The sequence below is a fragment of the Gopherus flavomarginatus genome, chromosome 2, assembly GCF_025201925.1.
Source record: "Gopherus flavomarginatus isolate rGopFla2 chromosome 2, rGopFla2.mat.asm, whole genome shotgun sequence".
Lineage (NCBI taxonomy): Eukaryota > Metazoa > Chordata > Testudines > Testudinidae > Gopherus > Gopherus flavomarginatus.
The window spans coordinates 70579884-70682377 of record NC_066618.1 but is presented as its reverse complement, the minus strand read 5'-3'; the positions used below and the strand labels follow the sequence as shown (position 1 = coordinate 70682377).

At 42.9% G+C, this 102494-nt stretch overlaps 1 protein-coding gene across 3 annotated transcripts; it reads left to right on the top strand.

Annotated features, from left to right (window-relative positions):
• Positions 1–13270: 13270 nt before the first annotated feature.
• Positions 13271–55678, top strand: EFHB (EF-hand domain family member B). 3 transcript variants are annotated; one of them, XM_050938429.1, is made up of 13 exons: positions 13271–13399; positions 14019–14081; positions 15805–15948; positions 17827–18007; positions 19095–19205; positions 20304–20433; positions 22021–22104; positions 28701–28768; positions 31123–31277; positions 41748–41955; positions 42965–43183; positions 43792–43973; positions 55307–55678. In XM_050938429.1, the coding sequence occupies exons 1-13, from the start codon at positions 13346–13348 to the stop codon at positions 55466–55468; spliced, it is 1761 nt and encodes a 586-aa protein (XP_050794386.1). In that variant the 5' UTR covers positions 13271–13345; the 3' UTR covers positions 55469–55678. The 3 variants fall into 3 exon arrangements, with proteins under 3 accessions (XP_050794386.1, XP_050794385.1, XP_050794387.1); XM_050938428.1 differs by lacking the exon at positions 13271–13399 and adding an exon at positions 13429–13530; XM_050938430.1 differs by lacking the exons at positions 13271–13399; positions 14019–14081 and adding an exon at positions 13429–13530.
• Positions 55679–102494: the final 46816 nt, after the last annotated feature.

The window sequence follows — 102494 nt, the reverse complement described above, 5'->3', positions numbered from 1 at the left end:
CATTACCTGTCCATGACTTTTATTATATACCCCTAATTAAAACTTGGGTGGTGGGCTGTGGTCCAGAGGTGCCGTGGGTGCTGGTTGAGGGAAGGCTGGAGGAGCTGGCAGGCTCCCTACCTGGCTCAGACCAGCATATCCCTGCAGCTCTTAGGAAGAGGGGCAGCCGGGGGGCTCTGTGCGCTGCTCCAGCCACAAACGCCGGCTCCGCAGCTCCCCTTGGCTGGGAATTGCAGCCAATGGGAGCCTCAGGGGCGGTGCACAGAGCCCCCTAACCCCTCCACCTAGGAGATGAAGGGACATGTTGGTGGAGGCTAGAAAGACCCCCCCCAGACAAACACCGCCCTGTACCCCAACCCTTTCCCACACACCCAAGCTGCTGGTACTGGCCCAAGGGCTTCCACGACAGACAGGCAGCCTTACTCATAGTCACACATGATGAATCAAAAAAGGTTTCACATTATGATACCATAACCCACCCAGAATTAAATATATTGCCTCTTGTGTTCTTACAAGGTATGTCTACGCATCCCGCAGAAGTGAGCCTCCTACTGCAGGTCAATAGACTCATGTTAGTGGGGTTTGTGCTAGCACTCTAAAAATAGTTGTGTAGACAGCACTTTGAAGTTGTGGCTCAGGCTAGAGCACAGGCTTTGAAGCCTACAAAAATGGGTGGGCTTCAGAGCCTAAGCCACAACTTCAGTGCATTGTCTACATAGCTATTTTTGAAGCATCAGCCCCACAAGCCCGTAGCTCTTGATTTGGACTGGGATGCTTGCTCCAGCAAGCCGTATAGACATACTACACCTCTATCCCAATATAAAGCTGTCCTTGGGAGCCAAAAAATCGTACTGTGTTATAGGTGAAACTGCGCTATATTGATCTTGCTTTGATCTGCTGGAGTGCGCAGCCCCGCTCCCCTGGAGCGCTACTTTACCATGTTATATCCAAATTCGTGTTATATCAGGGTAGAGGTCTACTTACAAACCACTCAGGAGGGAAAGAACCTACCCACACTGAAACCCAATTTCCGCCACTAGGCAAAACACATAAAAAAAGCTATCACAGTAATATCAGAACCACTATAAACTGCATACCACAATTAAACACACATTCAGATCAAAAATGTTGCATCACGTTATTAATCTGAGGGTATGTCTACATCTACAATTTTGCAGCGCTGGTTGTTACAGCTGTATTAGTACAGCTGTATAGGGCCAGCGCTGCAGAGTGGCCACACTTACAGCAACCAGCGCTGCAAGTGGTGTTAGATGTGGCCACACTGCAGCGCTGTTGGGCGGCTTCAAGGGGGGTTCGGGGAACGCGAGAGCAAACCGGGGAAGGAGACCAGCTTCACCGCGGTTTGCTCTCGCGTTCCCCGAACCCCCCTGCAAACCGCAGGGAAGGAGACCTGCTTGCACGGGGGTTCGGGGAACGCGAGAGCAAACCGGGGAAGGAGACCAGCTTCGCCGCGGTTTGCTCTCGCGTTCCCCGAACCCCCCTGCAAACCGCAGGGAAGGAGACCTGATTGCTCGGGGGTTCGGGGAACGCGAGAGCAAACCGGGGAAGGAGACCAGCTTCGCCGCGGTTTGCTCTCGCGTTCCCGGAACCACCCAGCAAACCGCAGGGAAGGAGACCTGCTTGCTCGGGGTTCGGGGAACGCGAGAGTAAACTGGGGAAGGAGACCAGCTTGATTACCAGAGGCTTCCTCAGGTATGCTGGGATACCTGCTTATTCCACGGAGGTCAAGAAAAGCGCTGGTAAGTGTCTACACTTGATTACCAGCGCTGGATCACCAGCACTGGATCCTCTACACTCGAGACAAAACGGGAGTACGGCCAGCGCTGCAAACAGGGAGTTGCAGCGCTGGTGATGCCCTGCAGATGTGTACACCTCCTAAGTTGCAGCGCTGTAACCCCCTCACCAGCGCTGCAACTTTGTGATGTAGACAAGCCCTCAGTGAATCCTCCTGAAAAGGAGCTGTTCTGTTAGCCTAAAATGCACTTTTGGTCTTACTTATGATATAGAAATGGATCTAGTAATTTAAAAGCAATTTAGGGATTCTTCTTCGCCTTAAAGTCAATTAAAAAAATTGTAAATGAATTGTGTATCAGCTATAGATAGCTATTGCTTTGTTTCAACAGAATGATGTACAAGTAATGTATCTGGACAGACTGCAAAGCAACTCATAACAATGGATGAACTTAACATATTTAATCACTCCCTAGTTATATTGCAAAAAAGTGACAAGTTATCTATGAAACAAGTTAAATCACAGGGTGGGATCTGCATACATATGATCTTAATTTCTGATCTTAAGTTAAAAAGCGTCAGATATCGGCTTCTTACTCCTGATTTAGAAAAGTTTAAATAATTGAAATGGTAAGTTTTTTAAGACCTCTCTTTTGAATATACTACTCTAGTTTACAGGGGGAGGGGCAGCTCAGTGGTTTGAGTATTGGCCTGCTAAACCCAGGGTTGTGAGCTCAATCCTTGAGGGGGGCCATTTGGGGATTTAGTTGGGGACTGGTCCTGCTTTGAGCAGCGGTTTGGACTAGATGACTTCCTGGGATCCCTTCCAACCTTGATATTCTATGATTCAGTAAGTATGTCAGACAGTCAGTGTACAATTTTTTTTTTTTTAAACTTCTGAGACACACATGGTACATCTCAATTCTGCCAGTTATTCTGCAATCTGTAGCATTATTTTAGGCTCAAGTAAAGGCCAAATCCTGTACCATATGCATGAGGTTCCTCTTCAGGACCAAGTTATTTGCTCAAAATCCCAGAAAGGAAGTCTGCTATTCAATGGAACTATTCCACATTCTTTACTTCATCACTCAGGACTTGCTCACTATCCCTCTGCTACATCCTGGGTAGCAGGAAAAGGATGTGATCCACAACTGTAGGTGTGGCAAGGCTTCAGATGTTATTCTACCTTTAATTACTTCACTCAAACTGGCCATTTACACATATAATTGCTCTTTACAGAGCTCCTGTCAGACTCCCAACAGTTTTTCAGTACTAGTTGAAACAGGCTAACAAGACAATAGCCCAGATCAGAGTTGGGAAGAATGTCCACGCTATAAAAAAAATGCAGAACTGTTGGAAGTATTTTAAAATCAATAGGCTTTTGTGGCCCTCATTCATGACGGACCACCTCCCAACGTGCTCAGACACTATGGATGGAAGGCACTCATATAGGAGAAAAATATTTTGTCAGCTAGATGGATCACCAAATAAATGTCTTTGAAGGAGACTCAAAATGCTACAACAAGTCATGGGGAACCCCTGCAACTTCAAAACAAGTCTTCAGAGAGCGTGAAAGAAAATATCTGGCAACGTGAGGTGCTGCTGTAGTCTTGGAGGCTTGTCCTAATTATCTCTGTAACAGAGATGTTTTCTAAATATTGCAGATTGGGTTTCAGCTGTTACATTTGTCATATTTCTAGCATTTAGTAATTATTTTCCAGCAGACAGAAAGAAAACTTCCCCAAGCTGCCAGCTTATGCCAAACACATTTAATAATGTCACATCAGAAAACCCACTACAACCATGCCACTCACTTATTACCAACCCATGGGGACTGTAAGGCTTCTTTCAGCCTGAAAAGCCAGACATTTTAATGCATATCTGGTTGTTTTTCAGGTTGCAGAGCAGCAGCATCACCACTCTCCCTAAGCATAGGTAGAAACCCTCACATTTTCTGAAGCAGAAGGGTCAAGCATAAAGTTTAGTATTTTCTTATTTCTTCTAGTAGATGGTTCAAATACTCAGTATTCTTTTCATAGACTCGCTTTCAAACTCAATTACAAACTATTAATATTTTTCAGATTGGTTAAAAAAAATCAACCTCCTTGATATGCTCAATGAAAAACACCAACAAATCTCTTTAAAGAGCTATATTTCCATATCAGCACCTAACAGGGATTTTAAAAATGTCCACAAGATCTCTCCCGAGATTCAAGCCACATTTGTACACCACTTTCTTAATTCATATATACAATACTAGTTTTGGGAATCAGAAAAAGTGTGATAGAAGAAGATAACAGGAAGAGGCAAGAACCCATGTTTAAGTATACACAGAATGAATTCAAATATTTACAGGATGATTTCCCATCAATTCCAGACACTCATTTTAGCAGCTGTAGCTATTCCTAACCCTGCAGTCTTGGTAATGATGTCCCAGATTGGTTAACATGACGTACAGCTCCTAGGCAAAAAAGCAATACAAATAAATACACGGTTTAAAAAAAAAAGTCAGCTATTTATTTGTTTTCTGAGTAAGCTTTTCATTGTGCAGGTGCATTTTACGATAGCAAATACGTGAAGTAAAGCTAGTTGGAGAATTGGAAATTCACAAATCTTGTTTCAACTTAGCCATCAGATACTTGATTTTTGAGGATGATCATAAAGGAGTTGTAAAATTTGGTCTACACTGAAATTCAAGTTTAATGTTTTGACCTCAAATCAAGCTTTTAAATAAAAAAAGACATTAAGGAAATATATGAGCTATACAAGAAGAGAAAGTAAATGTTTCCTAAACATTTTCTTTAGTTCCCCCATTTTACCCACAATATAGTTATCCACCTGGGAAAGGTTATGAAGCACCTTGTATTTTCTTACTCCAATAGTTTAAGAAAAAGGCAGTGAGAAAATACTGTGAAAGAGCCATCATGAATTATAGTAGGTACACATGATGCTTTAATAGGTCTTTTCCATCTCTAGCGTCTGATTTTTTTTTCCAGGACACACTAAGCCATAGCAGCTCCAGGTCAGTATGTCAGCAGAGGAACAAAGATGAGATTTACAGACGTCCTTTCCTAATATATATCTGATCAGGTAATTTGCCAACACCTGGTTTTAGTTTGCTCTCTCATGCTCCTTAAATACCAAAACAGTCTATAAACACATGTGCTACTTTATCTTATATTATAAATATTGCGTCATTAGTCCATTACATGAATAAGGCTTCTGATAATTGTTTAAACAATGTGTGCTGACACCAATTACTATAACAATTTCACATGAAAAAAGTTTTCTAAAAGGTCTTAAAAGGATGTTACAGCCACTCTCTTGTACTTGAGAATTCCATTTAAATCAGTCTTGCCAACACTTACACTTATCTTTAATTTCATGCTTGCCTGTAGTCTAAATTCTCCAGAACTACTCACCAGCATAGCTGAAATGTTGGCAAGAATAGGACCTAAATAGGATTCTAAAAAGTACAATCAAAACAAAAGATCATGTATCAAAGTAACACTGACAATCTAAAGTAGTAAATACAAAGCAGTAAGGAGATTAAGAAAACTAACACTCCCACCTCTAGTACAGTAGTGGGACACATTTATGTAAATTGGGGTAGATGCAAAATGGATTTGTAAATTTAAAATGTTCTCATTTTACATATACAATATTCTGATATTTCATATTACACAAATTTTTAATTATATAAATTACATGGTTCTTTAAAAATTAGTTATGGATCAATACCGATAAGCCAGACATCACAAAGATCACCACATTTATGGTTAATTCGCATTTTGGATAAAGAAAGATGCTTCTAGACAAATTATGGATTTGGGGACAAAAAGCAGATAATCTTAAATTTAGATGATCGTGGTTTATCTGTATTAGCGAGTTAGAGTTCAAAAGCGAATAACTACATCTCACTGAGTGCTCATAACTTAACATGACATTATTTACAATACAATGAGTATAGACCCCTTGAGATAATGACCATCACCTTCTTTAATTCTGGTTTGCAAAGCTATTATACACGGTTTTGTTAATATTTTTAACAACCCACCATTTTAGGTATTGTTGCCAGCTTTATTTTCTTTTTGTTCCTATCCATCTTAAATAAAAATCTTAGCAACTTTCATAGAATTAGCATACATTAATATGTAATTTCCTCACCGCAGTATTTGTTAGTTTTCCATATCATACATCAACCAATTTATATTGAAAAGTATTGAGCAAACATACCAACCAAGTAAATCACCCAGATAGTCTATGAAATTTACATCCTTCCAATTAAAGATAAAAAGCCCTGTGTGACTACATATGTATGATGTATGTGACTTACTGACTGTTTTTATATCAATTTCCTGTGTGATTGATGCACCAATGTAGGCAAAGGGTCACCTATTACCAAAATCTCCAATCATTTAATTCCACAACAACAAATCTGAGTTATCCAGAAAGGGGACTCATTACTCAAGAGATTTACAACATAAGCAGTTCAAACATTTGTTAATCTCCTTGAACGCTCACCTATCCCCACCTATTAAATCTGAAAGGGCCCCCAGTTTAAGATGTTTCTGAGCTGCTTCAACTGTCACTTGGGAGGGCATAGTTAGATTTTAATCGAGTGATCATTCAATCTCTCCTCCCTCCAGATTTTTAGAAGGAAGAGAGAGCACAAGATGACCATGGCAGAACCTGGCTGTGTGTTTTAACTCTCTCTCCTAGGCCTAGCCTTCTCGTACGGAAGTTTCATGTTAACTTTTTACCAGTCTGCTTCCCCTCCTGAAGACGGGCTATTTTAGAGCATCAACCCAAGGTGCTATGTGCACACTGCTAAGTGTGTAACGACACCCCCTCTCCGTCCTTTCACCTCGACCACTACTGGGGAAGGGCTGTGCGCTCTGCTCTGATGGTTTCCCTTCCCAGTTCCCACGCCCCTCCAGCGCACCCTCGCTGTCCCAACAGCAGCTGTGGGGGAAGCGGACGTAGCACCCCCGTGGGCCGCGTCACATAGCAGAATGGGGAACAGCCTCTCCCCACACAGGGGAGCAAAGCGAGGGACCGCGGGGAGACGGACCCGTCCCCGCCTCCTTCCATCCCCCTGCAGCCACAGCCAGAATATGGGGAAGTGGGAGACTCGGGGGCGCCATTTTGAGGCGGGGGAGACACAGACCAGCCGCTCCACGGTCCCCGCCCCAGCGTTCGGCGCCAGGGCCCGGCGGCACCAGGAACACCCGCCTTCGGGTGAGGGTTCCCCGGGGTGGCTCTATAACCCCCCTGCCCCCCGCTGGCGGGGCTCGGCCAGTGCTGCCCGTCGCTGTCTCCTCACCTGGCGGTGCCGGGCAGCCAGGCGCGTGGGCGGTGCGGGAGGCGCAGCGGCTTCTCTAGCTCCCGCGGTTGTGCGGGGAGGTGGCTCCTCCGCCGGGTGCAGGGGTGAGGGGCGGGGGCTCTCGTATCTCACCCAGGCCGCCGCCAACTTCCGCCTCCTCCGGCCGGACCAAAACACACACACGCACTTCCGCCGCCTCCGCCACGTCACGGCCCCCATCTTCCATTCAGTTCCGGGAGCGGCCCGGAGCTGTGTTGGTGGTGGCACCTCACATGGTTCCCCCTCCCGACACTGTGACCGAGGCAACCCAGGGACAGCCCAGCAGCCCTAGTGGAAGAAGCCACTTACGGCACAGCGCGCAAAGGATTATGGGATACATAGAGGGCGCGAGGAGCTTTTTGTTTGGTCACCCTTCTGCTGTAGCCGCTTCCGCCTCGGTAATTGGCATGGCGGTCGCTGCTAAACACTCACATGACCTACTACAGCCTCGCTCTCTGGAGTGATGCTGGCGATCCACCCCGCCTACGCCCAAGGCCTCTTAAAGGGCCAGCGTTGTGATTTCGACTGGGGTGCTTTCCTGCCTGCTGAGAGAGTTAAGTGACCCTGACCTGTTGTAGGCTGGTGAAGTGCAGTCTAGGGGGCAGCGTCTGAAAGGCAGCCACAGGTATTGCCACCCTCAAGCACTCAAAAATCATGAATGGACATTCCCATTACCCCTGAAAATCACTAGATTAAAAAAAGTCACAATATTTAAGCCAACAAACCAATAGATTTTAGGTTGCTTTCATTCATCGCCTGGGTTTTAGCGTCTGTAAGGGTCATGTTTTCAAGTTTTCTCCAAACTCATGAGGGCTAGAAATGTATCTTCAAAACAAAATGTGATGTGACAGTGGACATTCTCCATAATCCTGAGTCCAGGAGCTGGAGCTTTATGGAAATCTTCAAATGTCATAGGACGTGTGATCCAATCACCAACGCTGGCAACACTTCAGTGTCTAGAAGTTCCGTTTCAATGATGCAATGCAAAATCAGCTTGAGCCCCCATCCAGTGACCTGGGACAATTACATACCAGCCCCCTGGCGCCTCTAAGAGGCAATACTTCCCCTCTCACAAGCACGGAGTCTGAGTGCATCAAATCCTTTTAATAAAGGAGGGAAACAATGTGGCATTATGTTGGGGAAACACCACAAACAGGATTCATAACACAAACCATGAGCAAAAGACCCACCCCCCAAGTAAGTTTGGCAGTATCCTTTTCCTCTCAGGGTCTTAAGTCCAGCAACCCAAAAGATCACCCAAAGTCCCAAAAGTCCAATACCCCAAAAGTCTCGAGTCCAGCAACCCAAAAATCACCCAAAAGTCTCTGTCCCTGGTCAGTCCAGCCCTAGAGTTCAAAAGTTTATCTGCAGTTTTACCACCCCCACCAGCCTGGGTGGAAAAAGGGGGTGCACGGGGTGTTAAGGGGCACCTTACATGGTCCGAGGCCAACTGCCCCGTCTCTCTGTGGGGTTCTGCTGCAGCCTTAACTGCGAGCCGCTCCACTCCACCAGTCGTCCCATGAGCCACTCCAGCAATCCACAAAACTGCTCTGCTCCACTCCACCAGCCATCCTGTGGGCCGCTCCAAGCATTCCACAAACTCCTCACCTCTGGTTCACTCCGGTCACGATCTCATGGGCCACTCCAACCATCTCGCAAACTGCTCTGCTCTGCCAGCTGCTTAGCAATATATCTTCAGGCTCCACCACTAGTTAACATAGCACTCAGTGATTTCTGCTCTTAGTAATTTTAGCTTTTTAATGATTTCAGCTCATAGTAAGGGAGCCCTGGTACTAGTGCACCATGGGCCCAAAGTGAATTCAGCACAGCAGCTTGTAATTAGACTCTTAATGAAATCAAATTCAGCTCTGCTATTCAACAGCAAACAGTGGAAATAGTAGCTCCAGCCCTACAAAAGGAGCCACAACACCTAGTACAAATACCTACCCCCCAACCTCTCTCAAGTCATGGGATTTTGAAACCCATATCCCTTGTCTAGCAAGTGCTATTTACTTGATGGTGAGTCCATATGTCTTAAAACAGTTCCACTGGCCTTGATTCACATAATCAGATTAACAACACTTTATTCTTCCTGCCCCAATAACAGAGAAACTGGGAATCTCACAGCAGCCAAAGTGACCATTTGGGCAGCTGTGGGCTCATGCTAGTCAAGGTGGGTGTGCCTATGCAAACAAGACCAGTCCCTGAAGTTGTTTTGTACAACTCGCCACAATTCACCACCAGATATCAGGGTAGAGCTCATCCTGACTCCTCTTACACTTGTTTTAACTAGAAACTTGCTGATTGCAGCCACAGCTAGGGTCCCCAACTTTCTAATGCACAAAATGCTTTAGCCCAGTAGCACCACCGACCAGACTTTAACGGCCTGGTCGGCAGTGCTGACCGGAGCCACCAGGGTCCCTTTTTGGCTGGGCGTTCTGATTGAAAACTGGACACCCGGCAGCCCTAGACACAGCTCTGGTCTGCTTACTCCGAGGCTTTTTGGGGAATTTCTTACCATAGACTTCAAGTAATGTGGTGTGGGTGCCATATCCATGCAGCGACATGGAGGCCATAGCTACTGCAACAGAGAAAGTGACATTGGAAGAGGATTAAATCCAAAGAAACCCACACAGAAGATGATACTTTAAGTCACGACAGCCACAACTGCCCATGTTCACATAAAGTAGGAGGTGTATTATTGGGCTCATCATTAATAAAAATAAATTTATAAAATAAATGTAGTTGATGGTTTGTTTGTTTGTTTGTTTTGAAAACAGGACGTTTCTGGTGTGGAATGAGGGGGATCCATCAGCAGTGAGGAAACAGGCATTTCAGTTTCCTAGTTTTGGAAGGTATGGTAGAGAGTGACCAGGTTATTTTTCTATTTTAAAAAGCATCCATTATTTTGTGCTTATATATAAGAGTCACAAAATCAATTTAAAATATGTTTTCAAGAAATAATCATGTTAAGCACAACACTTACAATGATGTGACTGTTTATTTCAAAGTGATCATGGCTCAATTACATTTATGTACAAACAAAATAAAGTCCAAACTATTGACAATATAGGTGTTTTAAAAGACAAAATTTCACAAAGCTGAAAACAATTGTGAGCCAAATCAGGTGAGAGAAAGAATTTAAATAGAAAAATGTGAATGGTAATTGCATAATGATTATGAACATTTTACTACATGCGCAAAAAGCCACAATCCAGAAACAAATCTACTCTAGTTAAAAACCAACCTGTCTTACAAGAGAAGTGAAAGTACCTATTTTATAATATACACACACAAATGGGAAAAAGGAAGCTAGGAATTATAGAAAATTTATAAGGGAAGCAAAAGGACATAAGGAGGACTCTATGGCCAAGAGAGTTAAGGACAATAAGGAGGAGGTTTTTGTTTTTTTTAAGTATATTAAGAACAAAAGGAATTGTAATAATGGTATTGGTCCCTTGCTAAATGGAAATGATAAAAATGTCAATGATAATGCAAAGGAGTTGAATAAATATTTCTGTTCTGCATTTGGAAAAAAGCCAAAAGATGTATTCATGTCATATGATGATGATGACTGATGATGAAATACTTCCCCTTCCAACAGCAACTAAAGAGGATGTTAAACAGCAGCTAATAACGTTGCACATTTTTTAAGTCACCAGGTCTGGATAACTTGCATCCAAGAGTTCTAAAAAAGAGCAGTCTGAGGAGTTCTCTGGACTATTAAGGTTGATTTTCAATAAGCATTGGAGCACTGGGAAAGTTCCAGGGGACTGAAAGACAGCTAATCTTGTGCTAATATTTCACAAGAGTAAGCAGGAAAACATGGGTAACTATGGACCTGTCAGCCTGATGCTGATCTCAGGCAAAATAATGGGACAGTTGATACTGGCCTTGATTATTAAAGAATTAAAGGAGAATAGTAGTAATGCTAATCGACCTGCATTTATGGAACTAGACCTTGTCAAACTAATATGATTTTTTTTAATTACAAAGTGTGGTTGATAAAAGTTATAGAGTTGATGTAATATACTTAGACTTCTGTATGCCATATACTTTTGATTGAGAAACTAGGATACAAAATCAACATGGTGCACATTAAATAGATTAAAAACTGGCTAACCTGATAGGTCTCAAAATGTAACTATAAATAAGGAATAGAATGGATGTTTTTCTAGTGGAGTCCCACAGGGATCAGTTCTTGGCCCTGTACTATTTAACATTTTTTTCAGTGGTCTATTTGAATCACTTCAATGAATAAAGGAATAGTTCATTGTCCATGCCTATTCTTTATGTGGTTTCTTGAGCAGTGGAACATGTTCTGCTTTATGTGCAAGTAGTCTCAGGTTCAAATCCCATTAGGTGGCCTCATGGTTGAACCTGCTAGCAAGAATGCCAGTTGTGATAGTGGTTCTTATGTTATAGTCTGAACATTTACCCACTATGCAGTGGTCTGAGATCACCAGTTTATTTCATATAGGTCAATGCTCTGCTATGAGATGATAATATTTCTGAACACCACAAACCTGGGCCAGATCCCATAACTAAATTCAGTGGGTGAAATCCTGACCTAATCCAAGTTAGTGGCAAAACTCCCGTTGATGTCATCATGGTCAGGATTTCACCTAGTGCACTTTCTATTTATTTAAAACGGTGGTTCTCAAACTTTTGTACTGGTGACGCTTTTCACATAGCAAGCCTCTGAGTGCAACCCCCTGTTATAAACTAAAAAAAACCTTTAAAATATATTTAACACCATTATAAATCCTGGAGGCAAAGTGGGTTTTGTGGGGAGGCTGACAGCTTGCAACCCCCCATGTAATAACCCCATGACCCCCAGTTTGAGAGCCCCTGATTTAAAATTTTCCTCCAAGAGTTTAAAGTTTGGTTGCCAATTTTTTCCCCTTAGGGTCTGATCCAACTCCCATTGTAGTTAATGGGTAGACTTTCATTGTCTTCCATGAAGGTTGGATTGAGCCTTTTGCACTTTTCATTATCCTGTAAGTTTTTTCTTCTTTATTTCATTTTCACTTCTTTCATTTGTCTCCTTTTTCTCTCTCCATTTTTCTTTCTTCTCTGTAAACTCTTTGCTGAAGGCAATGAGTTCAGCTACTTCCCAACATGCAGTTTTTGTTTTGCTTAGGAAGCAACATTTCTATCTGAATGATACTGAATAAATAATAAAACAATAATCAATAATAATAAACCCCTGAGCCATTGTGTAAGAACACAAAATTTCCACCCCCAAGAGTATCACCTTCTACACAAATTACTAATTTACCCACTCTAGCTCCCAAGAGGCTACTATTTAAAATAAACCCTCTGCAAATGTTTAAAGCTTCCTGAAGGTTTTACTCAGCAAGTGCTTGAATCACATCTACCCTAACACCACACTCAGAGTGAGAGCTGAGCTGTAAAACTCAGCAGTCATGCTGGATCAGGGAAGTGAAAGGCAAGATTTTAGGCAGTTTAACTTCCTTGATTTTAGCCCTTGTAAGAGGCGTCAAACTGTGGGATTGGGGATTTAATGACAGTGGTAACGTCAAATGCCAAACACTTGTTAAGGGCAGTTTTAGCTACAAAGACCCTGCTGTAACAAAGAACGTCTATTTCCCGCCCTGAAATGAAATATGTTCCAATTTTCTACTGCAGGAGACAAACTCCCGTTGAAGTTAATTTGACTCAACAAATACTTGCCATTAAGTGTAGAACGTCATTTTAAATTTGTTTATGTTGCCACCAAATCCGTAGTTTGTCGAAGTTACTCAGGGCATTGGATTGTTTCCCTGTTCTCTTTACATTAGATGCAACAGAAGTGTTATCAGGGAGAGACAGAAACTAGATCCCCCGCCGGTTATTATGCCTTATAATGATAATAAAAGTCACAAGGTTTGGAGGACTAATTAAAAAGAAAAGTTTATTACTATTTCTAGCATCATGGGCAAAATAAAAAAGGAAGAGTAAGAAATATGTACACGTAAACAAAAAAAAGATGTGACATTTTTTGTAAATAAATGCTTCCTCGTCCTTACTGAAACCTTTCTATACCAAGAAAAAATATTAGACTAATAGTTTAACAGCTCACATTAGAGCCGTCCTCTTCTAAGGTGTTTGCACAGATGCTTTGGAAATGCCATCGAGGGGGCAGTGCCGAAGCGGGCAGTGCTGGGGGAGCGGGGGCGGTGCCGAAGGGGGCAGTGGTGCTGGGCTCAGTCCGGGCACTGGGGGATGGTCCCCGCCCGCAGCCTGCAGGGGGCGATGCTGGGCCGAGCGCGTTACCAGGTAACCGGAGTAAACATCTCGCCGGGGCGGCCGTCGCCTCTCAGCCTGCCCGGCCCGGGGCCGCCATGGTCTGGGAGCTGCGGCCAGTGTACCGGGGGCGGTTCTTTGACAGGTTTCCCGAGCTGCCAACAGTGAGTGTGTCTGCGTCCGTGTGTCCCCCGTGTCCGGTTGTCTGTCTGTGTCCATGTGTCTGTCTGTTTCTCTCTCCATGTGTTCCTCTGCCTGTGGGCGCTCTGTCTGTGTCCGTCCTTCTGTCCCTGTCTGTCTCCTTCTCCCCTCCCCCCCGTAGTTAATCTATAGCCCCCCTTCCTCCCACTCTCCAGCACCCCGGGGTTCTCAGGGTGTCCCCCGAGCCAGAGCTCTGCTCACATTTTGGGGACTCTGGGTTCTGTGAGAGGGACTCCCAGCGAGTGATAGTTCCTAGGGCAGAGTCGCTGGGTTTGTATATTCATTTTATTTCTATTTTTTCCCCTCTACTCAAATACGGTTTTGTCATAATGTTGCTAGGGCAGGACCAGGCAAAATTCCCTGCAAGGTTTAAAATGCTGATCCTGCTGGCCAGCCCCTACTACTGGTATGTTCTGTGGTCTCTGCATTATTTTTTGTTTTCATTGTTTAGGCAGGAAAACTGATCCCAATTGGAGATACAGCTGCCAGTTGTCTCACTGAAGTTTTTCCCAGGGTGAGTGTATTAGGTTTGTTGGGACAGTATTTCAGGCACCAAATCACATCTCCTAGCAGAGACATTGAGACATAAGTATAATAAACCAGTTAAGTCTCTGCCCACAGGTTAGCCTGGTTCTCCTCTCAGACTGTCTATGCTAGGGATTTTATGTAACAATTTCCCACTGTTGCTATAACTGGGTCAGCTGGTCTGGTGTTAGCAATATTGGCAGCCCTAGGATAGATCAGGTTCTGCAGCCACTGTTAATGTTAATATGATTGTCATGTAGCCCCGCTCAGAGCTACAAATAAAAGATAAGAATGCTGACAGCCATAGTAGTGATCACCATTGGTAGAACTGAACTGCTAGTAACAACAAGGGAAAATAATGTAAAGTGTAAATAAGGCCTCACTTATACCTGTTTTAAACCAGTGTAAATCAATACGTTACTCCTGATACATAGCAGCGTAACTGAGAGGAGAATCAGGCCTAAGAGATTTTTGCCCATCTCTTCTTTTCTTGAAATGCAAGAACTTAAATAATTTTCCGTGTAGTTCAATACACTGCGTCCCATGTGGTCTCAGAGATTAGTTGATGCCCTCACAAAACACTGTGCACATTTCTATTTTGGTCATGTCTACTCTATAAAATCCACCATGTTTAAACACCTTTTCCATCCATGGTATAATGTGATTTGGTCTTGCCTGTATGGAGTAGGACCAAACTGTGTTATAAACAGGTTAGGGTACTGTCCTCTATTGCTTATAGAGATACTATTACTCCCCTTGAGGAAGATCATTCTTTCCTTTGAAAAAACTGCTTTCGGTTGATGATCCTGCAAGTGAAGAGGATGGTGAGCAGGCTGTACAGGAAAATACCATTGTCATAAACAGATGGTTAAGGGTTAATGCCTTTTTTTTACCTGTAAAGGGTTAAAAAGTTTACCTAGCCTAGCTGACACCTGACCAGAGGAACCAATGGGGGAACAAGATGTTTCAAAAGGAAGAAGGGAAGTTTTTCCTTTGTTGAGAGTTTCAGTTTCAGCTGGAGTGACAAAGATCAAGGAACCAGCCTCTTATCAGAGTAGTAAGTTTTAGAAAGGAATAAATAGGTTTATGTTTATTTCTTTGTAACCTGTCTTTTATGCAATTAGAGGTAGAATCAAATTGGGTATTTGGGTATTTTTTTGTGTAACTAAATTTGTTCCCAGGGGAGCATCCTCTGTGTTTTGAATCTGTTGTCTGAGAGAGTAGCTGGCATGCTAATCTCTCCCAGAGGGTTTTCTTTTACCTTTCTTTTCTTTAATTAAAAGCCTTTTTCTTAATACCTGATTGATTTTTCCTTGTTTTTAGATCCAAGGGGATTGGATCTGGACTCACCAGGGATTGGTGGGGGAAAGGAGGGGGGATGGTTAATTTCTCCTTGTTTTAAGATCCAAGGGGTTTGGATCTGCATTCACCAGGGGATTGGTGAAGTCCCTCAAAACTACCCAGGGAAAAAAGTAGTGCTTAGGGGATGGTGGCAGTGATACCAGATCTAAGCTGGTAATTAAGATTAGAAGTGTCCATGCAGGTCCCCACATCTGTACTCTAAAGTTCAGAGTGGGGAAGAAACCTTGACAACCATGAAACAGATTAGCTGACATATTCTTCTGATGACAAGCATGTCTCTAATGGGAAGAACAAAGAAAAAGCTAATAAGTCACTATTTCCTGTAAAATTATTTTTCCGTTGTCTTTCAGCCTATTACACCCGCAGTTGTGAGAAAGTTTCTCAATTCTACAAGTCCAGCTCCTGGTGCTGAAAGAATATTCTATGGCAGAGCAAATGATCCTGATATTGCAGTTCATTTGACACATGGCATTAGCTCCCGGTCTTCACTGAGTGTAAGAATCTGAATCTTTTGTGTATTTAAAAATAGTCCCGAATAGCTTGTATTGATCTGTAACTTGGTTCTGCCCAGTCATAAATGAGCATATATAGCTGGTGTATGAGAGGGTACACATTCCTAATGCACAGGAGAGATGCAGCTAAACCCCCAAGAGAGGAAGGAAGAACCAAATCAGGATCCAAAAGGAGAGAAATACCAGGAAGATAAGAAAATAATGAGGGGAAGGGACCAAGAAAAGTTAAGAAGGGACTCCCTTTTCCTCAGTGACAAATATCCCACTCCCCTTCCACTACATCCACTTGACAATGACAAATGCTCTAAACATCCTCTCAGCTGCTAACATGTACCTATGACCAACACCTCAATCCCCATATAAAGAATAGAGACAATTCTCTCACTCAGTGGCACAATCTACCCGCCCATACCTTTCAGTTGTTCAACCCTCTTGCTCCCTCCAAACCCCCCTACAATTAATATTATTGTTATCTATGTACACCTCTACCCGATATAACGCGACCCGATAGAAGGCGGGTTCACGTACAACATGGTAAAGCTCTGACACACTGCTCTGAGCAGCCTGTAAAGGGTGTCGGGCCAGACTGGGGCTAAGGGGTTTGATAAGGGGCAGAGGGTCTCAGGGGCTCCCCCCGAGGGGAGCAGGAGCAGTGGGAGGGCACTTTTGTGGGCCCTGCAGTCACAGAGTGACCCAGGGGATTAGCGGGGGGCCAGGAGCAGCCCGCTCTGCTTCCCTCTCCCTGGCCCCAGCCACGTCGCTTGGGAGAGGGGGTCGGAGGAAGGGATCCTCCCTGCACTCACCAGCAGCAGCGGAAGCGGAGCAGCCCGGCCCCAGCCCGCTGCACTCCGCCAGCTCCCAGCCACAGGTGAGTACGGGGGGCCATGCTTTCCCCAACCTCCCTGCACTCACCTGCGGTGGGAAGCGGAGCGCCACAGCCGGGAGCTGGCGGAGTAGAGCGGGCTGGGGCCGCGTCGCTTCACTTCCCGCCGCAGGTGAGTGTGGAGGGCGTCCATTCCCCAACCTCCCTGCACTCACGGGGAGCGGAGCAGAGCAGCCTAGCCCAGCCATGGCGCTCCGCTTCCCGCCACAGGTGAGTGCAGAACCTTTCCCCAGCCGCCCCTCAGCGACACAGCTGGGGCCGGTGCGAGGAAAATGGAGAAGGCTGAAGTAAATCAAAGGAATTTTAACTGTGAAATAAATAGAAAGACATTTAAAAAACAGAGATTTTTATTGAATTACATTTTACAGTAACAATCTTCATTATTCATTCCAATTTCTAGTTCTTTAACTCTCTCTCATCCCCTCCACACACAACATTTTTACTGCTGTTTCTCTGACTGGTTTCAGAGATAAAATATTGAAGCTGTTAATGAACTGATTTAATACCTCAGAACACTGTTTAGGAGCACTGTTAAATTTACTAATTTTCTTTTCTTGCTTTTGGTCTTTAAATGATTTTGCTAACTAAAAGTGATACTTTTGATATCCTAGTGTACTCAAGGTGTACACTTAATTTCAAAAATAATGTTTGTGGTATTACATTTTAGAAACTAAGGGCAAAATTCTGCGAATTTTGCAAATTAACAAGTGAAGAACACATATATAAAGAGAATTCTGCATAAAAAATCTATCTAACCTGTAGCTTGGCATTAATTGCTGATGCTAAGTATCAGTAAGTGTATAAGTAAGTCAGTGTACTAGTGTTTTATAGTATATTTGGTGAAAGTAATGCTCATTAAAGCACTCCTACTATTAAATCTTGCTGAGCAGTAGGGAGAGACAATTTTTTTTTTTTGGATCTGAATTAGAGAGATTATGCTGTGTCTCTGCCACTCATACTATGTGTGATTTCTTCAGGCTGGCTTCTTGACAAATCCACCTAGAAAAACTCGGTTTCAACAAAAAATTGAAGAGAAAAAAGAAGCCCTGTATTTAAGAAATCGCCAAGCACCTCTGGGGAGGTCATATGATCAAACTTCAATGTTACCTAAAGGCATGGATGTGACTGCTACCACTTTTGGAACAACAACCATCAGAGGTAACACACTTAGTGTTAAAACATATTGCCGTTGAATACATGGTAATTTATCATTTAACATGGGATTTAGGAAGTTACATAAATAATAAGCATTATTCTTTAAAACAATTCCTGTGTAATAGAAAAGAAATACTAATTACAACTGCTAATTACAAAAAAGAGCATATAAGTAATAAAAATGTATTAACTAAAATACTCAAACATCAAGAACACATAGGAAGGGTAGGGATTTCTGTCCCTCCCTAAACTTAGATTTTCTGAGATTGGTGCAGATTTCAGGGATCCACTAGAGGCCAGGGTTGATCATACAGATCAGTGGTTCTCAAAGTTTTTTTTTTTCGCGGGCCACTTGAAAATTGCTGAGGGTCTTGCAGATCACTTAATGATCTTTCCAAATGTTGTTTGTGCCATTAGTTAACTATTGTAAAGAGCTTTGGATAAAAGCACTATATTAAAAAAACCTTAATAATTAACAGTTTTTGTTGTACAAATAAAAGCACACAACTCATATTTTAATATCAGTAGTCTTACCTTTCTAATGCGATGGATGTTCCTTCTCTCCCACTTGCACAGCAGCCCCCGAGCTGGGGCTGGGAAGGTGGGGGGGTCTCTCCCTCTTTCCCTTGTTGCGGCAGCCCCCAAGCTGGGGCTGGGAAGGAGGGGGTCTCTCCCCCGCCAATGCAGCCACAGAGCTGATGCTGGGAAGGAAGGCCATGTCTCCCCAGTAGCCGCAGCCCTGGAGCTCCACTAATTAAGTGGGTGGCCCTTCATTCTCTCGTGTACAACAGCCCAGGCGTACACCTTAATATCTGAATTGAGCCTGTGGTCTGCGGACCACAGGTTGAGAACCTCTGATATAGAGGCCTAGGACCCTGAAGTCCCATCTCAGCCCCCTGCAGATCTCCCCCATCCCATTTCATCATGGCTGTGTTGATGGAAAGCAGCCTGACTGAAACTTTGATAGTAAATATTATATTGCCAAAGTATTCATTCCAGTAAGATACTGTTAAAATAAGACTTTTCCTGCATATTGAACTTTTAAAAGAGATTTTATTACCATATTGATTAGTATTTGTTCACTTTGCAGACACACCTGGTGGAGAGCTTATAAATCCACCAAAAACCTTTGAGGTAGTGGATAATGAAGCAAAAGAAGGACACGAGTTGTATGTTGTGACACACAATGATTACAATGTAGGTGAGTAAGATCAGGGGCTGGTGATCAGTAATACAAAAAGTCTAAATATGTATAAAGCTAGTTATAGCTTTTTGATGCTTTACAACACATAACATACCATATCTAATCATTCAGCTATAAATTAATATGAAGCTAAAAAGTTACAGTACTTTTGAAAAATCATTTTTGGGAAGGGGATTCTGTCATGGAGATACTAATATATATGTACAAATAAGACAACAAAATAGATTTGTAAAACTAGTTCCTTTAATTTTGGGTCATAATGAGCAAGTATTAAAGCTTAGAAAAGGAGATTAAGAGTCGGGACATCTGGGTTCTGTTCCCAATTCTGTGATTTATGCTCTGAGCTTCAATGTACCTGTGTATAAAGTAGATAGAATAAATAATGTTTTGCATTCCACTGGCATCCACATTTTCCTAGATGCTGGCCAAACATATAAGAAGGCACAGGCACTGTCTAAGAAGATAAGTGACATACGTAGGGAGGTAGAGAGGGATAAAAGTGCAAAGCAAGATTCTCTATTTCCTTTCAGACACATTTGCACTTCCCATATTCTGGCTCCAGCCAGAGGCCAGCTTTAGATTGTGCTAGTTTGTAATGGCACTCTGTTTACCTCTATGTTGGAGGTTGTGATGGAGATAGCAGAGAGCCATTCTAGTACCACTTTGCTGTTGGAAGTATTCACTGAGATCTGTTTTCATCCCCTTTACAACCTGTCTACACCACCAGAGCAGCATAAAAAGTCAACAGCACAAGAGAGAATCTGTCCCATTCAGATGGAATGTATGTACTTTTAAAAACAGTAAATGTCCACTATCCCCATCAATCTTGATGGATTATATAGATTTTGTATGCTATAATATAGCCAGATGAAACTTTTAATGTAAAGCAACAACGGAAAATGTTTTCCTGAAAATATCAGATGAGATTCTTTCAAAAGCAGATTGAAGAGAGTGCAATAAACCAAATGAAATCAGAATTTGAAAGGTTTTGTTGTTGTTTCTTCATGGAATTGCAGGAGGAAAGATATTTATTCCAGTATATTTTCCCAGTCAATGTATTTCACACAGAGTAAAGGAAAACATTTGCTTCCACAGGGGAAGCAATAAACAGGAAATATGAGCCATCAACATTCAACAAATATCATGTTTATGGAAAAGAAACACCTCACTTTAATGATGGACGAAATGTATCCAAATCTTTACGCTGGCTTTACAATCTCCAACTGTAAGTTAGAATGGATAGTAATAGATTGGGGGCCTGATTTGCCAAGCCAGGCCTTTATGACTGAATGTAGTTTTACATCTGCAATGAATCACATGCAAAATTCCTTTATTTTTTTCCCCTGGAAATTCATTATAGCTAAGAAATTTCGCCTACCCATACATAGGCTTCTACTCTTTTGTGAAGGGCATGGTTCTGTGACCCTAGTGTCTTCTCAAGCTAGCATGATGAGTAGAAGATGCTGAGCTGCTATTCTCTTGTTTTGTAGCCCGTGGAGAAAGATTTTCACTTAGGTCAGGCCTGCACAACTCGTAAAGCGGCGAGGGCCACATTACTCCAAAGAAAACAGCTGAGGACCGAACCCTCCCGGCCCCTAGGAAACACCCCACCCCAGCACCGCCCAGCCCTGCAGAAACAAACCCTCCTTCCACAGCGCTGCCCCACCAAAACAGCTGTGGGCCAAAAAAGAAGGTTGGGGGTGGGGACGTGATACTTGATTTTAAATCAACCAGGGGCTCCTAGCTGAAGAGGTGGCTGGGAGCTGTCAGGGGCAAAGTAAAGGGCCCGGGACTCCGGCGGCTGGGGGAACCCGGAGCTTTGCGGGGTTGGGGCAAGGATTTAAAGGGCCCAGAGCTCCTGCTGCTGAGGAGAGCCCGAGCCCTTTAAATCCAGCCCCAGCCCATCCGCTGGAGCCGTGGCCGGGATTCAAAGGGCTCTTGGCTACCTGCAGCCGTGGGGAGCCCTGAGCCCTTTAAATCTCAGCAGCCACCGGGATGCAAATGGCTCTGGACTGCCCGTGATGGCGGGGAGCCCTGAGCCCTTTAAATCTCAGCTGTGGCCGGGAACCTCTGCAGGCAGCCCAGAGCCCTTTGAATCCCGGCCGCAGCTGAGATTTAAAGGGCTCTGGGCTCCCGGCTGCTGCGGGTAGCCCAGAGCCCTATGAATCCCGGCCGTGGCTGAGATTTAAAGGGCTCAGGGCTCCCTGCTGCTGCTGGCAGCCCAGAGCCCTTTGAATCCTGGCTGTGGTTGGGATTTTAAGGGCTCTGGGCTCCCCGCAGCTGTGGGCAGCTCAGAGCCTTTTGAATCCTGGCTGCAGCTGAGATTTAAAGGGCTCTGGGCTCCTGGCTGCTGCGGGTAGCCCAGAGCCCTATGAATCCTGGCCGCGGCTGAGATTTAAAGAGCTCTGGGCTCCCCGTCGCTGCGGGCAGCCCAGAGCCCTTTGATTCCCCACCACGGGCCACACAGTGAGCCTCCACGGGCCGCATGTTGTGCCTGACTTAGGTGCACAAATAACTGATTTATGCCAGTGTGGAATTTTGGAAGGGCAAATGAGACATATTATGGATGCCCCTGCTGCTCTCCCATTTGAAAATTAACTCTAAATGTTAATTTATTTTAAAAGTTGGAAAAAAGTACTATGAAAATATACATTAAAATTAGGTTTCTAAATACAAACCAAATATATCTTTGTTTTCAAAACAGGAAGGTTGTAGGTTGTGGAGTGCATTCTTATTTCTTATTTCTATTTCCTTCAAATTATAATGCCATCATTTAGCAACCACGTCTGACAATTATTTTCCAATGTTGTAGAAAGAAAGCAGCAAAAATAGTGTCCAAAAGAAGTGATGATTTCAAGGAAAAATTTCAGCCTCAGCTTGGAAAAGTCCTTGATCCGTAAGTGAAGAGATATTTCCTAAGGATGGAATTATCCATACCCTGTGCAAGGCTCTCAGCATTCTCAAGCCCTTTATTGTCCCATTGTGCGGCTAGGGAAAACTGGTTTTGTGGCTGGGCATGGGTGCCACTGCACCCCTATATGCTGGAGAGAGGGGCTTTTCACCAGCCCTAAAGAAACTGGTATCGAGATGAGTTATTGGTGGAGGACCTAGGATGGGGCTAAAAGATTTGCATTTATGGGAATGCAGCTTTTATTTAATCCATTAGGCTTTAATAATGGTCTCTGGGGGGCTGCATTGCAGCCTTGCCTCCTGTTGATAGGTTTGGAGCTGGATTCCATGCCTCCCCAAATCCCAAAATTCTCCACAAAAAGCCAGGTTAATTGGGATTTGTACATGGGAGGAAGAGGAGAAAAGGGTGAATTTCACTTTAAATGATCAATGATTTTTCACTGAATTGAAAAAGTAAATAGGTGTCAGTACCTGCAAAAACACTTCCTCTTTGTCTGTATAGAATATATACAATATTAATCTAAAAAGGCCTAAATCCATCTCATTTGGAGTTCGTCTGAACAATGCTCTACAGAAATTTACCTTCCCTCTTTTTAAGGGACTTTTAAAAAATTTAGGCCCTGATTCAGGCCCTGATTTGAGAAATTAAGGCCCTAAAACATGCACTTAACTTTAAACATAGGCTTAAGTGTTTTGCTGAATTGGGGCCTAAATTTGTATCTTAAAAATAAATGTGTTTCAGATTAGTGTGTGCCACTTCCTATGTGTGGTGGTGTTTGATATGTCAGGCTTCTGCAGCCTTGCCGGAGCTTCCGAAGTTTGAGGAAATTGACATTCCTAGTCTGTAAAGGCAGGGTTGGGAAGGTGAGTTAACTTCTTGTTAGTAGCTCCACTAACACTAGTTATGATGATCTGTTTGCATCACCAATATTCTCATTTTCCCTCCATATAAAACCCAGCGGACTGTCTGCATGGGAAAAGGTTGTGTGGCCAGGCAATGGAGGAGTTGAAGGCAAATTGTTTAGCAGCATGTTCTCCTCTACCAAGGATTAAAATCCACTGAGTTGATGCTGCTTGAAGCACCATTAACTACTCTTAAACTCTCCAAGCCCCATGGTAGGGGTTATAGAATGGATCACTTGAACAGTCAACTAATGGCAGCATGGCCTGGAGCCGCTGTATTGTTATTTCTGGAGGGTCCTGAAGGAGTGTAAAGACTGTCCATGCAACTGCCTGGGGTTTTGCAGGGTTGGCACCAGGAATTCTCTGTCTCCACTTATTTTTGTAGCCCTCCTCTTACTCTACCCATATTCCACCACTAATGCAGAAAAGGTGAGAAGGTGAGGATGCAGCCAAATAGATACACATCAAATACCTTGGGGCTGTTGATTATTGTGCTCCCATGTGTGGAAGGGGAACATAGGTACCTTTCTTGTTTATGGTGGAGCTTTGTGGTTCATATGATAAATATATAGCTGTTAAACTAAGAGTTAAAGAAGAATATTGATTTGTTTTTACATTTTTAAGGAATATGTTGAAGCAGCTATTTATGTTAAAAAATCCTAAACAAATAAATATTTAGTATCATCAATAAATGTTGGTTTTAGTTAATAAAATATAGTCACATTTTCCAGATGGATGTTGCCCTGGCTTCTGTTGTTGTAGGCACAGAACTGCAAAAATCAGAAAAAATTTGAAAATCTTATCTGTCACGTGATGAATAGCCTTCCTCTAGTTAATAATTGTTTAATTGTAGGTGTTATTTTGACTAGAGATCAGATTCAACTTAGGGTATGTCTACACTATGGGATTATTCTGATTTTACATAAACTGGTTTTGTAAAACAGATTGTATAAAGTCGAGTGCATGCGGCCACACTAAGCACATTAATTCGGCGGTGTGTGTCCATGTACCGAGGCTCGCTTCGATTTCTGGAGCGTTGCACTGTGGGTAGCTATTCCGTAGCTATCCTATAGTTCCCGCAGTCTCCTCCGCCCCTTGGAATTCTGGGTTGAGATCCCAGTGCCTGATGGGGCAAAAATCATTGTCGCGGGTGGTTCTGGGTACAGCCTCACCCCTCCCTCCGTGAAAGCAGCAGACAACCATTTCGTGCCTTTTTTCCTGCGTGAACTGTGCAAACGCCATAGCACAGCAAGCATGGACCCTGCTCAGATCAAGACTGCAATCGTGGACGCTGTAAACACCTCGCGCATTCTCGTGCAGTCTATGCTGAACCAGGACCTGCAAAGCCAGGCGAGGAGGAAGCAGCTACGGCAGAGCAGCGACGAGAGTGATGAGGACATGGACACAGAATTCTCTCAAACCGCGGACCCCTGCACTTTGGAGATCCTGCTGGTAATGGGGCAGGTTCTAGCCATTGAACGCCGATTTTGGGCCTGGGAAACAAGCACAGACTGGTGAGACTACATTGTTTTGCAGGTTTGTGACGATTCGCAGTGGCTGCGAAACTTTCGCATGCATAAGGGCACTTCCCTGGAACTTTGTGACTTACTTTCCCCAGCCCTGAAACGCCATAATACCAAGATGAGAGCAGCCCTCGCAGTTGAGAAGTGAGTGGCAATAGCCCTCTGGAAGCGTGCAATGCCAGGCAGCTACCGCTCAGTCGGGAATCAATTTGGAGTGGGAAAATCTACTGTGGGGGCTGCTGTGATACAAGTAGCCAAAGCAATCATTAAGCTGCTGCTACGAAAGGTTGTGACTCTGGGAAACGTGCAGGTCATAGTGGATGGCTTTGCTGCAGTGGGATTCCCTAACTGTTGGGGGCGGGGGGCGATAGATGGAACCCATATCCCTATCTTGGCTCCGGAGCACCAGGGCACCCAGTACGTAAACCGCAAGGGGTATTGTTCCATGGTGTTGCAAGCACTGGTGGATCACAAGGGACATTTCACCAACATCCACGTGGGATGGCCAGGAAGGGTTCATGACGCTCGCGTCTTCAGGAACTCTACTCTGTTTAAACGGCTGCAGCAAGGGAATTACTTCCCAGACCAGAAAATAACAGTTGGGGATGTCGAAATGCCGGTAGTTATCCTGGGGGACCCAGCCTACCCCTTGATGCTATGGCTCATGAAGCCATACATAGGCAGCCTGGACAGTAGTCAGGAGCTGTTCAACTACAGGCTAAACAAGTGCAGAATGGTGGTAGAATGTGCATTTGGCCGTTTAAAGGCGCGCTGGCGCACATTACTGACTCGCTCAGACCTCAGCCAAACCAATGTCCCCATTGTTATTGCTGCTTGCTGTGTGCTCCACAATCTCTGTGAGAGTAAGGGGGAGACCTTTATGGCGGGGTGGGAGGCTGAGGCAAATCACCTGGCCGCTGATTACATGCAGCCAGACACCAGGGAGATTAGAAGAGCACACTACGAAGCGGTGCGCATCAGAGAAGCTTTTAAAACGAGTTTCATCACGGGTCAGGGTACGGTGTGACTGTTGTGTTTGTTTCCCCTTGATGAACCCCCCCTTGATTGACTCTTTCCCTGTAAGCAACCCACCCTCCCCCTTCGTTTACAGCTTGCTTAAGGAAATAAAGTCACTATCGTTTAAAAATCATGTATTCTTTATTAAAAAGTCATTATAAAAAGAGGGAGAGAACTGACAAGGTATCCTGGGTGTGGTTTGGGAGGAGGATAGGAGGGAAGGAAAAGGCCACTAAAACTATTTCAAAGTAATGACAGCCTTTTGATTGGGCTGTCCACGGGGGTGGAGTGGGTGGGTGCACAAAGCCTTCCCCCACGCGTTCTTACACGTCTGGGTGAGGAAGATATGGAACATGGTGAGTGGTGAGGGTGGTTACACAGGGGCTGCAGCGGCGCTCTGTGACCCCGCTGCTGTTCCTGAAACTCCACCAGACGTCGGAGGATGTCACTTTGATCATGTAGCAGCCCCAGCGTTGCATCCCACCACCGCTGATCTTCCTGCCTACACCTCTGATCTTCCTGTCGCCACCTCTCATCTCGAGTGTCTCTCCTCTCCTCACGTTGGTCCTTCCTGTCCTCACGTTCACTGGCATCTTTCCTGTAATTTGATACCACATCTTTCCACTCATTCAGATGAGTTCTTTCATTGCGGGTTACTTCCATGATTTCTGAGAACATTTTGTCTCACATCTTTTTTTTCCTCTGCCTTATCTGAGTTAGCCTTTAGGATGGAGTAGGGAGGCTTGAAAAATTTGCAGCTGCATAAGGGAGGTAAAAAAGGGAGAGAAGTATTTAAAAAGATACATTTTACAGAACAATGGTTATACGCTTTCACAGTGAACAACACTATTCACCTTACATAGCACATGTGATTTCACCACAAGATCGCATTTTGCATCTTAATATTGAGTGCCTGCAGCTCTGGTGTTAGAGATCTCACAGACGCAGGTCCGGGCAGCAGAATTCAGCTTGCATGTGGCCATGGTAAGCCATTGTCTTTTGGCTTCTGCAGCCTTCATATACACAGTGCCCTCCTTTCCCAAATACCAAGCAAATCCAGTTCAGTGATGCTTCTTTCCTGTTAACATGCAGCAAGAGAAACCACCCCCCCATCCGATTCTCTGGGATGATCGCTTTACCCCACCCCCCACCACGTGGCTGGTATCATGAAAGATCACTGCTAATCACCCCCCTTCTTCCCCCACCGTGTGGCTGGTAGCAGGGAAGATCCCTGCTAGCCAAACGTGAAAAAGCTTAGCGCCCTCTCCCCCTCTCCCCCCGCTTGGCTACCTGCAAGGAAGGATTTCTTTTAAGCAACAGGCAAACAGCCCAGTAGGAATGGCCATCTCTGTCCCCTTAATTAAATTCCTGAATTTCAACCAGGTTACCGTGAACGATATCACTCTCCTGAGGATAACAGCGAGATAAAGAACGGATGTTGCTTGAATGCCAGCAATCACCGGGACCATAGGCAGCTAGGCTTTGTCATGCAATGATACCAGATTACTTGCTACATGCATGGTGTGGTTAAGTGTCCTACCATGGTGGACGGAATAAGGCTGCCTTGCCCAGAAACCTTCTGCAAAGGCTTTTGGAGTACCTCCAGGAGAGCTTCAAGGAGATGTCCCTGGAGGATTTCCGCTCCATCCCCAGACACATTAACAAACTTTCCCAATAACTGTACTGGCCGCGAATGCATCCCAAGTCCTCAGGGCAAATCAATCACTAAAAAACACTTGCTTTTAAACCATGTTTTATATTTACAAAGGTACACTCACCAGAGGTTGCTTCCATGGCTTCATTGTCTGGGCTAGTGGTTTGGGAGGGCTGGGAGGGTAATTCCGTCTGGGTGGGAAAAAGCTCCTGGCTGTTGGGGAGAACAGAGTGCTGTGTGCACTCTGCAAGCTCATCCTCCTTTTCCTCCTCCTCATCTTCCCCATCCGCAGAATCCTCAGCCATGGCTGAGATTACCAACCCCACCTCGGAATCCACGGACAGGGGTGGGGTGGTGGTGGCAGACTCCCCTAGAATTGCATGCAGCTCAGCATAGAAGCGGCATGTTTTCGGCCCTGCCCTGGACCTTCCATTTGCTTCTTTGGTTTTCTGGTAGGCTTGACTGAGCTCCTTAACTTTCACTCTGCATTGCACTGAGACCCTGGTGTGGCCTTTCTCCATCGTAGCCTTGGAAATTTTTTCAGATGTTTTTTCATTTTGTCTTATGGAATGGAGTTCTGTTAGCACAGAATCCTCTCCCCATATAGCGATCAGATCCAGTACCTCCCGTGCAGTCCATGCTGGAGCTCTTTTTTGATTCTCAGGAGACTGCATTGTTACCTGTGCTGATGAGCTCTGCGTGGTCACCTGTGCTGGTGAGCTCTCCACGCTGGCCAAACAGGAAATGAAATGCAAAAGTTCGCGGGGCTTTTCCTGTCTACCTGGCCAGTGCATCTGAGTTCAGATTGCTGTCCAGAGCGGTCACAGTGCTGCACTATGGGATACCGCCCGGAGGCCAATACCGTCAATTTGCGGCCACACTAACCCTAATCCGATATGGTAATACCGATTTCAGCGCTACTCCTCTCGTCGGGGAGGAGTACAGAAACCGGTTTAAAGAGCCCTTTATATCGATATAAAGGGCCTCGTTGTGTGGACAGGTGCAGCATTAAATCGGTTTAACTTGCTAAAATCGGTATAAACGCGTAGTGTAGACCAAGCCATAGATATAAAGTATCAAATAACACTTTTTTGACAGATACACTAAGAAGACTTTTCACTTGTATTCCTTTTGTCTGAAAAATAGAAAAATAACTTGTTTGGGTCACAAGATTTTTTCTCTCAGGAAATATAAACATCAAATTCAAAGACATTAAAAGTCTGCTATACAGTATTTTTGACAATTGGTATTTTACACTAAAATACGGTTTGTAAAAGAAAGGAATCATCAGTCGTGGCAGCTTTGGTTCATGTAAAAAAGTACCAATGAACAAGTTTCAGGTGAAGTCTGCTGAATGGAGCTTTCCTTATTCTTTGGTTATAGTATGGGTAGAGAGATGATAGATTAATTTTTCACAGGTAGAATGTAGCATGCATTTTGGTTAGTAATAACACACTTAACTAGCACACTTCTTCTCATTGACAGCATAGCAGAAACTATGAATGTTCCACCAGATCATACATTTGGAATGTTTCTTCGTCCTGATGAGTTCGGTAAATATACCAGTGGCCTGTTTAAAAACTTATTTAGTTAGTAGGATTATTTTGAAGTGATGACTACAAGTTTTGTAATGCAGTGATTTTCTAAGAGCTTTTACGCAGTTAAAAAACTACCATGTGAAAGGCTTAGCGACACTAAATTTTAGAAAGGGATTTCAAGCATTAATAAAAAAGACCCTAGAGTCAGAAGTGAATCCTGAGATTTGAGGTGGGTGCTACTTAAATAAATAATAATAGTCTCAGAAAGCATGCATATCTCAGTCTAAACAAAAGGGAAGCAGAAGGGAAACTAGGAAATGAGAAGGTATGGCTAAACAACAAGGTTCAAAAGGTTGCTCAACGCAAATAGACATCCTTCAGAAAATGGAAATCCAGCTCCAGTGAAACCAACAAAAAGGAGCATGAGCTACAGCAAGTTATATGTAAGAAGGAAATTAGGAAGAATGTGACAAGAAAATAGTTGAATGTGTGAAACAAACATTAAGACATTCTTTAAATATACCAGAGACAGGTAGCTAGCAAAAGAATTGGTGGATCCTTTGGATCACCCATGGAGCAATTAAGGAAGCAATTAAGAAAAATAAGAACATTGCTAAAAAGTAATGGATTTCTGTTCATCAGTCTCCACCCCAGAAGATGTAGGAGAGATTCCTACCTTGGACGTGCTTTTTTTCCTGGTAATAAAAATGAGGTATTATTAGTAATCAAGGGGTAAAAAGAAGAGGTGCTGGATGAGACAGATAAATTGAAAAGCAACATGCCCCAGATGGTATACATGTAGGAGTTCTGAAGTAAATAAAGAATGAGTTTCTGAGCTGCTAGCAAAAATATGCACTCTGATTAAAAGTAACTACTCTGCTGGAGAACTGGAGGGTAGCAAATGTTGTATCTATAATTTAAAGGGGTTTAAATTTTCACACATTCAAGATTATACAACAGTTTGCAGACCTATAAGCTTTACTTCCGTCCCTGATAATTGATGGAAATGATAATTTAAAATAGAATTATGAAATGCGAAGAAGATCATGATGTGATAGAGTGGAAGGAAGCAAAAGAAGTGGTGAGCAAAGGAGAGTGCAGCTTCTGCAAAGGAAAATTATCCCTCTCTAATGTATTAGAATTCTTTGAACATGTTAATAAAACAGTGAAAAAGAGGAGAACTGGTTAACATAGTTTATTTGGATTTTCAAAAGGCCTTTGGCAAAGTCCCTCGAGAGTTTATTAAAGAAACTAAGTTGTCATGGTGTGAGAGGTAAGGTATTGTCATGGATCAGAAAATGGCTAAGAGAGAGAAAACAATTTTTATCATGGCAAAAAGTTAACAGCAAAGTGCTTCTAAATTCCATACTTAATATATTTATTAATGATCTGGAATAGGGGGTGAACATTGAGGTGGCAACATTTTCAAATAACAGAATTATTTAGAATAGTCTAGGCCAGAGAATATTGGCCCCAGTTTTGCAAACACTTAATCACAAGCTTAACTTTACTACCTTGAGTAGTCCATTGAAGTCAAGTGCATAAGTGTTTGTAGTGTGTTTGTATTGTGAGGAACTTCAGAGGGATCTAAATAAGCTAAATTACAGGGCAACACAATGGCAGATGAAATTCAGTCTTGGCAAATGGAAAGTAATGGATATTTGAAGGGATAATTTGAACAACTCATACATTATAATGGATTCTAAATTTCTCTATCAACTTAGGAAAATGACTTGAGTATCACTGTGGACAGCTCATTGAAGACCCCTCCTCCATGTTCAGCAGTGGTCAAGAAAGCAAACAAATGCTAGAATGCATAAGGAATAGGATGGAGAATAACACAGAAAATATTATGGTGCCATTATAGAAATTAATGTTACATCCTCACCTGGAATACTGTGTTCAGTTTTCCATAGTTCTTAATAATATTTTTGCCCCTTTGGAACAGAATGGGCTAGAGATAGGGCATCCATAGTAGATGTCCCTTGACACTGGCAATTCATGTTCCCCATTTGTGCAACTTATCCTGAATCTATTAACTTTCAATGCATCATGTAATGCTCATCTGTTTTTTTAGGTATTTTTGGAGGTTCTGGATAGAGTTGTGAGAGTCTAGTTCAGGAATATACAAACCTTTTCATGGCGTGGACCACATGTAAATAAGGAGAGCATCTTGAGGGCCAGCTGTATTCCCATTTGCAATTATATGAGTCAAACAGAGTTGTTGGTACTCAACAACTCTGAAAACCAGGCCCTTGGAGTCTCAAGTTGAGCATACCTCAGCAGAGGCCCCAAAAATTAGAATCCATTTTTGAGAATTTTAGCTTACTGTAAATGTGTAACTAAACAGGAGTTTATTTATTTGGTAGGAGTTGGTGATCTTCTTCACAATCGGGTTCCGAGTGAGTTCCTTCGTGGTAAAGACAGAGAGCGAGCTGTCTTCACTGCAATTCGACAGAATTTGAAGAAAGCTAACTACCACAATTTTGGCACATTACTAGAAGCATTCAGGCATTACGACAAGGTCAGTGTTCTGAGAGAATACAAATTTACGTACACATAATTTGTGTGCATATGTGCGTGTGATATATATTAACTTTCCAAGGTTATAGATATGTGCATGAGTGTATATAGAATAGTAATAAAAGAATTAAATATAAGTTGAAAATATGGTAGGACAACATGACAGACAAACCCTCTCTACTGTGCACTCTATAGACAATGGTGTGGCATGGCATGTAGGTTTTATTGCAGAAGTGTTGGTTGCAACTCTAAAGTTGATGTTGCAGTCTGAAACGGTATTAAAATAGAGCATACATTTCTGTTCTTCCGTACTTGCAGGTGATCTTTCTGTGAAGCTTTCACATTAGTTTTATGCCCTTTGAATTTTATGTTTAATTTAGATTTTGTTTCTTTTCAGACATTTTGAATAGAACCTGTTTGAAATTGACTCTGGCTGTAATTTATCTGGGGAAATCTCACTTTTTTGTTATTGTATATCTTTAAAATAATATTATATAACACACAAACATACTAGAAAGCTGAATTTTCAGTAAATCTTATACAATGGGTAGTTAAAACAATTGTTGTCATTATTCGTCATAAAGAAAAACTTCAGGCAGCTAACATAAAATCTTATGGCAAAAAATTCTCTATTTTTAACATATCTTCTGCATAGGACACATCTCTGGCAACAGCTACACTTTTCTGTCAGATTTTATTCTACAGTGGAGAAGGTTTTATATGCAGCTGCTAACATAATATTTCACATGCAGCTGAGGACATGAAGATTTTACATACAGAAAATCTAAAAAGGATGATAACAGTAATTCCTATATCAGTTTTTGTCAATAGATCTCAAAGCGCTTTACAAATGAGTTAAGGATCATTATTCCTATTTCAAAGTTAGAGAAACAGAGGCACAGAGCAGCAAAGTGACTTGCCAGGGTGTTGCAGCAGGCCAGTGGAAGCGCCAGGAATAAAACCTAGGTCTCCTACGTCTCAGTCCAGTGCTGTATCCACTGGGCAACATTGCCTCCACTTCACCAGCATCAGCTATGCTTCTACCAACACCCAGTGTCCCTCACTCCCAAGCAAAGTACCTAATCTACCTCTACTTTTGATTTGAAAAAAAAACAACCCAGAGAAAATGAATACACACAAACTTAATTAAGGTTGCTGCACATATAACATACCTTACACAAAACCACAAGAGTGAGGTAATGAAAAGTTAAGCCACCTAACAGTACCTGCTCCCTGCTGCTGCACCCACAGATATACACCTTACTACTAACAAAACTACCATACAACACAAATCACATACCACAGCCATAACTCTGTGTGACCGGGGTCCCAGTGGGGGCCAGCTGAGGTCACTCAGTTAGGGTAAACTGCAAAGAATGGGGCAGACAATCTCTAAAAAGCTGGTAGATATTCCAATACTTATGTCATAAACAGATAGTTAAGGGTTAATGCCTTTTCTACCTGTAAAGGGTTAAGAAGTTCACCTAGCCTAGCTGACACATGACCAGAGGAACCAATGGGGAACAAGATGTTTCAAAAGGAAGGAGAGAAGTTTCCTTTGTTTAGTCAGTTTTCAGTTTCAGCCGGAGTGAAAAAGATCAAGGAACCAGCCTCTTATCAGAGTAGTAAGTTTTAGAAAGGGATAAATAGGTTTATGTTTAGTTTTTTTGTAACTTGCCTTGGTACCATTAAGGGAATTATCAAATTTGGGCATTCTTGTGTGTATTAAGCTTTTTGCCCAGGGGAACATCCTGTGTGTTTTGAAACTGCTGTCTGTGAGAGTAGCTGGTATGCTAATCTCTCCCAGAGGGTTTTCTTTTACCTTTCTTTTCTTTAATTAAAAGCCTTTTTCTTAATACCTGCTTGATTTTTCCCTTGTTTTTAGATCCAAGGGGTTGGATCTGGACTCACCAGGAATTGGTGGGGGACAGGAGGGGGGATGGTTAAATTCTCTTTGTGTTAAGATCCAAGGGGTTGGATCGGTGTTCACCAGGGACCTGGTGAGGAAGTCTCTCAAGGCTACCCAGGGAGGGGAAGGTTTTAGGGAGAAAAAGGATGTTCCAGACATTGAGAAGTCTGGATGGTGGCAGCAAGACCGGATCTAAGCTGGTAGTTAAGCTTAGAGCTTCTCATGGAGGTCTCCTACATCTGTACCCTAAAGTTCAGAGTGGAGAAGGAACCTTGACATGGTAAGCAGCGGTGAGGGATTTTTTAGGAACCAAAAGCCAGATATTTTTTTCCCTTCTTTGAGATGCTGGGGAAGCAGTGAAGGAGAGATACCCTGAAGGCAAACAGATAAGAGATTCTAACAGAGGGCTTTTTGTTAGAAGGGAAGCTCCAGCTGTGATCACTGGAGGTCATTAACATTGCAAAGGCAAGTCACAAAAACCTGTTTTACTTGTTTTTTTTCCCTAAAGAGTCACATTACAGTAACCAAAGATTCCAAGCTGTTTCCCCCCCTGCTCAGATAGCTAAGGTAGACCAGGGGGGAAATGTCAGGCAAAGAAAAAAAACCATACTACAGCAGCTAGAATTAGCCAAACTCCAGGCTGAGGAGAGCCAAAAGGAACATGACAGACAGATGGCCAGGGCTGAGGCTGCCCACAAAAGAGCTATGGAGTTGAAATAAAAAGAGATGGAGGCGAGAGAAAAAGAGATGGAGGAGAGGGAAAGAGAGAGAAAGCATGAACTGGAATTAGCAAGGGCTAAGCAAGATGTACCAGCCAACCCTAACCCTTCTCCAGGTACTGCTTCCCATCCCAGAAAATTCCCCAACTACAAGGCAGGTGATGATACTGAGGCCTTCTTAGAAAATTTTGAAAGGGCCTGCCTTGGGTACAGCATCTCTACAGACCAGTACATGATAGAGCTGAGGCCACAGCTCAGTGGACCCTAAGCAGAGGTGGCGGCTGAAATGCCTAAGGAACACATGAACAATTATAAAGTTTTTCAAACGAAGGCCAGAATCAGAATGGGGCTAACACCTGAACATGCCCGTCGGCGGTTCAGAGCCCTAAGGTGGAAACCAAATGTGTCATTTACCAGGCAAGCCTACCACATTGGGAAAGAATTGGGATGCCTGGATATCAGGAGCAAGTGCTGAATCTCTGGAAGCTCTGTCCTTTCTAATGCAAATGGAGCAGTTCTTAGAGGGTGTTCCTGAGGAAATAGAAAGGTACATCCTAGATGAGAAGCCCAAAACTGTAACCGAGGCGGGGGAGATTGGAGCCAAATGGGTGGAAGTGGCAGAAAAGAAAAAACTACTAGAAATTGGAGCGAATATCAGAGGGGGCAAACTGAAACTAAACCCTATCACTGGGGGCAACCCAAGGCCCCACCTACAACCTAAGGAAAGCCCCAGAAACCTTATTGTCCCTCCTCACCAGTCTCCAGCAACCCACCTCGCCCCAGTGACCAGTCAGCTGGGCAATGTTTTAAATGTAATGAACTGGGACATATAAAGGCCTACTGCCCCAAGAACCCCAACCGATTACAGTTCATTACACCACAATCACATCAAACATCCCCAGGCCCAGATGCCTCTCAAATACCCTTGGAGTGAAGGGAAACCTTGAGAGTGGGCAGAAAGAAGGTTATCGCGTGGAGGGACACTGGAGCACAAGTGTCAGCTATCCACCAATCCTTAGTGGATCCCCAGTTCATCAACCCAGAGGCCCAAGTGACAATTCACCCGTTCATGTCAAAATCTTTAAACTTGCCTACAGCTGAGTTGCCTGTCCAGTACAAAGGCTGGTCTAGACTGTGGAGTTTTGCAGTCTATGACAATTATCCTGTCCCCATGCTGCTGGGGGAAGACTTGGCCAACCATGTGAAGCTAACCAAGAGGGTGGGAATGGTCACACACAGCCAGGCCAAGCTAGCTTCCACCCCCATCCCTGTTCCTGAGCTGTCCATCAGGGCCCCGTCTCTGTTACCAGAGACCTAGACAGAGGTGGTGGAACCGGATCTTCTACCCATGAATGCTACAGCCGTAGTGAATCCAGTCCCAAAACCGCAATTGGCAAAGCAACCAGCACCAGAACAGTTGCAAGCACTGACTCCAGCGCTTGCAAACCCATCTACAACTCCAACGCCAGAGGGCACCAGCAGGCCTGAACTGGCAGAAGCAGCAGACAACCCTACCCAAGAGGCTCAGACAGAGCCTGAAATATCACATAGTGCACCAGCGGAAAGCGGTTAACCATCAACGAAAACAATCCCATCACCTACATCGCTTCCAGAGGGACAAGCCCAAGTCCACCGTCTAAGGAGGACCAACGAGTGGGAAAGCCCCAAGACCAGGTCAAAGCCCCTCTCCAGCCAATCTTCATAATTGAAATCCCATTTCAGTGAGTAGCTGTGGATATTCTTGGTCCTTTCCCAAAAAAGACCCCCAGAGGAAAGCAGTACATACTGACTTTCATGGATTTTGCTACCCGATGGCCGGAAGCAGTAGCTCTAAGCAACACCAGGGCTAAAAGTGCCAGGCCTTAGCAGACATTTTTGCCAAGGTAGGTTGGCCCTCCGACATCCTTACAGATTCGGGAACTAATTTCCTGGCAGGGACAATGAAAAACCTGTGGGAAGCTCATGGGATGAAACACTTGTTTGCCACCCCTTACCTCCATCAAACCAATGGCCTGGTGGAGAGGTTTAATGGAACTTTGGGGGCCATGATACGTAAATTCATCAATGAACACTGATTGGGTCCTAGTGTTGCAGCAGTTGTTTTTCGCCTACAGGGCTGTACCACATCCCAGTTTAGGGTTTTCACCATTCGAACTTGTGTATGGCCACGAGGTTAAGGGGCCATTACAGTTGGTGAAGCAGCAATGGGAGGGTTTTTTTGCCTTCTCCAGGAATTAACTTTCTAGACTTTGTAAGCAACCTACAAAGCACCCGCTGACACTCTTTAGCCCTTGCTAAAGAAACCCTAAAGGATGCTCAGGAAGAGCAAATGCCTGGTATGATAAACATACCAGAGAGCATTTCTTCAAAGTAGGGGACCAGGTTATGGTCTTAAAGACGCTACAGACCCGTAAGATGGAAGCGTCTTGGGAAGGGCCATTCACGGTCCAAGAGTGCCTGGGAGCTGTTAACTATCTCGTAGCATTCCCCACCTCAACCCTAAAGCCTAAAGTGTACCATGTTAATTCTCTAAAGCCCTTTTATTCCAGAGAATTAAAGGTTTGTCAGTTTACAGCCCAGGGAGGAGATGACGCTGAGTGGCCTGACGGTGTCTACTACGAAGGAAAAAGTGACGGTGGCGTGGAAGAGGTGAACCTCTCCGCAACCCTGAGATGTCTGCAGCGGCAACAGATCAAGGAGCTGTGCACTAGCTTTGCACCAATGTTTTCAGCCACCCCAGGATAGACTGAACGGGCATACCACTCCATTGACACAGGTAATGCTCACCCAATTAGAACCCCACCCTACCGGATGTCTCCTCGTGCCCAAGCTGCTATAGAACGGAAGATCCAAAACATGTTACAGATGGGTATAATCCTCCCCTCTAACAGTGCATGGGCATCTCCCGTGGTTGTAGTTCCCAAACCAGATGGGGAAATACGCTTTTGCGTGGACTACCGTAAGCTAAATGCTGTAACTCGTCCTGACAACTATCCAATGCCACGCACTGATGAGCTATTGGAGAAATTGGGACGTGCCCAGTTCATCTCTACATTAGACTTAACCAAGGGGTACTGGCAAGTACCGCTAGATGAACCTGCCAAAGAAAGGTCAGCCTTCATCACCTATGCAGGGGTGTATGAATTTAATGTGCTTCCTTTCGGGCTGTGAAATGCAGCCACCATCTTCGAAAGACTTGTAGATGATCTCCTAGCAGGATTGGGAGAATCTGCAGTTGCCTACTTGGATGATGTGGCCATTTTTTCTGATTCATGGGCAGAACACATGGAGCACCTGGAAAAAGTCTTCGAGCGCATCAGGCAGGCAGGACTAACTGTTAAGGCTAAAAAGTGTCAAATAGGCCAAAACAGAGTGACTTACCTTGGACACCAGGTGGGTCAAGGAACTATAAACCCACTACAGGCCAAAGTGAATACTATCCAAAAGTGGCCTATACCCAAATCAAAAAAACAGGTCCAATCGTTCTTAGGCTTGGCCGGATATTACAGGCAATTTGTACCACACTACAGCCAAGTCGCTGCCCCACTGACAGACCTGACCAGAAAGACACAGCCAAATGCAGTTAAGTGGACTGATAAGTGTCAGAAGGCCTTTAACCAGCTTAAGCTGACACTCATGTCTGACCCTGTGCTAAGGGCCCCAAACTTTGATAAACCATTCCTAGTAACCACAGATGCATCTGAGCGTGGTGTAGGAGCAGTTCTCATGCAGGAAGGACCGGATCAAGAATTTCATCCTGTCGTGTTTCTCAACAAGAAACTGTCTGAGAGGGAAAGCCATTGGTCAATCAGTGAAAAAGAATGCTACGCCATTGTATATGCCCTGGTAAAGCTACGCCCATATGTTTGGGGACGGCGTTTCCAGCTACAAACCGACCATGCTGCGCTAAAGTAGCTTCATACTGCCAAGGGAAACAACGAAAAACTTCTTTGATGGAGTTTAGCTCTCCAAGATTTTGATTTTGAAATTCAACACATTTCAGGAGCTTCTAACGAAGTAGCTGATGCACTCTCCTGTGAAAGTTTCCCAGAGTTGACTAGTTAAATTGTCCTTAAAATGTTAAAGATCTTGTAGTTTTACATAATTAGTAGTATATGTAAAGGTGCATGTGTTTTATTAATCTGTTTATTCTAAAGTTTTAGGAAGAATTCACCGCCAGTGTGGTTCCACACTGTCTGAGATTTGGGAGGTGTGTCATAAACAGATAGTTAAGGGTTAATGCCTCTTTTACCTGTAAAGGGTTAAGAAGTTCACCTAGCCTAGCTGACACATGACCAGAGGAACCAATGGGGGAACAAGATGTTTCAAAAGGAAGGAGGGAAGTTTCCTTTGTTTAGTCAGTTTTCAGTTTCAGCCAGAGTGAAAAAGATCAAGGAACCAGCCTCTTATCAGAGTAATAAGTTTTAGAAAGGGATAAATAGGTTTATGTTTAGTTTTTTTGTAACTTGCCTTGGTACCATTAAGGGAATTATCAAATTTGGGTATTCTTGTGTGTATTAAGATTTTTGCCCAGGGGAACATCCTCTGTGTTTTGAATCTGTTGTCTGTGAGAGTAGCTGGTATGCTAATCTCTCCCAGAGGGTTTTCTTTTACCTTTCTTTTCTTTAATTAAAAGCCTTTTTCTTAATACCTGCTTGATTTTTTTCCTTGTTTTTAGATCCAAGGGGATTGGATATGGACTCACCAGGAATTGATGGGGAAAAGGAGGGGGGATGGTTAAATTCTCCTTGTGTTAAGATCCAAGGGGTTGGGTCGGTGTTCACCAGGGACTTGGTAAGGAAGTTTCTCAAGGCTGCCCAGGGAGGGGAAGGTTTTTGGGGGAAAAAGGGTTTTCCAGACACTGAGAAGTCTGGATGGTGGCAGCAAGACCGGATCTAAGCTGGTAGTTAAGCTTAGAGCTTCTCATGGAGATCCCCCACATCTGTACCCCAAAGTTCAGAGTGGGGAAGGAACTTTGACAACTTAGATTTACCAGGCCAGCATAAAACAGCTGCTTTTTTACCTCACTTCTTACTCAGAAGTCCAAACAACACAGTTCTCTTGAAGTGATCCAGCCTCAGGCCTCCATCTGGGTACCTAAATCAAATAAGATGCAGATTCCTGAAAATCTTATTTCATCATATAAAAGAAAAGGTTTTACCAATCCCAAAGGATCGGACACACTACCTCCCAAGTTACTGAATATTTCAGATCTTACACAAATACACGCGACAGCCAATTCTTATTAACTAAACTAATATTTATTAAAAAACAAAAGAGAGAGAGAGTATGGTTAAAAGATCATTATACATACAGGCATGCGTTCAATTCATTGAGGTTCAGATTCATAGCAGAGATGGTGAGCTTTGTAGTTGCGAAGAGTTCTTTCAGAAATAATTCATAGGTTATAGTCCAATGTCCAAATATCATATTCAGGGCATACCAGCATAGCTGGGACCTCAGTCTTGCAACTTAAACTCCCCCCGATGAAGTTTAAGCAGATCTGAGATGACAGAATAAGGACCCAAGGATCTTTTATACAATTTTATGTTCTTTGACAAGTTAGAGTTCCTTGGGGAACAAAAGGAAATTAGGATGACTTGGAAGGAGGTCCATCATCGGTACTTAGCTATACGAATTAACATAAGGCAATTTGCTTGTTCCTTCACCATTCATAGTACATTTCAAAGAGAGATGAATACAGAGATATCCCATATTTACAATTAATTTAAATGCTGGGATGTTCTTTTGATCTCTGAACTATCAGAATACACCATAAACAGAGACTGTTGATTTCATTGTTGACCCTGCTCATATATATTTCAATACACAAAAACACAAACATTATCTCCCCACATGTCTTCTGAGGGCTATTTATTTTGCAAGATGTTTAACCCTGTCTAGCCATACGTCACACTCTGTCTCAACTAAGGATACCAGCCTTCCAGCAACCACTTTCCCAAACTACCATCTGCCAGCACACCTGACTACTGCAACAACCATTCACAACTAATAGTGTTGGTCGGGGCAGAGTAGTTTGGTGAATGGGTGTGTGCAGAAAGGAAAGCTGTATAATATTGCAGAATTCGAACAAAATTTGTAGAGTGGTGCAGGTGGCAGAACTAGGGTGGGGCAGGAGGGGCTAGCTCCCCTGTAATGGAAATATTATGGTGGCTCTGCTGGTGTGTAAATTTGTGCATGCCAGGTGGTGGGGAGTGGAGGTAAGAACAGGACTAGTGGGCCTGGGTGTGGGCTGAGGAGTAAAGAGCAGGATCCGGAGGGATGGAACAGGCACTGGAGAAAGTAGGAATCTCCAAGACCCTTCTTTCCAGCCTGGAGCTGGCTGGCCTTGCACCAAGTCTCAGTACCTCCCCTTTCTGCCCCTCCTGTCTTTCCGTCTCCTGCACCCCCAATTATAGTTTGCCTCTACCCCCACTGGAGTAACTCTAAAATCATAGGATCTATGATATTTTGTGAAGCTATGATTTTCTCCACTTCCTGATGTTAAGGCTCTTTGCTGAAAGGAATTGCTATGCATACTTCACTGACACAACTGCAGTTCCCCTATATCCAAATTATCACAACATCCTGAAAACAGCTCCACTCCTTGCCTGAGCCACTAGGCTGTTTGTAACTGGAAGGTTTTACTGGAAACCGTGACATGACTGGAAACCATGGACATATTCAGAAGCAATTTCTCAACCACATAAATATTTTAATATATTTTTTTCAAGCTTAGCTAAGTGACTAGCTACATGCCAGATTTGAAATTTTGTTGTTCCATTGTTTTTAAGATATCAGCAAGCAAAGGCAATCAGTGAGCAGAAGTAATCTTAACTTTTTTTAAGCTATAAAAGTATATTTTTGTCAGTCTTTCAAATTTCAAAAGTGTTTGAATGATTTTCCTCAGACTTTTCTTCAAATTTTACTTCTTCAGAGACCAAGCTTGAAAAATTTTAGGTCCAAGAGAAAAAAACCTGGGAGTTATATTGGAATTCCCTGTGGAACCTTAACTATAGTGTTCACTCTGGATTGACACCTTATTTGAAAAGAAGTCTTATCTTTGCCTCAGCATTTACTCTCATCTTGTTACACTACCCAGTTACATTGACATTAACTCTTAATTACAAGTTACCTTATTATCTAAGTATAAAGTTATTTCATTGATGCTTGTGAATTCAGGTTGTGAGTTCCCAAACTGCTCTGGATTTTTGGATTCTGTCTTTGGGAATGATGTGGATAAATTGGAGAGAGTTGAAAGGAAAAGAACAAAAATGATAAAAGGCTTAGGAAACCTGACCTATAAAGACAGATTAAAAAAACTTGGCATGTGTAGTCTGAGGAAAAGAAGACTGAGGGGGACCTGATGACAGACTTTAAATATGTTAAGGGCTGTTATAAAGAGGATGTTGATTGATTGTTTTCCATGTCCACTGGTAGGACAAGAAGTAATGGACTTAATCTTCAGCAAGCGAGATTTAAGTTAGTTATTAGGAAAAACTAACTTTGAGGGTAGTTAAGTGCTGGCATAGGTTTCCAAGGGAGGTTGTGGAATCCCCATCATTGGAGATTTTTAAGAACAGGTTGGACAAACACTTGTCTTGGATGGTCTAGGTTTTTATCAGTTCTATCTCAGCACAAGGGGCTCAACTTGATCACCTCTTGTGGTCTCTCCCCAATGATACATGTCTATGATTCCAAGATTCTGCAATTTGAATATTCTTAAATGATATGATTGGCTACATATTTATGACCTATTGTCTGTATCCAGACCATGGGCCATAGTTTGAACACCCGTTATGCAGTATTTGTGATGATAACTGTTGTGTGTTATTTGTCACAGAACGGTGATGGGAAGATAGACAAAGAAGAATTGAGGAAGTCTTGTTTTCAGCTAAATCTCAATCTAGATGAGGAACTGTTGGATGCTTTATTTGATTACTGTGATTTGGATAAAGATGGTCTGATTGATTATCTGGAGTTTGTAAATTTTCTTAACTGGAAAGACAAAATGTCTGTTGAAGAATTTGAAAAAAACATAATTACAAAAGGTATGTGATTTAGTACTAGAAAGCACTTATGGGATAAGGCCCTGGCAGAACACATATTGCACAGAGGCATAGAAATTGGAAGCCCATGCAAATGCATGAGACAACAAATAATATGTGACAAATGTGTAGTCATGTTGCTTAATGCTCTGTTGGATGGTGCTCAGAAACTATGATGATAAATGCAGTATAAGAACCTCTACAGAAGAAAATAGTTCCATGACCACCACTGCCTCATTGTGCTGTAACAAGGTAAATTGCAATAACTGAATTTTAATCTGCCAGACATGAGAAGTAACACCTTTTTCTTCTTTTTTCATATATGTGCACTTTACCATTTAAGTGAGTTGCACCAAAGATCTCTCTCTCTCTCTCTTTGCAATCTGGAGAAATCCTTGGAGAAAGTTCTGTTTTTATTTTTCCTTGAAGTGATCCAGTGGAGATTGTAAAAGTTCAGGGATTCTGATTTTATCATAAGTACTTTTTAAAGTTGGGTTAATATTAGAGCCTATCAGGTGCAAATCTCAGTCAGAGCAGTAGGGATTTTTCTTTTATGAAGAGTTTATTTTGCTATGTAAATGTATCCCATAAAGCAGGAGAGATTAAAAATCTCTCAGAACCATTTGAAAATGTATAATCTATATATTAAATCTTTTTTACTCAATAATAATGTAGGTTTAAGTCACTGTTTTTACTTCTAAAAATATTTACTATGTTGTAGCAGCAAAGAATCCTGTGGCACCTTATAGACTAACAGACGTTTTGGAGCATGAGCTTTCGTGGGTGAATGAATACCCACTTCCTCAGATGCATGACATGCATGACATGCATCTGAGGAAGTGGGTATTCACCCACGAAAGCTCATGCTCCAAAACGTCTGTTAGTCTATAAGGTACCACAGGATTCTTTGCTGCTTTTACAGATCCAGACTAACACGGCTACCCCTCTGATACTTTACTATGTTGTGTGCCTCTAATAATTTTGGCTATTTTATAACCTTCACATTTTATAGGGAAAAAGCCAGATGGTTCTGAGCCTTCTCTACCTGAAGATGCAGAAATCAAAACAAACAATGGATCACTCTTAAAAGATGAAGATCTTGTACCAAAGGAACCTGGAACCTCAGAAAAGACACCAAAAACTCTTACAAGACCAACAGATCGTGTATTTGCTGATTATCGCACAACTTCTTCTCAGTACAATGCAACTGTAGGAGGTCTCCCTGCAACTTGTAAGTACAGTGAATGCTAGTGAAGACAAAATCAGAAGCAATTTTAGAAAGTATTGGCAAATGTGCTAATTACATAGAATAGCTCACTACCTAAATCTAATTTATCCAACAATATTAAACCAAATTTGATTCATATGCTTAAGATTAAGGTTTGGAGGTTCATTTAGAATAAGAACCCAAAAGTTTGGATGTTAATCAAAACTCTTTGGTCTAGAAATTATACTGGAAGTCTCAGGAGAACCAGTTTTTTAATGATATTTCTAATAAAATCCTGTTTTTGGCTTGGTTGGAAATAAAGCAACAATAGCCTACCTTACAGTATTTAAATATTTATGCTTCTGGTTGTAGCTGAAACCATGAAGTGTAGAAGCAAGTAAAAACTGGGTGGGAGGAAAATTAAATAATCTGTTTTTTAAAACCCCATTAAAAAAAGATTTGACTTGAGTTTCAAGCAGAATTTCAGGTCAGTTCTTATTTTATCCAAAGTAGTTCACCCGTCCCTAGTTTTGGGGAATACTGTATGACACAACTGCTATTTCTGTGTGAGCTACTGCTGCAAGCATAGTTCTTTTATTTATTTATGTTATGTATTGATTATTTTTCCACAGGTTACCCATTATATGGCGTTCCAACCATTCGTTCAGACATTCCTGCCCCTCGTATTCGCCGTATCAGTGACAGAACTAATTATGGTGATGAAGCCAATGCTTATGCATTATTATGTCCATCTGTCTTCAGCCAGAAAGGAGTGTATGAAAAAGATTTTTTTAAGACAAGACCAAAGGCAGAGGTACTGTACCTTGCTTCTGAAGATTTTCTCTAGATACGTCTGGTACACCTGCAGAATGGGTCTCGGAGGTTATGTGGTCAAGCAGATAGGGCACCACACTGAAAGTCAAAAGACCTGGGTTAAATTCTCAGATTTATGATTGACTTATTTTGTAATTTGGTGAGTCATGTTACCTTTCTGTACCTCAGGCTTGCTATCTGTAAAATGGGGTTAATAATGATTTGTAAAGCACTGAGATCTGTGGATGAAATATTTGGCATTTTACAAGTGCCCAATATTAATATTCACAGACAGAAAATTAGGTTAAATTGATATTTTTATTAACAGTACATACCAATAATTTAAGGATGAAAAAATCATAAGAATGTTTTAATTATTACAAAAACAAGCATTATGAACCCAGAAAATTCAGAACCTAAAGTTAAGCTGAAGAGATCCAAACGTGAAGGCAAAGAAATTCACTGCTAAAGCACCCATTTCATAGATTCCAAGGCCAGAAGGGTCAATTGTGATCATCTAGTCCAGGGGTAGGCAACCTATGGCCAAAGGCGGCATGTGAGCTGATTTTCAGTGGCACTCTCACTGCCCAGGTCCTGGCCACCGGTCCGGGGTCCTCTGCATTTTAATTTAATTTTAAATGAAGCTTCTTAAACATTTTAAAAACCTTATTTATTTTACATGCAACAATAGTTTAGTTATATATTATAGACTTATAGAAAAAGACCTTCTAAAAATGTTAAAATGTATTACTGGCATGTGAAACCTTAAATCAGAGTGAATAAATGAAGACTCGGCACACCACTTCTGAAAGGTTGCTGATCCCTGATCTAGTCTGACCCCGTGTGTAACATGGGCTACAGAACTTCCTAAAAATTATTCCTAGAGCATATATTTTAGAAAAACATCCAGTCTTGATTTCAAAAATTTCAGTGATGGAGAATCCACTGTGATCCTTGGGAAAGTGTTCCAATGATTAATTACTCTGACTGTTAAAAATGTACACCTTACTTCCAGTCTGAATTTGTCTAGCTTCAACTTCCAGCCATTGGATCGTGTTATGCCTTTCTCTGCTAGACTGAAGAGCCCATTATTAAATATTTGTTCCCAATTTAAATATTTGTAGATTACAATCAAGTCACCCCTTAACCTTCTCTTTGTTAAGCTAAATAGATGGAACTCCTTGATTCTATCGCTGTAACACAGCATTTTACATTACATTTACATTCTTTCATGTTTGGTGAGTTACAAAGTTACAGAGGTTTACAATGCAAACACTAGGTATAACCTTATAACATGAGGTTCAGATATTGTAAGTGAGATTACTCTATGCAGCATCCTACAAGCATTTCACAAAGCCTAAACACTAAACACGTTCTTATAAACATAACCTCTATTTTAACAATATTAACACATAGGTGAGCCAGACTGTTTTCTAGCTATGTATTGGCCAATGTTCTGTTGAGGCCGAGGGGCCTTGGCATGAGCTGGTGCCTGGTCTGCCACAGTCACACTGGCCATGAAGGAAAATGGACTCAGATTGTCCAGTCAACTCTTCAGATTCACCCTGCAGCTGGATAAAGGTGTAAACTCTTCTGCTACCGATCATGGTGCTTCTATCTGCAGCTGCCAGAACAAAAAATCTAGCTCAAAGAGGGGTTATAGGGGAAAAAGGGAGAAGAGGAAGCAGAGGTTGGGAGAGAATCAGCTATGTGGCAGATTCACTTGGGTTCCATTGGTGGTGCTGAGGTCACCTGGGGGTGGGAAGTCTGCCTGGCCATGATGAACCTGGAGCCAGCCAACATATCTCCCAAAATGGGTAGAACTGGATCACTCCAACACAAGTCAGATGAAGCTGTAGTGTGTATGTGTGATGTTTCCCTCTGCTGTTATGTGGACCAGTGATCTACTAGGCCTCTCCAATCCTTGATTCTGGGAGCCAGCCTTACCCTGCTATGCTGTGAGAACCCCCACTCTTCGGCTGTTCACGCACAGCCTCTGGCATGTAAACTGCTCCCAGCTACTTGCAAGCAAATGACACTAGCCAATATCTCCAGTCCCAAACACAACCCTAGGAACCTCCATCTTGCAGTGTCCAGTTATGCCTGCTGGATGCTACAAGCTTATTTAAGTTCATCAATTTAACAAAGAAATTGATATGTACCAGGCTTGTTCTCCCAAGAGGAGTCTCTGACACACTGCAAACCAAATGCACTGCTTCAGGTAGAATAAACAAACAGATTGATTAACTATAGAGGTAAATTTTAAGTGATTATAAGTCAAAGACCAAATCAGAGTTGGTCAAATGAAATAAAAGCAAAACGCATTCTAAGCTGACCTTAACACTTTCAGTGTCCTTAGATGCTTCTCACCACAGACTGGCTGGTTACTTTTCAGTCAGGCTCTCCCCTTTGATCAGCATTTCAGTCGCTTGGTGGTGGTGTCTGTAGATGAAGGTGGAAGAGAGAGAGCATGGCAAAATGTCTCTCCCTTTTATCACGTCCTTTCTTGCCTCCTGGCTTTGCACCCTCTTTCCCACCAGTCAGGTGAGCATTACCTCATCACAGTCCCAAACTGCCCAAAGGAAGAGGGTGACTCAGTCGAGGGTCTAATACATTCTTTTGTTGCTACATAAGCCAGTGTCCATTGTTCTTGTGAGGCTGGGCTGGGTGTGTCCCATCCATGCCCTGACGAGGTGTGAACTGCCTCTCTGTTCTTGGAGAATTTTTGCACAGGCTTGCTTTAAGCCACGAGGATACGTTTTCATCCTCATAATTATATACATGAAATTACTACTGCCATGGTATAATTCCCCACTCTGAACCTTAGCGTCCAAAAGATGGGGTACCAGCATGAATTTCTCTAAGCTCAATTACCAGCTCAGTACTTGTAGCGCTGCCACCAACCAGGAATTCCAGTGCCTAGTACACTCTGGTCCCCCCAAAACCTTGCCCGGGGACCCCCAAGACCCAGACCCTCTGGATCTTAACACAAGGAAAGTAAACCCTTTCCCTCACCATTGCCTCTCCCAGGCTTCCCCTCCCTGGGTTACCCTGGAAGATCACTGTGATTCAAACTCCTTGAATCTTAAAACAGAGAGGAAAATTCACCTTCCCCCTCCTTCTCAATCCCCCTCCCAGACTCTCCCTGAGAGAGAAAGTAATCCTAACACAGAGAGAAATTAACCTTTCTCTCCCCCTTCCCTCCTTTCTCCCCACCAATTCCCTGGTGAATCCAGACCCCGTCCCCTGGAGTCTCACACCAGAAAAAAAAACAATCAGGTTCTTAAACAAGAAAAGCTTTTAATTAAAGAAAGAAAAAAAACAGTAAAAATTATCTTTGTAAATTTAAGATGGAATATGTTACAGGGTCTTTCAGCTATAGACACTGGGAATACCCTCCCAGCCTAAGTATTCAAGTACAAATTAAAATCCTTTCAGCAAAATACAAATTTGAACTCCTTCCAGCCAAATACACATTTGCAAATAAAGAAAACAAACATAAGCTTAATTCTCCTTATCTACCTAGTACTCACAATTCTGGACATATAAGAGACTGTATCAAAGAGATTGGAGAGAAACCTGGTTGCACGTCTGGTCGCTCTCAGAACCCAGAGAGAACAACAACCAAATTCTAACAGCACACACACAAACTTCCCTCCCTCAAGATTTGAAAGTATCCTGTCCCCTGATTGGTCCTCAGGCTCACTGATCTTGTTAACCCTTTACAGGCAAAAGAGATATGAAGTACTTCTGTTCTATTAACTCTTACTTGTCTGTTTATGACAATTACCTATAACCTTACTATAACATTACTGTAACAATTACTACAACATCACTATAACAACCATGCTCCGTGTATTATGAGCCTTCCGAAGACACCCAACATGACACACTTTGCATTGGATACCACGCAATCATTTTATAAAGATGAACGTGGGGGTACTGGGTGTTCACCCAAGGTACAGAGCATCACGGTATTGTTTTGTGGCTTGTTGGAGCAGATGCCTTATGAAATGCTGGAATGTGGTGTTGATAGCATTGTAAGTGGTGTAAATATGGCAAAGAATATTGGAGATTTTAACTTTTTTATTTTCACACTTCCTGGTTTTCAGTTAGCGGGCTGGGTTGTGATACAACCTTAGCTGTCACCAAACATAGTTTTTGTTCACATTATTATACACAGAAGTTCAGTCTCTGAGTGATATTTCAGTTTTAGACTCATTTTCACAAGTAGTAGTTTTTTTAATAATAACAGTGGGCAAAACTCAGGAAAGACATACAAATATACTGATGCTTTTCTAAACCTCCAGAACTTTTGAAGTGTTCTCACTTCACCGAACACATCCATAGCATTTACCTTATTCCTTTCCTCCCTCCCCCATTGTGATCCCCAAAGTTTCCCTCTACTTTTCAGGGTACTGCAATTAAGGTGCAATACTGTTAATCCAGATTTAATTTATTATGTCTCTGGGAGTCCCTTTAAGGTTGTTGCCCTTTTCACCTGAATGTAATTCATACAAAAGCATTTTTATAGTGCAATTATAGAATGATAGTTCTACTCTGACTGGCTCTACTCTTTTAGCTGATTTTAGACAGAAATATGGCAGGATTTCTTCCTTGAAGTTGTGAGCTTTGATTGCTGATGCACTTGCTCCCATTACACAAATACTGCTCTCAAATGTTTACCCCTTTTACATCTCATTTGAGCATATGTCATTGCTATAACAGAAGAAAAATCAGCATGTCAAGTAGTTTGTTACCTTGGCATCCTATTATATAAAATATAAGAACTTTATCACATTTATATCACCCTAAAACATTTGTCAAATGACAAATACCCTAATTACGCTGGCACCTAAGTTTACTTCAGGTAGTTTTATGGTTTTGCTAGATGTCACCATGTCATAAACAGATAAACAGAAAGGGTTAATGTCTCTTTTACCTGTAAAGGGTTAAGAAGCTCAATAAACCTGGCTGACACCTGACCAGAGGACCAATAGGGGGACAAGATACTTTCAAATCTTGGTGGAGGGAAGTCTTTTGTTTGTGCTCTTTGTTTTGGGGGTTGTTCGCTCTTGGGACTAAGAGGACCAGACATCAATCCAGGCTCTCCAAATCTTTCTGAACCAGTCTCTCGTGTTTTAAAATTGTAAGTAACAGCCAGACAAGGAGGATTAGTTTTATTTTTGTTTTCTCAACTTGTAAATGTTCCTTTTTTTGCTGAGAGGATTTACCTCTGTTTGCTGTAACTTTGAACCTAAGGCTAGAGGGGGTTCTTCTGGGTTATATGAATCTGATTACCCTGTAAAGTATTTTCCATCCTGATTTTACAGAGATGATTTTTTACTTTTCTTTCTTTAATTAAAAGCTTTCTTTTTAAGAAACTGATTGATTTTCCTTGTTTTAAGATCCAAGGGGACTGGATCTGGACTCACCAGGGATTGGTGGGGGGAAAGGAGGGAGGATGGTTAATTTCTCCTTGTTTTAAGATCCAAGGGGTTTGGATCTGTGTTCACCAGGGAATTGGCGAAGTCCCTCAAGGCAACCCAGGGAGGGGAAAGTTTTAGGGGGACAGAAAGTGCTCCAGACACTGGAATTCTGGATGGTGGCAGTGTACCAGATCTAAGCTAGTAATTAAGCTTAGAAGTGTCCATGCAGGTCCCCAGACCTGTACCCTAAAGTTCAGAGTGGGGAAGGAACCTTGACACACCCATTACTCACTGAGGGCCAAATTCTAAACTTTTTTGCAAAGCCCACGTTAATAGGCAGTCTCTGTGAGTGATGGGGGGACAGTTTCCCCCAGGCATGGAACACTGGCATAGCTGGTGCTGTCGTCCTTGGATGCAATAACGTCTGCACTGCTGCACTCCTTCCCTCTTGTGGAGGTTTAAATCAGATTATCCACATAGTCATAGATCTAGTGGCCTGGCCCCATCCCAAATCTCCCTGTCTGTGCTGCTGTGGAGAAAGATGTCACAGAATGGTACAGTGGTTTTGTACAGGGGTTGCACAATTCTCATATCTAGAACTTCAGGGCATGTCTACACTGCAATTGAACACGTGCAGCTGGCCTGTGTCAGCTGATTCGGATTCGTGGGGCTTGGTCTAAGAGGCTGCTTATTTGAAGTGTGGACATTTGGGCTTGGGCTGGAGCACAAGCTTTAGGACTCTTCGCCAATGTGGGCTCCCAGAGACCGGGCTTTAGCCCAAACCTAAACGTCTACACCACAGTTAAATAGCTCCCTAGCCCAAGCCCTGCAAACCCAAGTCAGCTGACACAGGTCAGCTGCGGGTGTTTAACTGCAGTGTGGACATATCCTTAGAGGCCCCCGCCCCCACATTTTAATAGAATTGAGGCAGTTCAGCTGTGTTTTGGGTCTCTTGCACCTGCAGAGGAATGGGGCAGGAACTGGTTGTGATAGGATATGTTGTATGTGTTTTATAAAACCAAATGCTTGGAATAGGCTAGTTATTTTTGAAAATATATTAATATGTGTCAGCATTTTTAATGAATTCCTCACATTTAATGCAAAGGGTATGAAGGAACAGACATTTTTTAAATTACATTTTTGTCCTGGCAATGAGAAATGAGAGAAAATCATTAATTCTGGTAGGACTCCCATCCCTCTCTTACACACACACTTAAACATCTCAGTGTGAAAATCTAATTTATCAATGACTTGTGTATCTTCCATTATTCCTTCTATAATATCTGGTACGGTTTCACTGTTTTATTACTGAATACTACTTTTTTTGTATTTTCTAATGCCAGCAATGTTACAAATTAAGAGCTGATTTTATTACTTTAAACAGATGCCTATTAAAGTTCTAAGATAATATTAACTCAAAACATAAAATCCAAATCTAAAATTAAAAAAGGGGACTCGACAACCTCCTTCCCCCCCTTGTTCATTTTATTATCTAAAGTATTCAGTCATGCTTGAAAGTGCACTTGGAGCGTGGTTAGGTATTTTACAGTAAGGTATACTGCTAATTAGAGGCCTCAGATATAAAAGATGACTTGTCAGAATTGCTCAGAATGACTTGCACATGAACGTACTAACATTTTATAATCTGTCCGAAGCAGGAAATCCATGTGCACAGAATATAGCTAACAGCAAATAGAATTTATTCTTCACTGATAAGCCCATTATACTTATCATGCATTAGACAAAACCGTTCTCTGAAGTTATTATGTGGTCTGAAATGTCAAACTCCATTATAGACTATCCAGTTTATGCAGAATATAGTAGACAGCAATAGTGTTAAATCATCCTGTACTCATGCAGTGCATTGCATATTTCAATAATTCTGTTTAATTTTTAATTTATTTTGATATTGAGAATTGATTTTTCTCAAACATGCAATGGTTAATGAAATTATAATTTAAAAACCTGAGACTGTATCATGCCATCTGTTTTTGAGCAAAAAGCCCTATTGAAATCAATGAGGAGTTTGCCTACTAGTCAGTTACACAATATGACCCTCAATTCCAGCCTTCATTACAAGAAATCAAAGCAGACACAGGATTACTAACCATAAAACAGCATGGGTTAAGACTATACTGAAAAATTGTTCTCACTACGCCCCAATTCAAAAAAGCATTCCTATTCAGGAAAGCTCTTAAGCACATTTTTAACTTTATTGAACACATTGGGACGTAAGCATGTGCTTTAGTGCTGTCCTGGATCAGAGCCTGTTCCAGTGCCCTGTGGAGTTAATAAGAGTCTTTTTCATTGGGCTACAAATCAGCCCTTAGAGTGAATGAGTTTATTTTGACTGGCAAATAACATGACATTCACTTATTCAATATCAACTTGACCATCACAGTAAAGGGTAGGTGAGCAGATATTGTGCCTGGGATGGTTTTCAAGATGGGAAGATGTCACAGGGTGACGCTGGCTCTTTAAGAGTGAGCAGGGCCAATGCACTGTGACCATTGGTTCAGCTGATCCCTGTTGAGCTTTAAAAGAAGGCATCTGGGCTTAGAGAGATCTAGTGAGGGAGTAGCTGGGTGAGTTAGGCTGACTGCCAATCAGGAAAGGGGAAGAGTAGCCTGGGGCTGTTACTGCTTGCTCCCTGGGAATATGAATTTCTGGAGATTAGGGCTGCCAGAATCTCCTGGGTTGGGAGGCAGGGAAACAGGAGAAGGAAAATGGCCAGAGTCCCCTGAGAGGGGAGGCAGAATGAACCTGAGAACTAAATTGGGGGAAATCACTGGGAGCTATAGCCCAGGATGAGTTGAGGAATTGTGTTTTTGTTAATTTGACCTAAGTTTGGTCAATAAAACTGCATAAAAGAGACTAGGGGTGTGGCAGTGAGTCCTTCACATGCTGGGGAAAAGCCCTGCCTTGTTACACATGGTGGAGAATGGCAGCAATTTGAATGGGCCCTGATACAACGAGAGAGTGAGGCCAACCCTGAGTGGGCTTTTTTTTTTAAAGGAAGAGGGAAAAGAGGGAGCCAAAAGCCCACAAGGCAGTGTCACAGGGTAATACTTTAAGCTTTAAAAGGGGGCACCTGAGCTGAAAGAGAAGGGAAGAGAGCCTCGATGAGAGGTGAGGGGAAGCCTTGATGGTGAGCTGAGAGCTAGTCAGGAAAGAGGCAGAGAGGGCTCTCACTGCCTCCTCCTTGGGAATAGGGAGCCTGCCTGGGAGAACTAGGACTACCAGAGTCCCTGGGACAGAAAGCAGAAGTCCCTGAGAAGTGAAAAAGGAAAATTTCTTGTGAACTACATCCCAGGGTGAGTTGAGGAATTGTGTTTTTGTTGATTTGACCTAAGTTTAGACAATAAACATGCGTAAAAGAGACTGTGAATGTGGTAAATGAGTCAGATAAACTGACCCTTGATGATTTGTGAATTTGTCAGGTGAGTATTTTATATCTGTTCATATATTTTTTCACATTTAATTTTTATAATTTTTTATACTATGCCTTTTGAAAATGAAATGCTCAGGCTACATAATGACCCAGTATAGAGGTACATGTGGTAGTTTTAAACTGGGTTAATGGGGCTCAGAATGTTTTATAATCCCTATTGGGGTGTTGATAAAAGTGTCCTAGAACAGTATACTTAAATGGCATTGTAGTATTGTTTTTAGTGTAGGAAGCTATGAATGTTAAAGGTTAAATATTTATCAGGCCAAATCTTGTTCATCTTTATCCCATGAGTCATCCCATTGACTTCTATGAGATTGTAAGAAAAATAAGATTTAGTCTGTTTTTATGAATTAGGGGTGCAATTAAAAGTATAAATATTGTGGACATACAATTAATGAATTATTTAATATTCATTTAGGATTACGTACGAACTATGAGCTGGATTTTTAGCTAGTGTAAGTTGGAATTGAGTCATTAGTGTTGATGGAGCTACAGGGGTTTACTTTGCTTAGTATCTGGTGCTATGGATTTATAAAATCATTTCATTTGTAAGTGACCCAGTGAATTGGAGGAGGTTGGCAATGCTGATCCAGCTGTGTTTTAGAGGTTAACGTGGCAGATTAATGTGAATTAATAATATGGCAGCTGTTTATCGAGAAATTCAGTGGTATAAGCACCAAAGTAGTTGAGTTACTGTGCGCCATGCTGCAGCTTCATGTTTGACTAAAATGTCCAATTCTTGAGTGACAGTCCTTGCCACATATAGTGCTGGTATAAGGCGCAGGGCCAGAGGATGAACCCAGCAAATGACTAGCATTTGAGGCCTGCTGTGCTTTCCCTTTCACCTCTCTGCAGCCACTTTGACTGCCTCGTGCAACGCAGCCCTTCAGTGTGGCCTGTTGCTAGCTGCATCTTCCTAGCTTGCAGCATCCATGTTGAGAGTTTAAGTCCCTCCTGTAAATGTCCTTGATAGTGAGCATCGGTTGGCCCAATGGCCTTGGAGGATTCACAAGTTCTCCATACATGAGATCATTAGGAATGCATCTATCGTTCATCCAGTGCAGATGACCAAGCCGATGGAGACATCTATGTTTGAGAGTTGTCATTAGACTTGGGAATTTTGCTTTCTCAAGGATGTTGGTGTCAGAAACTTGATTTCCCATTTGATATTTAGAACATGGCAAAAACAGCAGATATCAAAGGTATTTAGCCTTATTTTATGGCTGCTGTAGGTAGTGTCCAAATCTCCAAATCTGTCTGGTGGATCTTGGCATTCAGTGTTAGTTTTCTGTTATCTCACACATGCTTGGTTAGTTGACCTAATGTGATGGCTGCCTTTTTTATGGAAGAATTAAGCTTCTTATCTAGAGATAAGTTATCTGATACAATTGATCCTAGATAGTAGAGCTTGTGCTCGGTTTCTAGCACAGTGTTAGCTATTGAAATTTGTGGTGCAGTCAACACACCTTGTGCCATAAATCATTGTCTTTGTTAGTCCAAATTCATCACAAGCTAGTACAAAGGTTGGGTGGTTGGCCCCTAAACCGGAAACTCCACCACTCATTAAATGGTAGAGGGTATACCAAAAAGCCACTGGAATGAACAACAATATCCATAAAGAAGTAACTCTGTCTGGTGCAGCTGCCTTCCAGCCAGTTCTTGGCTGAACAAAGATTAGGGAAGAAATCCCTGAATTAATAGTAAAGATCAGAAAAAATCACGTGAAACAAATATGCACAAAATAAAATATACTAAAATAAAGACAAGCAGTGAAAAAGAACAAATGTATATGGAATGGCAATATTCCACCCACAGTCTGCTGTACCTGTTAGGCAAGTATTACACCACCACAGCTTGATGTAATCTGTTACGCAGAGTAAATATGTATGTGACAAACTTAAACGAAGGGGCTTGAGCCTCTGTTCCATTACATTGGTGTAAAATCAATCTTGGTGTAAATTGGGGTAGCTTCATTGAAATCAACCTTGCTATGCTGATGTACACTACCTGAGGATCTGGCTCATAGCATTTTTACGACGTGTTTTCCTTGTTAAATGTAGAGTTTAATATAATATTTATGTTGACAAATGTAAAGAATAAAAGATAATGGATTAGTAGCATGGTTTTATTAGGCTTCTTTGGAAACCTTAACTTATAAATTTCCTGAACTCTGTGTGCTTGCTTTCTGAACCTTTAAATTGCATTAACCTAGTGTATACATTTAGAGCTAAATCTTGCAGTCCTTAGCCCTTCCTTAGATAAAACTCACATTAACTTTAATTGGAGTTGGCTTGCTTAAACACGCCAGGATTTGGCCTGTAGTCTTCATTAATGGTGAAATTCACTCCTAGACAAATTAAGATTCTTCATGTAAATAATGGATGCAAGATGAGCCCTTATATTAATTAAAGTAAATGCTGAGCAAAATTAATTCCATCACATATTACTTTACAGATTGCACGAATTCTCCGTAACATCGGAGTGAGCATTTCAGATCAAAACTTTGAAGAAATATGGAAGCAGGCCTGCATGAAAAATCACAGAGGAGAGGTCTGTATAGAATCCATCAGAAATATACTGGATGAGATACAAGCATCACACACAAAATGCAGTTGAGGTTTTCTATTCTTTGTGGTATTTTATTTAAAATAAAATTTGCCATAACTTTGGTCTTGACTAGAACAAATGTTTAAATGTATTGTGTTTACAGAATTAGAATCCAATCTATAGTCCTTCTGTAAGGACTGTGTGGGAGACTGCATATATATGAATCTGTTCTTATCCCCCATTAAAGTCTGGGAATTGGGCCAGTGGTTGGGCATGCCTGCGGGCGGTCCACCAAAGCCGCGGGACCTGCGGACCGCGGGACCAGCGGACTCTCTGCAGGCATGCCCGTGGGAGGTTCACCGGAGCCGCCTGTCGCCCTCCTGGCGACCGGCAGAGTGGCCCCTGCAGCATGATGCCATGTTTGGGGCAGCGAAATGTCTAGAGCCGCCCCTGGATACTAGAAACCAGTATTTGATATATGCGATCTGGAAAAATGGATGAACATTCAGATGCAAAATTTATAGATCACACAAAATTATATAGGTTAGAAAAGACTAGAGAAGATCATGAGGAATTTCAGGGAGACCTAACCCTCAGTTCATCAATAGCAAATAAAATTCATTGTTGACAAATGCAAGGAAATACACATTGGAAAGAATGATCTGAACTATGGAGATGCTCTGCCGGATTCTAAATCTACCTGTAACCACACAAGAAAAAGATCTGACTGTGGACATCTGTGACAGGGAGCTGTCAGCAACAGCCTGGTCACTGACATTGCTGCAGCCTAGATAAGTGGGCAGGCCCAGTTGAGGGCAATTACACACTTTCTGGTGGGGGATTATGAGCATGTGAATGACAATCACTGGAATAACAAGGCAATTGGGGAGAATATAAGGGAAGGAAACAGGGATCCAGAGGCAGCTCAGAAGAGCTCAGGAGGAAGCTCAGAGCATGAGCCAGGCCAGGCAGGGCAGGGAAGCCAGTCCTTGCTATAAACCCGTGTTGCCTGGTATTGTTATGTAATAAATAGCCTGGTGTGCGTTTGTGACTGCAAAACCATCTTAACTGACTAGACAGTGAGGTTCACTGGGTAACAATGAAGGTGCCCTGTGACAACATTTTTATGAAAATCTCTGGTCAGCATGCAAATAAAATGTTAAGATGAATTTAAAAAAATGGGATTGAAAATAATAGTGTTCTTTTCTGAATCAATATTTTATGCCCTTGTCCTAGAATATTATGTTCAATTCTGTTCACTTTATTTAAAAAAGGATATAAAATCAATAGAGAGAGTTTAGAGATAGGCATTCAGAATGACTACAGATATGAAAAGACTTCCATTTAAAAAATAAAGATGAAAAGATTGGGATTATTTAGTTGAGAAACAGGAAGAATAGGAAGGGACTTGACAGAGGTATACCAAATAATAATGTAGTCAGGGAAAATCAGGCACTCCTGTTTACCCTTTCTCAGAATGCATACACAAAGCTATTGAAAAACAAATTTAAAATTGATTAAATTAAATACTTTCTTATGCAGCGAAAGATTAGCTTGTAGAACTCACTCCCATAGATATTGAGTCCAAGATCTTACTAAGGTTAACATACTAGACATATAGGCCCAGACAAAAACATCACTTAGGAATTAAGATATAGAATTGAGGGTACATATCAATCTCTGTAATGTCTCTTACCCTGAATTATATTAATTATTCCAAAACAACGTGCCATCAACCCAAGAAATTCAGAGTTAAGTATGGAAGTACACAGTCCAGGTTGTTAGAGATGCTCTGACTCTTACCTTTAGTGAAAATATGCCACATTAATACAACTTATAAAAAAGGCATTTTAATGTTTGCATTCCCAGATTAAATTTAAAAAATCATTAAATAGATTAAAATACATGACACATTTCTTGCCCCCTCTTTAGGTTGTTGTTTTTAGGATACTTACATCATCTCTGTGATGTATTTGATCCTAAATTATTGACACATACTCTCAGCCTTAACTCCATTTTAATGTAGTTTTGTTTGGGAAGATCCTTGTTTGTTTATTTTTTAACTAGTGTTCATGAATGACATTTTTAAACAAGAGACTCACAAAAAATGTTACCAAGTGATATCTTCAAATCATTAGAAATATCCTATCAAGTCTTATATCTTTTTAAAAATTATCTTGTATGGTGAGATTAACTGGCACGCTCTGGCTGCTTTGTGCCATTCTGAAGCAACACAAAGTACCCAGAGCATACTGGCTAGTTAAACTGTGATTAAAGATGTGATTTTATTTTGTTTTTTTTACCAGAACAGTGCAAAGCAGCCAAAGTGTACATCACCATTTCCTCCAGTCTTTTGTCTTCCAAATTCCCCTTGCCTTTTGGACCACTCTTCATTCCCTTGCGCACACAGACAGAGTCCCTAGTTTCCTACCACCTCGGGCAACTCCAGATTTCACTGAACGCATGTGCACAGATATGTGTGTGCTCATGTCCCCCAGTTTCCCCTCCCTCCTGCCTCTCTGGGGACCAGATCTGGTGCAATGGGTAGTTTTTGAAAAGAAATAGGGTATTGGCTTCTCTTGTGGTTATTTTTCATAACTGAAAGTTTGTTAGCAAAGGCTGGCCATAACATTTTCTTTTTCAGAGAGAGATTCACAGAATTGCTGTCTTTCTAAATGGCTGCCATCCCCCACTGTTCTTAGTGACTGTGTCTACACTGCAGCTGGGAGGTTTAGTAGTAGTATTTTGAAGGCTAAATCATGCCTGTTAGGAAAAAATATGTATTGGAGGTGGTGTGGAACCACTCCATTCCAGGAAGATCATCAAGAAGAATTGTATCTTATGGATGCCTTCTGCAGCTCCCCAGCAAACAGGAAGTGCACATCTCCTGTTACCTCCTTTTATGAGGGGCAGTTTGCTCCCCTGTGTGAACCAGTCCTATTCTGTGGGTTAGTGGGGAGTGGGCGGCAGTGTCATGGCCCTGCTCTCCCCATCCACTTCAGGATATCCTTGGGGGAACAGGGAGGGAGCAATCCCTGAAGATCCTGGTGAAATCCTGACCTTATTGAAGTCAATGGCTGTTTTGCCATTGACTTCAGTGGGGCAAGAATTACACCACCTGAGTGAAATTATGCCTGATTCTTATGCTATTGACAGGATCTTGTGTCCTCTCCGTGACACCACAAGTGCCAGCCAGGATCTGGTCCTAAAAAGGGTGTTTTTTGGGGGGAGGGGTGTTGGTTATTGTTGTTTTGTTTCCAATGGAAATTTTGAGATGAAAGAAAGATTTAGTGACTTTTTTTCCCTATAAGAACCAAGTTACCGGATGCATATATTCATAGAAGATATTCATTGTGTTTTTGCAGCAACTGAAATAGCACAGACACCTACTTTCATATTTTTTCTTTCAATAACATAATCTTCATTTTTTTCCCCTGCCAGTGGAATGGAATGAAACATTATTCTTGGACTGTCTGCTAAATAAGCACAAAATAAAAAAAGACTGATAAATCCTGTTTGAATCTTTTGCCAATATGTTCTTAACCACAAACTAAAGGTTTTCTTTTGAGGTGGGATTTGCAATGAACTTGAAGCAATGTTCACCTAACCTATTCATGTCTTCCAAAGCTTTAAAGGATTAATCACTGAACAGGCCTGTAAATTCCACTTGCATTTACTTGCTTTGCATCAGAATATACACACATACTTTTAAAAATGTAATCACTGGTCACATAGCAGCCAATGAATTTTGGAGAGTTTCACAATCTTTTCATTTTTCTCTTCTTGTGAAAAGGCTTTATATAGAATACATATAAAATCATTTTGCAAAAATCTTTCTGTTCTTATTTGGTAGTCAGCCCAACATTTGTGGATTCAGTGATATAGTTTTAGGCTTCAGAACCGTAAATTGTATTCAATGACTTTAAAGTTCTCTTGACTTATACCCAGCTGATAGAAATGGAAAAACATATTTCTCTTTTCTCTGTTATAGTATGTCCAGTCTTCAGAATTGGTTCAAGCAGAAAAGGAGGCTGCTTTGAAGTAAAACATCTTATATATCTAACACCCAAGTTGTCAAAAGGGATCAACTAAAAAACTTTCAGCAGCACTTAGATGCTGCTTGTAGTGTAAACAAGCAAATAGTGAGTGGGTGGGCTATAACAAAAATATAAGTACCTTTCCATATAACATATAACAGTTACAATAATTGGTAACATGAATGAATTTTCTTAATCAATGCTAGGTACTTACAGAGTATCAATCACAGAGGGTATTCAATACTCAGACTTTATAGATCAGACTACTGCAGCAGTTCTCAAACTGTGGGTCGGGACCCCAAAGTGGGTTCCAATTCCGTTTTAATGGGGTCACCAGGGCTGTCATAGGCTACGTCTTCACTACCCGCCATATCAGCGGGTAGCAATCGATTGCTCGGGGATTGATATATCGCGTCTCATGTAGACGTGATATATCGATCCCCGAATGCGCTTATATCGATTCCGGAACTCCACCAACCCAAACGGAGTTGCAGAGTCGGCATGAGGAGCCGCGGACATCGATCCCACGCTGTGAGGATGGTGAGTATTTCGATCTTAGATACTTCGACTTCAGCTACGTTATTCACGTAGCTGAAGTTGCGTATCTGAGATCAATTTTCCCCCGTAGTGTAGACCAGCCCTTAGACTTGCTGGGGCTAGGGGCTGAAGGCAAAGCCTGAGCCCCACTGTCTGGGGCCAAAGCCTGAGGGCTTCAGCCTTGGGCAGTGGGGTTCAGATTACAGGTCCCTGCCTGGAGCTGAAGCCTTTGGGCTTGGGTTTTAGATCCCTCCCACCCCCAGGGCAGTGGGGCTTTGGCTTTGACATCCCCCTTCCCCCCCCCCTCCCCGGGGTGGCAGGGCTTGAATCAGCTCAGGCTTTAGTCTTCCCTCCTGGGGTCATGTAGCAATTTTTGTTGTCAGAAGGGGGTCGTGGTGCAGTGAAGTTTGAGAATCCCTGGGCTACTATTCAAAATGCCTAGAAATGTGAAAACTTTTGTCAAAATTGAAGGATTCAAAACTTGTTGAGCCAAATTAATTCTGGTGTAACTCCACTGGGAATCATTTGGTCCATTGTTACTTTACAGTGTTTTCTTGGAAAGGGGTATTAGCTGAAATACAAAGCACACATATAGCTCCAATGTCTCTTTTTCTCCCTGCACTCATTTTTATCTGTCTTCCCACAAAATACTCTGAAAAATAGCTTATTTAATAATTTATCTATTTTAATTGGCTCTGTCAAGTATCTTGCTCTCCTCTTAAATTTTAAAACAGATTAAATGGTCTGAACTTAAAGTGTGGGAGGTAAAACAACTTGCATATGCTTTCCGTTGGAAAAAAGAAATACACCTCTACCTTGATATAACGCTGTCCTCAGGAGCCAAAAAATCTTACCGTATTATAGGTGAAACCGTGTTAAATCGAACTTGCTTTGATCCACCGGCGTGCGCAGCCGCCCCCCCCCCCGGAGCACTGCTTTACCACATTATATCCGAACTTGTGTTATACTGGGTCGCGTTATATTGAGGTAGAGGTGTACAAAGAGTATTAGCTTCTTATTCTCCAGCACATTAAACTGTGAAAAATTGATGCTGAAGATGAAAATTTTGAAAAACGAAAAATAGTGAGATGAAGTGTCTCAGTTACAAAAGTATTTTATATACTTGTTCTGGCTCAGTTAATATCACTGTGTCCCAAACTTGTGGACATATGTAGTAGGCCTATAGATTGGGGGCCAAATTTGGGAGTAATTTACATCCTGTGCAAATCCATTGGACCTGAGTCTCCTCTCACACCAGTTTTATGGTAGTGAAATTCCACTGGAATAAACAGCTACTTCTGATTTCAGAGATTCATAGAATTTAGGGCTAGTTGAAACACTATATGAGAATTTAAACACTAATAAGACTGGAGAATCAGGCCCCTTTAAGAACGGCCATACTGGGACAGACCAAAGGTCCATCTAGCCCAGTATCCTGTCTTCCAACAATGGCCAATGCCAGGTTCCCCAGACGGAATGAACAGAACAGGTAATCATCAAGTGATCCATCCCCTGTTACCCATTCCCAGCTTCTGACAAACAGAGGGACACCATCCCTTCCTATCCTGGCTAATAGCCATCGATGGACCTACCCTCCGTGAATTTATCTAGTTCTTCTTTTGAACCCTGTTATTGTCTTGGCCTTCACAACATCCTCTGGCAAGGAGTTCCACAAGTTGACTGTGCGTTGTATGAAAAAATATTTTCTTTTGTTTGTTTTAAACCTGCTGCTGGTGACCCGTATTTCTTGTGTTATGAGAAGAACTAAATAACACTTCCTTATTTGCCTTCTCCATACTAGTCATGATTTTATAGACCTCTATCATATCTCCCCTTAATCATCTCTTTTCCAAGCTGAAAAGTCCCAGTCTTATTAATCTCTTCTCATATGGAAGCCGTTCCATACCCATAATCATTTTTGTTGCTCTTTTGTGAATCTTTTCCAATTCCAATATATATTTTTTAGAAGGGACAATCAGATCTGCACGCAGTATTCAAGATGTGAGCATACCATTGATTTATATAGAGGCAATATGATGATTTCTGTCTTATTATCCATCCCTTTCTTAATGATTCCCAACATTCTGTTAACTTTTTTGACTGCTGCTGCACATTGAGTGGATGTTTTCAGAAAACCATCAACAAGATCTCCATCTTCAGTGGTAACAGCTAATTTAGACCCCATCATTTTATATAGTTGGGATTATGTTTTCCAATGTGCATTACTTTGCATTTATCAACATTGAATTTCGTCTGCCATTTTGTTGCCTAGTCACCCAGTTTTGTGAGATCCTTTAGTAGCTTTTGTGAGTCAGGCTTTCAGGTCTGTAATTGCCAGGATAAGCTCTGGAGCCCTTTTTAAAAATTGGCATCACGTTAGCTATCCTCCAGTCATTTGGTACAGAAGCTGATTTAAATGGAGTTACAGACTACAGTTAGTAGTTCTGAAATTTCACATTTGAGTTCCTTCAGAACTCTTGGGTGAATACCCATCTGGTCCTGTTTAGTTTATCAATTTGTTCCAAAATCTCTTCTAATGACACCTCAGTCTGGGACAGTTCCTCATATTTGTCACCTAGAAAGAATGGTTCAGGTTTGGGAATCTCCCTCACATCCTCAGCTATGAAGACCGATGCATAGAATTCATTTAGTTTCTCTGCAATGGCCTTATCGTTCTTCAGTGCTCCTTTAGCATCTCGATTGTCCAGTGGCCCCACTGGTTGTTTAGCAGGCTTCCTGCTTCTGATTTACTTAAAACATTTTTTTCTATTACTTTTTGAGTCTTTGGCTAATTCTTCTTCAAATTCTTTTTTGGCCTTCCTAATTATATTCATTTGCCAGAGTTTATACCTCTTTCTATTTTCCTCACTAGGGTTTAACTTCCACTTTTTAAAGGATGCCTTTTTTGCCTCTCACTGCTTCTTTTCCTTTGTTGTTTAGTCATGGTGGCACTTTTTTGATTCTCTGACTGTTTTTTAATTTGGGGTATACATTTAAGTTGAGCCTCTATTATGGTGTCTTTAAAAAGTTTTGTGCACTTGCAGAGATTTCACTTTTGGCACTGTACCTTTAATTTCAGTTTAACTAACTTCCTCATTTTTGTATAGTCTCTCTTTCTGAAATTAAATGCTACCATGTTGGGCTGCTGTGGTATTTTCCCTGCCACAGGGATGTTAAATTTAATTATATTATGGTCCAGCTATATAATCACTTCTTGGTCCAGATCCTGTGATCCACTTAGGACTAAATCAAGAATTGCGTCTCCTCTTGTGGGTTCCAGAACTAGCTGCTCCAAGAAGCATCCCGTCCTGAGGTGACACGTACCCAGTCAATATGGGGATAGCTGAAATCCCCAATTATTACTGAGTTTTTTATTTTTATAGCCTCTCTAATCTCTCTGAGTATTTCACAGTCACTATCCTGGTCACATGGTCGATAATATAGCCATACTGCTATATTCTTATTATTAGAGCATGGAATTACTATCCGTAGAGATTCTATGGTACAGTTTGGCTCATTTAAGATTTGTACTTCATTTGATTCTGCACTTCCTTTCACATATAGTGCCACTCCCCCACCAGCACGACCTGTTCTGTCCTTGTGATATATTTTATACCCTGGTATTACTATGTCTCATTGACTCTCCTCTCCTTCGTTTCACAGGAATGTATTTATTATAAGTCAGTGTCAAATTTGGCCCTGTATTACTATTGCATTGTATCATTCTATAATGCCATCAGTGTCTTTTATTTTTCTAAAAACTTTTGCTTAGATTTTTTTCAACAAAAGTGTCCAAGAAGTTTCATTTAACTGCCATTATAAGACAAAACAGGTTGGGTGCACACATGCATATACCATTGTGATTCTCCAGTCCTGCCCTCTTAAGAAAATTATTTCCCAGCCTGCCTTTCAGAGGTTGACCCTTAATATTTTGCAGAGACAAGCCCTAAACTTGCCATTTAACAATAAGCTTCTCCTAAATTTTGTAGCTGGTAACTCCTGTCATATTATCCCTTAGTTTTTCTGTTCTGATTCCTGACCAGCTGTTGCACTCTCACCAAAACACAAACAAGGTATACTGCTCAGTGAAGATATCAGAAAAACCATACAATGCATATGAAGGAAAAAGAGATGAAAGAGAAAAAACAACTGAAAAAAAGCTAATAAGTTTCACTGCATTTTTACAAGGGTATGGATTCAACACACAGTTGCTTAATGAAAGTACTGGGGGGAAGAGAGAGCTTCTGAGTCTCTTGGTCCCCAGCTTTTCAGGGAAATATGTAAGATTGGTCTGTTTCATTGCTGTTCAACAAACTACATGCATCAGCTACGACACTGACTGGAGTCAGGTAAATTTCACAGTACTCATCCACTCACCATTGATGAATAGCCAAGTTCATTTTTCAGCCACTGTGTATAATTATATGGGTGCAATTCTCACAATGCTAGTAGCCCTTTCTGAGAGATGAAATACATGAAATGGATGTGTAAGTGCCTGGATAAAGTGCACCAGAAATAGGATTTAATCTGTTTGGGTACACTTACACTACCCGCTGGATTGGCAGGTAGTGATCGATCCCCGATCACTCTCCTGTTGACTGCTGAACTCCAGCTCAGCGAGAGGCGGAAGCAAAGTCAACGGGGGAGTGGCGGCCGTCGATCCCATTCTGCAAGGATGCCAAGTAAGTGATTCTAAGTCGATCTAAGATACGTCAACTTCAGCTACACTATTCTTGTAGCTAAAGTTGTGTATCTTAGATCGATCCCCCTTCCCCGCCCCCAGTGTAGACCAGGCCTTTGTTTTGACAACTGACATGAATAGGCAAGATGCTTTTGTGATTAATCATGTGGCCCTAATTTGGTGGTGTTTGTCACTAGAAGGAATCTGTTCAGGAAGCTTCCACTTGCATTATACAGACTATTTTTTTATTGATGGTTGTTGCCATCTGCTCAAATGGCATATCACCTTATCGAATGGGCACAATGCTACTACCAGATGGGCATGAGTTTAGGCATACTAGAGAACCACTATGTACAGTATGTGTCATTATTAAGGTAGGGTTCCAGTTTACAGGGTTGAAACCACAGTTGGCGTATAACTTCTGTGCTTAACTTTAAGCTCATATTTCATTATTTCTCCTTATATTTTGAAAATGCCATAATAGATTACACAGCTATGAATGGAAAGATTTTGGTTGTTGTGAGTCAGGATTAATGTATGTGGGAGAGACTGATACAATAAAGTCTCCACACTTCTTTGATTTGCTGGGGGAAACATTTGTTGATCTTTGCTGAAGTAGTATGTGTGGCCAATTTGAGCAACCTGGTACATAGCTCAGTTGGATGTACACATCAGGTCTGCAACCTTTGATAGATTTCACATAGCTCTGTATCATTTCCACTAAAAAATGTGCTTTATGTAGTTCAAAAGTATCTATATTTTTGCTATTCAAAATACAGGTAGGGTTATTGGTGGTAAATTCTGCTAATGTCTTGATATTAGCTCTCTTGGTTTGCTCCTGGGTGCTCAGTATGTCCTAAAACTTTCAGTGCCTAAACATAATAGTTAGGTGGCAAAAAAAAAAAGAGGGACCTAATTCTGAAAATGTTGATCCAAATGTATATCAGTGTGAAATTATTTTTCATGCTGTATTCACAAAGTAGATGTTTCTTCTGTTGTTTTTTTTAGCAGGGGTTGCCCTTTCTTCATTTTAGAAAGAATAATCTTCCTTGTGCTATGCACTTATTAGATCAGATTTTATCACACAATTTAGAGTCAAAACCAGGTCAGCCTGAATAGCTAAAGTATACTCATTTCTAAAAATACATTTTCTTTAAGCCTTGAAATCTTCTGGACAGTCTAAGTTTTGTGAAAGATCCTGCTTCTGATTGGATTTGAGGTGAAAGAAAGAGTTGAAATCAGAGCACAAAGGCTTTTAAATGACATGGATTAGTCATTGGGTGACTTTGTTCTGCAGTTATAAAAGAATTTGAAGGAGTGGAGACAAAACATTAATTAAATCTCACAATAAAAATATGCAAAAAAAAAAAGTATTCCTGCAAAGAATGAGGAGATTGAAAATATAACAAAATTGAGGACTAAATTCTGCTAATAAGCATTAGCGTAAAGCATGACAATATTAATCTTTTATATTTTAATGTGGACTCCAGGGCAAACATTGCATCAATTCAGAGTGGGTAGTATGGACACAGTTAATCGTGTTTCAGTTAGTCCAATGCACCTATTGAAGAATAAATCAGCTGAGTGCTCTGAGGTACATAATGCCTCAGATTATGATCTGTTACACTAGTGTAAATCTGGAGTAGGACCATTAAATCAAATGAAGCTTCTCCAGATTTACATTTGTATGAGACCAGAATGTACCTCAATGTATACAACTGCATAGTCTGTTTTATTTTGTAAAGTACTTTGATTTTTGTTGGATGGAAGGGACAATGTAAGTACATAATATTATTATTTTAATATATATTCAGGTTACAGCTGCATCTGCAGATTGTTTTACTTCCACAATTGTATTTCAGCTGTGTTGCACATATATGACTAGTAGTTAAACTTCTATGAAGAAGGGACCTTTGTTTTACTGGCGTTAAATTCACCCCCGGGCAAAGAGCTAGCACAAGGTCTATGTTCCACATAAGCCCTCAAAATAGGCCGTAAGTGGGGCTTAAGTAATACACAGACCCTGAAGTCCAATTATATATGTTTAAAGTGAAACAAAAATAAATAGCAGATCTCAGAAACCTCTAAGAGTTATGGATAATTTGCCTATATGTAATAATGTGATGATTTTAAGCTCTGTTGTCTTGTGGCTTCTACGCCTAAAAGCATGTGTTAAATCCCATTGTCACAGCTGGGAATCTTACTTTTAAAATAGAAAGCTCTCACTCCTAGCCCAGAAGGTTCAGAAATATCTAGACCTTCAATTTATCACTGGAGCAACAATGGATATTGTCTGTCCTGTTCTTTGACACAGTGAACCATTTGAGGGGGAGGGGGAGAGGAAAAAGGGGAAAGAGTTAATTTCTATAGAATTCTATTTAATTTCCATTGATGAAATAAATCATTTTCCACTATTAAATTCTATGAGACTTTTCCATAAGGGATGATCTCTGTTATTCACCAAAGTGGTTGGTTATTGGTTAAAAAAAGTATTTAAGGGAGCCTTTTCCCTTGTGGGCAAGTGAGGCAGCCACTAATGGTCTGTACCCCCAGGTGTCTCATACTTTCTTCTGGTAGGCTGATGGCACACTGTCTCAGGACCCACAGTCCTTCTTACTTATCATGCTCATTATGAGCTAAAAAGATCAAAATAAAGAATTAGCTGAATAGACGAGCTATAGAAATATGCATATAAATCACTGTTCTGCCTTCCACTGCTAGACAGAAAGTAGAAATATGGTATTAAGTTAATCTCTTTAGTTCCACTGGCAATTGTAGGTTTATGCATAATTTTCACTTTGTTTGATGACTGATGGTAGGGTTATGTATAAAATATAACTCTTTAAATGTTCTGTAGTGATATATGCAGGTGGGAGAACATGTATTTTTTCAGCTTCATTTTCTTGATGTCACTGGGAGTTGGAGCTGCTCTTAGCACCTTTGAAAATCAGGCTATTTATTTATGTATATGGATTTAGACATCTAATTTCAGGCCCCTAGATCTGAAAATTTTGGTCTAAAATTCTAACTGCTCTGATTGTTTTCACAAGTTTTGTGACAGAAATCCTGAAATTCTGATATATAGCAGCTCTTGCTGTTTTAAGTCACGTAACCAATTTTTGCTATGATGCAATTCGGTACATTCACAGTACAATTATCTATATATCATCATACACAAAAGTTTAACAAGATTAAGGTTGCAAACTCAAACATGCAAAATTTAGGAAAAGCAAGACTTAAGGTTGTCTATGTTATCTTAATTCAACCTCCGTATGCATTACTGTCTTTAATTACATGATGACTTACTTTTTTAACATAGGACCCTGTAGTGGGGAGGCCAGGGCCAGCTCTAGGTTTTTTGCCACCCCAAGCAAAAAGTTATTTGGCTGCCCCCCATCCCCAGCCCTGGGCTCTCACCCCCCCCCCCACTCCCTGCTGCCCCAGCCCTGGGCTCTCTCTCCCTTCCAACCCACACCCCCTGCCACCCCAGCACTGGGCTCTTCACCTCACCCATACCCCCTGCCACCCCAGCACAGGCCTCTCTTCCCCCTCACAACCTGAGCCCCGCCGCCCCACCACTGGCCTCTCTCTTCCCCTCCTACCTGCACCCCCTGCTGCCCCAGCCCTGGGCTCTCTCTTCCCATCCCCAAACTCCCTGGTACCCCAGCCTTGGGCTCCCCCCCACCAGTGCTGACTCTACCTGCTCCCCTCTTGCCTCCAGTTGGTCAAGCGCGGCCAGGGTAAGCAGCGGAGTTCTCAGGCCATGCCTCAGCCCAGGCTCCCTCCAGCCAGGGCTCCCATCTCCAGGACCAGCTGGGACCCGGGAGGGCAGAGCTGGGGGACCACCCTGGCAGGGGGCTGAGGAGCCAGTGCAGGGTAGCCCCAGAGGGAGCGGACCCCAGAGCCCTGCACGGCAGTGCCCCGCCCTCTATGGCCCCGCTGCTGCTGCTGATTCTGGCCGCCCTGCCACAGTCCCTGGGTGTCTTGGGCCGCTTCGCCCAGCCCCGGCTGTGGTGCTGGGGGGCAAGCACCCTGCAGCACCTGCCAGCGGCTCAGTGTGCCCCACGGGGCAGCCTCCAGCCCATGTCCCCCACTTGGAGTCGGCCTGGCCCAGCCACAAGGTGCAGCCCTGCTCCCCCACAGTGAGAACTGCAGTGATCCCAGGGCACCCCCCCCCCACAGACACGCTGCTGCTGCTGCTAGGACCAGTTCTAGGCTTTTGCTGCTGGAAGCAAAAAAAAAATTTTTTTGACCAGAATGCTGCTCTTGAAAATGTGCCGCTCCAAGCATGTGCTTGGTTTGCTGGTGCCTAGAGCCTTCCCTGGTTAAAGCCAGCCCTGAGAGAGGGCTGGGGCTGTAAGAAAAAGCCCAGGCTGATAAGGAAAGCAGGCATAGCTGGGGCCATGCCCCAAACAGAGCACAGCAGGTTTCTCTCTCTCTCTCTCTCACACACACACACACACACACACACAACACACACACACACACACACACACACACACACACACACACACACACACACACACACACACACACACACACACACACACACACACACACACACACACACACACACACACACACACACACACACACACACCCTGGCTGCCTATGGAAAGAGTACTGGGAGTGAAGCAGGGCTGGGGAAAGGGCAGAGAAGAAGGAAGCTCCAGGCTACTGACTCCTCAGGCTACAGGGTTTGGTCCTAGGCCAACCCCTGAGGTACTGGGTGATAGAGGAAGACAGCAGATCCTACCCCCTTGCCTGTGATGACTGGCTCTTATACTGCAGTCTGCCCCAGGGAGTGGGGGCTCATTGCTGACTGGCAGTAGCCACCAGCTGAGGCAAGGTGGGATTAGGGGGTTGGGGTCCCTGGGGAGGGGAGAGCCTGAGAGTGAAGGGTTACTGCCAGGGGGCAGCACCCCATATAATGGGGCACCAGTTCTGGGAGAGAGACAGAGGCTCAGCAATAGTGAGATGTTGGCCTGCGGAGGGTGCTTCAAGGCTGGAAAAAGAGCTAATTCCCAGGAGGCCAGCAGGAGGTGCTGCAGAGGTGAGTCTCATGCCATTACAGACCCCTGTTGCATTCAGTGCACAGAATGGATGATGTTGTTTATATGCAGCTGTTCCTCATTTTGTTTGAACAATGAGGAGAAATGTCTAGCCCATGTCATATTTACTGCACACTATTCAAACCCTGCTCTGAAGAGAGTTATTAATTTCCTTATGGGCTTATCTATGGCACTCATAACTATAGTACCTGGGCAGTTCACAAATATGAATTTATTTTCACAACACCCTTTTGAGGTGACGGGGTGGGATTACCTCCATTTTAAAAATGAGGACTGAGGCACAGAGAGATTAAGGTCAAAATATCCACTAATTTTGCATGCTCAATTTGAAATACCTAGGGCCAGATGTGCAAACCATAGCTCCCATTGACTTCAGTGAGTGCTCAGCACTTCTGCAAATCAGACCTGAGGGCCTCAAGGCAGGCAACCAGAAAAGGATGAATAGACAATTAATGACCATGAGTGAAAAGTTTGCTTTAAGTGACTTGCCAGGCATTGCAGAGGGAGGGATAGAATTAAATTTCCAGGGCACCATTCAACTCCCTTAAACAGTAGCCCTTCTCTTGTCTTCTGCAGCCACCTACCTTATTCACTACACACCTTCCAAATTCTGCAACAAATGAAGCAGGGAATCCTACAGACAAATGTCTAACTACACTAACTTAATTCACCCCTGGAGCAAGTTCATCATGTGCACTGACTGAGGCAGGGGTCCTGTGGACCTACAGTCCTTCTTACATATCACTTTAACTGTGAGCTAAAAAGATCAACATAAAGAGTTAACTGAATAGACCAGCTATGGAAACATGCATATAAATCACTGTACTGCCTTCCACTGCTAGACAGAAAGTAGAAATAAGGTATTAAAGAGATTAATTTAGTTCCACTGGCAATTGTAGGTTTAGGCATAATTTTCACTTCGGAAAGAGGAATATCTGATCATGTAATTAAAGACTATATCATAATGAAAACTCAGAAGGGGGCTGAATTAAGATTTCACAAACAACCTTAACTCTGGCATTTTAACTTGTGAGTGCTTGACTTTGCAAACTTAATAATTTTTGGAGTGTAATATTATGCACTGAATTACATTGTGCATATATAGAATTGCAATGTGGCAGAAGTTTGTTTAGAAAATGTTAATATTAGAGAAAGTTAGCTTTAAAAATGTCAAACCTGTGCAGCCTGGCCCCCAGCAGTCCAAAGCTGCACTCATGGAGGAAATTATCCTTAGCCCTGGGCTGAAGTGCAACCCGATGCAGATGAACTTGGGGAATTTAGCTGGAAAACCCTTTAAAAAAGGTCTCTACTAGCATGTGCAAACTGCATCTTTTCAGAGGCTTATTACTCAGCCAAATTTGTGCAGATTTTCATGTGGGTGGCAAAAGGCACATCTTTGATGCAAAGGCCACATCCTGCCAAATTTCAAGTCACTGCACCAAAGCATGGGGGTCTCTAGAGCTGTTCAGAGGAAAGGGGGACAGGGTACTAGAATGTTTTACCATGAGCAAAACACATTTTTCTTAGCATTGTTTTCAGAAACAGTTGAATTATTTTGGTGAGGAAGTGAGGGGAGAAACAGCCTGAGTCAGACCACTGGCATTGAAAATAACAGCCCAAATGGTTAGTGTTTGGCAAAGTTTTAAGCAACTGAAAACAGTGCCTGGTATTGGGAAGCATTGAGAACCTTTCCTAATAGGTGCCTGGCCTATAATTATCTTTTCAGAACAAAGTTTTTCAGGTGAAATGATGAACAGTTGAGGATAACTGGTAGGGTGACCAGATAGCAAGTGTGAAAAATTGGGACAGGCTAGGGGGGTAATAGGCATCTATATAAGAAAAAGCCCCAAATACCGGGACTGTCCCTATAAAATTGGGGCATCTGGTCACCCTAATAGCTGGTGTGATTGCCCAGAGCTTATAAGCAGCAGTGCTCACTATATGGAATACTTGCAAGCTTTGTAAATGGCATTATGTATCTATGTTAAAAAGTTCTCCAGTTAGCAGAGTCCTATGATCTCAGCTCTCTCATCTATGCCTCTTTCTAGTTTCTTTTCTGTATAGAAAGAATGAAAAAATAACAAATTATGTTGCTGGAATTTTAGGATAGAGATTTAAACTCACAAAAGCCAAGAACTATTGTGCTTCATTTGGCTCTTCCTATCCCAATCTACCCTCCTCTTTTACTCCTTTGTGCATATTCATTATGTGTATTAGGACAGTCTGACATGGAATTGCTCCAGTGTCCATATACTCGCAGAATCTGATATTTTACTGCCACCAGTGATGGAATATTTGTACCTTGGCCCTAGTAAAAACATATATACAAAATAAATATTTGTACAATATTATGTCTCGGTGCTCTGTGTTATGGTAAATATTGTAAGTAGTGTTTCATTGTCTGTATTCTATTGCGTAGAGATAAGGGCTGGCATTAGAAGGAAGGGGAAGAGCGTGAGTAATTCACTGACTATAGATTTCAATTGCAGCCTTAATATTCAATCTGTGTGGCTTTTTGGACTGACCCATAGCTTCAGTTAAAATACTGTTATTTTTCAGCAGCCTTGTCCCTTTGTATTTTGCTTTCTGAATTTAGCACTACTAAACAGCAGCTACTAAAAGTTTTATTTTTATTTCAACAATAGGGGGCATCCTAGCATTTCCACACTAGGAGAGAAATATAAAACTCCAACAGTAAAACCATATGACAGTCTGCATAGCAGTACCATCCAGCCGAGCAAGTTATCAAAACAAAAATAGTAGCTGTTAACTGAAGGAGGGAGTTTGCCTAACACTGCACTTTCCAAAATGAAGAACATCAGATGATATATGCATATTTAAGTCATAATACAGAGTGGAAAAAATTCTGTGGGAGAGTCAGTTCAAAGGGAAAGGAACCATACATTCTAAATATAGGTAGCTTAAAACTGTTGTTTAGGCCATATGCTGTTATTCTTGGGGGGGAGGGGAAGGGGATTAAATTCAGTAGCTTTATATATTCATGTAATGTATAGAAATCCAAATACATTCATATTTTCTTACCTACTGTACATACAATATTGTTTTTACAATAGTTTTGGATGTTTCATACAGAAAAATACTGATCTCTTAACTGTTTAAGGAGCTCATTATTTTCTGGTCACATTAAACAAACATTTGGCCCTGTTCCTGCGAATGCATATACACATGCTCAATTTTATGCACGTGACAGTGTGTACTTACCTTTACTTGTGTATAAAGGCAAGCACATATGTAAATGTTTGTAGGAGCAGGACCTTCGTTTTTATATCAAAGGTATTCAGGAAGCATCATGTCACAAACTTGATGTGACAAATAAAGGAAACATTTATATTTGATACAAATCCCTTTAATTTACATCAAGTCACAAATATGCTTCTTAATGGTTAATACAGCAAGCAAAAATGGGAAAACAAATATAGCCCAGCTTGCTCCGCAAAAATCAATATCTGAATTTGATGGTAGTATTGCAATTATATAGCGGTTACAAAAAAGGCTCTTTTAAAAATAGCGTTTCTACTTGAAAATCATTCATGTCCTGGCTGTTAAAATACATCTTTTTTCCCAAACAACCAAAAGGCCACAAGTTCTTTTTTAAATAGCAGGCATAAAGTAAAATTCCTTTTTATTAGAACAAAGAACTGACTTTAAAAGAGAAACAAGCTGATCATATTTTCCCACCTGTACTGCTGGTGTTAATGTTTTACATTAAGCATTCATTCATGAAAAAAGCTTTCCATTTAAGTTCAATATATGTCCCACATCTCTTGAAAATTAAATATATTATCTCATGAAATACTGAGAAAATATATTATCTGAATACACATTGAAATGATGTACAAATCGATATTACATATTATAGTAATTCTGGGCCTGTTATCCCAGAAATATCTAGACAGCTTGGCTATCTTATTTCTCATGTGTCTTCTCAGTGCTAAACTTAATTCATGAACATTAATTAGAAATGTGAGGTTGCTGTGAGTAAATTGTGATTGGAGTTTTGTATTCACAAACAGAGGGTGATGAGTAGGGGAGCATGGTCTCATAATGTCATTGTCATAAACAGATAGTTAAGGGTTAATAGAACAGGAGTACTTCATGTCTCTTTTGCCTGTAAAGGGTTAACAAGTTCAGTGAGCCTGGCTGTCACCTGACCAGAGGACCAATCAGGGCACAGGATACTTTCAAATCTTGAGGGAAGGAAGTTTTGTGTGTGCTGTTAGATTTTGGCTGTTGTTCTCTCTGGGTTCTGAGAGTGACCAGACGTGCCACCAGGTTTCTCTCCAATCTCTCTGATACAGGTTCTTATAGATTCAAAATAGTAAGTACTAGGTGATAAGACAAGCTAGGCTTATGTTTGTTTTCTTTATTTGCAATGTGTATTTGGCTGGGAGGAGTTCAAATGTGTATTTTGCTAAAACGATTTTAATTTGTACTTAGGCTGGGAGGGTATTCCCAGTGTCTATAGCTGAAAGACCCTGTAACATATTCCTTCTTAAATTTACAAAGATAATTTTTACTGTTTTTTCTTTAATTAAAAGCTTTTCTTGTTTAAGAACCTGATTGTGTTTTTTTTTATTCTGGTGAGACCCCAGTCCCCTGGGGTCTGGATCCACCAGGGAATTGGTGGGGAGAAAGGAGGGAATGGGGAGAGAAAGGTTAATTTCTCTCTGTGTTAGGATTACTTTCTCTCTCAGGGAGAGTCTGGGAAGGGGATTTTCCTCTCTGTTTTAAGATTCAAGGAGTTTGAATCACAGTGATCTTCCAAGGTAACCCAGGGAGAGGAAGCCTGGGAGAGGCAACGGTGGGGGAAAGGGTTTACTTTCCTTGTGTTAAGATCCAGAGGGACTGGGTCTTGGGGGTCCCCGGGCAAGGTTTTGAGGGGACCAGAGTGTACCAGGCACTGGAATTCCTGATTGGTGGCTGCGCTACAAGCACTAAGCTGGTAATTGAGCTTAGAGGAATTCATGCTGGTACCCCATCTTTTGGACGCTAAGGTTCAGAGTGGGGAATTATACCATGACAGTCATGTTTCCAATTCTTGAGTTCCCAGAAATCTCTCACAATAAGAAAATATCACCTTGGGGTGGAGATCAGTGAACCAGTTTACATATTAAGCAAAGCAGCAAGTTTTGTCTGTGTGTAAATGTAAAAGAAGCCCCAAACAAATCTATTTTGGCTCATATACAACATAAGATGTATTCATCCAACCCTCACCGGTCCACACAAATATTCCTGATGTGGGAATGGTTTTAAACTTGCCTTCTATTTTGAATTGTGGTAGCAAAATGTTTGTTTATAGGCACAATGGGTATGTGTCTGAAAATGAACACTCACCCTTGCTGTACTGAAACCCCCACAGGATGTGAAGTGGAAAATAAATGGACTGAGAGCTGGCCTTTATTATATTGGAGAAAATCTCTTAAAATGTGGATACTGGCAAAGGATAAGGGTCATCAAAGGAATAAATCCAGTGTCATGCTAAGGGTGTTCCAGGCCCACTTTGAAGACTGAAATCTGCCCCTGCTCTGGCTGCAATGAACAAAAAAAACCCCAAAACAAGCAAACAAATTACCTCTTCCTCCAGTTCTTCTTCAAGTGCTTGCTCGTATCGATTCCAAACAAAATGAGGAACAGCTGCATATAAACAACATCATCCATTCTGTGCACTGAATGCGACAGGGGTCTATAATGGCATGAGACTCACCTCTGCAGCACCTCCTGCTAGTCTCCTGGGGATGTTGCAGGACTAAGTGCCGACTCCATGAGGAGCTGCTTCAATTGAAATTCCCGCTCCTTCTTCATCCTTGGTTTAAATGACTTGCAAATGCGGCACTTGTCAACAAGATGGGATTCCCCTAGGCACTTGAGGCAGGAGTCGTGGGGATCCCTTATTGGCATCGGCTTCTGGCATGCCGAGCACGGTTTGAATCCCGGTGCCTTGGGCATGGGCCCGCACTGGGGTGGAGGAAAGGGGCTAATCCCCGATCCCCCCCTTCAACTATATATACTAACTATGAATAGAAGTACTAACACTAACTATAACGACAAGAACTCGAACTATAGACACAGTAAATAGCAAAGAACTAAGAGAAGCTAGGGATGTGAAGATCAGCAAAGTCGCACTCCACAGTTCCAACGACCATCACGGGCGGTAAGAAGGAACTGAAGGGCCGTTGGGTCGGCTGGGGTATATATCCGGCGCTATAGCGGCGCCACTCCAGGGGGCGACCCAGTTGACTCACAGAGTATTGCTAGGGTAAAAATCTTCCGATGAGTGTGCACGCGGCGCACGCACACGTAACTGGAATGGATATGAGCAACACATCTTGAAGAACAACAGTTACAAAGGTGAGTAACGGTCTTATACCTTAACCTTTCTTGTCCCACAGACATTCTTAGATAGGTCTTACATTTTACGTTGCTGAAACTCCTTTCAGTAGCAGCCATGGTTGCAGAAAGATAGCAAAAAATACACCAGTGCTGTTTCTGTGCTAGAGAAACTCGCATCTAAAGACCTTTTGTGAATGTAGCTAAGGAAATCAATGGGAGCCTTTATTTCCAAGCCATCTGTAAAGACTTGCTTGCAAAAGCTGGTGAAGAGCTCAGTCTCATTCTCAAAATTCTCCAAGTTTAAATCCTTGGGTAGCTGATTGAGTCAGAAAAAATGTTTGCTTTTTGGATGATCAAGAAACCAAAAAATGTCAGTAGTACTGACTTAAAGGCACTTGGGAAATTGAGCAATCATACACGTATCCTATTTTTCAATTGTGTTTAATATTATATATCAAATTGGGTTGAAAACCTTGCTTTCAACAACTTTTTTGGTATCTGATGACCTTTTGTCCTTTGCAAATTTGTCAGATATTACTTATCATCTTTGAGATAATTTCTCTTTGTACTGCATGTCTAGCCCTAACATTTTAGCCTGTGAAGCAGCTGCTTCCTTATATTCAATGAATTCACAATACCATAATTCTGATAAAGCATGTCAAAGGCTGCCAAGTAAACCATGAGCTGTTTGAATGTCAAGATCTGTATGCAGCAATTTTTTGCTGACATCATTAATTTTTTTATACGATAGGGCAGGGGTAGACAACCTTTTGGCATGCGAGCTGATTTTCAGTGGCACTCACACTGTTCGGGTCCTGGTCAGTGGTCTAGGGGGGTGGGAGTTGCATTTTAATTTAATTTTAAGTGAAGCGTCTTACTTAGTTACTTTACATACAACAATAGTTTAGTTATATATTATAGACTTATAGAAAGAGACCTTCTAAAAACATTAAAATGTATTACTGGCATGTGAAACCTTAAATTAGGGTGAATAAATGAAGACTCGGCACACCACTCCTGAAAGGTTGCTGACCTCTGAGATAGGGTATGCTATCACAGACAAAGCAAGTAATAAAAACTTTGAAATGTTCACTTGCAAGCTATCAGCTTCCAACTTAAATTCTGGAATAAGATCTCGATCTCATCTAAAGTGTCAAGATCTCCTGATTTCACAGTGGATTGGTAGCCTCTGCCCTTGCTGACAATCTTGTCCTGCTTTGGCACTTTAATGTAATGTAAATATACTTTTTCAAAACCTCCCAACAGCTCGTAGAAGCAGAGTACAGGATATACCATCTTTGAACAATTCCAAAAAGTAGAAAAACTCGAGGAACAAACATGGCAGCAGCTTCTCCGGTGAATTTCACTGCCTGTTCTCTGAACCTTAATTTTCAGCTCCTTTGTGTGCTGCTGTCATTAGCTCTGTCATAGCTTTGTCCTCTGCAATTAATCATATCTAAGCCGTCTCTTTTTTTTCAGCTTCTCTAAAATAACCTCCCTCGTACCCATCCCTGTTTTGGTGTGGATATCAATGAAGTCTTTCAAATCATTAAATGATGCCCTGAACAAACCACTCAGGGCTCTACAAGGGGCCTCAACTGGTGCATTGGTAAAACTAAATGAAGGCGGCTAGGGGATTATGCTGGAAGAAATGAGTGAGACAGTTTACAAAAAATAAACCCAAACCCACAGGGCCCTTCATGGGCCCAGGCCCAGTTCTACTGAAAGTATTTGAACGCCCTTTTGCACAGCCATAAATGAACCTGTTTGATAACTTGGGGGAGGTAAGAAAATGAATCCCAACAAAGTCTACACCAGACAATTTTTCTCTAATCAAAATGTAGCAGGAGTTAAGCCAAAAATACATTCTATGATGAGCAGAGCAGGAATAGCAACTCTCTAGTGCTCTAAGTACATAGTGTCACTGTGTAACACTGGCCTTTTAAGAGTGAGCATGGCTAGTGCACCTGTGACTGCACAGCTGACGCCAATGAGCTTTAAAAGAGGGCACCTGGAGAGGAAGGGGAACAGAAATTGGGAAAAGGGCAGTAAGAGCAGATATAGAGCTCTCAATGCCTGCTCCCTGGGAATAGGGCCTGGCGAGCTAGGACTACCTGAGTCCCCTAGGAGGAGAAGCAAGAGCAGCAAGCTGCCAATCTCCTGAGAGGGGAGGTGGAAGGAACCTGAGAACTAGAGGTGGGGAAACCCCGAGGAGCAGTAGCCCGGGTGAGTTGAGGAGCTGTGTTTTAATTGATTTGACCTAAGTTTGGCCAATAAAACTACATAAAAGACTGTGGATCTGAAAGTGAGTCCTTAGCCCATTGGGGAGAAGACCTGCCTTGTTGCATGTGGCTGACATTTTCAAGAGTGACCAGTTATTTGGACTGCCTCAATTTTTGTGTGGCCAACTTGAGACTCCATAAAGGGACCTAATTTTCAGGGGGTGGGCAATCAACGCTTCCTGACAATCAAGCCCTTTATGTTATCACAGAGGGTAACCAAAAACTGGGGCACACCAAACCAGTAGACATCTTTGAAACTGTGAGGCCATTGTGTGAGTTTACTAGAGTCTGCTGCAGGTATACCTCCCCAGCATGAGAGAGAAATGGATGCATGCTCTGGCCTTGGTGCTGGGGCCTCAAAGTAGTTGCTTGTGTTTGTAGGAAGTGAGGAGGAAGTTGGTCTAAAGTTAGTTTTAATAGCAAAGAAACAGTAGGTCCATCATCCCCATTCTCTTCACTGTGAAAGCACCACTTAAAAATGTGTAAATGTATATAACAGAGCGAAGTTCTGGCCCTAAGCATTGGTACCAGAAATATTCTGGTTTGTTTAGGACTCAGTATGCAGCTTTCTAAAAGGTCCGTGCGAATTCTTAAATTTTGTATTAAAGAGCAACAGCCACCACTGGGGTGTCTTGGCATAGTCTGTGTCTACTCTTAGGGCTTGAGCAGGAGTCAAACTACTTCAAACAAAGTATCCTCTCCCCTCCAACAGCAAAGTATTGCAACCTTTGAAAGGAATCTGCACTGCTGCAGTAAGTGATGATAGTGACAGAGATGATGCTGACAGAGTGACGCTGCACATTAGTCTGTGAGAAACTGGCTCATGCAGCCATACCATTGTGCAAAGCGACCTGAGTATGTTCCCTACTTCTCTGCAATGAGTGGGCAGATGTATACATGGAATTACGCACTGTTCGTGCTTGCTCAGTTTTCTGTTTCTGTTATGTTAGTTTGATTAAAAATGTTTCAGCCTTTCCAAGGGTTATTAATCAGTAACTTAAGTGATGGTTACTTCATTGGCACCAGCATATATTCTTCTCTTCATCCATTAGTCTCTCCTGGTGAACTCATTCATTCCCAGGGGTTTCACAATCTGACGGATGATAACACCCAATTCTGCCTTTTCATCTGAACTTCTCTGTTTCTTCCCCTCCCTGCAGACTCATCTCTGACATCGTCTCCTGGATATCCTGCTGGCATCCCATGGTGAAAATGGGATGGATTAAATCTTCCTTCCCAACCTTCACTTTTCCTTCTTCTTAGACAGCTCCACTTTCCTTTCTCCCCTGTGCTCACAACCTGGGTGTCCTATTGAACTCAGTCCTCTCCATAAACTAGACCAAGATTTGGTGAAAAATCATCATCTGAAAATATTCTAAAATCTGTCCCCTTCCTCTTCATAAACCCTTGTCTCCATTTCTTGTCATCAAGTGGGTCAACTACCTTAAACTTAGGGTGACCAGACAGCAAGTATGAAGAATTGGAACAGAGCGTGGGAGTTCATAAGCGCCTATATAAGACAAATCCTCAAACATTGGGACTGTCCCTATAAAATCGGGATATCTGGTCACCCTATTTAAACTTCTCATCTTTGCTCTCTCCCAACTGCCCCCTCCTCCTCCCACTATTTAACCTGCTGCTGATAAAATCATCTTCCCATCCCATTGCTCTATATCACTCCTATCTTTGAATCCTTTCAGTGGTTTCATCTTACTTTCTCCATGAAGTTGAAGTTTTTCATCCTTCAAGGCTATGTACAACTCCAGCCCTGATTTTATCTTTTCTCTCATTTCTCCCCTACTCCACTCTTTCCTATGCACCTTCTAAACCTCTTTCAAACTGTCCCTGTTGCATTTTGCTCCTGTTCTCATCTTTATGCCTCTTCTGCCATGATGCTCCTAAGTTTGCAACTCTGTCTCCATGCATCAAATGATTTCCCTCTCCGCATTCAAATCTACTCTTAGAACACACTTCTTCCACCAGTCCTGGCCCAGACTGACTTGCCCTTTAAAAGAGAGGCGAGTCTAGTACACCTGTAACTCATCAGCTGGTTCCCGAGAAGGCATTGGAGCCCTGTAAAGGAGAGAATGTATGGGGAAGTGGCTACTGCCTAAAACCAGACTGATGGAATCAGGAAGGCCAGGAAGTGAGAACTGACTGAGAACAAAGGAGAAACAGAAGGAGCAGCAGAGCGTTGCCTGAGTGGAAGCTGCAGGACACCTGAAGGAGAGCAGGAACTAGGAACTGCTGGAGTGGAACTTGGAGGAAATCTGTTGGGAGGACTGGCTAGAGGTGGGGAGCCCTGCCAAGTTGCAGGAAATCTTATGCAGAAGCGCATAGAAATGAGGGGAAGAATGAGCTTGGTCAATATAATCTGGCCCTAGAATCTAGGGGTTGACTGTGAAGGGAGGTCCCAGTGGTGAGATTCCTGAGCAAGGAGGCAGAGAGAGCACTGCCAGGAGCCATCTGGTAGAAGAGCCAAGTGGAAGGCAGTGGGAGGAGTCCAGTAACAAGAGACTGAGCCTGGAAGGAGGTTCCCTTGAGCAGGGGTAGAACTAACAGGTGAGGAGGCCCAAGGGAAGAGATCTAACCTGGGGCTACAGGAGACAACTTGTGGGAGAGAAGCAGGTTTTGGAACCCTCAGGTAGAGGGCCTGGAGAATGGAGCCCTGGAATAGAAGCTAAAGGAACTGGGACAGAGTGGTTAATGACTCTCCTGTGGGTGACCTGGGAATGGTGAGCTTTGAAGAGCTGCTGCATTGCAACCTTGGAGAGTTGGGAGAAACTGCTTTGGTTCTGAGGGGTCGGTGGACTGCGGCACTTAAGAAGAAATGTTTTAGAATTTGCCACTGAGAGAGACAGTATTCTGTTGTGCTATGCCTGTTCTGCCAAATGTGCCCATGTCAGGGTAACTAACAGTCTGGTACAAACTGTGGGATTCCAAACCCTTCCTATTACAGAGACTGCCAGGGCTGCCCCCACCACAAGTGGTGCACCCAGAAGATCTGCCATAGGGTGGCCTCCAAATGATATTGGCATTGCTTCAAGATTGCCCATCATTCTATGGATCATGTCTGAACTGGATTGTGTCTGATTAAGGGCATCCCTACCCTTCAAGCTGGGGGGGTGGAGTATAATTCCCAGCTCAAGAAGATGTTCCTGCGCTAGCTCTCATAGAGTTAGTGAACTGAAAGTAGAGCATAGCCGTGGTGGTGTGAGCAATATGAGGGTCTAGCCTCCCCAAGTAAATCTCTATCTGAAACCATAGGCACCTACTCAGGGCAGCTAACCCCTCACACTGCTGTGGCTATATGTCTATTTTAGCACACTAGCTCCATCTGAAAAAGTAGGAATGATGCTTCATAATGCTCAGCTTGTTGCCAGTGTTCATGTTACTACAGTAAGGGGCGTGGTATAAGAACTGATATAGAATAGAAATGTTAAAAATAAGGCTACATTGGACATGCTCAAGTAACGCTAAAGAGCAGAGTGTGTTAAAAGCTATAGGCATCATTGGGTATTTATCTGGAAATTCTTCTGAATTGAACAGCATTTCCGCCTGACAGCCCAGGAAAGTGAGCGCTCTGGGTATGGCTGCACTACAACTGGGAGAGAGTCTCCCAACCTAGGTAGACACATTCATGCTAGCAGAGCTTGAAAATAGCCATGTGGGCACTGTGGTTCCGGGGGAGACTCAGGTTAGCCACTTGAGCTCAGACCTGGTAGAGTCGGGTGGATGTGAGAGCCTGAGCTACCAACTGAGCTGCAACATCCCCACTGCTATTTCTAGCACGCTAGCTCAAGCCCTGCTAGCATGAGTTTGTCTACCCAGGCTGGGAGGCTCATTCCCAGCTGCAGTATATGCCTATCCTTAGGGACAGACTTTTTAAACTTTCTCTTTTTACACTCTCTGGCCCTGTGTAATCATTATTTCTGTTACCTGCTGCTTCCAGCAACTTCAGCCTTTGAATTCAAAGCAGGGCTGATCCAGAAAAGATACTTTCATTGCCCACAAACTCCCTCAGTGGGGTAATTCAAAATCAAAGCCTTCCTGTCAGAAGGAGAGCAAAGATAATTTGTTTTATGTAGTACAGGGGCCTCTCTTCCTGGGTTATTTGATCACTGTAAAATACTGATTATCTGAAAGTTTTTGTAAAGCGCAAGTCCCCTCTCCCGCCACCACCCACTTTTCAACCTTAATGGAATAGTTCAGAGACAGGAGCATACTGTCTCTCCAACAAACTTTCAGGTCTTCTTGCATCTGACTGCTGAAGCATCTATGCTAGCTTGCTAAGGACATTTTATATGAAGACCTTCAGTAACTGATCCGATGGGTAGTGGCAGTTTTGCCACTGGGGCACTGCCCCACTGAGAAGTGAGACCTGTTACATTCATGTAAATCAGGAGGCAATGGAGGCACAGTGGTATGTATCTGGCATAAATGAGAGGAGAATCAGGCCCTCTATACAAAGCTTCATCAAGGACCAGGAAAAACTATCAGATCACTGGCCTTCTTATGATGTGTTCAAACCAAGATAAGCACCCCCAAAAGGTAGAGAACTTTTGATCCTGCACTAAACTGTCTGACCATAAATGTGATATGTTCAGATCCTTTTTCATAAACTATAGTGCAGATTATTTTAACAATGACGTGACACTGGTGCTGCTGGAAATTATGTGGCTCAATATGATGAGCAGCTCTGAAAAAGGAAATGGCTCCTGGGAAGTCTTTCACTTAACTATCTTAAAAGGTTCTTGTTTGTTTAACATCAACAACATTACTTTTTAATAATTCCTAAATTCAGAGTTTTGTGTACCTTTAGAAGAAAGTGTTTAAAATGTTGATCTGCTCCCATATCGTAAGTTTAACCAGAGAGGCAATCAAGCACGTGAGAAAAGCAGGGAACACTTTAGCTACTCAGGTCTAGGTCTAGGTCTAGGTCTAGGTCAATTTACAGTTGCAGCTGGTTTAGGGCCCAGTCTAGGGTTTAGGGTTGGAGTCACATCAGGGCCCTGGCCTGGTGTTAGGCTTGGGGCCAATTCACTGACATAGGTGAGTGTTAGTGGTGGAATCAATTCGTGCTTAGAACCATTAGCAATTATCTCTGAGAACTCATGGAGGACTGGTGAGGTCTCAGAGGACTGAAGAAGGGCAAGCTTAGTACCTGTCTTTTAGGAAGGGAGGACCTAGGGGAATTATAGACCAATCAGCTTAACTTCAATACCTGTAAAGATACTGGATCAAACTATTAATCAATTTGTTCAAACCTGGAGGATAATAGGGTTATAAGTAATAGCCAACATGGATTTGTCAAGAACTAATTATGCCAAATCAATCTAATTTTCTTTTGACACAGTTCCATATGACATTCTCACAATCAAATAGGGAACTGATGGTTTTGCTTAAATTACTATAGTGTTTTGCTGTCAAACTGGTGGTGGTGGAGGGGGAAGATTTTGTGGGGTCCTGCAGAGGTCTGTTCTGGCTCTGGTACTATTCAACATTTTCATTAATGAGTTGAATAATGGAGTAGAGAATATGCTTATTAAGTTTGTCTACTATACCAAATTGAGATGGCACCAAGCTGCAAGGACTTTGGAGGACAGAATTAGAATTCAAAATGACCTTGACAAATTGGAGAATTGGTTTGAAGTCAAGATGAAATTCAATAAAAACAAGTCCTACACTTAGGAAGGAAAAATCAAATGCCCTACTACAAATTGGAGAGTGACTGGCTAGACAGTAATCTTGCAGAAAAGGATCTGGGAGTTATTTGAATATGAGCCAACCAAGTAATTCAGCTGTAAAAGGGGTTAATATCATTATGAGGCATATTAACAGGAGTATGTAAAACATTGGAGGTAATTGTCCTGCTCTACGTGGCACTGGTGAGGCCTCAGATGGAGTATGGTGCCCAGTATTGGGTAACCCACTTTAAGAAAGATGTGACCAAATTAGAGAGCTCAAAGGAGAGCAACCAAAACAATGAAAGTTTTAGAAAACCTGACTTATGAAGTTAAGTATTTGGGAGGTTAAGTGCCTGACAGAGATTTTGAAGAACAAGTTAGACAAACACCTGTCAGGGATAGTCAAGATTTACTTAATCCTTTATGAGCACAGGGGAAATGGACTAGATAACCTTACGACTCTGGCAAACCAGGTGCCAGTTCTTGTCCAGATTGCAGGCATTAGCTAAGAACTGACAACTTCATAACTGGAGACCAAACCAGTTCACCTGGTTAGTTTTGCTCAAAGTAGTTATTAGCCTTATAAGAAAGTATTTAGTGTTTAGACTCTATGGAATGCATGTAAGTTGCTGCATGCATTAATCTCACTTGTAATATCTGATTTTCTTATAGCATGGAATAATGTTTTACTTTATAACTTTGAAAATGTTTGTGCTGAACTTGTGAACCCAGGCATGGGAATTGGCCCCTCTGATTTTGATAGTCCTTCTGGATGTGCAGGAGAAAGGGGACATCAAGTAAAATTGCAATACAAAGGTCCCCCTGTGCTATACGAATATGTAATATACTCTTTGGGACAGAGTAACACAGTCTAAAAAACAATGTGGTAGTCTGTGTACATGTGGTCATATGATGCCAGAAATGAATTGATGATATCCATGCAACGAAAGAATGAATACCATGTCTAGCTCCAGATAAAGCCAATAGGACTCCAGTAAGTCGTAATAACTTTGCAGTGATTTGGTTGGATTATGATGTTAATTGTGGGGGGTTACAACAACCGTGGCTGGTTAAGGTGGATTACTAAATAACTGTCTCTCTGGGTAACCAATATAGTGCTAAGTAGGCAATACACTATGTAAGCACATGTTGAGGGAAATACACTGATAGCAAAGACTCCAGTGTCAATGGGGCTGGGATTTCACCACTTGAGTTTAGACTTTGTACCTAAAACTTGGAAGTTTCTTGGGTGTCTGGGTTATGTCATTGGGCCAAATCCTTCAAGTTGGGTGCCTAAAATTAGGCATCTAATAACTGAGCTGATTTTAATAAATGCACACAACTCCCGCTGAAGTCAAGTATATTACGAAACTACACTGCCACAGGCCTCCTACATATCAAGGAAGATAATTGAGCAGACGATGCCTCTTTTGACCCGTTCTCATGAAGAATGTAGTTCGCTTTTTCTGATAGACACACTAGTTTGTATTTTGCATGCTTTTTAGCAGGCAATGAATACTGAAAAATCAGCCATCTGTGCACAAGTCATGAAGGGAATAAATGATTATTTTTCAAAGTGATTTCTTGCTTTTTTTCCCCAAAAGAAAAAAACAATAAAAGCTCTTTTTTTTTTTTTTCAGCTTCATCCCCATTAAAATGCTTTTAAGCGACATCTGCTGTTGGGATTCCTGCGTGGCATTTTCCTTAGGCTTTAACCACATAAATACAGCAAAGCAGCGGATATTGGTGATGAGAGCTGTTGTGCACTAAGATTAGTATTAATCCACAAGGGCTAATACTATTCCTCAGACCGCTCCGGGAAGCTATTTTTAATGAAGTCTCTTCAGTGGCCATCCTGTTTCATTTGTAACTGCTCTGATCTTTCTCTGTATTTGTTCTCTCTAGTCAACTTTTCTTTCTCTATTTTCCACTGGAAATTCATCATTAAAGAAAATGTGTTCAGATTCATCATGGGCTATCAACAGAGCTCTTCCGTGGGACTCGGGGCTGGTGCAAGGAAGTTTCGCGCCCTAGGCGAAACTTCCACCTTGCACCCCCCACCCAGCTAACCCCGTCCCCCCAGCAGCTAACTCAGCATCCAACCCAGGGAGACCCCCTGCAGCAGCTACCCCCCCCACACCGCAACAGCTAACCCCTCTCCCCCCCTCATCCCCGCACGGCAACTAACCCCACCCAGGGAGACTCTCCCCTGCCATGGCAGCTAACCCTGCTTGGGGAGACTTCCCCTCTCTCCTCCCCCCACCACGGCAGCTAACCCTGCCTGGGGAGACTTGCCCCCTCTCCCCCCCTGCCACGGCAGCTAACCCTGCCTTGGTAGCCCGCCCCAGCTCACCTCAGCTCCGCCTCCTCCACCGAAAACGCTGGCGCTGCTCTAATTCTCCTCCCCACCCAGGCTTGCAGCGCTGATTGGAGGAGACTTAGAGCTGGGCTGTGTGCTCAGCGGAGGAGGCAGAGTGGAGGTAAGCTGGGGCAGAGAGCTGTTCCCCTGTGCGCCCTCCCCCCCGTTACTGCAGACAGCCCTCCCCGCGTGCCCCCCCACCCAGCTCACCTCCACTCCACCTCCTCGCCTGAGGGGATTTTTAGGGGCATACAACCACTAGGCGCCCTAGGCGGCCGCCTAGTTTGCCTGAATGGTTGCACCGGCCCTGGTGGGACTTAATGCTCTGTGTTCACTCTGCCTAGCTAGCTGAATTGTTACTGCACAATATTCTTCACCTCCTCACTTTTGCATAGCTACATATTTTAACTCATATACAATGTGTTTTTGAAACTCCTGATACACTAAATTGACTGCCAAGGTGAAAAAGCTGGGAATGAGTGTGCATGGCTAGGGGAATTCTTTTAAAAATAGCCATTGATTAAAAAAATATGCTGTTTTGGATAAAAATAAAGCCCCAGGGCTTACAGTGGATTTTACGCCTAGGAACCATGTACTAGTTAGTCACTCTCTCTCTCCATATGTTCCAAGACAAAAAAATTGTTAAACCATACTTAGGGCTGATACTGTATATCAGTTATTAAAGTGTCAGTTACAAGAATGATATTATTATCTGAAATCCAAGTATTATGAACCCAGGAAATTCAGAGTAAAGGTTAAATTTAAAAGACATCCCACTCTGCTAAGGCATGGAAATTGCACTCTTAAGGGACCCAGAAAACCTTAATTCTACCATGTAATGATGTCATGCAATCAAAATATGATTTTGACAAAGATATTTTAGGTTTTGTGGTCCCAGCTTTGATTAAACTGATTTCTAAAGGCAAAGGGTTTTTTTCCCCCTTATATTTTCCCTTCTTGGTGTCACTATAGGCCATGTAAATTCTCCCAGAATCATTCTATGCTCAGCTGTAAGTTTTGGGAGGATACTGTATTTTTCATATAAAACAAAGGGACTGAATCTTTGCTTTAGGTGCAAAATCAAACAGTCTTACCAATAGAGTTGTGATCAGTGGCTTCCATAATATTCTAAAACATTCTTTCAAAAGTAGTATAATACATTCATTGCATGATAATGGATTAATATACAAATAGACATGTTAATTATATGTTCATACATATATTTATGATTGTGGCATGGAATATTATGACATGACTTTTAGCCTAGAATTGAAGCTACAATAGATTAGTGTTAACTAGTAAAGCTAGGACTGAAAGAAATATTAGCCAAATCCTCAGCTGTAACAGAGGTCTCTCTTCAGTAAAGCTGGGACGGGAGGGAGGGACAAAAGTGACTTTAAATTATCTTTGGACTTTCCCCTCAGTCCCTGGGATTGTTGGGACTGGTTCAGCTGCCAGCATAAGTTGTAAAAGTCTCAAGGGTAGTGAGGCTGCCTATTAGGCCAGCCATGTCCTAGGGGAATGAGCATGTAGTGGCTGTGTCCCCTCCTGTTTGCAGGAATGATGTGCAGGAAGCTCCATCAGGTGGGGATTTATTTCTCTTTGCCTGGCCCATAGAATTCCCCGCTGACTAGGCAGAGCTGGCTGGCCTGGCGAGGGCAGAGGCGCTCCTTTTCCTCGGCGCGGCGGTGGTGGGATCTGGGGAAGGTGCGCGCCCGGCTCTTCTGCCGTGACTACACTCGGGGTGCCAGTCGACGGAGGGATGCGGCGATAGGGCAGTTGGAGCGGGAGGTCTTGGAGCTGGAGAGGCGTCTGGCCGCCAGCCCCAAGGATCCATCCCTCTGCGGAGCATGCTGGGGAAGCGGGAGGAGCTCCGGGCCCTCGAAGACCATCGGGCCCGGGGTGCTTTTGTTTGATCCCGCATCCACCTCCTTCGGGAAATGGATCGCGGCTCCCGCTTCTTCTACGCCCTGGAGAAAAGGAGGGGGGCAAGAAGCACGTCACCTGCCTCCTGGCGGAGGACGGCACCCCCCTCACGGATCCAGCAGAGATGTGCCAGAGGGCCAGGGCCTTCTACGCCACTCTTTTCTCCCCGGATCCGACCGATCCTAATGCTTGCAGAATGCTCTGGGACGGGCTCCCGACGGTCAGCACGGGCGACTGGGACCGGCTAGAGCTGCCTCTCACTCTGGCCGAGTTCTCGGAAGCCCTCCGTCGCATGCCCACCAATAAATCTCCGGGCTTGGACGGGCTGACCGTGGAGTTCTACCGCGTGTTCTGGGACGTCCTCGGCCCAGACCTGGTCACCGTCTGGGCCGAGTCTTTGCAGGGCGGGGTCCTCCCTCTCTCGTGCAGGCGAGCCGTGCTGGCCTTATTGCCGAAGAGTGGGGACCTCCTGCGACTTACGGAATTGGCGTCCAGTCGTACGCTTATCAGCACGGACTACAAAATTGTTGCGAAGGCCATCTCGATGCGGCTAGGGTCCGTGCTGGTCGGATGTGGTCCATCCAGACCAGACCTACACCGTCCCGGGCCGCACCATCTTTGATAACTTGTATCTGGTCCGCGGACCTTCTGGAAGCGGGTGTAGGGAATGGTCTGTCGTTCGCCCTCTTGTCCCTGGATCAGGAGAAGGCGTTCGACAGGATGGATCATGGGTATCTCCTGGGCACTCTGCGAGCGTTCGGCTTCGGACCCCTGTTTGTGGGTTTTCTCCAGGTGCTGTACGCTTCTGCGGAGTGTCTGGTCATGCTCAACTGGACCCTGACCGAACCGGTCAGCTTCGAGCGGGGAGTGCGGCAGGGGTGCCCCCTCTTGGGCCAGCTGTACGCTCTGGCGATCGAGCCCTTCCTCTGTCTCCTCCACAAGAGGTTGACGGGGTTGGTGCTTCGGGAGCTGGGGCTGCAGCTGGTCCTGTCGGCGTACGCTGATGATGTGCTTCTCGTGGTCCAGGACCCGGGCGACTTGGTGCGGGTGGAGGCTTGCCAGGCTGTGTACTCGGCGGCCTCCTCCGCCCGGGTCAACTGGGTCAAGAGCTCTGGCCTGGTGGTCGGGGACGGGTGGCAGGCGAGCTCCCTCCCACCCACGCTTCAGGCCATCCGGTGGAGCGCGGGTCCGCTGCTCTATCTCGGCGTTTACCTTTCTGCCATGCATCCGTCTCCGCCGGAGAACTGGCAAGATTTGCAGGGCAGGGTGATGGAGCGACTCCGGAAATGGACAGGACTACTCCGATGCCTCTCCCTTCGGGGGAGGGCACTGGTGCTTAATCAACTGGTCCTGTCCATGCTCTGGTACCGGCTCAATACCCTGGTCCCGGCCCCGTTTTTCCTGGCCAACCTCCGGACGGCGATTCTGGAGTTCTTTTGGCCAGGGACGCATTGGGTCTCTGCAGGGGTCCTCCACCTGCCCCTGGAGGAGGGGGGGCAGGGCCTGAATGCTTACGCACTCAGGTCCATGTCTTCCGCCTCCAGGCCCTGCAGAGGCTCCTGTTTGGTGCGGGTAGTCCGGCGTGGAGCGTATTGGCGCACACCTTCCTCCGCCGCTTCCAAGGGCTCCGATACGACCGGCAGCTCTTTTACCTCCATCCGAGAGGTCTTCCACGAGACCTCTCCGGGCTGCCGGTCTTCCACCAAGACCTCCTCCAGACCTGGAAGCTCTTTTCAACGACCAGGTCCGTGGCGGCCACCGTGGGGGTTGACCTCCTCGCGGAGCCCCTGCTACACAATCCCCAGCTTCGTGTGCAGGTGGCGGAGTCCCCCATGGTGCGCCAGAGGCTGGTCTCGGTGGGAGTGACCAGGGTCGGAGACCTCCTGGACTACGACTGGGGAGACTAGCTGGATCCCCTGACGCTCGCTCAGCGCATGGGGCTCTCCAGACCTCGTACTCCCCAGCGCGTACTTCAGGAGGTGAAGGCCACTTTACTGCCTGCTGCTCGGGCTTACCTCGACCGGGTTCTGCGAGGGGGCACGCCCCGCCCACCCTCCACCCCCGGCCCCGTGGACATTTTTATCATGCCCCTGCCCCGTGGACCCAATCGCCCCCTCACCCTTTCACTGCCAGCCGGCTGCATGATCTGCAGCCAGTTCTGTTCCAGACCGCGCCACGGAAACATTTGTACATGCTCGTGCTCCATACCCTTCACTACCTCACCCTCGCGTCCCGCCCCAATACCAAATGGCGAGACCTCCTGCCATCTCTCGAGGGTGAGGAGCCCTGGTGGGCCAGCTTGTACTCTGCCCTGGTCCCGAGGCCCGCCGGGGATATCAGTTGGCGGCTCCTTCACGGGGCTGTGAGTACGGGCGTGTACTTGGCGCGGTTCACCTCTATCCCTAGCACCTGCCCTTTCTGTGGTGAGAAAGAGACCTTGGTGCACATTTATTTGGAGTGTGCCAGGTTGCAGCCCCTGTTCCGGCTCCTCCTGAATATTTTCTTGCGTTTTTGGTTGCACTTTTCCCCTCACCTTTTTATCTACACGCTCCCCATCCGTGGCCCCACAAAGTTGCGGGATCTCCTTCTCAACCTCCTTTTGGCCCTGGCCAAACTGGCCATCTACAACACCAGGGAGAGGAGGTTGGCCGACGGGATTTCCTGCAACTGTAGGGCCTATTTCCGTTCCTCCGTCTGTTCACGCATCCGGGCAGAGTTCCTATGGGCGGCGTCTACTGGCTCCCTTGACGCCTTTGAGGAGCAGTGGGCCTTGTCCGGGGTTCTCTGCTCGGTGTCCCCATCTGGTTCCCTTCGTTTAGCCCTATGACCTCACTCCCGATCCTGTTTTTTCATTAGTTGTCCCCTGTAATTACTTGGTGTCCCAGACCTGTGGGTCCTCCCCTTAGACTTGGGGGAGGCCCTTTAGAAGTGGGCGGGCTTTGCCCGCCCACCTCCGCTGGATGCCAATAGGACCAGGGCAGCTTGGAGGTTGGTTTGCGTCACTCCAGCAATGCCTCCCAGCATTATTGGAGGTCAGGATGTGGCCCAGTAATTGTTCTTTAACAATTAGCATTTGCTGATATCTTTTTGCACCATATCTTGCTGAATTTCTTTTACCCTATTCCCTGCCAATCTCTTTTCACCTTGCAAGCTGGCTGTGTACACTTAAAATCCACTGTGGTGGGTTGTGGAGCCCCTGTCCCTGGGTTGGCAGTTTAAAAGTTAACATCCTTCACCTGGAAGGGCCACAGCTGCTTGCACAGTTTGCAAAAAAATACTCAGACAATGGTAGAAACAGCTGGAGAAGAGAGAGCGGCTCCTCTTCACTCACACTGTATAAAGAGTTCAGTCAGAGGGGGAAAGAAGGTATGAAATGGGATTTACAGTAAATATTGTGTTATGTGGTGGTTTCCTTAAAACCCCAGCTCCTGGAGTTAAGTGATTATGTGAGAATTTCAGCTTTTACTTAAGAAAAGAAAAAAGAGTTTCTAATCTTGCGGTTTCAGAGAAAAGCTTGAAAATATGACTCGAGTGCATCATGACATACGGGCTCAGAAATCAGCAGGTAAATACTCTACCCAGCCTCCCATCTATTATGGTAAAAACCTCTCCTGACTTTTGAAAGTTTGGAGTTGGTAGTACATTGGGAAGAGTCCTCTAGGTCTCTCCAGGGGGCTGACCCTCCTGATCTCTCTTGCTTCAGAATCCTTTCAACCCTGGGGAGGGCTGCAAGAAAGAAACAGCTTGAGGAGTATATTCCTTTCTATTTTCTTTGAGAGTTTCCTACACAGTTACAATAGTTGGAGACTGGAAAGTGACCAGAAGGAGTAGTAGGCCTTTCTCTTTGACATTGGCTAAGGTAAGAACTGAGGTGGTGTCTTTGTCTGGGGTTGCCCTTAGGAGAGCAAAGAACAGTGTTGTTTTAACCTTTGTTTGCCCTGAAAGGAGGAACTTTCTGTTATTTAGCTGAAGCGCTAAACTTTTTCAAATCTCCAACCAGCTTGTGGGGAATCGCCTCTTGTGGAGAAACTGAAGTACAGGCCTGATCAGATTACCTTTCCACAGTGACCTTGACAATAAAGGCCTGTCACTATTACTATGTTCCCTTTCTTGTGAATTCCTTTTCTGTAGATATTTGCCTTCATGGGCTGAATTCTTCCTGATGTAAATCTGAGGTACCTACACTGAAGCATATAAGTGAGATCAAAATGGTCCTAAGAGTTTCTGAGGTGGGAGTTAATTGCATCATGTATTGAGTTATCCTCAGTGGAATGCAGGTTATATACTACTGTCTCTAACTTACCAGAGAGAAATGTTAAAGTGCATAGAAATAAAGTGGCCACTGGCAATTCTAAAGAAGGTTTTGATGCTCATGAAAGTTACCAGAGAGAGTCCTCAACTTTAATAAATGTAATTAATATAGTGATAGCATTATTATAGCATACCTTTCTGGTGTTGTGATAGCAGCCAAAGGTACCTATTAGGATCAGAGCACTGGACTTGGCTAGGTAGCACACAGGCCAACAAAATTACATTGCAAGCTCTTCAGGACAGAGAATCTACTCTTAGTCAAGATGCAACAAGTGAGTATAACAAACTATAGGAGGGAATTGGGGATGGTACACTAAGTCAAATTCTCCTTTTAAATATTTACCATTCTAACACATTTTGTATAATAAAGGGGGAAATGATACAAAAAAACCATGTATGCAGTCAGTGGGTCAAGACTGATACTCCACTGCCTTATCCCTTAGCCTGTGCAAAATGGACATGAAATGTTTCCATTCAGGTTTGGAAGCATTTTCCACCCATTGGGTAAAGCTCTCATCACCAGTGTAAAAAATTCTACTATGTTCAGTGTAAAACAAGGCTCTTTATGCCTACAATGTCAGTTAAGCCCCACGCTACAAGAGCCAATAGAAGAAAACTTACGATACGTGTTTCCAGTTAACAAGTAATGCCGACAATGATCTCTCTCTAGAGATGAGCCTGAGATGCAGCCATTCAAACACTCCACAATCTAGTACTATGCTAATCTGGAGCATGATTCTGTTTACTCTGACAAAGTTTTAAAGTAGGCATAAATGAGCTTCTGTCAGTCAAGTTGAGAATGGTGTAAATGAGATTAGAATCAGGCTTCTGGAATTCTGAACTGGATCTATCTATAAAACAAAAGTATAGAAAGGATGAGGTGGAACAGATTTGATCCATAGCAACTCTGTCTTCAGTGGAATTACCCTAGCTATAATGCCCAGTGCTGCAAGATGCTGGGCACCATCATCTCCTAGTGATATGCATTGAAGTTGAAGGTGCACAGCAACTGACAACACCTGCCAAGTGCACCAGAGATCAGAATCTAGACCCTCATGTTTAGGAAGATTTGAGGCCAGGTCTTCACACTCAGGGTTAATTAAAACCAAACCAAACCAAACCAAACCAAACCCAATTATAATCCTTGCAAAAATAGGAGCAGAAAAATCAAAGTGGCTTTTTAGGAAACTGACAGCATGTGAGTAAGAAAAGCTATCAGCCTGTCAAGGGTGAATGGATGTGGATCACAAGATGGTCACTGTTACAGCTGATAACTAATCATGAAAACTTTTGCAAACGCTTTCTTTTTAAAACTACCGGACATGTTGAGGCTGGTTGCAAAACCTTGGCTGGCATGTTGTCTAATTGCTTGGTCTCTTTATACTGACAGTAGCACCTGCTTGTCACCAAGGAGAGCTGTTGTAGCTGATGCTGCAGACCATCTAAAGAGTGAAATCCACACATACTTGGATGGGGAAAATCATGTGGAAGAAAGAGTTTTATTGCTATTGACTTCTCTAAGCCAGAAAACTCTAACTAAACAGGTCTCTCACTGGCAAAAAAATCTACTCTGAGCAAAAGTAGTGTTTAACCAATCTCTAACAAGCATGTTATGGGTTTTATAAAGGACTTCACAGGATAATAATCTTTGTTTCAGGGGGTAAGTAATGTGGGGGGTTTCCCCATTATCTAGCTTCAATGAGATTCTGTTTGTTGCTTTTTGTCTGAAGCATCAAGTAAAAACCACGGTCAGAGGCATGTTACGGGTGTAGATGGACCAATGATCTACTTTGACTTGGCAACTGCTATGTTCTTCAGTTTCATAGAAACACAGGATTATGATAAGATTATGACCTGCCCCATATGTGCAAAGCTGAGAACCAAGGCAATCTTTGTGCTGTTGCATTAGAGCTACTGTTAGAACTAGCTTCTCCAAAGTGGGTGGTGGAGAGGGGCCTGCCTCCCCAGGTGTTTGGGCACAAAGGGAGCGGACACTGTATTCTGCTGGAAGGTGCTACGGTCCTTGGAACTCCATAAGGTGCTATACATGAGCCAGGCACAGTGCCTCCTGTGAATCCTCCTGGGGCAATATACCTCTCAGCTATAGCTGTATGACCCAATCCAACCCTTACTGAAGTGGAATATAATGTAATAATAGGCACCAAAGAAAGACCACACATTTTTTATACGCTGACAACAGGATTGCAGAACTCAGATTACCCCAAAAGGGAATGTCATTGTTTTCTTTCTTGAAAGAGATTATAAAAGGTGCATCAAAGTTCTGTGGTGGAAATGGTTGTAAATAATAAAATAGTCTTGGGAATTGCAACAGAATGGTTACAGCACTCATTAAAATGCTGCTAAAAAAGCATACTGAGCAGATCCTTTACACTGTACTGCATTACTTTCCTTATCTGATCATGATGTACCCCATGGAGACTTTAACAAGTATGTGGAGTTTTCAAAATAATCATTCAGGTAATTAATCAAGTACACTCAAGGCACTGATCTCTCTCACTCCCTCTCCATTCTGAAGATCTCTGCATTCATAATACAGCAAAAGAAAAGTAGATGAATAGTATGAGTCTGATACAAATGATTGGTTTTGTATATTGCAGTTGCCGAGAACCCAGCAAAAGAAAACCCTCCCACAATCCTATAATCAATTCCACATAAACTACTGTTGCCCTAGAGTATGGAAAGAAAAGTATAGATTAGGTAATTGTAGTTTACAAGTCTGCAAGTCAGTGCAGTCAGGGACCCCAATTTTCAGATTGCCTACAAAAGACATCAGAATCTCATATGAGCACTAAGATCAGCACTAGGGATCAGCTTAGTTTAGTGATTAGTGTGGCTAGATGTTGATTTAAAGTCTAAAATACTGGATTTGGACAGCCTGTTTAGGCACTTCTTTAATAAAGAAAAACTGTACCCATTGTAAATATATGTACTATACTTCAGAAGAACTAGAAATATTTGAACTTTAATGGTCAGATCTTGAATGTCTCAATTTTGTTTCTACTCTAGATATTGTATTAAATGTTGGGTCTATATCTTTACTCAAGATATTACTTCAAAAATGCTCTGAATGCGCAGTAAGGTGGCTGCTGTTTGGATGTTACTTTTATATAGATAAAAAATATAAATCACCCAAAGTGAGTTTGGAACATTATAGACAACTAAGATGACAAGGTCATTGCCCTGAGTAGCTTACACTCTAAATAGGCAAGTGTGATGGGAGCATCCACCCTACACAAGGCCTGGAGAGGTTAAATGGGCTAGGAAGGCCAATTAACTGCCCAGGCTGCACCTGGAGAAGGAGACAGGGTGCAGGGATTTAAGTAGAACAGGCTCAGCTGGGCAGGACCAGGAGCAGCCTGCAGTAGCTTAGAGCAGAAGAGGGCTGTAGAGAGGGAGTCTGCAGTCACTCCTGGGAGAAGAAAGGTGTATTTGGGCTATTAGAAACAAGAAGCCCACAGTCATTCCCTGGGAGGAGGGTTTATGACTTGGCAAGCCCAGAGAAAAGAGAGCCAGAGAGGTCAGCAAGGTTCAGGGACAAGCAGCGAGGTATGAGGTAGATTGAAGCTTGATGGCTGATGAGAAGGCCCCTGAGCTGTTACCCAGAGTAGAGGGTCAGCCTGGGTCCCCTTACCAGCTGCTGACAAAGTGGCATTGGCAGGGCAGTGAGAGGAAGACTGCCTGAGCCCATTGTCAGAGGCACTTTGATACCCCAGAAACTGAGTCATGAAGAGGAGGCAGTGGTTCTTGGAGTGAGAGGGGTCTGCAGAGTGAGAAGATGATGGGAGAGAAACTCCTGGAGGAGGGTGCAACATCTAGCCAGACCTAATCCCCAGGACAGCCAGGAAGGCACCAGCAACTGTGAGTGGGATCCCGTGACCACAAGAAACAGACAAGACATGGGAAACAACAAAGGCAAGTGATTGAGGTGCTCTGATGGTTAGCAGATGTCCTGTTAGTCCAATATTTTTGTCATTGTTCTTTTCATTCATGCACTCTGCTTGGGTGGGTCAGGATTAAGAGGTTTGGGGATTTATTTTTTTTTTTTAGAGGTATCTATCGGAGACAGTGGATCAGACAAATACAGCCGCAGAGGGTGGAGTATGAAGTGTGAGTTGCAGTGTGGGTTGAAGTGTTGTGCTGAATGTACCCTGTGTAGTCCCTGATAATATGAACTAAAAGGTACCTCTTCCAACTTGGGGGTCAGGGGGGAGAAGCAGTGAAATTAAGGTGAACTAGGTACCTTTTTAATTCTTTGAGGTTTTTGTACATGTGTCTCCCACTTACGGCGCAGCAGCGGCCCCAGCACAGGAGTTTGGAAGTGCAAATAGCCATGTCCATTACAGGTGGCACATGCTCCCTTGCCCATGTGTGCTACTTTAGTTAGTTTAGTTTGTTACCATTACAAACTATCAGCTTTTAACTTGGTTATTTGACTAGGGAGGTAATGCCAACCTCTGCAACTCCTGGGAGGCATCTCTCCTCCCTCAGGAGCTTTAAAGATTATCTGCTGGAGCAGTCAGATATGGCTTCAGTCAAACCTGCAATCAGGCTGTAGTTCCCTTCCCTTGTACCAAGAAAAAGAGAGGCAGAATGACGGGTACCCAAGGAGCCACACAAGGCCTTATCAAGGAAGAAAGCAGCACTGGAAGATCCACTTCTCAGCAGCTCTGAGCTCGAAGAGATCTAAGACAAATTCTTCATGGGTTTCCTTGGTGCTGCTGCAGCAGTACTTGCAGCACATCCTGGCAAGAGCAGAGGCTACAGGATCAGGGTGCTCACATGCTAACTCCTCAGTACTGGCTCAGGGAGTGCCTAGGACAGCATCAGCTCCCTGTGGTACTGAGGTTATCTTCTGCAGGCAAGAAGTACCTGTCAGTGGTGGTACCAGGTTACTCCTTTTCATGGTGGTACCAGAGATCCCTTCAACTCTCACTTTCAGAGACACAGATGACATCAGAATAACTCCAGAGTTAGGCTCCCATTTGTTGAATTATTCCCCTTTTTCAGCTGGAATGAAGACTCCACTGGGACAGTCCAGGTTACCTGTCATGAAGATATCACTGCATTCTGGGAGTCACAGTCATGCTTAACTGCCTACTCCTCAAAATCAAGCAGTGCCTTCAAATGCAGCTCCTCACTCTGAGGACTCTTCATTATCATCTGCAATATCTTCCTAAGCACCGAGTAGAGACTATTCACCCGAGCTTCACTCATATCATAACCCTTATGAGTGGATGAGAAGAGAACTTATCTTGAGGACTCTCATTTGATGGAGGTCTAAAGGTAATCAGCTTTCATTCCCAGAGGACAACCTCGTTGGGCCCATATGCAACTGTGGCTTTATTGGTCTTACCACTTATTGGCCACTACCTCATTATTCAGCCACCCAGGAACCTCCTAGAGTAATCCATCAAAACTCTTTCTCTACCAGTGACTGACTACAGAATTGCAACTGACTCTTAGAGGAAGAGGATGGAGATGTTCAAGATACCCCTTCTTCACCTAGACCTCTTTACTCCTACTCAGGATAAAACCTCCATGATTTCTTTGGGGGATGATTTTAAGACTTACCAAGAACTTTTAGAGAGAATGGCAGATGTCCTAGAGCTTCCTTTGGAGCCGATTCAGGAGAAGACAAAGTTCTTTGCTATCTTACTACCACATTGCTCATAACAGAATAGCCCTTCCAATTAATAAAGAAATTCTCGATCCTGCTGAGGAATTGTGGGCTACCCTATCACATCAAATTTGAAAAGGACTTGTAGCAGGGTGCTGGTGCAAAGGCACCTAATTAGCCCCAGCCAGCCCCAATCAGGGGAAATAGATTAGGGCTGGGGAGAAGCCTGGTGCCTGGCCTCTAGAACTGGCTGCACCTGTGGGCCTGAGGCTTCAAGGGCTATAAAGGCTGGCTGGCAGCCAGAAGACAGGGGAATGGCCAGGGGAAGGTCAGTCTCCAGGCTGAAGGCAGACTCTGGGTGGAAGAGGAGACTGTAAGGCCTGCACTGTATATAGTAGATGACTGGTGGTGGGAGAACGTTTAAATAAAGCCATACGTGCTGCAGAAGAAGCCTCTCTGTGCTTTATTGGGGCAGCCAGTGGGCCCCAGGAAGAGGGGGTGGGCAGAGGATCTGTTACAGGACTGAATAAAAAGATCAAGTCCCTCCTCAAGGATTTGAATAGCTTTATTCACACCCACCACTGTCATCACTTGTAGTCACAACAATAAATGAAAGAGCCAAACAAGTCTACAAATCTGCCAAGTTTTTTTTTTAAACCTTTTCTGGTCATGCTTATTCATCTGTTCAGATCAGTATAGTGAGCTACTAAACTATGTTGCCTAAATATACATTGACACAGTAGGACAAGATCATTCAGAAAATCTTCTAGACTCTTCATAGTTCATTGATGTATCAATCTCCTCTCAGATTATCCAAATGGACTGTGAACTGTATCAAGATTTCTTACTTATTCATAATGGTAACAGCTACTAAACTGAGTGACTGCTTAGTCTATTAGGACTCAAGCTATGCTGGCAGCATATTTCAGCAGAGTTCCAGTCATTGAAATTAGTAGAGCAGTGACACTTAAACACATTTTACTAACCATTACTCTGTAGTATCCGTATCTAGCACAGATGCTCAGTTTGGAAGAGCAGTTCTGCAGTACATTCCAGAAGAACAGTAGTTACCACGTGGTAAGTAAATGTTGCTTCATGCTGTGATAAGTGAAGCGGGGAGCCCCCTTTTATGGACACCCAGCCAGCCAGTTAGCTATAAAGTCCCTCTTGGTGGCTGCTTGCTTTACCTGTAAAGGTTTAAAGAGTCCTCCAGGTAAAGAAAAGGGAGTGGACACCTGACCAAAAGAGCCAAAGAGAAGGCTAGAACTTTTAAAAATGGGGCAGGGGGCAAAAGCTTTCCCTTTGTCTCTCTGTTCTTCTCTCTGGGCTGAAAAGACAGGGGCACTGTAAAGTTTGTACCAGGTATGACAATTCATCGTCCATACCTAGAAGGATTCACTGGGACAGGGAATGTTTAGATAGATGTGATTAGGTTTATTTCTTTTATTTTCTGTAGGGTTTGTGGACTCCTCTGTGCTAACCCCAGATGCTTTTGTTTTGCTTGTAACCTTTAAGCTGAACTCCCAAGAAAGCTATTTTGGGTGCTTAGGCTTTTGCTAGATTTTAAAAGAGCCGTTGCAAAAATTAAGTCCCAGATGTATTTTCTCTTTTGTTTTTAATTTTTTTTTAAAGAACCTGATTGGTTTTGTGTCTTAAAAGGTCTCTACATGGTTGTTTTCAATTAGCTGGTGGCACCAGCTGGGTTTCCCTTTTGTCTGTTTTCTTTTTCAGGCTTCCCCAAGAGTCTGCATGGGGGAGTTACAGCGCAACACTTCAATGTGCGCTGCAACTCACATCACTGAAGTCCACACTGGGGGGCTGTGTAGACAAGCTCTTCATTGTTTTGCATATTTTGTGTTCATTTACACCTCTACCACCTGTGTGTAAAATGTCACTAAATTGGGATAGAGAAACTGGCCTGATGTAGCTCTGAATTATCCTCCCTAGTCCAATAACTTCAGAAGTATTGCTTAACTGAAAAAAAATTTCTGGTATTCACACTAATCACTAGAAAAGGTAGGTAGATACAGTCAATAAATATTTGTTCCTTATTTGGAAAGAAGCAGGATAATGTATTCCTATCTTACAGTGATAATGAAATACTTTCTATTATATGAGTAACTAGGGAGGAAGTTAAAGAGCACCCAACAGTATAGAAGTTGGCTGAGGACCAATCTGAATAATTAATTTACTTATTGTTTAAAAAAATAATAAATCTTGAAACACTGGGAAAGGATGGAAAAAAGCTAATGTTGTATAAACAGCTAAAAAGGATGAATGGGATGACTTGGGAAACTAAAAGCAAATTAGCCTGACATAGCTTTCTGGTAAAACCATTGAAAAGCTGATATGGGATTCAATTAGTAAAGAATTAAAAGACGGTTCTGTGGAAAATAAGTCTTGTCAAGCAAACTTGTTTTTTTGGATTAGATCACAAGTTTAGCTGATAGAGTAACTGTGACATAATATACTTGTATACAGAAGTCTAATTTGTTTTAGTCCCCCATGATTTTTTTGTATAGTACTTCTTAAAAATTCAGAAGTCTATATTACATGGAATGAAAACTGATTAACAAATTTTTAAAAAGTATTCTTAAATCATCCTCTTATGGGAGAGTTTCTAGTGGGGAGCAGCAGTAACCTGTTCTTGGCCCAATGCTATTAAATATCTTCATCTATGGTCCTGAAGAAAATACAAAATCATTTTTAGTAAAATCTGCTTGTATTACAAATTAATGGTAGTAAATAATGATAGGGAAAGGAATCATACAGGGCAACCTGGATCACTTGGTGAGGTGGCTCAGTTGAACAAGGGCTTTAACATGGCCAAATGCAGGGTCATACGTCTAGGAATAAAGATTGTAGACCATGCTTACAAGATGTATACTAGACTGCAAATGACACTGAAAAGGACTAGGAGTCATGTATTCATCTGGTTATACAAGCTCCCATTGTGATGCTATACCTAAGTATGTGAACACAATGCTCAGATTAAACAGGAGACTATCAAGTAGAAGTAGGAGGCTGGTCATTGTGTATGCATGTGTCATTAGTGAGACTGTTACTGGAATGTTGTATCTAGTTCTGGGGCCAAACTTTCAAACAGATATTGGAAAAACTAGAAAAGAGCTACAACAATGGTTTCAGGTGGGGAAAGCATGCCTCTATGGTGAGAGGCTTAAGAAATTCAATCTACTTAGTTTATCCAAGAGTAGGGTAAGAGGTGAATTAATCATCTACACGGATCTAAATGGGGAATAGGTTTCTGGTATTAGATGTCTCTTTAATCCATCTAGGGCCATGTCTGCACTACATGTTCATAGAATATCTGGGTTGGAAGGGACCTCAGGAGGTCATCTAGTCCAATCCCCTGCTCAAAGCAGGACTGACACCAACTAAATCATCCCAGCCAGGGCTTCATCAAGCCTGACTGTAAAAAAAAACCTCTAAGGAAGGAGATTCCTCCACCTCCCTAGGTAACCCATTCCAGTGTTTCACCACCCTCCTAGTGAAAGTTTTTTTCCTAATATCCAACCTAAACCTCCCCCAATGCAACTTGAGACCATTACTCCTTGCTCTGTCATCTGGTACCACTGAGGACAGTCTATAAACTGTCCATCCTCTCTGAAACCCGCTTTCAGGAAGTTGAAAGCAGCTATCAAATCTTCCCCCCCCTCCCCATTCTTCTCTTCTGCAGACTAAATAATCCCGGTTCCCTCAGCCTCTAATCATAAATCATGTGCTCCAAACCCCTAATCACTTTTGTTGCCCTCCACTGGACTCTTTCCAATTTTTCCACATCTTCTTGTAGTGTGGGGCCCAAAACGGGACATAGTACTCCAGTGCTGAATAGAGGGGAATGATCACGTCCCTTGATCTGCTGGCAATGCTCCTATTTATACAGCCCAAAATATCGTTAGCCTCCTTGGCAACAAGGGCACACTGTTGACTCGTATCCAGCTTCTCGTCCACTGTAACCCCTAGGCCCTTTTCTGTAGAACTGCTGCCTAGCCACTAGGTCACTAGTATGTAGCAGTACATGGGATTCGTCAGTCCTAAGTGCAGGACTCTGCACTTGTCCTTGTTGAACCTCATCTGATTTCTTTTGGCCCAATCCTATAATTTTGTCTGGATCTCTCTGTATCCTATCCCTACCCTCCAGCGTATCTACCACTCCTTCCAGTTTAGTGTCATCAGCAAATTTGCTGAGTGTG

Excerpts from the sequence above, each read along its gene's own strand:
- EFHB (XM_050938428.1), top strand. The coding sequence starts at position 13,465 with ATGGTCTGGGAGCTGCGGCCAGTGTACCGGGGGCGGTTCTTTGACAGG. Across the intron at positions 41,956-42,964 it reads AAAAAACATAATTACAAAAG|GGAAAAAGCCAGATGGTTCT; the intron begins GTATGTGATTTA and ends CACATTTTATAG. Across the intron at positions 43,184-43,791 it reads AGGAGGTCTCCCTGCAACTT|GTTACCCATTATATGGCGTT; the intron begins GTAAGTACAGTG and ends ATTTTTCCACAG.